General features: G+C 47.6%; 1 protein-coding gene and 3 long non-coding RNA genes across 6 annotated transcripts in view; all 4 read right to left on the reverse strand.

Moving 5' to 3' along the window:
- Positions 1-25,768: 25,768 nt before the first annotated feature.
- On the reverse strand, positions 25,769-57,130 carry LOC144888963 (uncharacterized). 2 transcript variants are annotated; one of them, XR_013621490.1, is made up of 4 exons: positions 57,116-57,130; positions 53,288-53,387; positions 28,670-28,813; positions 25,769-26,636 (listed from the first exon to the last, which is right to left on the reverse strand). XR_013621490.1 is itself a non-coding variant. In XM_078768747.1 (4 exons), exons 1-4 carry the CDS (start codon positions 53,801-53,803, stop codon positions 26,611-26,613), a joined length of 303 nt encoding a protein of 100 aa, XP_078624873.1. In that variant the 5' UTR covers positions 53,804-53,830; the 3' UTR covers positions 25,769-26,610. The 2 variants fall into 2 exon arrangements, 1 of the variants encoding a protein (XP_078624873.1); XM_078768747.1 differs by lacking the exon at positions 57,116-57,130 and adding an exon at positions 53,771-53,830.
- A 7,412-nt stretch (positions 57,131-64,542) lies between these two features.
- Positions 64,543-88,420, reverse strand: LOC144888965 (uncharacterized). The gene is made up of 4 exons (XR_013621494.1): positions 88,383-88,420; positions 87,888-88,001; positions 67,258-67,401; positions 64,543-65,224 (listed from the first exon to the last, which is right to left on the reverse strand). It is a non-coding gene; the product is annotated as an uncharacterized LOC144888965 (long non-coding RNA).
- Positions 88,421-98,984: 10,564 nt separating this feature from the next.
- Positions 98,985-126,357, reverse strand: LOC144888964 (uncharacterized). Of its 2 annotated transcripts, none has more exons than XR_013621492.1 (4): positions 126,343-126,357; positions 122,516-122,615; positions 101,886-102,029; positions 98,985-99,852 (listed from the first exon to the last, which is right to left on the reverse strand). It is a non-coding gene; the product is annotated as an uncharacterized LOC144888964 (long non-coding RNA). The 2 variants fall into 2 exon arrangements; XR_013621493.1 differs by lacking the exon at positions 126,343-126,357 and adding an exon at positions 122,997-123,034.
- A 7,238-nt stretch (positions 126,358-133,595) lies between these two features.
- The window catches only part of LOC137415348 (uncharacterized), a 28,158-nt gene continuing 17,574 nt past the window's right edge, over positions 133,596-144,179 (reverse strand). The window contains exons 3-4 of the long non-coding RNA XR_013621491.1: positions 136,497-136,640; positions 133,596-134,463 (exon numbers count right to left, since the gene is read on the reverse strand). This is a non-coding gene — a long non-coding RNA (uncharacterized LOC137415348). The remainder of the gene's footprint in view (positions 134,464-136,496; positions 136,641-144,179) is intronic.

The following is a 144,179-nucleotide window of genomic DNA, read 5'->3' on the forward strand; positions in this document are numbered from 1 at the left end:
AACCGGAGAGGCGGCGGTGCTGTGTGGAGCAGAGACGAGTGAACGGGCGCGGCCTGCTCGCTGCGCACTCGACAGCTAGAGGGGTGAACTGTGCACGGAGGCCTGGTTCCTGCTCGCGTGCTGCACGACAAAGCGTGCTGTTCCCGCCAAGGACGCGGGGGTTTGGACGATTCCTAACGAGGTTTAAGAGCAGATCGGAGCTATGTGCCCACTAAACAAACACACATTTTTTACTTTCGTTCTTTTATATTTCCCTATGTGTGTATTTGAGTCTGTCTGGGGACGTCCCATTTAGGATATTAGTTTAACGTGAATTTTTTTGTTGCTGGCATTTATTTTCAATAAACCTGTATATTTTGAACATTTTAATTGTGTGTCGGTTTGAGTTAATTGTTGCAGGTTCAAAGACTGCTGGTGGACCCCGACTTCCCCCCCCTCTCCCCCCCAGCCCCACCACCCACTCTTCCCCCGTGCGTATAATGAAGGTGCGCCATAGGTTTGAACGCCTTGGAGTTAAAGCTCGTTTGGTCATCTGTGTCGCCCTGCGGTGTTCACGACAGGGCAGACACGACAATAACATTACCCCGTACCCCTCCATCTACCAAATGGTACACCTGGACACTCACCTTTCTGAGAAACCTCAGAGGAGATTTCCAGGAATGCCTCATTCTGAGATGTGGGAAAACCCCCAAAATATTCCACATTGAAAAGAAAGGAATCCTGATCAAGTTGCTGTTGATGTAAGAGAATAACTATTTTTACTCCGATAAATGTATTTTGATTATTGTTCTTTGAACAAATACAGGTTTGTAACATTTATCCCACAAATCGATCAACTTGTCCTATTTAAGGACGCTCAAATTAATTCTTGTGGAGCCCTGCTTGTTATTGAACGTACGAGGAAGATAATCAATTCAGTTCTTGTGAGATGTTATTGGGGAATATTGGATCAAGAGTGGACATGGGGTGCAAATTATTGTCAATAACTAAGTAAATAACGTCAATTGTGGTTATACACCTGTTATGGGAATTTCCCATTGATTTCAATGAAAGTTAAATACATGTGTTGACAAATATTGCAAAACAAATCAATGTAACTTATCAATGAAATATTTTACATGCATTGGGTCTTGACCCGCTCCATCCTCGGTGAAAGTACTTTCGTCTAAGATTGCACTTGTAAATGATTCGGTCAAATCGTGAAGAATTTTCTTTCTTTGTTACCTCCGCCACCAAAGGTGGATGGGGGTTATGTTTTTACCCCTGTTTGTTTGTTTGTGAACACGATATCTCAAAAAGTTGTGGACGGATTCGGACAAAATTTGGCAGTGAGGTAGTGTATGTGACAAAGACGAAATGATTAGATTTTGGTAAAGATCCGGATTCGGCTACGAGAATGTTTTACGTGATCCTTCATCATTGAGAGATAGGGTCAGAAACGGTACATAGCAAGATATCTCAAAAAGTTATGGACGGATTTTGACGAAACAGATTGCACAGGTTGTGTGTGTGACAAGGAAGAATCGATTCAATTTTGCTGAAGATCCGGATCCGACGAGTCACATTTTTTAAAGTGATTCGTCACCAATGGGAGATTGGGCCAAAAACGATTTTGTTTCACAAACGATTTGCCAAAAACGACAAAAACGATTAATGGGAAAAACGATACAGCAGGAAATCTCCAAAAGTTGTGGACGGATGATTTTGATTAAATGTGATTCTGTATTGTGATTTTCTGGTCTACTCTGGGATACAAAACGTAAACTATCCACCTGGCAGAGGTATGCTCTATACTGAGTGCCGTTCTCGTGAATTCAGTCTGCATTTGATGGGCCAGCGTACTCCTGACCACTTGCGCACAAGACGGAAAGCGAAGCGGGTTCCTTTAGTGGATCCGACCGTCATGTTTGAATAGAGTTTGGACGTTTGGGCGATTTGGTAGGTCTCGACCGGCGATTGTAGGACCGAAAGATCCATGAGGGTGAGAGTGGATCACGTGCAGGGTCGTGTTCTCTAAATTGCTGGATTCCTTTCTTGAAGTTTTACTCTTTGGTCCAGCATGAATTTTATGGGTTCTTGAGGTTCCCGTCAGTGGTTGGGGTGAGCACAACGACGAAGGTCAGTGGATATGTTGAGGGCAAGGGGTATTGCTCTCATGGTGGTGGATCGTGGCACTGGGGGCCATCTCTTCCCTTCCCTTGGCTGGTGATCTCATGTGACTTCACACATCTGCAGAGTTCCCTCCGGGTCATACTCCTCCTTACATCCTGTGAGATGGGGTAGGGGTTGAGCAGAGGCAGCCTCACTGAACCTTCTCGGGTGAGCCAGCTAAGGGAAGGGTGCATTTTCGCGATGCCCGCCCACCAACGTTGAGCTGTGATCCAGGGTCGTGTGGTCCATCGTATACTTTTCATCAACCATTTTGGATAAACACATTTCTATCCGTTCAAAAACATACAGAACGAGAAAGAGCAATTAATGGTTGCACACCCTCGCTTGGACTTTCTACCTCTGCCATCGAAGGTGGATGGAGGTCTGTATTTTTTTTTTTTTTTTTTTTTTGTTTGTTTGCAAGATCGAGGCTCGTGAAAGAGCGAACATTAATCACACAGAAAGACAAACCGACACACAAACATATAACATCGGGAGCGGTAGACAAGATGGGGAGAGAGGGGGAAGGACACAATCACAACATTTGAGAGCAGGGACCGAGAGACATGGAGACATCGAGAGATCTGAGAGAGGGCGAGGGCTTTGGGGGAGGGCATGGGAAGGGGGAGGGGGGGTGGGAGAGGTATAAAACATATGGACACGGCCAGGACTTCCAGGAAAGAAGTTGGAATTTCAAACAAGGTGGATCTGGGGTGAATTAGCGGGGGTAGAAAAGATCAAGGTTTTGGATGGGGGAAGATAAGAGATGGTGGTGAACAGCTGTTTTAAAGACCTGGAGGGAGGAGTGGGATTGAAGGGAGTGAGGGAGTTTGTTCCAGAGGCGGGAGAAAAGAGGAATGAAAGAGTGAAGGTGAGCAGAGAGCCGAGATTTCGGCAGTTTAACCATCAGAGGGTTGCTGGCAGATCTTGTGCGACCTGTAGGAATATTTGGAGGACAGAGCACAGAGAGAGCTGGGGGTGCAAGGCCGGAGAGGAGTCGGTAGAAGACAGAAAGACCACCTACCTGCTTGCGGTGAGTGAGTGAAAGGCCCTCAGAGATAGCTTCATCGCGGGAGATTCCAATAATTCTGAAAGCTTTGGTTTCAACAGCGTGAAGCCGAGCTAGGTGTGAGGCAAGAGCACCGGCCCGGCCCATAGGGGAGAACAGTATTCCATTGAGCTGCGGATGAAAGCCTTGTATGTGGTGAGGAGCTCAGGTGTGCCGAGGAAGGACTTCGCACGACGGAGGATGCCCAGTCGGCGACTGGCTTTGGAGGCCAGCTTGGAAATGTGGTTTTCCCAAGAAAGATCATGGCAGATAGTGAGACCCAAAAGCTTGAGCGACAGAACTTCTTGGAGAGGATTGTTGAGAAAGTAGATGGGAGGGTTGTCCAGTCGATCTTTTCGGAGAGACATAGTAAGAGTGTGGGATTTGTCAGGATTGAAAGACATGTTCCACTTGTTTGACCAGTCTGTGATTTTGTCCAAGTCTTCAGAGAGTGAGGAGGCTGCAGACTGCCGATCTGAGGGAAGAGCAATGGAGCGGCAGAGAGTGGAGTCATCAGCAAAAAGATAGAGAGGATTTTCAAGTGAGTCAGAGAGATCATTGATGAAGACCAGAAAAAGCACAGGGCCCAGAACACTGCCTTGGGGCACTCCAGCCTGAACAGGAAGAGGAGATGAGAGAACCCCATTCAGGGCCACACGTTGACGATGACTAGAGAGGAAGTCAGCCAGCCATACGTGGAGATTTCCATGGATACCAAAGGAGGAGAGTTTGGTGAGCAGAGCGGGGTGCCAGACCGTATCGAAGGCACGTGATATGTCGAGGGAGACAGCTCTAATTTCCTGTTTGGCATTGAGGACCTCCATCCATTGTTGAGACAGCAGAAGCAGCATGTCCAGAGTAGCGTGACCTGGTCTGAAACCAAATTGATGCTCAGAGATCAAGCCATTGGAGAAGAGGAAAGATTTCATATCCGAAGCAATGATGGATTCCATGACTTTGCTGATAATTGGGAGAAGGCTGATTGGTCTGTCGTTGCTAGGATCTGTTTTTGCACCTTTTTTGTGCAAAGCGGTGATGTTGGCCGATTTCCAAGCAGATGGCAGTTGACCTTGAGCAAAAGAGAGGGTGAAGAGAACAGAGAGAGGGTGAGATAGAGCGGCAGAGCAGGATTTTAGGACCCGTGGGCTGATGCCGTCGGGTCCAGTTGCAGAATCAGAGTCGAGGGTTGACAAACTTTTCCACCTTGTCAGGAGGAAAGGACACGGAGTCCAGGAGCAGCTGGGTACGACTGGGTATGGTGGGTACAGAGAGGGATGGGTTTGGGACACAAGATTTAGAGGCAAACACAGAGTTGAGGCATTCAGCTTTTTCACGTGCGGAGTCAGCTGTGTAGCCGTTTGAGGTAAGGGAGGGGATGGAGGAGGAACAAACACCAGAAACGGATTTGACCAGACACCACCAGGTTTTGGAAGAGGGAGACAGATAAGAGAGTTCGGTCTTGAGAACGGAGAGATATTGTTTCCTGGCTCTCATGAGGGTGGACACACACTTGTTTCGGGCTTTGTGAAAGGAAATGAGATTTCCTTCCGTTGGATTTGCTTTCCAGGAGACGAAGGCAAGTTGTTTCTGGGCAACAGCCTCACCACAAGATTCCGTGTACCATGGACGGGAGGAAGGGTATGACAACTGAAGACGAGATGGGATAAATCTGTGCATGAGGGAGAGCAATTTACTTTGGAAGAATTCCCAGGATGAGTTGATGTCAGAGGTGGTAGAGATGGGAGACCAGTCCAGATGATTGATGGCTGCTTGAAGACCGTGCCAGTTGGCCTGAGTGAAATGCCAGACTCGTCGACGCTGAGCAGGCTCCCCGAGAATGGTCAGAGAGATGTCCACTTTAACAAGGACATGATCAGATGATCCGATTGGTGCAGAAGAGGAGCAGCAGACATTTTCAGGGAAGTTAGTCAGTACCAAGTCGAGAAGAGAAGACGCTCCGTTGACTGAGATCCGGGTCGGGAAATTGACAGATTGTGTCAGTCCCAGTGAGTCGCAGACGTCCTTTGCTGAGGAGCCATGGCTGGTGAGGGAGGTACCCACACCCAGCCAACTGGAATGACGACAGTTGAAATCACCACATATGAGGAAGAGAGAGTTGGGATGAGTAGATAGAAGTTGGTCCATATTATCAGACAGCGAGATGTAGATGGAGTCATCACTGTTTGGTGGACGGTACAACACACATATGAACAAGAGGTGGGAGCAAAGGGGAAGCCGTAGCCAGAGGTATTCCTGGGGGTGAGGTGGAGAGAGTACAGTGCAGGGCGAGTGAGGACGAGAGTTTTTGATAAAGATAGCAACCCCACCTCCAGGACGAGGCTCAGGTCTATCATACCGGAGGAGGGAGTAACCCGGGAGAGATACTAAGGAATCAGAGACATCATGAAGGAGGAAAGTTTCTGTTAAGCAGATCATGTCTGGTTTGACAGAAGCAACCTGTATGGAGAGATCAGTTAAGTTTGAACGAAGACCCCGGATGTTTGAGGTCCATACCGTTAATGAAGAGGAAGGGGGAGCATCGGATACAGAACAGGGGGGAGGAGGGGCAGGGTAAGATGTGGAAGAGGTGGAAGAGGTAGGGAGAGCTGTTGAAGGTGTGTCAGAGATTTCAGAATAGCTCGGAGAAAGAGAAGGATGGGGCGGACAAAAGGTTTGATGGTGATTGGGTGAGGCACAATGAGGTGTTATTTGAGGAGGGGGAAGAGCGAGGCAGAAGGTTGGGGGAGATGGAGGTGAGAGTTGGAAGGGGGAAGAATCGGGGAGGACGCTTTGAGGAGGGGGAGTGAGAGGGCGGAAATTGAGAAGAAATGAGGGTGGGGAGATTTGAAGGGGAGGGGCGAGGGGGGAGTTTGGGAGGGAAGGGACAAGGGGAGGGATTTGAAAGGGATGGGATATGGGGGAGATTTGGAGGGGAGGGGTGAGGGAGGAGTCTAGGAGGGGAGGGGTGAGGGGGTAGTTTAGGAGGGAGGGGCAAGGGGGGAGATTTGAAAGGGATGGGTGATGGGGAAGATTTGGAGGGGAGGGGTTATGGGGAAGATTTGGAGGAGAGGGGTGAGATTTGATTTTAGAAAGTGTACGATTAATGGGAAACGAACATTTATTGCAAAATGAGTTTCTTGGTTGCACACCCTCGCTTGGACTTTCTACCTCTGCCATCGAAGGTGGATGGAGGTCTGTATCTGTTTGTGAACAGGATATCTCAAAAGTTTGTGGCCAGATTCGGACAAAAAATTGTGGACAGGTTGAGTGTGTGATGAAGTCGAATCGATTCGATTTTGGTGAAGATACGAATCCGGATACGAGAATTTTTGAAAATTTTAAGTGATTCTTCACCATTGAGTGATTGGACCAAAAGATATGCAGCATCATATTTCAAAAAGGTGTGGATGATTTATGACAAAACTTGGTGGATGAGTTTGGTAAGTGACAAGAACAAGCCGATTAGCTTTGAGTTCAGGTCCAGGTCTAGATCCGACCTGTCAGTGGATACAAAACGTAAACTGTTCAGCCTGGCAGGGGTATGCGCTCTACCGAGTGCCGGTCTAGTTTTACATGCGACCTGCTGCCATGTTCGAATCTGGGTGAACATTTCCAAACAGCAAACTGACCAAAGCCCTCACCATGCATGCCCAGAGATAATAAAAGGTGTTGTAGCTGAGAGAAGGCAAGGGCAGGCAACAATCATATCACCTGAGAAATAAAACTTGATCAAAATCCAGATATGACTTTACAATACCAGCGACAGTCCAACTACCTACATCTCCAAACACCAAAAACTGTCCAACTACCTACATCTCCAAACACCAAATCACAAAAACTGTCCAACTACCTGCACTCCAAGCAGCATCCCACAGAGACTGTGCAACTACACACACCTCCAAGCAGCATCCCACAAAAACTGTCCAACTACCTACATCTCCAAACACCAAATCACAAAAACTGTCCAACTACCTGCACTCCAAGCAGCATCCCACAGAGACTGTGCAACTACACACACCTCCAAGCAGCATCCCACAAAAACTGTCCAACTACCTACACCTCCAAGCAGCATCCCACAGAGACTGTGCAACTACCTACACCTCCAAGCAGCATCCCACAGAGACTGTGCAACTACCTACACCTCCAAGCAGCATCCCACAGAGACTGTGCAACTACACACACCTCCAAGCAGCGTACCACAGACACTGTGAAACTACCTACACATACAAGCAGCATACCACAGCGACTGTACAACTACCTACACATACAAGCAGCATAACACAGAGACTGTACAACTACACACACCTCCAAGCAGCATCCCACAGACACTGTGAAACTACCTACACATACAAGCAGCATACCACAGCGACTGAGCAACTACCTACACATACAAGCAGCATACCAAAGCGAATGTGCAACTACCTACACCAACAAGCAGCATATCACAGCGACTGTCCAACTACATACACCTACAAGCAGCATCCCACAGGGACTGCAACTACCTACACCTACAAGCAGCATACCAGAGACTGTGCAACTACCTACACCTACAAGCAGTATACCACAGACACTGTGCAACTACCTACACCTACAAGCAGCATACCACAGGGACTGTGCAACTATGTACACCTACAAGCAGCATACCACAGCGACTGTGCAACTACCTACACCTACAAGCAGCATACCACAGCGACTGTGCAACTATGTACACCTCCAAGCAGAATACCACAGAGACTGTGCAACTACCTTCACCTACAAGCAGCATACCACAGAGACTGTGCAACTACCTACACCAACAAGCAGCATACCACAGCGACACTGCAACTACCTACACATACAAGCAGCATACCACAGCGAATGTGCAACTACCTACACATACAAGCAGCATACCACAGCGCCTGTGCAACTACCTTCACATACAAGCAGCATACCACAGCGAATGTGCAACTACCTACACCAACAAGCAGCATGCCACAGCGACTGTCCAACTACATACACATACAAGCAGCATCCCACAGAGACTGTGCAACTACGTACACCTACAAGCAGTATACCACAGCGACTGTGCAACTATGTACACCTACAAGCAGCATACCACAGAGACTGTGCAGTGTGCAACTACCTACACCTTCCAGCAGCATACCACAGAGACTGTGCAACTACCTACACCTACAAGCAGCATCCCACAGAGACTGTGCAACTACGTACACCTACAAGCAGCATACCACAGCGACTGTGCAACAACCTACACATACAAGGAGCATACCACAGCGACTGTGCAACTACCTACACCAACAAGCAGCATACCACAGCGACACTACAACTACCTACACATACAAGCAGCATACCACAGCGAATGTGCAACTACCTACACATACAAGCAGCATACCACAGCGACTGTGCAACTACCTACACATACAAGCAGAATACCACAGCGAATGTGCAACTACCTACACCAACAAGCAGCATGCCACAGCGACTGTCCAACTACATACACATACAAGCAGCATACCACAGCGACTGTGCAACTACGTACACCAACAAGCAGCATACCACAGCGACTGTGCAACTACCTACACCTACAAGCAGCATCCCACAGACTGTGCAACTACCTACACCTACAAGCAGCATACCACAGCGACTGTGCAACTACCTACACCTACAAGCAGCATACCACAGCGACTGTGCAACTATGTACACTGACAAGCAGCATACCACAGAGACTGTCCAACTACCTCCACCTCCAAGCAGCATACCACAGAGACTGTCCAACTAGATACAAGAACAAGCAGCGTACCACAGAGACTGTGCAACTGCCGAAACCAACAAGCAGCGCACCACAGAGACTGTGCAACTACCTGCACCTACAAGCAGCGTACCACAGAGACTGTGCAACTACCTGCACCTACAAGCAGTGTACCACAGAGACTGTGCAACTGCCGAAACCAACAAGCAGCGCACCACAGAGACTGTGCAACTACCTGCACCTACAAGCAGCATACCACAGAGACTGTGCAACTACCTGCACCTACAAGCAGCATACCACAGCGACTGTGCAGCTACCTACACCTACAAGCAGCATACCACAGCGACTGTGCAACTATGTACACCGACAAGCAGCATACCACAGAGACTGTCCAACTACCTCCACCTCCAAGCAGCATACCACAGAGACTGTCCAACTAGATACAACAACAAGCAGCGTACGACAGAGACTGTGCAACTGCCGAAACCAACAAGCAGCGTACCACAGAGACTGTCCAACTACCTGCACCTACAAGCAGCATACCACAGAGACTGTGTAACTGCCGAAACCAACAAGCAGCGCACCACAGAGACTGTGCAACTACCTGCACCTACAAGCAGCGTACCACAGAGACTGTGCAACTACCTGCACCTACAAGCAGTGTACCACAGAGACTGTGCAACTGCCGAAACCAACAAGCAGCGCACCACAGAGACTGTGCAACTACCTGCACCTACAAGCAGCATACCACAGCGACTGTGCAACTACCTACACCTACAAGCAGCATACCACAGCGACTGTGCAACTATGTACACCGACAAGCAGCATACCACAGAGACTGTCCAACTACCTCCACCTCCAAGCAGCATACCACAGAGACTGTCCAACTAGATACAACAACAAGCAGCGTACGACAGAGACTGTGCAACTGCCGAAACCAACAAGCAGCGCACCACAGAGACTGTGCAACTACCTACACCAACAAGCAACGTACCACAGAGACTGTGCAACTGCCGAAACCAACAAGCAGCGTACCACAGAGACTGTCCAACTACCTGCACCTACAAGCAGCGTACCACAGAGAATGTGCAACTGCCGAAACCAACAAGCAGCGCACCACAGAGACTGTGCAACCACATGCACCTACAAGCAGCGTACCACAGAGACTGTGCAACTACCTGCACCTACAAGCAGCGCACCACAGAGACTGTGCAACTACCTGCACCTACAAGCAGAATACCACAGCGACTGTGCAACTACCTACACCTACAACCAGCATACCACAGCGACTGTGCAGCTATGTACACCGACAAGCAGCATACCACAGACACTGTCCAACTACCTCCACCTTCAAGCAGCATACTACAGAGACTGTCCAACTAGATACAACAACAAGCAGCGTACGACAGAGACTGTGCAACTGCCGAAACCAACAAGCAGCGCACCACAGAGACTGTGCAACTACCTACACCAACAAGCAACGTACCACAGAGACTGTGCAACTGCCGAAACCAACAAGCAGCGTACCACAGAGACTGTCCAACTACCTGCACCTACAAGCAGCGTACCACAGAGACTGTGCAACTGCCGAAACCAACAAGCAGCGCACCACAGAGACTGTGCAACTACCTGCACCTACAAGCAGCGTACCACAGAGACTGTGCAACTACCTGCACCTACAAGCAGCGCACCACAGAGACTGTCCAACTACCTGCACCTACAAGCAGCGTACCACAGAGACTGTGCAACTGCCGAAACCAACAAGCAGCGCACCACAGAGACTGTGCAACTACCTGCACCTACAAGCAGCGTACCACAGAGACTGTGCAACTACCTGCACCTACAAGCAGCATCCCACAGAGACTATGCAACTACCTACACCTACAAGCAGTATACCACAGAGACTGTGCAACTACCTACACCTACAAGCAGCATACCACAGCGACTGTGCAACTATGTACACCTACAAGCAGCATACCACAGGACTGTGCAACTACCTTCACCTACAAGCAGCATACCACAGAGACTGTGCAACGACCTACACCTACAAGCAGCACACCACTGCGACTGTGCAACTATGTTCACCAACAAGCAGCGTACCACAGAGACTGTGCAACTACCTACACCTACAAGCAGTATACCACAGCGACTGTGCAACTATGTACACCTACAAGCAGCATACCACAGACTGTGCAGTGTGCAACTACCTACACCTTCCAGCAGCATACCACAGAGACTGTGCAACTACCTACACCTACAAGCAGCATCCCACAGAGACTGTGCAACTACGTACACCGACAAGCAGCATACCACAGCGACTGTGCAACAACCTACACATACAAGGAGCATACCACAGCGACTGTGCAACTACCTACACCAACAAGCAGCATACCACAGCGACACTACAACTACCTACACATACAAGCAGCATACCACAGCGAATGTGCAACTACCTACACATACAAGCAGCATACCACAGCGACTGTGCAACTACCTACACATACAAGCAGAATACCACAGCGAATGTGCAACTACCTACACCAACAAGCAGCATGCCACAGCGACTGTCCAACTACATACACATACAAGCAGCATACCACAGCGACTGTGCAACTACGTACACCAACAAGCAGCATACCACAGCGACTGTGCAACTACCTACACCTACAAGCAGCATCCCACAGACTGTGCAACTACCTACACCTACAAGCAGCATACCACAGAGACTGTGCAACTACCTACACCTACAAGCAGCATACCACAGCGACTGTGCAACTACCTACACCTACAAGCAGCATACCACAGCGACTGTGCAACTATGTACACTGACAAGCAGCATACCACAGAGACTGTCCAACTACCTCCACCTCCAAGCAGCATACCACAGAGACTGTCCAACTAGATACAACAACAAGCAGCGTACCACAGAGACTGTGCAACTGCCGAAACCAACAAGCAGCGCACCACAGAGACTGTGCAACTACCTGCACCTACAAGCAGTGTACCACAGCGACTGTGCAACTACCTACACCTACAAGCAGCATACCACAGCGACTGTGCAACTATGTACACCGACAAGCAGCATACCACAGAGACTGTCCAACTACCTCCACCTCCAAGCAGCATACCACAGAGACTGTCCAACGAGATACAACAACAAGCAGCGTACCACAGAGACTGTCCAACTACCTGCACCTACAAGCAGCGTACCACAGAGACTGTGCAACTGCCGAAACCAACAAGCAGCGCACCACAGAGACTGTGCAACTACCTGCACCTACAAGCAGCGTACCACAGAGACTGTGCAACTACCTGCACCTACAAGCAGTGTACCACAGAGACTGTGCAACTGCCGAAACCAACAAGCAGCGCACCACAGAGACTGTGCAACTACCTGCACCTACAAGCAGCATACCACAGCGACTGTGCAACTACCTACACCTACAAGCAGCATACCACAGCGACTGTGCAACTATGTACACCGACAAGCAGCATACCACAGAGACTGTCCAACTACCTCCACCTCCAAGCAGCATACCACAGAGACTGTCCAACTAGATACAACAACAAGCAGCGTACGACAGAGACTGTGCAACTGCCGAAACCAACAAGCAGCGCACCACAGAGACTGTGCAACTACCTACACCAACAAGCAACGTACCACAGAGACTGTGCAACTGCCGACACCAACAAGCAGCGTACCACAGAGACTGTCCAACTACCTGCACCTACAAGCAGCGTACCACAGAGACTGTGCAACTGCCGAAACCAACAAGCAGCGCACCACAGAGACTGTGCAACTACCTGCACCTACAAGCAGCGTACCACAGAGACTGTGCAACTACCTGCACCTACAAGCAGCGCACCACAGAGACTGTGCAACTACCTGCACCTACAAGCAGCATACCACAGCGACTGTGCAACTACCTACACCTACAACCAGCATACCACAGCGACTGTGCAGCTATGTACACCGACAAGCAGCATACCACAGACACTGTCCAACTACCTCCACCTTCAAGCAGCATACCACAGAGACTGTCCAACTAGATACAACAACAAGCAGCGTACGACAGAGACTGTGCAACTGCCGAAACCAACAAGCAGCGCACCACAGAGACCGTGCAACTACCTACACCAACAAGCAACGTACCACAGAGACTGTGCAACTGCCGAAACCAACAAGCAGCGTACCACAGAGACTGTCCAACTACCTGCACCTACAAGCAGCGTACCACAGAGACTGTGCAACTGCCGAAACCAACAAGCAGCGCACCACAGAGACTGTGCAACTACCTGCACCTACAAGCAGCGTACCACAGAGACTGTGCAACTACCTGCACCTACAAGCAGCGCACCACAGAGACTGTCCAACTACCTGCACCTACAAGCAGCGTACCACAGAGACTGTGCAACTACCTTCACCTACAAGCAGCATACCACAGAGACTGTGCAACTGCCGAAACCAACAAGCAGCGCACCACAGAGACTGTGCAACTACCTACACCTACAAGCAGCGTACCACAGAGACTGTGCAACTACCTGCACCTACAAGCAGCATCCCACAGAGACTATGCAACTACCTACACCTACAAGCAGTATACCACAGAGACTGTGCAACTACCTCCACCTACAAGCAGCATACCACACAGACTGTGCAACTACCTACACCTACAAGCAGCATACCACAGCGACTGTGCAACTATGTACACCTACAAGCAGCATACCACAGGACTGTGCAACGACCTACACCTACAAGCAGCACACCACAGCGACTGTGCAACTATGTTCACCGACAAGCAGCATCCAACAGAGACTGTGCAACTACCTACACCTACAAGCAGCATACCACAGAGAATTGTGCAACTACCTACACCTACAAGCAGTATACCACAGCGACTGTGCAACTATGTACACCTACAAGCAGCATACGACAAAGACTGTCCCACTACCTCCACCTACAAGCAGCACACCACAGCGACTGTGCAACTATGTTCACCGACAAGCAGCATCCAACAGAGACTGTGCAACTACCTACACCTTCAAGCAGCATACCACAGAGACTGTGCAACTACCTACACCTACAAGCAGCATACCACAGAGACTGTGCAACTACCTACACCTACAAGCAGCATACGACAAAGACTGTCCCACTACCTCCACCTACAAGCAGCATAACGCAGAGACTGTGCAACGACCAACACCGACAAGCAGCATCCCACAGAGACTGTGCAACTACCGAAACCAACAAACAGCATACCACAGCGACTGTGCAACTACCTACACCTACAAGCAGAATACCACAGAGACTGTGCAACGACCTACACCTACAAGCAGCACAACACAGCGACTGTGCAACTACCTACACCTACAAGCAGCATACCACAGAGACTGTGCAACTACCTACACATACAAGCAGCATACCACAAAGAATGTCCAACTACCTACACCAACAAGCAGCATACCACAGAGACTGTGCAACTACCTACACATACAAGCAGCATACCACAGAGACTGTGCAACTACCTACACCTACAAGCAGCGTACCACAGAGACTGTGCAACTGCCGAAACCAACAAGCAGCGCACCACAGAGACTGTGCAACTACCTACACCAACAAGCAGCGTACCACAGCGACTGTGCAACTGCCGAAACCAACAAGCAGCGTACCACAGAGACTGTCCAACTACCTGCACCTACAAGCAGCGTACCACAGAGACTGTGCAACTACCTGCACCTTCAACTTACAGTTGCAGTGTGCCCGAGGACGACGAGTGACGAGTGACGAGTGACGAGCCGGAGGGTGGTTGTTCTTCTTCTTCTTCCTCTGGGGGTCAACTTCCTGGATCTGGAACGGGAAGTGATATTTTTTTCTTTTATTCTTTCCTTTACCCTGTGGATGGTCCATCGATTTTATATATAATTATAAACCGAAGGGTTTTATATATATATATATATAAGTCCTTAAGGGTCAACGAGATTATTTAAATATCTTTCAAAAAAACAACAACATTTCATTTTACGGTCGGTTGAATGTGACGTCACGACAAGGAACGGTGGACGATTTCAAATGCATTAATTAGCTTTTCAGTGATTAATTATTGATTAATTGGTTTAGATTCAAAAGGGTGGAGGCCCGGGTGCCCGGGGCGTCCGTCCGGACGTCTTTGGCTTGAAGGCTCATTTTCCGCGGCGCAACACCTGCGGGGGCCCAGGATCGAGGGTTCGAACCTTTAGCAGTTTGCTTGCAGCTCTCGATCTCATCGTTGGTACGTCATCGTGGCCCGCCTTAGCCCGGTGCACCACGACGCCTCCACCGATTGGAGCTCACTTGGAACATGCATTTAACCCCCATGTGATTGATCTAGTTACGTCACCGGCTGGAGCAAGGTTACGTCACCGGCTGGAGCAAGGCGATTCTGCTGCTGGTCTCGCTTGGGGGACCAATGGGTCGCTACAATATTAATATTAATATCGAGCAACACATTTATGCCAATAAATCATCAGCTATTGGAGTTGGACTAAAATCGTAAATACATAAATTGCTGGACAATAATATTAATAATATTCCTTGAACAACAACAACATGTTGTCTGTTCTGATGGTATATTGTCATTACAATATTACATCCTTGTAGTTGCGTACATGTTACTGTTAGATATATGAGAGGTGCGCCGAGTCACAAGTAGAACACATTTGTATTGACTATTGAGTATTGTCTAAACACTCGGTATTATATTACTAATTATTATTATTCTTATTACATGGAAGCGTAAGATTTATTATGCAGGCAGGCATGCATAAACTTTTACAAATAACACTGCATGTGATGAAATGAAAGTGAGCCTCCTTGTTGAAATATATACATAATTGGTTTTTGTCCAATAAAAAGGTGAAAAACACTGTACGGTATATTTATTTCTTGCCTCCGATCCTAAATGCATTGTACAGTCACGTGAAAGAGTAAGTAGGGGAAGGCGGGGCAAGTTGAGCATCGGGGTAAGTTGAAGTGAGGCACCACCTCCCAGCCATTTATGAATGAGTCAGACTTTGTGGTGGCGCCATCTATAGTATAGATGCCCCATTGCATAAGTCCACGTTGTGCCATATTGTTTTCTAAATTGAAATTGAAACGGAAACCAGTGTTGCAGAGGGAAAAATCCAATTTTCAGCCATAAAAGTAAAAAGGTGTAAAACAGGTAAGTTCACGTTTCTTCCATATGCAGCATGGAGATAATATGGATATCAGATGACAATTATTGTTAGTCCAGGTATGTGTCTCCATTCTTGTCGTAGACTTTAATACGATGGATGCATAGAAGATGTGTGTATGTGGAGACATCTCAGAAAGTTCAGACTGGGGTAAGTTGAGCCAGACCCTACGGGGCAAATCGAGCCATGGCTCAACTTGCCAACTCATGTTGGTGGAGATAATAATAATTAGCATTTATAATGCGCTTTTCCCCAAAGGCTCAAAGCGCTTACAGAATACCATATTATTACCGTACCCCGGTCATTGGATACATTGCGAGCCTGCACCACACTGGGTGTACCATCTCCACACCCCAGTATGCCAGGAGCTTGCAGCCCTATCTGAAAATCGCAAACGGAAGCCATCAGCCAAGAAATCAAAGAGATGCTTGTTCAAAGCTAATGGGAAAAAGACATGTCCCCCAAGATCAAACACCCCTAGTTCCAGTGAGACAGATGGTGATTCAGAAGTTGAGTATGATGACGAATCAGATGTGGACAGTGAATAGGATATCATTGAAGGTGACTTTGTAGTTGTCAAATGTGCTGGCAAATCAAGATTTGTGCATTACATTGCTCGGGTTGATGTACTGAATGGAGAGGAATTTCAGTTTGAAGGTGTCTTCCTGCAGAAAGTTGCTGGAAAAGTTGGATCTGACAACCCAGTGTTTGTTCCAAACCCAAAGGATGAAGCAGGATTTGAACTGCAAGACATCGTGCGTAAGCTGCCACAGCCTAAGTGCGTTGGCAGTTCTGCCCGTTGTTCTGGACAGCTTGTGTTCAATTATTGTGACTTGTCAGTTTGGCAGCTTAATTGACTTGATTTCTGACATGTTTTACTTTTAGTTGCAGATCCAAATGATGAAGCTGGCATTGATGAGCAAGATATTGTGCCTTAATTGCCACAGTCTGACTGTTGGCCTTTCTGGGTGTATTTGGGACACTTTTCTTTTATTGTGACTTGAAACTGTGACAGGTGGATCGAGTTGACTTTTCTTACCACAGTTGACAATCTTGTTTTTCTATGAGAGTGACTCAATTTGTTCGTAACTGATTACTATAACCATGAACACAAGGTAATCATTTCGTTCAGTGTTGTAGAATTTTACAACATTAAATATTTTTTTCTGGCAAAACAATGCTTTTCTACTTTAGTTATCTTTATTTGGGGCAATGATCAACTTACCCCTATGTGGTACAACTTACCCCAGAGGTTGGATCAACTTACCCCTCAGGCGGGCAAGTTGAGCCATTTTGCCTCCGTTTTTTCAAAATGTCACAGTGACTTTCAGTGTGGGGATAGAAAGTAAGAACCAGCTACAAAATGTTTCCCAAGGATTAAATTAGAAGGCAAGATACTCATTTGTGCAAGATCATCAGTAAGTTCAGTCCTAACATTCCAAGAACAAAAACTGGCTCAACTTGCCCCGCCTTCCCCTACACCCCATGTGAAGTTTTGACTTTTTCAACGTATTTCAACGTAATAATAATAATAATAATAATAACTAGCCGAAACCCGTGGAACATCCACGGAAGGGAGGATGTGGTGTATGGATAGAGTGTACCATTATGGATGGCATAGGGGATTTGCTTGTCCGAGTAAGAGTTAGGAAGAAAGATGAGAATGAAGAGTGCGTATATGAACAACGTATTTATTGCAAGCTAATTAAATGACAACGCTACGATATACTTTTGAAAATATCACGTACCGTCTCGAAGTCAATGGCATCCTTTTATCTCTTCGTATACAACTCTGATTTCTACCTTATCGTGAACAGGGTAAAGCCTACTTTGATAATCATGAACGGTGGCAGATGCAGGAGTTGGTGAAACGAAAGGGAGGGGGAGGGGGGGGGGCTGATCATGACCGACCCTACGACAATATGACTCAGCCAGCTGATTCAGAGACAACGCAGGAATTGCAAAGTTACCATCATATTGAGTCAACTTACACACTGGTCTTTGAGGAACAATAAACTGCTCTATTCAAGGTGCTTAAGTTAATCCTTCAAATCATTTAAAAACAACCCAACGTTGACGAAGCATGGCATACGAGGCCCGTTCAAAAAGTTCACGGAACGACGTACTCTCAAAGGTCTGAGGCCAAAATGTTTGTTTTTTCCCCCCCTTACACAACGGAAACAACAACTGGATAGGTAGGGCCGAGGCCTACGCCTACGTTTCGTCACTCGGCGAAGTACACTTTGTTTTAAGCTTTCAGAAGCTGAAGCCTTGGTATTTATTGCTTTATATGATACTGATGGGCTGCTGATCAGTTTCACTTCGTTGTAATCACAGTATATGGAAGACATTATGGTAAACCCACCTGATGAGGTTAGCGTACAGCGCGATCGACGACACCGGCACAAATGGCGGAATGCATGATCAGGATTGTCCAATCAGCGGACGGCTTGTTGCGCCTTCACCCAGCAGACGCCAATACGATGGAGTCGTAAGATGGCGTCGTATCGGCCGTTAATCGGATGCTTTTGGGCCCCAACGTCGGCTAATTCAGATTTTTCGAGTATGGCTGTAGGTGATAAACAAAGAGCGCGGTTCGTAGATCGTAAATCCATTAGTGCCGGGGCATTGGGTCACTGGGTGCGGCGTAAAAGGGATAACAAAGTCGAGTCCTTACGGTATTATTATATAGATAATAATAATAATAATAATAATAATAATAATAATGCATTTATTTTATATAGCGCTTTTCAGGAAGCCCAAAGACGCTTTGACAGAGTGTAAAACATAAAAACAATTGCAAAAAAGACAAGAATCAACAGGGAAATATTCAAAGCAAAAAGGAGGGAGAAGGACAACAGATAGTCAGGGGTTAAATGCTGTGGGTTAAATGTTGAATGCAGTGTTGAACAGGTGGGTCTTGAGTGATGTTTTGAATGTGGTGAGTGAGGAGGAGGAGGACGAGTCTCTGATGGTGTGAGGTAGTGAGTTCCAGAGGGTGGGAGCAGCGATGGAGAAGGCCCTGTCCCCCCAGGATCTGAATTTGGTCCGGATGGGGGTGGGAGTGTGTCTGGAGAGGAGGTCAGCCAGGTAGGATGGGGATGGGGCCAGGTCATGGAGGGCTTTGTAGGTCAAGAGGAGGATTTTGTACTGGATTCTCTGGGAGATGGGGAGCCATCGGGGGGGGGGGGTGATGTGGTCACGGGTCCGGGAATGGGTGAGTAGACGGGCAGCGGAGTTCTGAATGTATTGGAGTTTATTGGTGATTGTTGAGGGTGAACCATAGAGGAGGCTATTGCAGTAGTCCAGACGGGAGGTGATGAAGGCGTGGATGAGGGTTTCTGCAGCCGTGGAGGAGAGGGATGGACGGAGACGGGCGATGTTTTTCAGGTGAAAGAAGGCTGTCTTTGTGATCTGTTTAGTGTATTTGTCGAAGGAGAGGGATTGGTCAAAGATTATGCCAAGATTCCGGATGTGAGGGGACGTGGATACTGGGATACCGTCGATGTTGAGGGCAAAGTTATGGGTGGATTTTATGAGCGTTTTTGGGCCAATGATGATTATTTCAGATTTATCATAGTTAAGTTTGAGGAAGTTGATTTGAAGCCAGGATTTTATTTCAGTGATGCAATTTGTCAGGATAGAGTGGGTGGCGGTGCAGATGGACTTGGTGGAGATGAAAAGCTGGATGTCATCGGCGTAGCAGTGGAATTGGAGACCATGACGGCGGATTAAGTGACCGAGGGGGGACAGGTAAAGGATGAAGAGGAGGGGGCCAAGGACTGAACCTTGGGGGACACCTTGGGGGAGGGGAGCAGTGGGGGATTTGCAGTTATTGATGGAGATGAACTGGCGTCTGTCAGAGAGGTATGATTTAATCCAAGAGAGGGCAGTGCCGGTAACGTTAAAGGTGGTTTCAAGTCGGGTGAGGAGGATGGTGTGATCGATAGTGTCAAAGGCGGCGCGGCGCTCAGGTCGAGGAGGATGAGAATGTTGAGGTTGCCAGCGTCAGAGGAGAGGAGAAGGTCGTTGGTGATTTTGAGGAGAGCAGTTTCCAGTACTGTGGTTGGAGCGGAATCCGGATTGGAATGTTTCATACAGGTCATTGGCAGAGAGGTGATGTTTGAGTTGAGTGGCTACAGCGTGTTCCAAAACTTTCGACACAAAGGGTAGGTTGGAGATGGGTCTGAAGTTGTTTAGGGTGTCAGGGTTTAGTCCAGGTTTTTTCAGAATGGGGGTAACAGCAGCAATTTTGAGGGATGGTGGGACGATGCCTGTAGACAGGGAGGAGTTTATTGTTGCAATGATAAGTGGAGAGAGAGAGAGCACAAAGGGAGGCCTTGACAAAGCTGGAGGGGATGGGGTCAAGAGTGCAGGTGGCAGTTTTCATTCCTATGAGGAGTTCAGAGAGGTCAGTAGGGGAGACTGGGGAGAATTGAGACAGGGGATGGCAGGATAAGGGGGGGCAGGTGCGGCGGTGGTCAAGCTGTTGTAGATGTTTTCAATTTTGCGTTGGAAGAATGAAAGGAAGGAGATGCAGTTGTCTACTGTGAATGACTGGGTGGCGGTGTTCAGGGGGCTGAGGAGTTTATTTATTGTAGAGAAGAGTGCTTTTGGCTTTCCGGAGCCAGAGTGGATAAGTTGAGAGTAGTAGGCGGAGCGGGCGCGGGAGAGGGCATCTTTATAGTGTTGTAGGTGGTCCTTGTAGGCTTGGGAGTGAACTGTGAGACCTGTTTTATTGCTGAGTCTTTCAAGTTGGTGAGCACGAGTTTTCATCAGGCGGAGTTCAGGGGTAAACCAGGGAACAGAATGGGTGAAATAAACGGTTTTGGTTTTTATAGGCGCAAGTTGGTCAAGGCAGGAGAGAGTGCGGTTGTAGTAGTCAGTGAGGTCAGAAGGGGTGTGGAGGTCAACGAAGGGAGAAGTGGACATTTTTTCAGAGAGGGTGGATGACAATGAGGTAGGTGAAAGAGCGTTTAGCTTACGGAAGTTGATCGTGCGATAATGCCTTGGTGCTGGGGTGGGAACGTTGACGGTCATAGTGATGGCTAAGTGGTCAGAGAGGGTGAGGTCGGAGCCAGAGAGATGGTGCAAAATCAATCCAGTAGAGCAGACAAGGTCCGAAATGTGACCACGGTTATGGGTAGGAAAGTTGACATGTTGAGTGAGGTTAAAGCAGGTGAGTAAATCAGTGAAGTCAGTGGAGTCCATGTGGATATTGAAATCACCAAGGACGACGACGATTGAGGGGGAGAGGGAACATAGCTGGGTCAGAAAGTAGGAGAAGTCAGACAGGAATGATGGGTGTGGTTTGGGAGGGCGGTAGACAACAGCCATGACTGACTGTGCGTGACCAGAGAGTTTAGATACAGCTATTTGATCTTCATTTCAACAATATTGATATTTAAAGATGATATAATAAAACAAATATCATGAAATATTTACATTTTGTAGTCCATTGTATATTTTAAATAAACATAAATGCAAATTTCGCATGTGGAAAAAGTAAGTACACCCCTCCATTTATTACTACTTCAAATACCTAAAATTAGAATCAGGTGCACCAGCTGAGGTGCAAATGATTAGAACATCGTTGGAGAGGATCTTGGAGGAACCTGTCTTATTTAAATCTGACATTTCGTTTGGTTTGCTCTTTGTTGTTGAAGTGTGCGGCGTCACCATGCCAAGATCAAAAGAGCTGTCTGCGGCCTTCAGAAAGAAGGTTATAGATGCCTACGAGTCTGGGAAGGGATTTAAAAAGATCTCCAAACAATTTGAAACGAATCATTCGACTGTCCGGAAGATCATCTACAGGTGGAGAAGATTCCAAACAACTGCCAACTTGTTCGGGCCATGCCGCCCCGGCAAGTTCAGCCCGAGAGCAGACCTCAAGATGCTGAAATAAGCTTCCGAGCACCCCAGAATGTCATCACGGGACCTACAGGTAGCTCTCGTCACCGTCGATGTCAAAGTGCACGAGTCCACCACTAGAAAGAGTCAGTCATTAGAGTTAGACTGTCCGCCCCATCCTTCCCTTTCTCCAAGCTATTCTGAAATCTCTGACACACCTTCAACGGCTCTCCCTACCTCTTGCACATCTTACCCGACCCCTCGTCCCCCCTGTTCTGTATCCGATGGTCCCCCTTCCTCTTCATTAACGAACGGTATGGACCTCAAACATCTGGGGCCTTCGTTCAAACTTGACCGATCTCTCCATACAGGTTGCTTCTGACAAAGCAGACGTGATCTGCTTAACAGAAACTTTCCTCCTTCATGATGTCTCTGATTCCTTGGTATCTCTCCCAGGTTACTCCCTCCTCCGGTATGATAGACCTGAGCCTCGTCCTGGAGGCGGGGTTGCTGTCTTTATCAAAAACTCTCTTCCTCAGTCGCCCTGCACTGCAATGCACTGCACTGCACTCTCTCCACCTCACCCCCTGGAATACCTGTGGCTACGGCTTCCCCTTCGCTCCCACCTCTTGTTCATATGTGTGTTGTACCGTCCACCAAACGGTGATGACTCCATCTACATGTCGCTGTCTGATAATATGGACCCACTTCTATGCACTCATCCCAAGTCTCTCTTCCTCATATGTGGTGATTTAAATTGTCACCATGCCAGTTGGCTGGGTGTGGGTACCTCTCTCACCAGCCATGGCTCCTCAGCAAAGGACTTCTGCGACTCACTGGGACTGACACAATCTGTCAATTTCCCCACCCGGATCTCAGTCAACGGAGCATCTTCTCTTCTGGACTTGGTTATGACTAACTTACCTGAAAATGTCTGCTGCTCTTCTTCTGCTCCAATCGGCTCTTCTGATCATGTGCTTGTTAAAGTGGACATCTCTCTGACCATTCTCAGGGAGCTCTGCTCAGCGTCGACGAGTCTGGCATTTCACTCAGGCCAACTGGCACGGTCTTCAAGCAGCCATCAATCATCTGGACTGGTCTCCCATCTCTACCACCTCTGACAGCAACTGACATCATCCTGGGAATTCTTCCAAAGTAAATTGCTCTCTCTCTCTCTCTCTCATGCACAGATTTATGCCATGTCGTCTTCAGTTGTCGTACGCTTCCTCCCGTCCATGGTGCAGCACGGAATGTTGCGGTGAGGCTGTTGCCCAGAAACAACTTGCCTTCGTCTCCTGGAAAGCAAATCCAACGGAAGGAAATGTCATTTCCTTTCACAAAGCCCGAAACAAGTGTGTGTCCACCCTCAGGAGAGCCAGGAAACAATATCTCTCCGTTCTCAATACCGAACTGTCTTGTCTGTCTCCCTCTTCCGAATCCTGGTGGCGTCTGGTCAAATCTGTTTCTGGTGTTTGTTCCCCCTCCATCCCCCCCCTCAGCTCAAACGGCTACACGGCTGCCTCCGCACGTGAAAAAGCTGAATGCCTCAACTCTGTGTTTGCCTCTAAATCTTGTGCGCCACACCCATCCCTCTCTGTACCCAGTCGTACCCAGGTGCTCCGTGTCCTTTCCGCCCGACGAGGTGGAAAAGTTTCTGTCAACCCTCGACTCCGATTCTGCAACTGGACCTGACGGCATCAGCCCACGGGTCCGAAAATGCTGTTCTTCCGCTCCTTCACTCCCTCTCTCTGTTCTCTTCACCCTCTCTTTTGCTCAAGGTCAACTGCCATCTGCTTGGAAATCAGCCAACATCACCGCTTTGCACAAAAACAGATCCTAGCGACTACAGACCAATCAGCCTTCTCCCAATTATTATCAGCAAAGTCCTGGAATGCATCATTGCTTCGGATATGAAATGTTTCCTCTTCTCCAATGGCTTGATCTCTGGTCATCAATTTGCTTCCAGACCAGGTCACTCCACTCTGGACATGCTGCTTCTGCTGTCTCAACAATGGATGGAGGGAGGGAGGGGTCCTCAATGCCAAACGGGAAATCAGAGGCGTCTCCCTCGACATACGACGTGCCTTCGATACGGTCTGGCACGCCGCTCCGCTCACCAAACTCTCCTCCTTTGGTATCCATAGAAATATCCGCGCATGGCTGGCGCATGGACTTCCTCTCTAGTCGTAGTGAGCGTGTGGCCCTGAATGGCTTTCTCTCACCTCCTCTTCCTGTTCAGGCTGGAGTTCCCCAAAGCAGTGTTCTGGGCCCTGTGCTTTTTCTGGTCTTCATCAATGATCTCTCTGACTCTTTGCTGACGACTGCACTCTGTTGTGCCGCTCCATTGCTCATCCCTCAGATCGGCAGTCTGCAGCCTCCTCGCTCTCTGCAGACCTGGACAAAATCACAGACTGGGCAAACAAGTGGAACGTGTCTTTCAATCCGAAACAAATCTCACACTCTTACGATGTCTCTCCGAAAAGACCGACTGGACAACCCTCCCATCCACTTTCTGAATATTCCTCTCCAAGAAGTTCTGTCACTCAAGCTTTTGGGTTGGGTCTCACTATGTGCCATGATCTTTCCTGGAAAAAAAGCACATTTCCAAGCCGGCCTCCAAAGCCAGTCGCCGACTGGGCATCCTCCGTCGTGCGAAGTCCTTCCTTGGCACACCTGAGCTCCTCGCCACATACGAGGCTTTCGTCCGCAGCTCAATGGAGTATTGCTCTCCCCTCTGGGCCGGTGCTCCTGCCTCACACCTAGCTCATCTTCACGCTGTTGAAACCAAAGCGTTCAGAATCATTGGAATCTCCCGCGATGACGCCATCTCCGAGGGCCTTTCACTTACTCACCGCAGGCAGGTTGGTGGTCTTTCCGTCTTCTACCGACTCATCTCCGGCGTAGCCCGCCCCCTCACCCCCCAGCCCTGTCTGTGCTCTGTCCCCCAAATATTCCTACAGGTCGCACAAGATCTGCCTGCAACCCTCTTGTGGTTAAACTGCCAAAATCAAGACTCTCCGCTCACCTTCACTCCTTCATTCTTCTTTTGTCCCGCCTCTGGAACAAACTCCCTCACTCTCTTCAATCGCACTCCTCCCTCCAGGTCTTTAAAACAGCTGTTCGCCACCATCTCTTATCTTCCCCAATCCAAAACCTTGATCTTTTCTACCCCCGCTAATTTCACCCCAAATCCACTTTTTTGAAATACCAACTTCTTTGCTGAAAGTCCTTGGTGTCCTTGCATTTTATACCGATCCTGCCTCCCCCCAAGCCCTCTCCCTCCCACACATCTCCCGATGTCCCTGCTCTCAAATGTTGTGTTTGTGTGCTTCCTCCCCTTCTCTCCCCATCTTGTGTACCGGTCCCCTTTTTATATACTTTGTTTGATAAATGTTAGCTCTTTCACGAGCCTCGATTCTGTATATAAAAAAACAAAACAAACAAAAAAAAGTCTTCTTCTTCTTCTTCAAATAAAATGACCACACTCTACATTAACCCTCTTAATTGCGTTAATTCCGCCAAGACCCTTCAGGCCACCAATACCCCAAAAGACCCCGAAGGCCCAAAACATCCCGAAGACCCAAAGCACCCCGAAATGGTCAAAGATGCCGACCCCTCCGATACGACGTGCGGTGAAGCGCGCGGGGCGCGCCGAGTCACGCACGCTGGACGCTAGTATATATAAATAAATCAAGCACCCTTCCTTCGCCAATATATCCACACTTTTGAGTACAACATTAAATTTAAAAAAAACTCAAAAGTATTTTTACATTTTTTGATTTATTTCACGTTCAATTGCACATTCATCCAATAACCTGAAACACTACTTTTCCTTTTGCCATTTTATATGTGGAGGCATTCTCGAATAAATTCTAATTTATTGATCATTCGATCATTCATTCGTTCATTCATGTAAAGCTCTTCACAAAATGCAAACACCACATATAGAAAATACCTGGGGTGATATCCATATCCATGTCACATGTCACATGTCACATTCATTGCGTCACTGAGAACGTTATTATACGAGTAAAAACAAAAACTGATCATTCTCTGCACAAATGATTTCTTTTTTCATGAATAATCTTTGCTCTCTCTCATTGGGAAATGTTAAAGGTACAATTATTTTGTTTGCAATGACTGCAGCTTTAAAACTATTTCACAAGGCTGTAACAAATGACCCTTCGTCAATGGAGCGACCATATTGGGGAAGACGGAACACTATGGGGGGAGCACAAGAAAAATGGACACGGGCGGGCGGGCGGAATGCCCATTGCCCAAGCATTTATAACTTTGAAGGTAACGGAGCGAAAAGGTAACAGTTCGGTTAATGCCTTTTTTCCTCGATTCTTCTTGAAGACGAAAATGTTTTGAACAACCGCTGTTCAAGAATCACACGTCAAGCAACAATCATAACATCGACGTTCGACGTATTCATGATGTATAAAACCGCTGAATGAGGTGGATTTCATTTTTCCATTTCCATCGGTGGATGAGCATGAACACCAGGCAAGGTGGTGCCAGGACATCACCGGTCCTGGCACTGCCAAAACGAATCAATCACCCCGAAGGTAATCGAGATCAGGCCTCCATTCAAGCTACTTCACCACAGCACTGTTCTTGCCCAACCTGAAAGGAAGACAAGGACGACAACAATATTTCAGGGAATGTTGCATCATTTATCCTGAAATATCATTTGGCAACATTCAGAAAATGACTACCGACCGCCAACAAAAGATGCCCTGACATTTGACATCATGCGAGCTACCTATCGAGCCCTGATCTGGACACATGCAGGACAGGCATATCCTGACCTTCCTCCACCAGAGGAATGTGGATAGCACATCGATGGCGCGAAGTTAGTACCAAAGCTAATGAGCCTCGTACCTGTACCAGATGCCTGCCGCGAGTTAATAAGCTGTGGATGCCAGAGAAGTTGTGCATCGTCAAGATGCTCGTGTAAAAGCATGTCCGTCTCCATGCATTGGTGCATGTAAATGCGGACCAAGATGCACAAAGCCGGCAAACTCTCTGGCTGGTGATGAGACATCTGATTCAGAAGCAGATGATTCGACTAACCGATGGACTTTCAGATGCATTGTAATTACCGTATGGTGGACATTTAAGTGAATTGTGAACATGATAGACATTAAAATGGATAGTTACCAAGATGGACATTCAAGTGAACTTTTATTTTGCTCGACATCTCAGTTAAATCATGAACATGATGGGCATTCAACTGAATAGAAAATATGATGGACATTCAAGTGAATTCTGATTTTGTTGGACAAACATTTAGTATTATGAAACACATTTGTATCTCCAAATGAAACATTTATGGTGTATTTTTGTGTTTGTGTGTATTATTCCACAGGTGGCCAAAATAATCTAAGGCATCTTTAATTCAGGTCTCTTTAGTCTTGATAATGTGCAATGCAGTCGCGAAAATCATGATATTTATCTCGATGTTATACCTGAAGTAATTGCCAATATCACATCGACTGTATCCAAACTTATGTTGTATGCATATTGCATATACCATGAAGAAAATAAGGGGGTACACTTCGGTTTTGCGGTATTAAACTCAGAAATATTAATATCAGATATATTTGTGTGGTATCATTATTTTGCACAGTGTACTGGGAAACTTTTAGAGTACACATTAAACCAATACCTTCGTTATTCTCTGTGTTATGAAGACAATTTATGATGTATCAAAATGTAAGACAAAATATACATTTCACCATTTTTACAGATTTCTTGACCCAGAGGTAACCGCAGATGTCACCGACAGCTGGGTTGCAGCTTCCATATTGTATGGAAGTACTCTGATCATTTTGACACCTCACACGACCCTCTATGTCCATTATTGGCAGAGTGATGTGTGATTTTAAGAATTCAAGAAAACGCGTTTGGACCCTGACACCGGCAGACATTAATCGCATTGTCGTAAACCCCCGCACACCGCGACAACTTGACAACCCTCCTAATGTGGTCCAAATGGGTGCACTTAATGAAATTATTGGGGATGTCGGTTTACACAAGGTGGGGGTGGGTGCAACGAAGTTTTAAAATATGGCCTATGGCCGCCATACGAACAACATTCACCCTAAATATTGGCCACGCGTGGGCGTGGCCTGTGCACGACCACATATACATGTCATGTAGGCCTACTCCCACAAGGGAGTGGCGCAGTTTAGGCTTGTCTGCGATTATTGGAGCCATTACCATTGCCTTCATCCATCATAATAAGAATGGAAATATTGTTCGAGTTTTTGGCCAATGCGCGTTATGCTGTCCCGAGGGCGGAATATTGACCTCGGCCGTTCGGCCCTCGGGACAACGTAGCTGCGTATTGGCCTGAAACCCAAGCAATATTATAATCTGACTATAATCCACCGACACCCACATTGCCAAGGTCACAATCACTGACATTTGTTTCGTGACATTCAAAGCACTATTAATATACCTACATGCCAACAAACCCAATAATAATATTGTATTGCAGAGTGTGCCTCGAAGTGCCAGGAAATGGCATCTAAGAGTTATTTTTTCAGGTCACTTTAATTTACCATAATTATTGTAGCTAATCTGAGCCACTGCCTAATCTGAGCCATAGTGCCGTGTCTGCATTCCTTAAAATTGTGACAAAGAACACTCACCACAAGCACTTGACCGCCTGGATGCTCCCCCGCAGCGTTGCATCTTCTCGGCAGATTGGTCGGCACGTCCACTTGTGTCAGCTGGCTGCAGAAACGGTGACGGGACAAAGTCGGGATGGGTTGGATTGTTCACCTCTTCTTCCCCTGTAGAAAGGACAATCAATTATTGTCAAATCAAACGTATGCAATCGATACGTTTACGATATTTTTGAACCATAATCATTGGGCAAACGCCGACCACTCCTATTGGGCTAGCCTTCAGCCTGAACCCGGACCCGAACCCCCCATCCCCGGTGACTTTCAACGTGGCACCGTCAAAGGATGCCACCTTTGCAACAAGTCAGTTCGTCAAATTTATGCCCGGTCGCAGCTGCCCACGGAGTGAAAAATACAATCTGGAGAGCCGATGAAGCCTCTCTTTTGAAACAGCCGGAAGTAATGAGACGGCCATGTTGGAGGGCCGATTGTTTGGACCAAGGGCACATTTGGAAGTAACATTTTGGAAGTGGGATGATGAAGTTGGAAAGAGGATTGACGAGAAGAGGAAGAAGTTCAAGGAGTGGCAGAAGGCAAAGGGTACGGGAGCAGAAACAGCAGAGCATGAAAGTTATAAGGCAGCCAGGAAGGCTGCAAAGAAAGAGGTAGCAAAGGCGCAGGAGGCATGTAGGAAAATGTTCGGAGAACGCTTGGATTCGGAAGAGGGTCAGAAAGCAGTATTCAGGATTGCAAAGCAGATGGCGAAAGAGAGGTGTGATGTGATGGGGGTGAGTTGCTTGAAGGATGAAGTGGGACAAATCGTTGTCGACCCAGATGGAAATAAAGGAAGATGGAAAAGATATATGGAAATGCTGTTGAATACAGAGAATGAATGGGATGGCAACATAGAGAGTAACCCAGTTTTAGGACCGGCAGAGAAGATAACTGAGAAGGAAGTTGAGGAAGCGATAAAAGCAATGAAGGGTAGAAAAGCCGGAGGGCCGACGGGAGTTGTGGGAGATATGTTGAAGGCAGCAGGAAGTTGGGGTGTGAAGAGAATGACAGAGATCTGTAATCTGGTGGTGAAAGAAGGCTGCATTCCAGTGGATTGGGAACTGAGTACCTTCGTCCCTCTATACAAGGGGAAAGGTGACCCTCTGGAGTGTGGCTCGTACCGAGCGAAAAAGTTATTGGAGCATGGAATGAAGGTATTGGAAAGGGTGTTGTAGAGGAGGATAAGGAAGAAAGTGAAGATCGACGAAATGCAGTTTGGATTCATGCCAGGAAGAGGAACGACAGACGCGCTTTTCATTGTGAGGCAGTTGCAGGAGAAGTACATGGAGAAGAGGAAGAAGTTGTTTCTTGGGTTTGTTGATCTGGAGAAAGCATTCGATCGGGTTCCACGCAAAGTATTGACATGGGCATTGAGGATGTTAGGAGTGGAGGAATGGTTGATCAGAGTAGTGATGGCAATGTACAAAAGAGCCGCACAGCTGTAAGGACGAAGGACGGGAACAGTGGTGAGTTTGAGGTGAAGGTGGGAGTGCATCAGGGGTCGGTACTAAGTCCACTACTATTTGTAGCTGTGATGGAGGTGCTGGCTCAGAACGTAAAGGAGGGTTTACCATGGGAGTTGTTGTATGCAGATGATCTGGTGTTGATTGCGGAAAGTATGGATGGACTGAAGGAAAAGATGAACACGTGGAAGGAATGTATGGAGACAAAAGGTCTGAAGGTGAATATCGGAAAGACGAAGGTGATGGCAAGTGGTAAAGCATGTGGTGAGGTGGAAAGAACTGGGAAGTGGCCCTGTGCTGTGTGTAGGAAGGGTGTCGGAGTGAACTCCATTCAATGTACAATGTGCGCTGAGTGGGTTCATCAAAAATGTAGTGGTCTGAGAGGGTCATTAACCAGTGTGGCAGCTACATTCAAATGTAAGGTGTGCACAGAGGGAGCTGCAGATGGAGGAAATGTTGAGTTGGATCTTGGAGACGGCGTGAAGCTGGAAGGTGTGAAAACATTTTGCTACCTCGGAGACATGCTGAATGGAGAAGGTGGGTCAGACTCGGCAACGGTTGCTCGAGTGAGATGTGCATGGAAGAAGTTTCGGGAACTGAGTGGCGTGCTGATGATGAGGGGAGTGTCGTTGAAGCTGAAGGGAAAGGTGTATGCTGCATGTGTGAGAAGTGTTGTGATTTATGGGAGCGAGACATGGGTAATGAACGTCGAGCAGCAACGAAGGTTGGAAAGGGTGGAAATGCGAATGGTTCGACGGATGTGTGGAGTATCGGTGAGAGAGAGGAAGACAAATGATGAATTGCGAAAGATGATGGGAATAGAGCCTGTGATTGATGCTGTGAAGAGGAACAGGTTGAGATGGTTTGGTCATGTGTTGAGGAAGGATGAAAGTGACTGGTTGAGAAGAGTGATGGAAATGAATGTAGAAGGAAGCAGAGGACGGGGAAGACCGAGAAAGACTTGGCTAAAGATGGTGGAAGAAGAAATGCGGGCAAGGGGGTTAACAAGGAGAGATGCAGAAAATAGGGCAAAATGGAGAAGATTGTCATGGGGACTGCAAGGCTAACCCCCGCTCTAGCAGGGAAAATGGCCTTTAAAATGCATGTTGTTGACACGACCATGAAGAAGATTTTGCCTTGATAGGACAAATTCTAACTTCACTTGGTGGGGAAAGTTAACCTGAAGTTTCCAACTGAGCATAAATCTCTTTATATTCCTCATCACATCCTCATGGCAAAGATGGATCGCAACGATTTAAATGTCAGACAAGGAAGATTGGATGTGGGATTTCAACTGTGTACCAACACTCACTGACCTACTCCTTTTCAAACGCTGCTCCTGGAATCTTTGATTTATACAAAAAAGTACTGCAAGACAAGACAGCCGATTTAAGAGTGATAAAAATTAGCAAATCAGGAGGACCTGAGGAGATATGAGTGAAGTATGGACCTGCCTCGGTGAACATGGGGTTCAGGTCCTGAATAAACTATTTAACTGTGTTTTGATGAGAGGAAATCCAAAGGGAATGGAGGCAAAGCATTCTGGGAAAAACATTTCATAGTCCAGTTGCCAGATGCATATATTTTAGATAATTTAAGTTATTTAAGATAATATAATTTAAGTTAGATAATTTAAGTCCAACAACATGAAGTTGTGCACATAAAATGTTTTTAAATGGTTTCTGGTGATTTAAGGTCTCCTGAATCAGAAACTGCATCACAATACTCTGTCATCATGAAAGATGTTTTATATATATTGTTGCGGATATGAGGACTGTATTTTTTTTTGATTGTGTGCTTTATCATTATTATTATTATTGTTATTCTGCGCCTCCTGCCTCCGCCGGAGCTGTGTAAAGGTCAAAAGGGCGTCCCATAACTAGTCCACAAGCATACACGTCAGCCAATAATAGAATACCCCTGTTCGATAGTTATATCTTATTCTGTAGCGGTTACCGCTGGATGCACACATTCGCCTTGCACCGGCCAGAACACGGCCAGACGCGCCTCTCCCGGGCATGCCCGGACTCACTGTTCCCGGGCACGCCCGAACCTCCCGGGCACGCCCGGTCTCGTCTTTCCCGGGCATGCCCGCTCTCGCCTTTCCAGGGCTCGCCCAGAGCGTCCGGGCATGCCCGCTATCGCCTTTCCAGGGCTCGCCCAGAGCGTCCGGGCATGCCCGCTATCGCCTTTCCAGGGCTCGCCCAGAGCGTCCGGGCATGCCCGCTATCGCCTTTCCAGGGCTCGCCCAGAGCGTCCGGGCATGCCCGCTATCGCCTTTCCAGTGCTCGTCCAGAGCGCCCGGGCACGCCCAGCCTCGACTTGCCAGGCCGCAGCCAAACACGCCCGGGCAGGTCCAGACTCACCTTTCCAAGGCTCGCCCTTGATACCCGGGCATGCCCGGTATAGCTTTTGCCGGGCAAACTTCCCGACATACAACAACAACACAACATGCATTTTAAAGGCCATTTTCCCTGCTAGAGCGGGGGTTAGCCTTGCGGTCCCCATGACAATCTTCTCCATTTTGCCCTATTTTCTGCATCTCTCCTTGTTAACCCCCTTGCCCGCATTTCTTCTTCCACCATCTTTAGCCAAGTCTTTCTCAGTCTTCCCCGTCTTCTACTTCCTTCTACATTCATTTCCATCACTCTTCTCAACCAGTCACTTTCATCCTTCCTCAACACATGACCAAACCATCTCAACCTGTTCCTCTTCACAGCATCAATCACAGGCTCTATTCCCATCATCTTTCGCAATTTATCATTTGTCTTCCTCTCTCTCAACGATACTCCGCACATCCGTCGAACCATTCGCATTTCCACCCTTTCCAACCTTCGTTGCTGCTCTACGTTCATTACCCATGTCTCGCTCCCATAAATCATAACACTTCTCACACATGCAGCATACACCTTTCCCTTCAGCTTCAACGACACTCCCCTCATCATCAGCACGCCACTCAATTCCCGAAACTTCTTCCATGCACATCTCACTCGAGCAACCGTTGCCGAGTCTGATCCACCTTCTCCATTCAGCATGTCTCCGAGGTAGCAAAATGTTTTCACACCTTCCAGCTTCACGCCATCTCCAAGATCCAACTCAACATTTCCTCCATCTGCAGCTCCCTCTGTGCACACCTTACATTTGAATGTAGCTGCCACACTGGTTAATGACCCTCTCAGACCACTACATTTTTGATGAACCCACTCAGCGCACATTGTACACTGAATGGAGTTCACTCCGACACCCTTCCTACACACAGCACAGGGCCACTTCCCAGTTCTTTCCACCTCACCACATGCTTTACCACTTGCCATCACCTTCGTCTTTCCGATATTCACCTTCAGACCTTTTGTCTCCATACATTCCTTCCACGTGTTCATCTTTTCCTTCAGTCCATCCATACTTTCCGCAATCAACACCAGATCATCTGCATACAACAACTCCCACGGTAAACCCTCCTTTATGTTCTGAGCCAGCACCTCCATCACAGCTACAAATAGTAGTGGACTTAGTACCGACCCCTGATGCACTCCCACCTTCACCTCAAACTCACCACTGTTCCCGTCCTTCGTCCTTACAGCTGTGCGTGCTCTTTTGTACATTGCCATCACTACTCTGATCAACCATTCCTCCACTCCTAACTTCCTCAATGCCCATGTCAATACTTTGCGTGGAACCCGATCGAATGCTTTCTCCAGATCAACAAACCCAAGAAACAACTTCTTCCTCTTCTCCATGTACTTCTCCTGCAACTGCCTCACAATGAAAAGCGCGTCTGTCGTTCCTCTTCCTGGCATAAATCCAAACTGCATTTCGTCGATCTTCACTTTCTTCCTTATCCTCCTCTACAACACCCTTTCCAATACCTTCATTCCATGCTCCAATAACTTTATCGCTCGGTACGAGCCACACTCCAGAGGGTCACATTTCCCCTTGTATAGAGGGACGAGGGTACTCAGTTCCCAATCCACTGGAATGCGGCCTTCTTTCACCACCAGATTACAGATCTCTGTCATTCTCTTCACACCCCAACTTCCTGCTGCCTTCAACATATCTCCCACAACTCCCGTCGGCCCTCCCGCTTTTCTACCCTTCATTGCTTTTATCGCTTCCTCAACTTCCTTCTCAGTTATCTTCTCTGCCGGTCCTAAAACTGGGTTACTCTCTATGTTGCCATCCCATTCATTCTCTGTATTCAACAGCATTTCCATATATCTTTTCCATCTTCCTTTAATTCCATCTGGGTCGACAACGATTTGTCCCACTTCATCCTTCAAGCAGCTCACCCCCATCACATCACACCTCTCTTTCGCTATCTGCTTTGCAATCCTGAATACCGCTCTCTGACCCTCTTCCGAATCCAAGCGTTCTCCGAACATTTTCCTACATGCCTCCTGCGCCTTTGCTACCTCTTTCTTTGCAGCCTTCCTGGCTGCCTTATAACTTTCATGCTCAGCTGTTTCTGCTCCCGTACCCTTCGCCTTCTGCCACTCCTTGAACTTCTTCCTCTTCTTGTCAATCGTCTTTCCAACTTCATCATCCCACCACCATGTTTCCGAGTGCCTTGGTGGTCCTTTTGTCCATCCACATACCTCACCAACGGCTCCCAACAGACTAGCTTTCATTGACATCCAACCACTTTCAAGCTCAACCACATCATCCTCGACCCTACTCAGCCTCTCTTTTAATGCCTCCCTTACTGTCACCTCTTTCAACCTCCACACCTTCATTCTCGGTTGGTACTTCACCCGCCGAGCTCTCCTCGCACCTTTCACCCTTACGTCGCAGACAACCAAGTGGTGCTGTGAAACAGCCTCCTCCCCCGGGATCACCTTTGTGTCTCGGAGGTGCCCCCTATCTCGCCTACGCACCATCAGGTAGTCAACGGTTGTCGTCGACCCACCTGACGTGTATGTAACAAGCTTATTATCCTCTTTCTGGAACTGAGTATTACAAATCAACAAATCAGCTCCATCAGCAAACTCCAAAATCCTCCGTAACCCCCATGAACTCCTTCAAAACCATCCATACTCCTTCCCACATGTCCATTTAGGTCTCCTCCTACCACAACAACTTCCTCATCTTTCACGTTTTCCATCAGCTTCTCTATCGCACACCAGAACATGTCCTTCTCTTCATCGCTCCGACCAACCTGCGGAGCATATCCCGAGATGACGTTCACCAAGAGCTTTCCAATCATCATTTTCACCATCATCAACCTATCACTCACTCTAGTCACACTCACCACACTGTCTACAAACTCCTCAGAAAACAGGACACCAACACCATTCATGCCCTCCAGGCACCCTTGCCACACAAACTTGTATTTCTGTCCCTGCCTACCCTTCACCATTCTCACACCACTTCCCTTCCATCTCGTCTCTTGCACACAACATATGTCCACTCTTCTTCTGACCAATATTTCCACCACTTCTCCTGATCTCCCTGTCATTGTCCCTACATTCCATGTCCCAAACCTCAGAAACCGATCTCCACTTCGGGCTGTACCCTGCCCACATGTAGTTGTAATTGTCATGGTTCTCTTTTTGAGGCAATGTTTTTTTTTTTTATGGCCGGATGCCTTTCCCGACGCCAACCCACTTAGTCGCCTCCTACGACACGCAGGGATACGGCGTACCTATTCTTATCCAGGGTACACACTGGGAAACGTTTAAAACATGGAAATCCTGGGGGGGGGGGGGGGGGGGATCACCGCTGCGGTTTAAACATATTTAAAGAAATATTTCAACAAAACCATGAAAACAATCTGGGAAAAGTCTCTAAGTGAGAACGTGGATTTGAGAAAGCAGGAGCAGAGGTGAAAGAACAAACGAGAATATAGGGGGCGGGGCACAAGTCGAGACGAGGAGGCCGCACGAGACACCAGGCCGCACGAGGCGCGGACAAAGAAACGACTAATTACACACAAATTTGCAACAACTACAAAACCAAAACCAAATAGAAACACACAATAACACATACACAACAAAATACGCAGCGGAAATTTGACAAAGAAACGAACGGGAAAACACTCAAACTTTGATGCCGTGGAGAGATCAAAGCAAGCCCCGTCGCTCGAGGGACCGGAAGCGGATTTGGGAACTTCACGATTGGGAACAAACTTCCCGACATAAATGTGTATATATATTGCTGCCCGATAAACGGGCTTTTGAGAGTACCCGAGTGTGATACATTTATTAAACCTACTCGGACGAATTTCCATCTTTGGTCGCGTCAATTCTTTCAACTCGCGTTGGAGCACAGCTCCTTCAATTCTGTGTTTTAGGGTAAGGCTGTGTCTCCCATTAATAGAAATACTCCATTGCACCAGTGAAAGAGATAGATTCCCTTCATTCCCACTCCCAAAACTTCCATTCCCATTGCCAATTACCTCCCTTCCAATTGCCAACTGCATTTTGGGCGGTTTTCCCTTCATCCGCCATTGACCACGAGGCAGGGTTGGGGAAGAAAGGCGTGCCTCCACCTCGTCATAGAGGGGAGGAGTGAGCCAGCCCCACTCGACCAACCATGAACAAGGGGTTTGGCTTGAGAGGGCGGAGAGAGAACGTTTGGGGGAGGTTCGCAAAGGTTGAGGGGCGGGGCCTATATAACCCACGGCGGGGCGTTTCCGAAAAGAGATGCGCTTTGAGTAGAGTCGAGGAGGGAGGAGATCAGAAGACAGGAAGGCCTTGAGTTGGACTAAGCAAGAGAGGAAGTTGTTGGACTGGGTGGGACTAAGAAAGAGAGAGAAAGAGTCCTGAAGCTTGTGAGGGAAGGAGAGAGAACCCGTCACACCAACCCTCCACCAAGCTCCGCGTTGGCTCCACCAAGCGTTCACCTCCACCAAGGCTCCACCAAGCTCCGCGTTGGCTCCACCAAGCGTTCACCTCCACCAAGGCTCCACCAAGTTCCGTGTTGGCTCCACCAAGCGTTCACCTCCACCAAGGCTCCACCAAGCTCTGTGTTGGCTCCACCAAGCGTTCACCTCCACCAAGGCTCCACCAAGCTCCGCGTTGGCTCCACCAAGCGTTCACCTCCACCAAGGCTCCACCAAGCTCCGCGTTGGCTCCACCAAGCGTTCACCTCCAGCCATCCACCTCCTGCCATTCCTGTCATTCCCCGCGTGAGTCTGTCTTTTGTTTGTTCTGTCCTGGGTTAATTAAGACTGTAGGTAAGCTAGTATTTGCACTGTGTCACCTGCGTCTTATGTGTTGTAAATAAACGTGACTGCTTTCTTTTTGCTTGTGTGTATAATAAATCCTGTTATTCCTCCGTACTCTGTTTTCTTCTCTCTTCCTCTTTACATTCGGTCGCTTTAGAGGTTTCCCGATTGAATACCTGTGGCGCGATCTGGTCAACGTTCAGGAAGTCGGGCCAATCGGGGATCCTGCAACGGTCGCGGTTGACCATCCGCTCGGCCCAAAGTAACATCTTGTCCGCGACCCGTAACAATATATATATATAGATATTTTAAAAATACCGGGATCGAGTCTTAAGACGTCTCCTTTTTCAGGAGTAGAGGAAATGAAGTTTGGCACCATTCCACCCACAACTTATACTCCTTTATTAACAATCTTCGTGCGAAATAAGTTGTATAAGCACAAAGTAGAAAAATAATAGCTTCGCAATAAATTTAATTTCTGTCGACAGAGGTCAAAAGGTCATCTAAATTGGCAGAAGCCCAACATTGTGTTAAAAAAAATTTGTTTTGGTAAAATTCTTGAAAAGTTTATTTTGAAAATAATGTTACGTTTGTGGGGGGAGGGTGGGCAGTAGGCAATACCTTAGCCCAGGTAGATTTGCATAGATAGTGTGCTCTGATTGTCATGAAGAAGAAGAAGCCCCATGTATCATAAGTAGGGATCCGGTAGACCGTATGTCGTGCAAGAGCGTATTTTCGTTCCCATCACGAGGGGTGGGGTTATGTTAATTGGTGAAGGACTATGGGTAATTAATCCCTTGTATGTAATGGCCTCTGTTATTTTCCTCTGTTTCTTATGACACCAGCAACACACACAGATAGCCAGGCAATCACGCATTTATAACACTAAATAAAAACCAACTGGAAGCAGGACATTGAAAACTACCACTGATACCACCGACCTGGTGAGCACACAGGCACAGGAGGTCCGGGAGGCGACGCCCTGAAGAGCAGTGATTGGTCCGGGATTGATTGGCGCAAGGACTGCTAAGATGGGATTAGTGATTGGTGGAGTAGGCACGGATGAAGTCAGAGCATTGAGTTTAAAATAACGCTCTCCCCGACATTTTTTCCTCTTTGCTGTCCCTCTAGAAGACAAAAGACGTTGTTCCGACATTTTCTGCCCCTTACACCCGGGAGATCATAGCGAACGGTGGCATTTTTGCTCTCTTGCGTTGGGCATTGGTGCTGTGCAGTCAGCATTTCATATCCGTAACTTTGGGTTTTGACGATCGTGAGGAAAGGCGGTCGTGGCTTGTGGACTCTGGCACGCTTGGCCGTGGCTTTGTGATGGCTGAGGGCCATGCCGAGTGAACCGGAGAGGCGGCGGTGCTGTGTGGAGCAGAGACGAGTGAACGGGCGCGGCCTGCTCGCTGCGCACTCGACAGCTAGAGGGGTGAACTGTGCACGGAGGCCTGGTTCCTGCTCGCGTGCTGCACGACAAAGCGTGCTGTTCCCGCCAAGGACGCGGGGGTTTGGACGATTCCTAACGAGGTTTAAGAGCAGATCGGAGCTATGTGCCCACTAAACAAACACACATTTTTTACTTTCGTTCTTTTATATTTCCCTATGTGTGTATTTGAGTCTGTCTGGGGGCGTCCCATTTAGGATATTAGTTTAACGTGAATTTTTTTGTTGCTGGCATTTATTTTCAATAAACCTGTATATTTTGAACATTTTAATTGTGTGTCGGTTTGAGTTAATTGTTGCAGGTTCAAAGACTGCTGGTGGACCCCGACTTCCCCCCCCCTCTCCCCCCCAGCCCCACCACCCACTCTTCCCCCGTGCGTATAATGAAGGTGCGCCATAGGTTTGAACGCCTTGGAGTTAAAGCTCGTTTGGTCATCTGTGTCGCCCTGCGGTGTTCACGACAGGGCAGACACGACAATAACATTACCCCGTACCCCTCCATCTACCAAATGGTACACCTGGACACTCACCTTTCTGAGAAACCTCAGAGGAGATTTCCAGGAATGCCTCATTCTGAGATGTGGGAAAACCCCCAAAATATTCCACATTGAAAAGAAAGGAATCCTGATCAAGTTGCTGTTGATGTAAGAGAATAACTATTTTTACTCCGATAAATGTATTTTGATTATTGTTCTTTGAACAAATACAGGTTTGTAACATTTATCCCACAAATCGATCAACTTGTCCTATTTAAGGACGCTCAAATTAATTCTTGTGGAGCCCTGCTTGTTATTGAACGTACGAGGAAGATAATCAATTCAGTTCTTGTGAGATGTTATTGGGGAATATTGGATCAAGAGTGGACATGGGGTGCAAATTATTGTCAATAACTAAGTAAATAACGTCAATTGTGGTTATACACCTGTTATGGGAATTTCCCATTGATTTCAATGAAAGTTAAATACATGTGTTGACAAATATTGCAAAACAAATCAATGTAACTTATCAATGAAATATTTTACATGCATTGGGTCTTGACCCGCTCCATCCTCGGTGAAAGTACTTTCGTCTAAGATTGCACTTGTAAATGATTCGGTCAAATCGTGAAGAATTTTCTTTCTTTGTTACCTCCGCCACCAAAGGTGGATGGGGGTTATGTTTTTACCCCTGTTTGTTTGTTTGTGAACACGATATCTCAAAAAGTTGTGGACGGATTCGGACAAAATTTGGCAGTGAGGTAGTGTATGTGACAAAGACGAAATGATTAGATTTTGGTAAAGATCCGGATTCGGCTACGAGAATGTTTTACGTGATCCTTCATCATTGAGAGATAGGGTCAGAAACGGTACATAGCAAGATATCTCAAAAAGTTATGGACGGATTTTGACGAAACAGATTGCACAGGTTGTGTGTGTGACAAGGAAGAATCGATTCAATTTTGCTGAAGATCCGGATCCGACGAGTCACATTTTTTAAAGTGATTCGTCACCAATGGGAGATTGGGCCAAAAACGATTTTGTTTCACAAACGATTTGCCAAAAACGACAAAAACGATTAATGGGAAAAACGATACAGCAGGAAATCTCCAAAAGTTGTGGACGGATGATTTTGATTAAATGTGATTCTGTATTGTGATTTTCTGGTCTACTCTGGGATACAAAACGTAAACTATCCACCTGGCAGAGGTATGCTCTATACTGAGTGCCGTTCTCGTGAATTCAGTCTGCATTTGATGGGCCAGCGTACTCCTGACCACTTGCGCACAAGACGGAAAGCGAAGCGGGTTCCTTTAGTGGATCCGACCGTCATGTTTGAATAGAGTTTGGACGTTTGGGCGATTTGGTAGGTCTCGACCGGCGATTGTAGGACCGAAAGATCCATGAGGGTGAGAGTGGATCACGTGCAGGGTCGTGTTCTCTAAATTGCTGGATTCCTTTCTTGAAGTTTTACTCTTTGGTCCAGCATGAATTTTATGGGTTCTTGAGGTTCCCGTCAGTGGTTGGGGTGAGCACAACGACCAAGGTCAGTGGATATGTTGAGGGCAAGGGGTATTGCTCTCATGGTGGTGGATCGTGGCACTGGGGGCCATCTCTTCCCTTCCCTTGGCTGGTGATCTCATGTGACTTCACACATCTGCAGAGTTCCCTCCGGGTCATACTCCTCCTTACATCCTGTGAGATGGGGTAGGGGTTGAGCAGAGGCAGCCTCACTGAACCTTCTCGGGTGAGCCAGCTAAGGGAAGGGTGCATTTTCGCGATGCCCGCCCACCAACGTTGAGCTGTGATCCAGGGTCGTGTGGTCCATCGTATACTTTTCATCAACCATTTTGGATAAACACATTTCTATCCGTTCAAAAACATACAGAACGAGAAAGAGCAATTAATGGTTGCACACCCTCGCTTGGACTTTCTACCTCTGCCATCGAAGGTGGATGGAGGTCTGTATTTTTTTTTATTATTTTTTTTTGTTTGTTTGCAAGATCGAGGCTCGTGAAAGAGCGAACATTAATCACACAGAAAGACAAACCGACACACAAACATATAACATCGGGAGCGGTAGACAAGATGGGGAGAGAGGGGGAAGGACACAATCACAACATTTGAGAGCAGGGACCGAGAGACATGGAGACATCGAGAGATCTGAGAGAGGGCGAGGGCTTTGGGGGAGGGCATGGGAAGGGGGAGGGGGGGTGGGAGAGGTATAAAACATATGGACACGGCCAGGACTTCCAGGAAAGAAGTTGGAATTTCAAACAAGGTGGATCTGGGGTGAATTAGCGGGGGTAGAAAAGATCAAGGTTTTGGATGGGGGAAGATAAGAGATGGTGGTGAACAGCTGTTTTAAAGACCTGGAGGGAGGAGTGGGATTGAAGGGAGTGAGGGAGTTTGTTCCAGAGGCGGGAGAAAAGAGGAATGAAAGAGTGAAGGTGAGCAGAGAGCCGAGATTTCGGCAGTTTAACCATCAGAGGGTTGCTGGCAGATCTTGTGCGACCTGTAGGAATATTTGGAGGACAGAGCACAGAGAGAGCTGGGGGTGCAAGGCCGGAGAGGAGTCGGTAGAAGACAGAAAGACCACCTACCTGCTTGCGGTGAGTGAGTGAAAGGCCCTCAGAGATAGCTTCATCGCGGGAGATTCCAATAATTCTGAAAGCTTTGGTTTCAACAGCGTGAAGCCGAGCTAGGTGTGAGGCAAGAGCACCGGCCCGGCCCATAGGGGAGAACAGTATTCCATTGAGCTGCGGATGAAAGCCTTGTATGTGGTGAGGAGCTCAGGTGTGCCGAGGAAGGACTTCGCACGACGGAGGATGCCCAGTCGGCGACTGGCTTTGGAGGCCAGCTTGGAAATGTGGTTTTCCCAAGAAAGATCATGGCAGATAGTGAGACCCAAAAGCTTGAGCGACAGAACTTCTTGGAGAGGATTGTTGAGAAAGTAGATGGGAGGGTTGTCCAGTCGATCTTTTCGGAGAGACATAGTAAGAGTGTGGGATTTGTCAGGATTGAAAGACATGTTCCACTTGTTTGACCAGTCTGTGATTTTGTCCAAGTCTTCAGAGAGTGAGGAGGCTGCAGACTGCCGATCTGAGGGAAGAGCAATGGAGCGGCAGAGAGTGGAGTCATCAGCAAAAAGATAGAGAGGATTTTCAAGTGAGTCAGAGAGATCATTGATGAAGACCAGAAAAAGCACAGGGCCCAGAACACTGCCTTGGGGCACTCCAGCCTGAACAGGAAGAGGAGATGAGAGAACCCCATTCAGGGCCACACGTTGACGATGACTAGAGAGGAAGTCAGCCAGCCATACGTGGAGATTTCCATGGATACCAAAGGAGGAGAGTTTGGTGAGCAGAGCGGGGTGCCAGACCGTATCGAAGGCACGTGATATGTCGAGGGAGACAGCTCTAATTTCCTGTTTGGCATTGAGGACCTCCATCCATTGTTGAGACAGCAGAAGCAGCATGTCCAGAGTAGCGTGACCTGGTCTGAAACCAAATTGATGCTCAGAGATCAAGCCATTGGAGAAGAGGAAAGATTTCATATCCGAAGCAATGATGGATTCCATGACTTTGCTGATAATTGGGAGAAGGCTGATTGGTCTGTCGTTGCTAGGATCTGTTTTTGCACCTTTTTTGTGCAAAGCGGTGATGTTGGCCGATTTCCAAGCAGATGGCAGTTGACCTTGAGCAAAAGAGAGGGTGAAGAGAACAGAGAGAGGGTGAGATAGAGCGGCAGAGCAGGATTTTAGGACCCGTGGGCTGATGCCGTCGGGTCCAGTTGCAGAATCAGAGTCGAGGGTTGACAAACTTTTCCACCTTGTCAGGAGGAAAGGACACGGAGTCCAGGAGCAGCTGGGTACGACTGGGTATGGTGGGTACAGAGAGGGATGGGTTTGGGACACAAGATTTAGAGGCAAACACAGAGTTGAGGCATTCAGCTTTTTCACGTGCGGAGTCAGCTGTGTAGCCGTTTGAGGTAAGGGAGGGGATGGAGGAGGAACAAACACCAGAAACGGATTTGACCAGACACCACCAGGTTTTGGAAGAGGGAGACAGATAAGAGAGTTCGGTCTTGAGAACGGAGAGATATTGTTTCCTGGCTCTCATGAGGGTGGACACACACTTGTTTCGGGCTTTGTGAAAGGAAATGAGATTTCCTTCCGTTGGATTTGCTTTCCAGGAGACGAAGGCAAGTTGTTTCTGGGCAACAGCCTCACCACAAGATTCCGTGTACCATGGACGGGAGGAAGGGTATGACAACTGAAGACGAGATGGGATAAATCTGTGCATGAGGGAGAGCAATTTACTTTGGAAGAATTCCCAGGATGAGTTGATGTCAGAGGTGGTAGAGATGGGAGACCAGTCCAGATGATTGATGGCTGCTTGAAGACCGTGCCAGTTGGCCTGAGTGAAATGCCAGACTCGTCGACGCTGAGCAGGCTCCCCGAGAATGGTCAGAGAGATGTCCACTTTAACAAGGACATGATCAGATGATCCGATTGGTGCAGAAGAGGAGCAGCAGACATTTTCAGGGAAGTTAGTCAGTACCAAGTCGAGAAGAGAAGACGCTCCGTTGACTGAGATCCGGGTCGGGAAATTGACAGATTGTGTCAGTCCCAGTGAGTCGCAGACGTCCTTTGCTGAGGAGCCATGGCTGGTGAGGGAGGTACCCACACCCAGCCAACTGGAATGACGACAGTTGAAATCACCACATATGAGGAAGAGAGAGTTGGGATGAGTAGATAGAAGTTGGTCCATATTATCAGACAGCGAGATGTAGATGGAGTCATCACTGTTTGGTGGACGGTACAACACACATATGAACAAGAGGTGGGAGCAAAGGGGAAGCCGTAGCCAGAGGTATTCCTGGGGGTGAGGTGGAGAGAGTACAGTGCAGGGCGAGTGAGGACGAGAGTTTTTGATAAAGATAGCAACCCCACCTCCAGGACGAGGCTCAGGTCTATCATACCGGAGGAGGGAGTAACCCGGGAGAGATACTAAGGAATCAGAGACATCATGAAGGAGGAAAGTTTCTGTTAAGCAGATCATGTCTGGTTTGACAGAAGCAACCTGTATGGAGAGATCAGTTAAGTTTGAACGAAGACCCCGGATGTTTGAGGTCCATACCGTTAATGAAGAGGAAGGGGGAGCATCGGATACAGAACAGGGGGGAGGAGGGGCAGGGTAAGATGTGGAAGAGGTGGAAGAGGTAGGGAGAGCTGTTGAAGGTGTGTCAGAGATTTCAGAATAGCTCGGAGAAAGAGAAGGATGGGGCGGACAAAAGGTTTGATGGTGATTGGGTGAGGCACAATGAGGTGTTATTTGAGGAGGGGGAAGAGCGAGGCAGAAGGTTGGGGGAGATGGAGGTGAGAGTTGGAAGGGGGAAGAATCGGGGAGGACGCTTTGAGGAGGGGGAGTGAGAGGGCGGAAATTGAGAAGAAATGAGGGTGGGGAGATTTGAAGGGGAGGGGCGAGGGGGGAGTTTGGGAGGGAAGGGACAAGGGGAGGGATTTGAAAGGGATGGGATATGGGGGAGATTTGGAGGGGAGGGGTGAGGGAGGAGTCTAGGAGGGGAGGGGTGAGGGGGTAGTTTAGGAGGGAGGGGCAAGGGGGGAGATTTGAAAGGGATGGGTGATGGGGAAGATTTGGAGGGGAGGGGTTATGGGGAAGATTTGGAGGAGAGGGGTGAGATTTGATTTTAGAAAGTGTACGATTAATGGGAAACGAACATTTATTGCAAAATGAGTTTCTTGGTTGCACACCCTCGCTTGGACTTTCTACCTCTGCCATCGAAGGTGGATGGAGGTCTGTATCTGTTTGTGAACAGGATATCTCAAAAGTTTGTGGCCAGATTCGGACAAAAAATTGTGGACAGGTTGAGTGTGTGATGAAGTCGAATCGATTCGATTTTGGTGAAGATACGAATCCGGATACGAGAATTTTTGAAAATTTTAAGTGATTCTTCACCATTGAGTGATTGGACCAAAAGATATGCAGCATCATATTTCAAAAAGGTGTGGATGATTTATGACAAAACTTGGTGGATGAGTTTGGTAAGTGACAAGAACAAGCCGATTAGCTTTGAGTTCAGGTCCAGGTCTAGATCCGACCTGTCAGTGGATACAAAACGTAAACTGTTCAGCCTGGCAGGGGTATGCGCTCTACCGAGTGCCGGTCTAGTTTTACATGCGACCTGCTGCCATGTTCGAATCTGGGTGAACATTTCCAAACAGCAAACTGACCAAAGCCCTCACCATGCATGCCCAGAGATAATAAAAGGTGTTGTAGCTGAGAGAAGGCAAGGGCAGGCAACAATCATATCACCTGAGAAATAAAACTTGATCAAAATCCAGATATGACTTTACAATACCAGCGACAGTCCAACTACCTACATCTCCAAACACCAAAAACTGTCCAACTACCTACATCTCCAAACACCAAATCACAAAAACTGTCCAACTACCTGCACTCCAAGCAGCATCCCACAGAGACTGTGCAACTACACACACCTCCAAGCAGCATCCCACAAAAACTGTCCAACTACCTACATCTCCAAACACCAAATCACAAAAACTGTCCAACTACCTGCACTCCAAGCAGCATCCCACAGAGACTGTGCAACTACACACACCTCCAAGCAGCATCCCACAAAAACTGTCCAACTACCTACACCTCCAAGCAGCATCCCACAGAGACTGTGCAACTACCTACACCTCCAAGCAGCATCCCACAGAGACTGTGCAACTACCTACACCTCCAAGCAGCATCCCACAGAGACTGTGCAACTACACACACCTCCAAGCAGCGTACCACAGACACTGTGAAACTACCTACACATACAAGCAGCATACCACAGCGACTGTACAACTACCTACACATACAAGCAGCATAACACAGAGACTGTACAACTACACACACCTCCAAGCAGCATCCCACAGACACTGTGAAACTACCTACACATACAAGCAGCATACCACAGCGACTGAGCAACTACCTACACATACAAGCAGCATACCAAAGCGAATGTGCAACTACCTACACCAACAAGCAGCATATCACAGCGACTGTCCAACTACATACACCTACAAGCAGCATCCCACAGGGACTGCAACTACCTACACCTACAAGCAGCATACCAGAGACTGTGCAACTACCTACACCTACAAGCAGTATACCACAGACACTGTGCAACTACCTACACCTACAAGCAGCATACCACAGGGACTGTGCAACTATGTACACCTACAAGCAGCATACCACAGCGACTGTGCAACTACCTACACCTACAAGCAGCATACCACAGCGACTGTGCAACTATGTACACCTCCAAGCAGAATACCACAGAGACTGTGCAACTACCTTCACCTACAAGCAGCATACCACAGAGACTGTGCAACTACCTACACCAACAAGCAGCATACCACAGCGACACTGCAACTACCTACACATACAAGCAGCATACCACAGCGAATGTGCAACTACCTACACATACAAGCAGCATACCACAGCGCCTGTGCAACTACCTTCACATACAAGCAGCATACCACAGCGAATGTGCAACTACCTACACCAACAAGCAGCATGCCACAGCGACTGTCCAACTACATACACATACAAGCAGCATCCCACAGAGACTGTGCAACTACGTACACCTACAAGCAGTATACCACAGCGACTGTGCAACTATGTACACCTACAAGCAGCATACCACAGAGACTGTGCAGTGTGCAACTACCTACACCTTCCAGCAGCATACCACAGAGACTGTGCAACTACCTACACCTACAAGCAGCATCCCACAGAGACTGTGCAACTACGTACACCTACAAGCAGCATACCACAGCGACTGTGCAACAACCTACACATACAAGGAGCATACCACAGCGACTGTGCAACTACCTACACCAACAAGCAGCATACCACAGCGACACTACAACTACCTACACATACAAGCAGCATACCACAGCGAATGTGCAACTACCTACACATACAAGCAGCATACCACAGCGACTGTGCAACTACCTACACATACAAGCAGAATACCACAGCGAATGTGCAACTACCTACACCAACAAGCAGCATGCCACAGCGACTGTCCAACTACATACACATACAAGCAGCATACCACAGCGACTGTGCAACTACGTACACCAACAAGCAGCATACCACAGCGACTGTGCAACTACCTACACCTACAAGCAGCATCCCACAGACTGTGCAACTACCTACACCTACAAGCAGCATACCACAGCGACTGTGCAACTACCTACACCTACAAGCAGCATACCACAGCGACTGTGCAACTATGTACACTGACAAGCAGCATACCACAGAGACTGTCCAACTACCTCCACCTCCAAGCAGCATACCACAGAGACTGTCCAACTAGATACAAGAACAAGCAGCGTACCACAGAGACTGTGCAACTGCCGAAACCAACAAGCAGCGCACCACAGAGACTGTGCAACTACCTGCACCTACAAGCAGCGTACCACAGAGACTGTGCAACTACCTGCACCTACAAGCAGTGTACCACAGAGACTGTGCAACTGCCGAAACCAACAAGCAGCGCACCACAGAGACTGTGCAACTACCTGCACCTACAAGCAGCATACCACAGAGACTGTGCAACTACCTGCACCTACAAGCAGCATACCACAGCGACTGTGCAGCTACCTACACCTACAAGCAGCATACCACAGCGACTGTGCAACTATGTACACCGACAAGCAGCATACCACAGAGACTGTCCAACTACCTCCACCTCCAAGCAGCATACCACAGAGACTGTCCAACTAGATACAACAACAAGCAGCGTACGACAGAGACTGTGCAACTGCCGAAACCAACAAGCAGCGTACCACAGAGACTGTCCAACTACCTGCACCTACAAGCAGCATACCACAGAGACTGTGCAACTGCCGAAACCAACAAGCAGCGCACCACAGAGACTGTGCAACTACCTGCACCTACAAGCAGCGTACCACAGAGACTGTGCAACTACCTGCACCTACAAGCAGTGTACCACAGAGACTGTGCAACTGCCGAAACCAACAAGCAGCGCACCACAGAGACTGTGCAACTACCTGCACCTACAAGCAGCATACCACAGCGACTGTGCAACTACCTACACCTACAAGCAGCATACCACAGCGACTGTGCAACTATGTACACCGACAAGCAGCATACCACAGAGACTGTCCAACTACCTCCACCTCCAAGCAGCATACCACAGAGACTGTCCAACTAGATACAACAACAAGCAGCGTACGACAGAGACTGTGCAACTGCCGAAACCAACAAGCAGCGCACCACAGAGACTGTGCAACTACCTACACCAACAAGCAACGTACCACAGAGACTGTGCAACTGCCGACACCAACAAGCAGCGTACCACAGAGACTGTCCAACTACCTGCACCTACAAGCAGCGTACCACAGAGAATGTGCAACTGCCGAAACCAACAAGCAGCGCACCACAGAGACTGTGCAACCACATGCACCTACAAGCAGCGTACCACAGAGACTGTGCAACTACCTGCACCTACAAGCAGCGCACCACAGAGACTGTGCAACTACCTGCACCTACAAGCAGAATACCACAGCGACTGTGCAACTACCTACACCTACAACCAGCATACCACAGCGACTGTGCAGCTATGTACACCGACAAGCAGCATACCACAGACACTGTCCAACTACCTCCACCTTCAAGCAGCATACTACAGAGACTGTCCAACTAGATACAACAACAAGCAGCGTACGACAGAGACTGTGCAACTGCCGAAACCAACAAGCAGCGCACCACAGAGACTGTGCAACTACCTACACCAACAAGCAACGTACCACAGAGACTGTGCAACTGCCGAAACCAACAAGCAGCGTACCACAGAGACTGTCCAACTACCTGCACCTACAAGCAGCGTACCACAGAGACTGTGCAACTGCCGAAACCAACAAGCAGCGCACCACAGAGACTGTGCAACTACCTGCACCTACAAGCAGCGTACCACAGAGACTGTGCAACTACCTGCACCTACAAGCAGCGCACCACAGAGACTGTCCAACTACCTGCACCTACAAGCAGCGTACCACAGAGACTGTGCAACTGCCGAAACCAACAAGCAGCGCACCACAGAGACTGTGCAACTACCTGCACCTACAAGCAGCGTACCACAGAGACTGTGCAACTACCTGCACCTACAAGCAGCATCCCACAGAGACTATGCAACTACCTACACCTACAAGCAGTATACCACAGAGACTGTGCAACTACCTACACCTACAAGCAGCATACCACAGCGACTGTGCAACTATGTACACCTACAAGCAGCATACCACAGGACTGTGCAACTACCTTCACCTACAAGCAGCATACCACAGAGACTGTGCAACGACCTACACCTACAAGCAGCACACCACTGCGACTGTGCAACTATGTTCACCAACAAGCAGCGTACCACAGAGACTGTGCAACTACCTACACCTACAAGCAGTATACCACAGCGACTGTGCAACTATGTACACCTACAAGCAGCATACCACAGACTGTGCAGTGTGCAACTACCTACACCTTCCAGCAGCATACCACAGAGACTGTGCAACTACCTACACCTACAAGCAGCATCCCACAGAGACTGTGCAACTACGTACACCGACAAGCAGCATACCACAGCGACTGTGCAACAACCTACACATACAAGGAGCATACCACAGCGACTGTGCAACTACCTACACCAACAAGCAGCATACCACAGCGACACTACAACTACCTACACATACAAGCAGCATACCACAGCGAATGTGCAACTACCTACACATACAAGCAGCATGCCACAGCGACTGTCCAACTACATACACATACAAGCAGCATACCACAGCGACTGTGCAACTACGTACACCAACAAGCAGCATACCACAGCGACTGTGCAACTACCTACACCTACAAGCAGCATCCCACAGACTGTGCAACTACCTACACCTACAAGCAGCATACCACAGAGACTGTGCAACTACCTACACCTACAAGCAGCATACCACAGCGACTGTGCAACTACCTACACCTACAAGCAGCATACCACAGCGACTGTGCAACTATGTACACTGACAAGCAGCATACCACAGAGACTGTCCAACTACCTCCACCTCCAAGCAGCATACCACAGAGACTGTCCAACTAGATACAACAACAAGCAGCGTACCACAGAGACTGTGCAACTGCCGAAACCAACAAGCAGCGCACCACAGAGACTGTGCAACTACCTGCACCTACAAGCAGTGTACCACAGCGACTGTGCAACTACCTACACCTACAAGCAGCATACCACAGCGACTGTGCAACTATGTACACCGACAAGCAGCATACCACAGAGACTGTCCAACTACCTCCACCTCCAAGCAGCATACCACAGAGACTGTCCAACGAGATACAACAACAAGCAGCGTACCACAGAGACTGTCCAACTACCTGCACCTACAAGCAGCGTACCACAGAGACTGTGCAACTGCCGAAACCAACAAGCAGCGCACCACAGAGCCTGTGCAACTACCTGCACCTACAAGCAGCGTACCACAGAGACTGTGCAACTACCTGCACCTACAAGCAGTGTACCACAGAGACTGTGCAACTGCCGAAACCAACAAGCAGCGCACCACAGAGACTGTGCAACTACCTGCACCTACAAGCAGCATACCACAGCGACTGTGCAACTACCTACACCTACAAGCAGCATACCACAGCGACTGTGCAACTATGTACACCGACAAGCAGCATACCACAGAGACTGTCCAACTACCTCCACCTCCAAGCAGCATACCACAGAGACTGTCCAACTAGATACAACAACAAGCAGCGTACGACAGAGACTGTGCAACTGCCGAAACCAACAAGCAGCGCACCACAGAGACTGTGCAACTACCTACACCAACAAGCAACGTACCACAGAGACTGTGCAACTGCCGACACCAACAAGCAGCGTACCACAGAGACTGTCCAACTACCTGCACCTACAAGCAGCGTACCACAGAGACTGTGCAACTGCCGAAACCAACAAGCAGCGCACCACAGAGACTGTGCAACTACCTGCACCTACAAGCAGCGTACCACAGAGACTGTGCAACTACCTGCACCTACAAGCAGCGCACCACAGAGACTGTGCAACTACCTGCACCTACAAGCAGCATACCACAGCGACTGTGCAGCTATGTACACCGACAAGCAGCATACCACAGACACTGTCCAACTACCTCCACCTTCAAGCAGCATACCACAGAGACTGTCCAACTAGATACAACAACAAGCAGCGTACGACAGAGACTGTGCAACTGCCGAAACCAACAAGCAGCGCACCACAGAGACTGTGCAACTACCTACACCAACAAGCAACGTACCACAGAGACTGTGCAACTGCCGAAACCAATAAGCAGCGTACCACAGAGACTGTCCAACTACCTGCACCTACAAGCAGCGTACCACAGAGACTGTGCAACTGCCGAAACCAACAAGCAGCGCACCACAGAGACTGTGCAACTACCTGCACCTACAAGCAGCGTACCACAGAGACTGTGCAACTACCTGCACCTACAAGCAGCGCACCACAGAGACTGTCCAACTACCTGCACCTACAAGCAGCGTACCACAGAGACTGTGCAACTACCTTCACCTACAAGCAGCATACCACAGAGACTGTGCAACTGCCGAAACCAACAAGCAGCGCACCACAGAGACTGTGCAACTACCTACACCTACAAGCAGCGTACCACAGAGACTGTGCAACTACCTGCACCTACAAGCAGCATCCCACAGAGACTATGCAACTACCTACACCTACAAGCAGTATACCACAGAGACTGTGCAACTACCTCCACCTACAAGCAGCATACCACACAGACTGTGCAACTACCTACACCTACAAGCAGCATACCACAGCGACTGTGCAACTATGTACACCTACAAGCAGCATACCACAGGACTGTGCAACTACCTTCACCTACAAGCAGCATACCACAGAGACTGTGCAACGACCTACACCTACAAGCAGCACACCACAGCGACTGTGCAACTATGTTCACCGACAAGCAGCATCCAACAGAGACTGTGCAACTACCTACACCTACAAGCAGCATACCACAGAGACTGTGCAACTACCTACACCTACAAGCAGTATACCACAGCGACTGTGCAACTATGTACACCTACAAGCAGCATACGACAAAGACTGTCCCACTACCTCCACCTACAAGCAGCACACCACAGCGACTGTGCAACTATGTTCACCGACAAGCAGCATCCAACAGAGACTGTGCAACTACCTACACCTTCAAGCAGCATACCACAGAGACTGTGCAACTACCTACACCTACAAGCAGCATACCACAGAGACTGTGCAACTACCTACACCTACAAGCAGCATACGACAAAGACTGTCCCACTACCTCCACCTACAAGCAGCATAACGCAGAGACTGTGCAACGACCAACACCGACAAGCAGCATCCCACAGAGACTGTGCAACTACCGAAACCAACAAACAGCATACCACAGCGACTGTGCAACTACCTACACCTACAAGCAGAATACCACAGAGACTGTGCAACGACCTACACCTACAAGCAGCACAACACAGCGACTGTGCAACTACCTACACCTACAAGCAGCATACCACAGAGACTGTGCAACTACCTACACATACAAGCAGCATACCACAAAGAATGTCCAACTACCTACACCAACAAGCAGCATACCACAGAGACTGTGCAACTACCTACACATACAAGCAGCATACCACAGAGACTGTGCAACTACCTACACCTACAAGCAGCGTACCACAGAGACTGTGCAACTGCCGAAACCAACAAGCAGCGCACCACAGAGACTGTGCAACTACCTACACCAACAAGCAGCGTACCACAGCGACTGTGCAACTGCCGAAACCAACAAGCAGCGTACCACAGAGACTGTCCAACTACCTGCACCTACAAGCAGCGTACCACAGAGACTGTGCAACTACCTGCACCTTCAACTTACAGTTGCAGTGTGCCCGAGGACGACGAGTGACGAGTGACGAGTGACGAGCCGGAGGGTGGTTGTTCTTCTTCTTCTTCCTCTGGGGGTCAACTTCCTGGATCTGGAACGGGAAGTGATATTTTTTTCTTTTATTCTTTCCTTTACCCTGTGGATGGTCCATCGATTTTATATATAATTATAAACCGAAGGGTTTTATATATATATATATATAAGTCCTTAAGGGTCAACGAGATTATTTAAATATCTTTCAAAAAAACAACAACATTTCATTTTACGGTCGGTTGAATGTGACGTCACGACAAGGAACGGTGGACGATTTCAAATGCATTAATTAGCTTTTCAGTGATTAATTATTGATTAATTGGTTTAGATTCAAAAGGGTGGAGGCCCGGGTGCCCGGGGCGTCCGTCCGGACGTCTTTGGCTTGAAGGCTCATTTTCCGCGGCGCAACACCTGCGGGGGCCCAGGATCGAGGGTTCGAACCTTTAGCAGTTTGCTTGCAGCTCTCGATCTCATCGTTGATACGTCATCGTGGCCCGCCTTAGCCCGGTGCACCACGACGCCTCCACCGATTGGAGCTCACTTGGAACATGCATTTAACCCCCATGTGATTGATCTAGTTACGTCACCGGCTGGAGCAAGGTTACGTCACCGGCTGGAGCAAGGCGATTCTGCTGCTGGTCTCGCTTGGGGGACCAATGGGTCGCTACAATATTAATATTAATATCGAGCAACACATTTATGCCAATAAATCATCAGCTATTGGAGTTGGACTAAAATCGTAAATACATAAATTGCTGGACAATAATATTAATAATATTCCTTGAACAACAACAACATGTTGTCTGTTCTGATGGTATATTGTCATTACAATATTACATCCTTGTAGTTGCGTACATGTTACTGTTAGATATATGAGAGGTGCGCCGAGTCACAAGTAGAACACATTTGTATTGACTATTGAGTATTGTCTAAACACTCGGTATTATATTACTAATTATTATTATTCTTATTACATGGAAGCGTAAGATTTATTATGCAGGCAGGCATGCATAAACTTTTACAAATAACACTGCATGTGATGAAATGAAAGTGAGCCTCCTTGTTGAAATATATACATAATTGGTTTTTGTCCAATAAAAAGGTGAAAAACACTGTACGGTATATTTATTTCTTGCCTCCGATCCTAAATGCATTGTACAGTCACGTGAAAGAGTAAGTAGGGGAAGGCGGGGCAAGTTGAGCATCGGGGTAAGTTGAAGTGAGGCACCACCTCCCAGCCATTTATGAATGAGTCAGACTTTGTGGTGGCGCCATCTATAGTATAGATGCCCCATTGCATAAGTCCACGTTGTGCCATATTGTTTTCTAAATTGAAATTGAAACGGAAACCAGTGTTGCAGAGGGAAAAATCCAATTTTCAGCCATAAAAGTAAAAAGGTGTAAAACAGGTAAGTTCACGTTTCTTCCATATGCAGCATGGAGATAATATGGATATCAGATGACAATTATTGTTAGTCCAGGTATGTGTCTCCATTCTTGTCGTAGACTTTAATACGATGGATGCATAGAAGATGTGTGTATGTGGAGACATCTCAGAAAGTTCAGACTGGGGTAAGTTGAGCCAGACCCTACGGGGCAAATCGAGCCATGGCTCAACTTGCCAACTCATGTTGGTGGAGATAATAATAATTAGCATTTATAATGCGCTTTTCCCCAAAGGCTCAAAGCGCTTACAGAATACCATATTATTACCGTACCCCGGTCATTGGATACATTGCGAGCCTGCACCACACTGGGTGTACCATCTCCACACCCCAGTATGCCAGGAGCTTGCAGCCCTATCTGAAAATCGCAAACGGAAGCCATCAGCCAAGAAATCAAAGAGATGCTTGTTCAAAGCTAATGGGAAAAAGACATGTCCCCCAAGATCAAACACCCCTAGTTCCAGTGAGACAGATGGTGATTCAGAAGTTGAGTATGATGACGAATCAGATGTGGACAGTGAATAGGATATCATTGAAGGTGACTTTGTAGTTGTCAAATGTGCTGGCAAATCAAGATTTGTGCATTACATTGCTCGGGTTGATGTACTGAATGGAGAGGAATTTCAGTTTGAAGGTGTCTTCCTGCAGAAAGTTGCTGGAAAAGTTGGATCTGACAACCCAGTGTTTGTTCCAAACCCAAAGGATGAAGCAGGATTTGAACTGCAAGACATCGTGCGTAAGCTGCCACAGCCTAAGTGCGTTGGCAGTTCTGCCCGTTGTTCTGGACAGCTTGTGTTCAATTATTGTGACTTGTCAGTTTGGCAGCTTAATTGACTTGATTTCTGACATGTTTTACTTTTAGTTGCAGATCCAAATGATGAAGCTGGCATTGATGAGCAAGATATTGTGCCTTAATTGCCACAGTCTGACTGTTGGCCTTTCTGGGTGTATTTGGGACACTTTTCTTTTATTGTGACTTGAAACTGTGACAGGTGGATCGAGTTGACTTTTCTTACCACAGTTGACAATCTTGTTTTTCTATGAGAGTGACTCAATTTGTTCGTAACTGATTACTATAACCATGAACACAAGGTAATCATTTCGTTCAGTGTTGTAGAATTTTACAACATTAAATATTTTTTTCTGGCAAAACAATGCTTTTCTACTTTAGTTATCTTTATTTGGGGCAATGATCAACTTACCCCTATGTGGTACAACTTACCCCAGAGGTTGGATCAACTTACCCCTCAGGCGGGCAAGTTGAGCCATTTTGCCTCCGTTTTTTCAAAATGTCACAGTGACTTTCAGTGTGGGGATAGAAAGTAAGAACCAGCTACAAAATGTTTCCCAAGGATTAAATTAGAAGGCAAGATACTCATTTGTGCAAGATCATCAGTAAGTTCAGTCCTAACATTCCAAGAACAAAAACTGGCTCAACTTGCCCCGCCTTCCCCTACACCCCATGTGAAGTTTTGACTTTTTCAACGTATTTCAACGTAATAATAATAATAATAATAATAACTAGCCGAAACCCGTGGAACATCCACGGAAGGGAGGATGTGGTGTATGGATAGAGTGTACCATTATGGATGGCATAGGGGATTTGCTTGTCCGAGTAAGAGTTAGGAAGAAAGATGAGAATGAAGAGTGCGTATATGAACAACGTATTTATTGCAAGCTAATTAAATGACAACGCTACGATATACTTTTGAAAATATCACGTACCGTCTCGAAGTCAATGGCATCCTTTTATCTCTTCGTATACAACTCTGATTTCTACCTTATCGTGAACAGGGTAAAGCCTACTTTGATAATCATGAACGGTGGCAGATGCAGGAGTTGGTGAAACGAAAGGGAGGGGGAGGGGGGGGGCTGATCATGACCGACCCTACGCCAATATGACTCAGCCAGCTGATTCAGAGACAACGCAGGAATTGCAAAGTTACCATCATATTGAGTCAACTTACACACTGGTCTTTGAGGAACAATAAACTGCTCTATTCAAGGTGCTTAAGTTAATCCTTCAAATCATTTAAAAACAACCCAACGTTGACGAAGCATGGCATACGAGGCCCGTTCAAAAAGTTCACGGAACGACGTACTCTCAAAGGTCTGAGGCCAAAATGTTTGTTTTTTCCCCCCCTTACACAACGGAAACAACAACTGGATAGGTAGGGCCGAGGCCTACGCCTACGTTTCGTCACTCGGCGAAGTACACTTTGTTTTAAGCTTTCAGAAGCTGAAGCCTTGGTATTTATTGCTTTATATGATACTGATGGGCTGCTGATCAGTTTCACTTCGTTGTAATCACAGTATATGGAAGACATTATGGTAAACCCACCTGATGAGGTTAGCGTACAGCGCGATCGACGACACCGGCACAAATGGCGGAATGCATGATCAGGATTGTCCAATCAGCGGACGGCTTGTTGCGCCTTCACCCAGCAGACGCCAATACGATGGAGTCGTAAGATGGCGTCGTATCGGCCGTTAATCGGATGCTTTTGGGCCCCAACGTCGGCTAATTCAGATTTTTCGAGTATGGCTGTAGGTGATAAACAAAGAGCGCGGTTCGTAGATCGTAAATCCATTAGTGCCGGGGCATTGGGTCACTGGGTGCGGCGTAAAAGGGATAACAAAGTCGAGTCCTTACGGTATTATTATATAGATAATAATAATAATAATAATAATAATAATAATAATGCATTTATTTTATATAGCGCTTTTCAGGAAGCCCAAAGACGCTTTGACAGAGTGTAAAACATAAAAACAATTGCAAAAAAGACAAGAATCAACAGGGAAATATTCAAAGCAAAAAGGAGGGAGAAGGACAACAGATAGTCAGGGGTTAAATGCTGTGGGTTAAATGTTGAATGCAGTGTTGAACAGGTGGGTCTTGAGTGATGTTTTGAATGTGGTGAGTGAGGAGGAGGAGGACGAGTCTCTGATGGTGTGAGGTAGTGAGTTCCAGAGGGTGGGAGCAGCGATGGAGAAGGCCCTGTCCCCCCAGGATCTGAATTTGGTCCGGATGGGGGTGGGAGTGTGTCTGGAGAGGAGGTCAGCCAGGTAGGATGGGGATGGGGCCAGGTCATGGAGGGCTTTGTAGGTCAAGAGGAGGATTTTGTACTGGATTCTCTGGGAGATGGGGAGCCATCGGGGGGGGTGATGTGGTCACGGGTCCGGGAATGGGTGAGTAGACGGGCAGCGGAGTTCTGAATGTATTGGAGTTTATTGGTGATTGTTGAGGGTGAACCATAGAGGAGGCTATTGCAGTAGTCCAGACGGGAGGTGATGAAGGCGTGGATGAGGGTTTCTGCAGCCGTGGAGGAGAGGGATGGACGGAGACGGGCGATGTTTTTCAGGTGAAAGAAGGCTGTCTTTGTGATCTGTTTAGTGTATTTGTCGAAGGAGAGGGATTGGTCAAAGATTATGCCAAGATTCCGGATGTGAGGGGACGTGGATACTGGGATACCGTCGATGTTGAGGGCAAAGTTATGGGTGGATTTTATGAGCGTTTTTGGGCCAATGATGATTATTTCAGATTTATCATAGTTAAGTTTGAGGAAGTTGATTTGAAGCCAGGATTTTATTTCAGTGATGCAATTTGTCAGGATAGAGTGGGTGGCGGTGCAGATGGACTTGGTGGAGATGAAAAGCTGGATGTCATCGGCGTAGCAGTGGAATTGGAGACCATGACGGCGGATTAAGTGACCGAGGGGGGACAGGTAAAGGATGAAGAGGAGGGGGCCAAGGACTGAACCTTGGGGGACACCTTGGGGGAGGGGAGCAGTGGGGGATTTGCAGTTATTGATGGAGATGAACTGGCGTCTGTCAGAGAGGTATGATTTAATCCAAGAGAGGGCAGTGCCGGTAACGTTAAAGGTGGTTTCAAGTCGGGTGAGGAGGATGGTGTGATCGATAGTGTCAAAGGCGGCGCGGCGCTCAGGTCGAGGAGGATGAGAATGTTGAGGTTGCCAGCGTCAGAGGAGAGGAGAAGGTCGTTGGTGATTTTGAGGAGAGCAGTTTCCAGTACTGTGGTTGGAGCGGAATCCGGATTGGAATGTTTCATACAGGTCATTGGCAGAGAGGTGATGTTTGAGTTGAGTGGCTACAGCGTGTTCCAAAACTTTCGACACAAAGGGTAGGTTGGAGATGGGTCTGAAGTTGTTTAGGGTGTCAGGGTTTAGTCCAGGTTTTTTCAGAATGGGGGTAACAGCAGCAATTTTGAGGGATGGTGGGACGATGCCTGTAGACAGGGAGGAGTTTATTGTTGCAATGATAAGTGGAGAGAGAGAGAGCACAAAGGGAGGCCTTGACAAAGCTGGAGGGGATGGGGTCAAGAGTGCAGGTGGCAGTTTTCATTCCTATGAGGAGTTCAGAGAGGTCAGTAGGGGAGACTGGGGAGAATTGAGACAGGGGATGGCAGGATAAGGGGGGGCAGGTGCGGCGGTGGTCAAGCTGTTGTAGATGTTTTCAATTTTGCGTTGGAAGAATGAAAGGAAGGAGATGCAGTTGTCTACTGTGAATGACTGGGTGGCGGTGTTCAGGGGGCTGAGGAGTTTATTTATTGTAGAGAAGAGTGCTTTTGGCTTTCCGGAGCCAGAGTGGATAAGTTGAGAGTAGTAGGCGGAGCGGGCGCGGGAGAGGGCATCTTTATAGTGTTGTAGGTGGTCCTTGTAGGCTTGGGAGTGAACTGTGAGACCTGTTTTATTGCTGAGTCTTTCAAGTTGGTGAGCACGAGTTTTCATCAGGCGGAGTTCAGGGGTAAACCAGGGAACAGAATGGGTGAAATAAACGGTTTTGGTTTTTATAGGCGCAAGTTGGTCAAGGCAGGAGAGAGTGCGGTTGTAGTAGTCAGTGAGGTCAGAAGGGGTGTGGAGGTCAACGAAGGGAGAAGTGGACATTTTTTCAGAGAGGGTGGATGACAATGAGGTAGGTGAAAGAGCGTTTAGCTTACGGAAGTTGATCGTGCGATAATGCCTTGGTGCTGGGGTGGGAACGTTGACGGTCATAGTGATGGCTAAGTGGTCAGAGAGGGTGAGGTCGGAGCCAGAGAGATGGTGCAAAATCAATCCAGTAGAGCAGACAAGGTCCGAAATGTGACCACGGTTATGGGTAGGAAAGTTGACATGTTGAGTGAGGTTAAAGCAGGTGAGTAAATCAGTGAAGTCAGTGGAGTCCATGTGGATATTGAAATCACCAAGGACGACGACGATTGAGGGGGAGAGGGAACATAGCTGGGTCAGAAAGTAGGAGAAGTCAGACAGGAATGATGGGTGTGGTTTGGGAGGGCGGTAGACAACAGCCATGACTGACTGTGCGTGACCAGAGAGTTTAGATACAGCTATTTGATCTTCATTTCAACAATATTGATATTTAAAGATGATATAATAAAACAAATATCATGAAATATTTACATTTTGTAGTCCATTGTATATTTTAAATAAACATAAATGCAAATTTCGCATGTGGAAAAAGTAAGTACACCCCTACATTTATTACTACTTCAAATACCTAAAATTAGAATCAGGTGCACCAGCTGAGGTGCAAATGATTAGAACATCGTTGGAGAGGATCTTGGAGGAACCTGTCTTATTTAAATCTGACATTTCGTTTGGTTTGCTCTTTGTTGTTGAAGTGTGCGGCGTCACCATGCCAAGATCAAAAGAGCTGTCTGCGGCCTTCAGAAAGAAGGTTATAGATGCCTACGAGTCTGGGAAGGGATTTAAAAAGATCTCCAAACAATTTGAAACGAATCATTCGACTGTCCGGAAGATCATCTACAGGTGGAGAAGATTCCAAACAACTGCCAACTTGTTCGGGCCATGCCGCCCCGGCAAGTTCAGCCCGAGAGCAGACCGCAAGATGCTGAAATAAGCTTCCGAGCACCCCAGAATGTCATCACGGGACCTACAGGTAGCTCTCGTCACCGTCGATGTCAAAGTGCACGAGTCCACCACTAGAAAGAGTCAGTCATTAGAGTTAGACTGTCCGCCCCATCCTTCCCTTTCTCCAAGCTATTCTGAAATCTCTGACACACCTTCAACGGCTCTCCCTACCTCTTGCACATCTTACCCGACCCCTCGTCCCCCCTGTTCTGTATCCGATGGTCCCCCTTCCTCTTCATTAACGAACGGTATGGACCTCAAACATCTGGGGCCTTCGTTCAAACTTGACCGATCTCTCCATACAGGTTGCTTCTGACAAAGCAGACGTGATCTGCTTAACAGAAACTTTCCTCCTTCATGATGTCTCTGATTCCTTGGTATCTCTCCCAGGTTACTCCCTCCTCCGGTATGATAGACCTGAGCCTCGTCCTGGAGGCGGGGTTGCTGTCTTTATCAAAAACTCTCTTCCTCAGTCGCCCTGCACTGCAATGCACTGCACTGCACTCTCTCCACCTCACCCCCTGGAATACCTGTGGCTACGGCTTCCCCTTCGCTCCCACCTCTTGTTCATATGTGTGTTGTACCGTCCACCAAACGGTGATGACTCCATCTACATGTCGCTGTCTGATAATATGGACCCACTTCTATGCACTCATCCCAAGTCTCTCTTCCTCATATGTGGTGATTTAAATTGTCACCATGCCAGTTGGCTGGGTGTGGGTACCTCTCTCACCAGCCATGGCTCCTCAGCAAAGGACTTCTGCGACTCACTGGGACTGACACAATCTGTCAATTTCCCCACCCGGATCTCAGTCAACGGAGCATCTTCTCTTCTGGACTTGGTTATGACTAACTTACCTGAAAATGTCTGCTGCTCTTCTTCTGCTCCAATCGGCTCTTCTGATCATGTGCTTGTTAAAGTGGACATCTCTCTGACCATTCTCAGGGAGCTCTGCTCAGCGTCGACGAGTCTGGCATTTCACTCAGGCCAACTGGCACGGTCTTCAAGCAGCCATCAATCATCTGGACTGGTCTCCCATCTCTACCACCTCTGACAGCAACTGACATCATCCTGGGAATTCTTCCAAAGTAAATTGCTCTCTCTCTCTCTCTCTCATGCACAGATTTATGCCATGTCGTCTTCAGTTGTCGTACGCTTCCTCCCGTCCATGGTGCAGCACGGAATGTTGCGGTGAGGCTGTTGCCCAGAAACAACTTGCCTTCGTCTCCTGGAAAGCAAATCCAACGGAAGGAAATGTCATTTCCTTTCACAAAGCCCGAAACAAGTGTGTGTCCACCCTCAGGAGAGCCAGGAAACAATATCTCTCCGTTCTCAATACCGAACTGTCTTGTCTGTCTCCCTCTTCCGAATCCTGGTGGCGTCTGGTCAAATCTGTTTCTGGTGTTTGTTCCCCCTCCATCCCCCCCCTCAGCTCAAACGGCTACACGGCTGCCTCCGCACGTGAAAAAGCTGAATGCCTCAACTCTGTGTTTGCCTCTAAATCTTGTGCGCCACACCCATCCCTCTCTGTACCCAGTCGTACCCAGGTGCTCCGTGTCCTTTCCGCCCGACGAGGTGGAAAAGTTTCTGTCAACCCTCGACTCCGATTCTGCAACTGGACCTGACGGCATCAGCCCACGGGTCCGAAAATGCTGTTCTTCCGCTCCTTCACTCCCTCTCTCTGTTCTCTTCACCCTCTCTTTTGCTCAAGGTCAACTGCCATCTGCTTGGAAATCAGCCAACATCACCGCTTTGCACAAAAACAGATCCTAGCGACTACAGACCAATCAGCCTTCTCCCAATTATTATCAGCAAAGTCCTGGAATGCATCATTGCTTCGGATATGAAATGTTTCCTCTTCTCCAATGGCTTGATCTCTGGTCATCAATTTGCTTCCAGACCAGGTCACTCCACTCTGGACATGCTGCTTCTGCTGTCTCAACAATGGATGGAGGGAGGGAGGGGTCCTCAATGCCAAACGGGAAATCAGAGGCGTCTCCCTCGACATACGACGTGCCTTCGATACGGTCTGGCACGCCGCTCCGCTCACCAAACTCTCCTCCTTTGGTATCCATAGAAATATCCGCGCATGGCTGGCGCATGGACTTCCTCTCTAGTCGTAGTGAGCGTGTGGCCCTGAATGGCTTTCTCTCACCTCCTCTTCCTGTTCAGGCTGGAGTTCCCCAAAGCAGTGTTCTGGGCCCTGTGCTTTTTCTGGTCTTCATCAATGATCTCTCTGACTCTTTGCTGACGACTGCACTCTGTTGTGCCGCTCCATTGCTCATCCCTCAGATCGGCAGTCTGCAGCCTCCTCGCTCTCTGCAGACCTGGACAAAATCACAGACTGGGCAAACAAGTGGAACGTGTCTTTCAATCCGAAACAAATCTCACACTCTTACGATGTCTCTCCGAAAAGACCGACTGGACAACCCTCCCATCCACTTTCTGAATATTCCTCTCCAAGAAGTTCTGTCACTCAAGCTTTTGGGTTGGGTCTCACTATGTGCCATGATCTTTCCTGGAAAAAAAGCACATTTCCAAGCCGGCCTCCAAAGCCAGTCGCCGACTGGGCATCCTCCGTCGTGCGAAGTCCTTCCTTGGCACACCTGAGCTCCTCGCCACATACGAGGCTTTCGTCCGCAGCTCAATGGAGTATTGCTCTCCCCTCTGGGCCGGTGCTCCTGCCTCACACCTAGCTCATCTTCACGCTGTTGAAACCAAAGCGTTCAGAATCATTGGAATCTCCCGCGATGACGCCATCTCCGAGGGCCTTTCACTTACTCACCGCAGGCAGGTTGGTGGTCTTTCCGTCTTCTACCGACTCATCTCCGGCGTAGCCCGCCCCCTCACCCCCCAGCCCTGTCTGTGCTCTGTCCCCCAAATATTCCTACAGGTCGCACAAGATCTGCCTGCAACCCTCTTGTGGTTAAACTGCCAAAATCAAGACTCTCCGCTCACCTTCACTCCTTCATTCTTCTTTTGTCCCGCCTCTGGAACAAACTCCCTCACTCTCTTCAATCGCACTCCTCCCTCCAGGTCTTTAAAACAGCTGTTCGCCACCATCTCTTATCTTCCCCAATCCAAAACCTTGATCTTTTCTACCCCCGCTAATTTCACCCCAAATCCACTTTTTTGAAATACCAACTTCTTTGCTGAAAGTCCTTGGTGTCCTTGCATTTTATACCGATCCTGCCTCCCCCCAAGCCCTCTCCCTCCCACACATCTCCCGATGTCCCTGCTCTCAAATGTTGTGTTTGTGTGCTTCCTCCCCTTCTCTCCCCATCTTGTGTACCGGTCCCCTTTTTATATACTTTGTTTGATAAATGTTAGCTCTTTCACGAGCCTCGATTCTGTATATAAAAAAACAAAACAAACAAAAAAAGTCTTCTTCTTCTTCTTCAAATAAAATGACCACACTCTACATTAACCCTCTTAATTGCGTTAATTCCGCCAAGACCCTTCAGGCCACCAATACCCCAAAAGACCCCGAAGGCCCAAAACATCCCGAAGACCCAAAGCACCCCGAAATGGTCAAAGATGCCGACCCCTCCGATACGACGTGCGGTGAAGCGCGCGGGGCGCGCCGAGTCACGCACGCTGGACGCTAGTATATATAAATAAATCAAGCACCCTTCCTTCGCCAATATATCCACACTTTTGAGTACAACATTAAATTTAAAAAAAACTCAAAAGTATTTTTACATTTTTTTATTTATTTCACGTTCAATTGCACATTCATCCAATAACCTGAAACACTACTTTTCCTTTTGCCATTTTATATGTGGAGGCATTCTCGAATAAATTCTAATTTATTGATCATTCGATCATTCATTCGTTCATTCATGTAAAGCTCTTCACAAAATGCAAACACCACATATAGAAAATACCTGGGGTGATATCCATATCCATGTCACATGTCACATGTCACATTCATTGCGTCACTGAGAACGTTATTATACGAGTAAAAACAAAAACTGATCATTCTCTGCACAAATGATTTCTTTTTTCATGAATAATCTTTGCTCTCTCTCATTGGGAAATGTTAAAGGTACAATTATTTTGTTTGCAATGACTGCAGCTTTAAAACTATTTCACAAGGCTGTAACAAATGACCCTTCGTCAATGGAGCGACCATATTGGGGAAGACGGAACACTATGGGGGGAGCACAAGAAAAATGGACACGGGCGGGCGGGCGGAATGCCCATTGCCCAAGCATTTATAACTTTGAAGGTAACGGAGCGAAAAGGTAACAGTTCGGTTAATGCCTTTTTTCCTCGATTCTTCTTGAAGACGAAAATGTTTTGAACAACCGCTGTTCAAGAATCACACGTCAAGCAACAATCATAACATCGACGTTCGACGTATTCATGATGTATAAAACCGCTGAATGAGGTGGATTTCATTTTTCCATTTCCATCGGTGGATGAGCATGAACACCAGGCAAGGTGGTGCCAGGACATCACCGGTCCTGGCACTGCCAAAACGAATCAATCACCCCGAAGGTAATCGAGATCAGGCCTCCATTCAAGCTACTTCACCACAGCACTGTTCTTGCCCAACCTGAAAGGAAGACAAGGACGACAACAATATTTCAGGGAATGTTGCATCATTTATCCTGAAATATCATTTGGCAACATTCAGAAAATGACTACCGACCGCCAACAAAAGATGCCCTGACATTTGACATCATGCGAGCTACCTATCGAGCCCTGATCTGGACACATGCAGGACAGGCATATCCTGACCTTCCTCCACCAGAGGAATGTGGATAGCACATCGATGGCGCGAAGTTAGTACCAAAGCTAATGAGCCTCGTACCTGTACCAGATGCCTGCCGCGAGTTAATAAGCTGTGGATGCCAGAGAAGTTGTGCATCGTCAAGATGCTCGTGTAAAAGCATGTCCGTCTCCATGCATTGGTGCATGTAAATGCGGACCAAGATGCACAAAGCCGGCAAACTCTCTGGCTGGTGATGAGACATCTGATTCAGAAGCAGATGATTCGACTAACCGATGGACTTTCAGATGCATTGTAATTACCGTATGGTGGACATTTAAGTGAATTGTGAACATGATAGACATTAAAATGGATAGTTACCAAGATGGACATTCAAGTGAACTTTTATTTTGCTCGACATCTCAGTTAAATCATGAACATGATGGGCATTCAACTGAATAGAAAATATGATGGACATTCAAGTGAATTCTGATTTTGTTGGACAAACATTTAGTATTATGAAACACATTTGTATCTCCAAATGAAACATTTATGGTGTATTTTTGTGTTTGTGTGTATTATTCCACAGGTGGCCAAAATAATCTAAGGCATCTTTAATTCAGGTCTCTTTAGTCTTGATAATGTGCAATGCAGTCGCGAAAATCATGATATTTATCTCGATGTTATACCTGAAGTAATTGCCAATATCACATCGACTGTATCCAAACTTATGTTGTATGCATATTGCATATACCATGAAGAAAATAAGGGGGTACACTTCGGTTTTGCGGTATTAAACTCAGAAATATTAATATCAGATATATTTGTGTGGTATCATTATTTTGCACAGTGTACTGGGAAACTTTTAGAGTACACATTAAACCAATACCTTCGTTATTCTCTGTGTTATGAAGACAATTTATGATGTATCAAAATGTAAGACAAAATATACATTTCACCATTTTTACAGATTTCTTGACCCAGAGGTAACCGCAGATGTCACCGACAGCTGGGTTGCAGCTTCCATATTGTATGGAAGTACTCTGATCATTTTGACACCTCACACGACCCTCTATGTCCATTATTGGCAGAGTGATGTGTGATTTTAAGAATTCAAGAAAACGCGTTTGGACCCTGACACCGGCAGACATTAATCGCATTGTCGTAAACCCCCGCACACCGCGACAACTTGACAACCCTCCTAATGTGGTCCAAATGGGTGCACTTAATGAAATTATTGGGGATGTCGGTTTACACAAGGTGGGGGTGGGTGCAACGAAGTTTTAAAATATGGCCTATGGCCGCCATACGAACAACATTCACCCTAAATATTGGCCACGCGTGGGCGTGGCCTGTGCACGACCACATATACATGTCATGTAGGCCTACTCCCACAAGGGAGTGGCGCAGTTTAGGCTTGTCTGCGATTATTGGAGCCATTACCATTGCCTTCATCCATCATAATAAGAATGGAAATATTGTTCGAGTTTTTGGCCAATGCGCGTTATGCTGTCCCGAGGGCGGAATATTGACCTCGGCCGTTCGGCCCTCGGGACAACGTAGCTGCGTATTGGCCTGAAACCCAAGCAATATTATAATCTGACTATAATCCACCGACACCCACATTGCCAAGGTCACAATCACTGACATTTGTTTCGTGACATTCAAAGCACTATTAATATACCTACATGCCAACAAACCCAATAATAATATTGTATTGCAGAGTGTGCCTCGAAGTGCCAGGAAATGGCATCTAAGAGTTATTTTTTCAGGTCACTTTAATTTACCATAATTATTGTAGCTAATCTGAGCCACTGCCTAATCTGAGCCATAGTGCCGTGTCTGCATTCCTTAAAATTGTGACAAAGAACACTCACCACAAGCACTTGACCGCCTGGATGCTCCCCCGCAGCGTTGCATCTTCTCGGCAGATTGGTCGGCACGTCCACTTGTGTCAGCTGGCTGCAGAAACGGTGACGGGACAAAGTCGGGATGGGTTGGATTGTTCACCTCTTCTTCCCCTGTAGAAAGGACAATCAATTATTGTCAAATCAAACGTATGCAATCGATACGTTTACGATATTTTTGAACCATAATCATTGGGCAAACGCCGACCACTCCTATTGGGCTAGCCTTCAGCCTGAACCCGGACCCGAACCCCCCATCCCCGGTGACTTTCAACGTGGCACCGTCAAAGGATGCCACCTTTGCAACAAGTCAGTTCGTCAAATTTATGCCCGGTCGCAGCTGCCCACGGAGTGAAAAATACAATCTGGAGAGCCGATGAAGCCTCTCTTTTGAAACAGCCGGAAGTAATGAGACGGCCATGTTGGAGGGCCGATTGTTTGGACCAAGGGCACATTTGGAAGTAACATTTTGGAAGTGGGATGATGAAGTTGGAAAGAGGATTGACGAGAAGAGGAAGAAGTTCAAGGAGTGGCAGAAGGCAAAGGGTACGGGAGCAGAAACAGCAGAGCATGAAAGTTATAAGGCAGCCAGGAAGGCTGCAAAGAAAGAGGTAGCAAAGGCGCAGGAGGCATGTAGGAAAATGTTCGGAGAACGCTTGGATTCGGAAGAGGGTCAGAAAGCAGTATTCAGGATTGCAAAGCAGATGGCGAAAGAGAGGTGTGATGTGATGGGGGTGAGTTGCTTGAAGGATGAAGTGGGACAAATCGTTGTCGACCCAGATGGAAATAAAGGAAGATGGAAAAGATATATGGAAATGCTGTTGAATACAGAGAATGAATGGGATGGCAACATAGAGAGTAACCCAGTTTTAGGACCGGCAGAGAAGATAACTGAGAAGGAAGTTGAGGAAGCGATAAAAGCAATGAAGGGTAGAAAAGCCGGAGGGCCGACGGGAGTTGTGGGAGATATGTTGAAGGCAGCAGGAAGTTGGGGTGTGAAGAGAATGACAGAGATCTGTAATCTGGTGGTGAAAGAAGGCTGCATTCCAGTGGATTGGGAACTGAGTACCTTCGTCCCTCTATACAAGGGGAAAGGTGACCCTCTGGAGTGTGGCTCGTACCGAGCGAAAAAGTTATTGGAGCATGGAATGAAGGTATTGGAAAGGGTGTTGTAGAGGAGGATAAGGAAGAAAGTGAAGATCGACGAAATGCAGTTTGGATTCATGCCAGGAAGAGGAACGACAGACGCGCTTTTCATTGTGAGGCAGTTGCAGGAGAAGTACATGGAGAAGAGGAAGAAGTTGTTTCTTGGGTTTGTTGATCTGGAGAAAGCATTCGATCGGGTTCCACGCAAAGTATTGACATGGGCATTGAGGATGTTAGGAGTGGAGGAATGGTTGATCAGAGTAGTGATGGCAATGTACAAAAGAGCCGCACAGCTGTAAGGACGAAGGACGGGAACAGTGGTGAGTTTGAGGTGAAGGTGGGAGTGCATCAGGGGTCGGTACTAAGTCCACTACTATTTGTAGCTGTGATGGAGGTGCTGGCTCAGAACGTAAAGGAGGGTTTACCATGGGAGTTGTTGTATGCAGATGATCTGGTGTTGATTGCGGAAAGTATGGATGGACTGAAGGAAAAGATGAACACGTGGAAGGAATGTATGGAGACAAAAGGTCTGAAGGTGAATATCGGAAAGACGAAGGTGATGGCAAGTGGTAAAGCATGTGGTGAGGTGGAAAGAACTGGGAAGTGGCCCTGTGCTGTGTGTAGGAAGGGTGTCGGAGTGAACTCCATTCAATGTACAATGTGCGCTGAGTGGGTTCATCAAAAATGTAGTGGTCTGAGAGGGTCATTAACCAGTGTGGCAGCTACATTCAAATGTAAGGTGTGCACAGAGGGAGCTGCAGATGGAGGAAATGTTGAGTTGGATCTTGGAGACGGCGTGAAGCTGGAAGGTGTGAAAACATTTTGCTACCTCGGAGACATGCTGAATGGAGAAGGTGGGTCAGACTCGGCAACGGTTGCTCGAGTGAGATGTGCATGGAAGAAGTTTCGGGAACTGAGTGGCGTGCTGATGATGAGGGGAGTGTCGTTGAAGCTGAAGGGAAAGGTGTATGCTGCATGTGTGAGAAGTGTTGTGATTTATGGGAGCGAGACATGGGTAATGAACGTCGAGCAGCAACGAAGGTTGGAAAGGGTGGAAATGCGAATGGTTCGACGGATGTGCGGAGTATCGGTGAGAGAGAGGAAGACAAATGATGAATTGCGAAAGATGATGGGAATAGAGCCTGTGATTGATGCTGTGAAGAGGAACAGGTTGAGATGGTTTGGTCATGTGTTGAGGAAGGATGAAAGTGACTGGTTGAGAAGAGTGATGGAAATGAATGTAGAAGGAAGCAGAGGACGGGGAAGACCGAGAAAGACTTGGCTAAAGATGGTGGAAGAAGAAATGCGGGCAAGGGGGTTAACAAGGAGAGATGCAGAAAATAGGGCAAAATGGAGAAGATTGTCATGGGGACTGCAAGGCTAACCCCCGCTCTAGCAGGGAAAATGGCCTTTAAAATGCATGTTGTTGACACGACCATGAAGAAGATTTTGCCTTGATAGGACAAATTCTAACTTCACTTGGTGGGGAAAGTTAACCTGAAGTTTCCAACTGAGCATAAATCTCTTTATATTCCTCATCACATCCTCATGGCAAAGATGGATCGCAACGATTTAAATGTCAGACAAGGAAGATTGGATGTGGGATTTCAACTGTGTACCAACACTCACTGACCTACTCCTTTTCAAACGCTGCTCCTGGAATCTTTGATTTATACAAAAAAGTACTGCAAGACAAGACAGCCGATTTAAGAGTGATAAAAATTAGCAAATCAGGAGGACCTGAGGAGATATGAGTGAAGTATGGACCTGCCTCGGTGAACATGGGGTTCAGGTCCTGAATAAACTATTTAACTGTGTTTTGATGAGAGGAAATCCAAAGGGAATGGAGGCAAAGCATTCTGGGAAAAACATTTCATAGTCCAGTTGCCAGATGCATATATTTTAGATAATTTAAGTTATTTAAGATAATATAATTTAAGTTAGATAATTTAAGTCCAACAACATGAAGTTGTGCACATAAAATGTTTTTAAATGGTTTCTGGTGATTTAAGGTCTCCTGAATCAGAAACTGCATCACAATACTCTGTCATCATGAAAGATGTTTTATATATATTGTTGCGGATATGAGGACTGTATTTTTTTTTGATTGTGTGCTTTATCATTATTATTATTATTGTTATTCTGCGCCTCCTGCCTCCGCCGGAGCTGTGTAAAGGTCAAAAGGGCGTCCCATAACTAGTCCACAAGCATACACGTCAGCCAATAATAGAATACCCCTGTTCGATAGTTATATCTTATTCTGTAGCGGTTACCGCTGGATGCACACATTCGCCTTGCACCGGCCAGAACACGGCCAGACGCGCCTCTCCCGGGCATGCCCGGACTCACTGTTCCCGGGCACGCCCGAACCTCCCGGGCACGCCCGGTCTCGTCTTTCCCGGGCATGCCCGCTCTCGCCTTTCCAGGGCTCGCCCAGAGCGTCCGGGCATGCCCGCTATCGCCTTTCCAGGGCTCGCCCAGAGCGTCCGGGCATGCCCGCTATCGCCTTTCCAGGGCTCGCCCAGAGCGTCCGGGCATGCCCGCTATCGCCTTTCCAGGGCTCGCCCAGAGCGTCCGGGCATGCCCGCTATCGCCTTTCCAGTGCTCGTCCAGAGCGCCCGGGCACGCCCAGCCTCGACTTGCCAGGCCGCAGCCAAACACGCCCGGGCAGGTCCAGACTCACCTTTCCAAGGCTCGCCATTGATACCCGGGCATGCCCGGTATAGCTTTTGCCGGGCAAACTTCCCGACATACAACAACAACACAACATGCATTTTAAAGGCCATTTTCCCTGCTAGAGCGGGGGTTAGCCTTGCGGTCCCCATGACAATCTTCTCCATTTTGCCCTATTTTCTGCATCTCTCCTTGTTAACCCCCTTGCCCGCATTTCTTCTTCCACCATCTTTAGCCAAGTCTTTCTCAGTCTTCCCCGTCTTCTACTTCCTTCTACATTCATTTCCATCACTCTTCTCAACCAGTCACTTTCATCCTTCCTCAACACATGACCAAACCATCTCAACCTGTTCCTCTTCACAGCATCAATCACAGGCTCTATTCCCATCATCTTTCGCAATTTATCATTTGTCTTCCTCTCTCTCAACGATACTCCGCACATCCGTCGAACCATTCGCATTTCCACCCTTTCCAACCTTCGTTGCTGCTCTACGTTCATTACCCATGTCTCGCTCCCATAAATCATAACACTTCTCACACATGCAGCATACACCTTTCCCTTCAGCTTCAACGACACTCCCCTCATCATCAGCACGCCACTCAATTCCCGAAACTTCTTCCATGCACATCTCACTCGAGCAACCGTTGCCGAGTCTGATCCACCTTCTCCATTCAGCATGTCTCCGAGGTAGCAAAATGTTTTCACACCTTCCAGCTTCACGCCATCTCCAAGATCCAACTCAACATTTCCTCCATCTGCAGCTCCCTCTGTGCACACCTTACATTTGAATGTAGCTGCCACACTGGTTAATGACCCTCTCAGACCACTACATTTTTGATGAACCCACTCAGCGCACATTGTACACTGAATGGAGTTCACTCCGACACCCTTCCTACACACAGCACAGGGCCACTTCCCAGTTCTTTCCACCTCACCACATGCTTTACCACTTGCCATCACCTTCGTCTTTCCGATATTCACCTTCAGACCTTTTGTCTCCATACATTCCTTCCACGTGTTCATCTTTTCCTTCAGTCCATCCATACTTTCCGCAATCAACACCAGATCATCTGCATACAACAACTCCCACGGTAAACCCTCCTTTATGTTCTGAGCCAGCACCTCCATCACAGCTACAAATAGTAGTGGACTTAGTACCGACCCCTGATGCACTCCCACCTTCACCTCAAACTCACCACTGTTCCCGTCCTTCGTCCTTACAGCTGTGCGTGCTCTTTTGTACATTGCCATCACTACTCTGATCAACCATTCCTCCACTCCTAACTTCCTCAATGCCCATGTCAATACTTTGCGTGGAACGCGATCGAATGCTTTCTCCAGATCAACAAACCCAAGAAACAACTTCTTCCTCTTCTCCATGTACTTCTCCTGCAACTGCCTCACAATGAAAAGCGCGTCTGTCGTTCCTCTTCCTGGCATAAATCCAAACTGCATTTCGTCGATCTTCACTTTCTTCCTTATCCTCCTCTACAACACCCTTTCCAATACCTTCATTCCATGCTCCAATAACTTTATCGCTCGGTACGAGCCACACTCCAGAGGGTCACATTTCCCCTTGTATAGAGGGACGAGGGTACTCAGTTCCCAATCCACTGGAATGCGGCCTTCTTTCACCACCAGATTACAGATCTCTGTCATTCTCTTCACACCCCAACTTCCTGCTGCCTTCAACATATCTCCCACAACTCCCGTCGGCCCTCCCGCTTTTCTACCCTTCATTGCTTTTATCGCTTCCTCAACTTCCTTCTCAGTTATCTTCTCTGCCGGTCCTAAAACTGGGTTACTCTCTATGTTGCCATCCCATTCATTCTCTGTATTCAACAGCATTTCCATATATCTTTTCCATCTTCCTTTAATTCCATCTGGGTCGACAACGATTTGTCCCACTTCATCCTTCAAGCAGCTCACCCCCATCACATCACACCTCTCTTTCGCTATCTGCTTTGCAATCCTGAATACCGCTCTCTGACCCTCTTCCGAATCCAAGCGTTCTCCGAACATTTTCCTACATGCCTCCTGCGCCTTTGCTACCTCTTTCTTTGCAGCCTTCCTGGCTGCCTTATAACTTTCATGCTCAGCTGTTTCTGCTCCCGTACCCTTCGCCTTCTGCCACTCCTTGAACTTCTTCCTCTTCTTGTCAATCGTCTTTCCAACTTCATCATCCCACCACCATGTTTCCGAGTGCCTTGGTGGTCCTTTTGTCCATCCACATACCTCACCAACGGCTCCCAACAGACTAGCTTTCATTGACATCCAACCACTTTCAAGCTCAACCACATCATCCTCGACCCTACTCAGCCTCTCTTTTAATGCCTCCCTTACTGTCACCTCTTTCAACCTCCACACCTTCATTCTCGGTTGGTACTTCACCCGCCGAGCTCTCCTCGCACCTTTCACCCTTACGTCGCAGACAACCAAGTGGTGCTGTGAAACAGCCTCCTCCCCCGGGATCACCTTTGTGTCTCGGAGGTGCCCCCTATCTCGCCTACGCACCATCAGGTAGTCAACGGTTGTCGTCGACCCACCTGACGTGTATGTAACAAGCTTATTATCCTCTTTCTGGAACTGAGTATTACAAATCAACAAATCAGCTCCATCAGCAAACTCCAAAATCCTCCGTAACCCCCATGAACTCCTTCAAAACCATCCATACTCCTTCCCACATGTCCATTTAGGTCTCCTCCTACCACAACAACTTCCTCATCTTTCACGTTTTCCATCAGCTTCTCTATCGCACACCAGAACATGTCCTTCTCTTCATCGCTCCGACCAACCTGCGGAGCATATCCCGAGATGACGTTCACCAAGAGCTTTCCAATCATCATTTTCACCATCATCAACCTATCACTCACTCTAGTCACACTCACCACACTGTCTACAAACTCCTCAGAAAACAGGACACCAACACCATTCATGCCCTCCAGGCACCCTTGCCACACAAACTTGTATTTCTGTCCCTGCCTACCCTTCACCATTCTCACACCACTTCCCTTCCATCTCGTCTCTTGCACACAACATATGTCCACTCTTCTTCTGACCAATACTTCCACCACTTCTCCTGATCTCCCTGTCATTGTCCCTACATTCCATGTCCCAAACCTCAGAAACCGATCTCCACTTCGGGCTGTACCCTGCCCACATGTAGTTGTAATTGTCATGGTTCTCTTTTTGAGGCAATGTTTTTTTTTTTTTATGGCCGGATGCCTTTCCCGACGCCAACCCACTTAGTCGCCTCCTACGACACGCAGGGATACGGCGTACCTATTCTTATCCAGGGTACACACTGGGAAACGTTTAAAACATGGAAATCCTGGGGGGGGGGGGGGGGGGGGGGATCACCGCTGCGGTTTAAACATATTTAAAGAAATATTTCAACAAAACCATGAAAACAATCTGGGAAAAGTCTCTAAGTGAGAACGTGGATTTGAGAAAGCAGGAGCAGAGGTGAAAGAACAAACGAGAATATAGGGGGCGGGGCACAAGTCGAGACGAGGAGGCCGCACGAGACACCAGGCCGCACGAGGCGCGGACAAAGAAACGACTAATTACACACAAATTTGCAACAACTACAAAACCAAAACCAAATAGAAACACACAATAACACATACACAACAAAATACGCAGCGGAAATTTGACAAAGAAACGAACGGGAAAACACTCAAACTTTGATGCCGTGGAGAGATCAAAGCAAGCCCCGTCGCTCGAGGGACCGGAAGCGGATTTGGGAACTTCACGATTGGGAACAAACTTCCCGACATAAATGTGTATATATATTGCTGCCCGATAAACGGGCTTTTGAGAGTACCCGAGTGTGATACATTTATTAAACCTACTCGGACGAATTTCCATCTTTGGTCGCGTCAATTCTTTCAACTCGCGTTGGAGCACAGCTCCTTCAATTCTGTGTTTTAGGGTAAGGCTGTGTCTCCCATTAATAGAAATACTCCATTGCACCAGTGAAAGAGATAGATTCCCTTCATTCCCACTCCCAAAACTTCCATTCCCATTGCCAATTACCTCCCTTCCAATTGCCAACTGCATTTTGGGCGGTTTTCCCTTCATCCGCCATTGACCACGAGGCAGGGTTGGGGAAGAAAGGCGTGCCTCCACCTCGTCATAGAGGGGAGGAGTGAGCCAGCCCCACTCGACCAACCATGAACAAGGGGTTTGGCTTGAGAGGGCGGAGAGAGAACGTTTGGGGGAGGTTCGCAAAGGTTGAGGCCTATATAACCCACGGCGGGGCGTTTCCGAAAAGAGATGCGCTTTGAGTAGAGTCGAGGAGGGAGGAGATCAGAAGACAGGAAGGCCTTGAGTTGGACTAAGCAAGAGAGGAAGTTGTTGGACTGGGTGGGACTAAGAAAGAGAGAGAAAGAGTCCTGAAGCTTGTGAGGGAAGGAGAGAGAACCCGTCACACCAACCCTCCACCAAGCTCCGCGTTGGCTCCACCAAGCGTTCACCTCCACCAAGGCTCCACCAAGCTCCGCGTTGGCTCCACCAAGCGTTCACCTCCACCAAGGCTCCACCAAGTTCCGTGTTGGCTCCACCAAGCGTTCACCTCCACCAAGGCTCCACCAAGCTCTGTGTTGGCTCCACCAAGCGTTCACCTCCACCAAGGCTCCACCAAGCTCCGCGTTGGCTCCACCAAGCGTTCACCTCCACCAAGGCTCCACCAAGCTCCGCGTTGGCTCCACCAAGCGTTCACCTCCAGCCATCCACCTCCTGCCATTCCTGTCATTCCCCGCGTGAGTCTGTCTTTTGTTTGTTCTGTCCTGGGTTAATTAAGACTGTAGGTAAGCTAGTATTTGCACTGTGTCACCTGCGTGTTATGTGTTGTAAATAAACGTGACTGCTTTCTTTTTGCTTGTGTGTATAATAAATCCTGTTATTCCTCCGTACTCTGTTTTCTTCTCTCTTCCTCTTTACATTCGGTCGCTTTAGAGGTTTCCCGATTGAATACCTGTGGCGCGATCTGGTCAACGTTCAGGAAGTCGGGCCAATCGGGGATCCTGCAACGGTCGCGGTTGACCATCCGCTCGGCCCAAAGTAACATCTTGTCCGCGACCCGTAACAATATATATATATAGATATTTTAAAAATACCGGGATCGAGTCTTAAGACGTCTCCTTTTTCAGGAGTAGAGGAAATGAAGTTTGGCACCATTCCACCCACAACTTATACTCCTTTATTAACAATCTTCGTGCGAAATAAGTTGTATAAGCACAAAGTAGAAAAATAATAGCTTCGCAATAAATTTAATTTCTGTCGACAGAGGTCAAAAGGTCATCTAAATTGGCAGAAGCCCAACATTGTGTTAAAAAAAATTTGTTTTGGTAAAATTCTTGAAAAGTTTATTTTGAAAATAATGTTACGTTTGTGGGGGGAGGGTGGGCAGTAGGCAATACCTTAGCCCAGGTAGATTTGCATAGATAGTGTGCTCTGATTGTCATGAAGAAGAAGAAGCCCCATGTATCATAAGTAGGGATCCGGTAGACGGTATGTCGTGCAAGAGCGTATTTTCGTTCCCATCACGAGGGGTGGGGTTATGTTAATTGGTGAAGGACTATGGGTAATTAATCCCTTGTATGTAATGGCCTCTGTTATTTTCCTCTGTTTCTTATGACACCAGCAACACACACAGATAGCCAGGCAATCACGCATTTATAACACTAAATAAAAACCAACTGGAAGCAGGACATTGAAAACTACCACTGATACCACCGACCTGGTGAGCACACAGGCACAGGAGGTCCGGGAGGCGACGCCCTGAAGAGCAGTGATTGGTCCGGGATTGATTGGCGCAAGGACTGCTAAGATGGGATTAGTGATTGGTGGAGTAGGCACGGATGAAGTCAGAGCATTGAGTTTAAAATAACGCTCTCCCCGACATTTTTTCCTCTTTGCTGTCCCTCTAGAAGACAAAAGACGTTGTTCCGACATTTTCTGCCCCTTACACCCGGGAGATCATAGCGAACGGTGGCATTTTTGCTCTCTTGCGTTGGGCATTGGTGCTGTGCAGTCAGCATTTCATATCCGTAACTTTGGGTTTTGACGATCGTGAGGAAAGGCGGTCGTGGCTTGTGGACTCTGGCACGCTTGGCCGTGGCTTTGTGATGGCTGAGGGCCATGCCGAGTGAACCGGAGAGGCGGCGGTGCTGTGTGGAGCAGAGACGAGTGAACGGGCGCGGCCTGCTCGCTGCGCACTCGACAGCTAGAGGGGTGAACTGTGCACGGAGGCCTGGTTCCTGCTCGCGTGCTGCACGACAAAGCGTGCTGTTCCCGCCAAGGACGCGGGGGTTTGGACGATTCCTAACGAGGTTTAAGAGCAGATCGGAGCTATGTGCCCACTAAACAAACACACATTTTTTACTTTCGTTCTTTTATATTTCCCTATGTGTGTATTTGAGTCTGTCTGGGGACGTCCCATTTAGGATATTAGTTTAACGTGAATTTTTTTGTTGCTGGCATTTATTTTCAATAAACCTGTATATTTTGAACATTTTAATTGTGTGTCGGTTTGAGTTAATTGTTGCAGGTTCAAAGACTGCTGGTGGACCCCGACTTCCCCCCCCTCTCCCCCCCAGCCCCACCACCCACTCTTCCCCCGTGCGTATAATGAAGGTGCGCCATAGGTTTGAACGCCTTGGAGTTAAAGCTCGTTTGGTCATCTGTGTCGCCCTGCGGTGTTCACGACAGGGCAGACACGACAATAACATTACCCCGTACCCCTCCATCTACCAAATGGTACACCTGGACACTCACCTTTCTGAGAAACCTCAGAGGAGATTTCCAGGAATGCCTCATTCTGAGATGTGGGAAAACCCCCAAAATATTCCACATTGAAAAGAAAGGAATCCTGATCAAGTTGCTGTTGATGTAAGAGAATAACTATTTTTACTCCGATAAATGTATTTTGATTATTGTTCTTTGAACAAATACAGGTTTGTAACATTTATCCCACAAATCGATCAACTTGTCCTATTTAAGGACGCTCAAATTAATTCTTGTGGAGCCCTGCTTGTTATTGAACGTACGAGGAAGATAATCAATTCAGTTCTTGTGAGATGTTATTGGGGAATATTGGATCAAGAGTGGACATGGGGTGCAAATTATTGTCAATAACTAAGTAAATAACGTCAATTGTGGTTATACACCTGTTATGGGAATTTCCCATTGATTTCAATGAAAGTTAAATACATGTGTTGACAAATATTGCAAAACAAATCAATGTAACTTATCAATGAAATATTTTACATGCATTGGGTCTTGACCCGCTCCATCCTCGGTGAAAGTACTTTCGTCTAAGATTGCACTTGTAAATGATTCGGTCAAATCGTGAAGAATTTTCTTTCTTTGTTACCTCCGCCACCAAAGGTGGATGGGGGTTATGTTTTTACCCCTGTTTGTTTGTTTGTGAACACGATATCTCAAAAAGTTGTGGACGGATTCGGACAAAATTTGGCAGTGAGGTAGTGTATGTGACAAAGACGAAATGATTAGATTTTGGTAAAGATCCGGATTCGGCTACGAGAATGTTTTACGTGATCCTTCATCATTGAGAGATAGGGTCAGAAACGGTACATAGCAGGATATCTCAAAAAGTTATGGACGGATTTTGACGAAACAGATTGCACAGGTTGTGTGTGTGACAAGGAAGAATCGATTCAATTTTGCTGAAGATCCGGATCCGACGAGTCACATTTTTTAAAGTGATTCGTCACCAATGGGAGATTGGGCCAAAAACGATTTTGTTTCACAAACGATTTGCCAAAAACGACAAAAACGATTAATGGGAAAAACGATACAGCAGGAAATCTCCAAAAGTTGTGGACGGATGATTTTGATTAAATGTGATTCTGTATTGTGATTTTCTGGTCTACTCTGGGATACAAAACGTAAACTATCCACCTGGCAGAGGTATGCTCTATACTGAGTGCCGTTCTCGTGAATTCAGTCTGCATTTGATGGGCCAGCGTACTCCTGACCACTTGCGCACAAGACGGAAAGCGAAGCGGGTTCCTTTAGTGGATCCGACCGTCATGTTTGAATAGAGTTTGGACGTTTGGGCGATTTGGTAGGTCTCGACCGGCGATTGTAGGACCGAAAGATCCATGAGGGTGAGAGTGGATCACGTGCAGGGTCGTGTTCTCTAAATTGCTGGATTCCTTTCTTGAAGTTTTACTCTTTGGTCCAGCATGAATTTTATGGGTTCTTGAGGTTCCCGTCAGTGGTTGGGGTGAGCACAACGACCAAGGTCAGTGGATATGTTGAGGGCAAGGGGTATTGCTCTCATGGTGGTGGATCGTGGCACTGGGGGCCATCTCTTCCCTTCCCTTGGCTGGTGATCTCATGTGACTTCACACATCTGCAGAGTTCCCTCCGGGTCATACTCCTCCTTACATCCTGTGAGATGGGGTAGGGGTTGAGCAGAGGCAGCCTCACTGAACCTTCTCGGGTGAGCCAGCTAAGGGAAGGGTGCATTTTCGCGATGCCCGCCCACCAACGTTGAGCTGTGATCCAGGGTCGTGTGGTCCATCGTATACTTTTCATCAACCATTTTGGATAAACACATTTCTATCCGTTCAAAAACATACAGAACGAGAAAGAGCAATTAATGGTTGCACACCCTCGCTTGGACTTTCTACCTCTGCCATCGAAGGTGGATGGAGGTCTGTATTTTTTTTTTTTTTTTTTTTTTGTTTGTTTGCAAGATCGAGGCTCGTGAAAGAGCGAACATTAATCACACAGAAAGACAAACCGACACACAAACATATAACATCGGGAGCGGTAGACAAGATGGGGAGAGAGGGGGAAGGACACAATCACAACATTTGAGAGCAGGGACCGAGAGACATGGAGACATCGAGAGATCTGAGAGAGGGCGAGGGCTTTGGGGGAGGGCATGGGAAGGGGGAGGGGGGGTGGGAGAGGTATAAAACATATGGACACGGCCAGGACTTCCAGGAAAGAAGTTGGAATTTCAAACAAGGTGGATCTGGGGTGAATTAGCGGGGGTAGAAAAGATCAAGGTTTTGGATGGGGGAAGATAAGAGATGGTGGTGAACAGCTGTTTTAAAGACCTGGAGGGAGGAGTGGGATTGAAGGGAGTGAGGGAGTTTGTTCCAGAGGCGGGAGAAAAGAGGAATGAAAGAGTGAAGGTGAGCAGAGAGCCGAGATTTCGGCAGTTTAACCATCAGAGGGTTGCTGGCAGATCTTGTGCGACCTGTAGGAATATTTGGAGGACAGAGCACAGAGAGAGCTGGGGGTGCAAGGCCGGAGAGGAGTCGGTAGAAGACAGAAAGACCACCTACCTGCTTGCGGTGAGTGAGTGAAAGGCCCTCAGAGATAGCTTCATCGCGGGAGATTCCAATAATTCTGAAAGCTTTGGTTTCAACAGCGTGAAGCCGAGCTAGGTGTGAGGCAAGAGCACCGGCCCGGCCCATAGGGGAGAACAGTATTCCATTGAGCTGCGGATGAAAGCCTTGTATGTGGTGAGGAGCTCAGGTGTGCCGAGGAAGGACTTCGCACGACGGAGGATGCCCAGTCGGCGACTGGCTTTGGAGGCCAGCTTGGAAATGTGGTTTTCCCAAGAAAGATCATGGCAGATAGTGAGACCCAAAAGCTTGAGCGACAGAACTTCTTGGAGAGGATTGTTGAGAAAGTAGATGGGAGGGTTGTCCAGTCGATCTTTTCGGAGAGACATAGTAAGAGTGTGGGATTTGTCAGGATTGAAAGACATGTTCCACTTGTTTGACCAGTCTGTGATTTTGTCCAAGTCTTCAGAGAGTGAGGAGGCTGCAGACTGCCGATCTGAGGGAAGAGCAATGGAGCGGCAGAGAGTGGAGTCATCAGCAAAAAGATAGAGAGGATTTTCAAGTGAGTCAGAGAGATCATTGATGAAGACCAGAAAAAGCACAGGGCCCAGAACACTGCCTTGGGGCACTCCAGCCTGAACAGGAAGAGGAGATGAGAGAACCCCATTCAGGGCCACACGTTGACGATGACTAGAGAGGAAGTCAGCCAGCCATACGTGGAGATTTCCATGGATACCAAAGGAGGAGAGTTTGGTGAGCAGAGCGGGGTGCCAGACCGTATCGAAGGCACGTGATATGTCGAGGGAGACAGCTCTAATTTCCTGTTTGGCATTGAGGACCTCCATCCATTGTTGAGACAGCAGAAGCAGCATGTCCAGAGTAGCGTGACCTGGTCTGAAACCAAATTGATGCTCAGAGATCAAGCCATTGGAGAAGAGGAAAGATTTCATATCCGAAGCAATGATGGATTCCATGACTTTGCTGATAATTGGGAGAAGGCTGATTGGTCTGTCGTTGCTAGGATCTGTTTTTGCACCTTTTTTGTGCAAAGCGGTGATGTTGGCCGATTTCCAAGCAGATGGCAGTTGACCTTGAGCAAAAGAGAGGGTGAAGAGAACAGAGAGAGGGTGAGATAGAGCGGCAGAGCAGGATTTTAGGACCCGTGGGCTGATGCCGTCGGGTCCAGTTGCAGAATCAGAGTCGAGGGTTGACAAACTTTTCCACCTTGTCAGGAGGAAAGGACACGGAGTCCAGGAGCAGCTGGGTACGACTGGGTATGGTGGGTACAGAGAGGGATGGGTTTGGGACACAAGATTTAGAGGCAAACACAGAGTTGAGGCATTCAGCTTTTTCACGTGCGGAGTCAGCTGTGTAGCCGTTTGAGGTAAGGGAGGGGATGGAGGAGGAACAAACACCAGAAACGGATTTGACCAGACACCACCAGGTTTTGGAAGAGGGAGACAGATAAGAGAGTTCGGTCTTGAGAACGGAGAGATATTGTTTCCTGGCTCTCATGAGGGTGGACACACACTTGTTTCGGGCTTTGTGAAAGGAAATGAGATTTCCTTCCGTTGGATTTGCTTTCCAGGAGACGAAGGCAAGTTGTTTCTGGGCAACAGCCTCACCACAAGATTCCGTGTACCATGGACGGGAGGAAGGGTATGACAACTGAAGACGAGATGGGATAAATCTGTGCATGAGGGAGAGCAATTTACTTTGGAAGAATTCCCAGGATGAGTTGATGTCAGAGGTGGTAGAGATGGGAGACCAGTCCAGATGATTGATGGCTGCTTGAAGACCGTGCCAGTTGGCCTGAGTGAAATGCCAGACTCGTCGACGCTGAGCAGGCTCCCCGAGAATGGTCAGAGAGATGTCCACTTTAACAAGGACATGATCAGATGATCCGATTGGTGCAGAAGAGGAGCAGCAGACATTTTCAGGGAAGTTAGTCAGTACCAAGTCGAGAAGAGAAGACGCTCCGTTGACTGAGATCCGGGTCGGGAAATTGACAGATTGTGTCAGTCCCAGTGAGTCGCAGACGTCCTTTGCTGAGGAGCCATGGCTGGTGAGGGAGGTACCCACACCCAGCCAACTGGAATGACGACAGTTGAAATCACCACATATGAGGAAGAGAGAGTTGGGATGAGTAGATAGAAGTTGGTCCATATTATCAGACAGCGAGATGTAGATGGAGTCATCACTGTTTGGTGGACGGTACAACACACATATGAACAAGAGGTGGGAGCAAAGGGGAAGCCGTAGCCAGAGGTATTCCTGGGGGTGAGGTGGAGAGAGTACAGTGCAGGGCGAGTGAGGACGAGAGTTTTTGATAAAGATAGCAACCCCACCTCCAGGACGAGGCTCAGGTCTATCATACCGGAGGAGGGAGTAACCCGGGAGAGATACTAAGGAATCAGAGACATCATGAAGGAGGAAAGTTTCTGTTAAGCAGATCATGTCTGGTTTGACAGAAGCAACCTGTATGGAGAGATCAGTTAAGTTTGAACGAAGACCCCGGATGTTTGAGGTCCATACCGTTAATGAAGAGGAAGGGGGAGCATCGGATACAGAACAGGGGGGAGGAGGGGCAGGGTAAGATGTGGAAGAGGTGGAAGAGGTAGGGAGAGCTGTTGAAGGTGTGTCAGAGATTTCAGAATAGCTCGGAGAAAGAGAAGGATGGGGCGGACAAAAGGTTTGATGGTGATTGGGTGAGGCACAATGAGGTGTTATTTGAGGAGGGGGAAGAGCGAGGCAGAAGGTTGGGGGAGATGGAGGTGAGAGTTGGAAGGGGGAAGAATCGGGGAGGACGCTTTGAGGAGGGGGAGTGAGAGGGCGGAAATTGAGAAGAAATGAGGGTGGGGAGATTTGAAGGGGAGGGGCGAGGGGGGAGTTTGGGAGGGAAGGGACAAGGGGAGGGATTTGAAAGGGATGGGATATGGGGGAGATTTGGAGGGGAGGGGTGAGGGAGGAGTCTAGGAGGGGAGGGGTGAGGGGGTAGTTTAGGAGGGAGGGGCAAGGGGGGAGATTTGAAAGGGATGGGTGATGGGGAAGATTTGGAGGGGAGGGGTTATGGGGAAGATTTGGAGGAGAGGGGTGAGATTTGATTTTAGAAAGTGTACGATTAATGGGAAACGAACATTTATTGCAAAATGAGTTTCTTGGTTGCACACCCTCGCTTGGACTTTCTACCTCTGCCATCGAAGGTGGATGGAGGTCTGTATCTGTTTGTGAACAGGATATCTCAAAAGTTTGTGGCCAGATTCGGACAAAAAATTGTGGACAGGTTGAGTGTGTGATGAAGTCGAATCGATTCGATTTTGGTGAAGATACGAATCCGGATACGAGAATTTTTGAAAATTTTAAGTGATTCTTCACCATTGAGTGATTGGACCAAAAGATATGCAGCATCATATTTCAAAAAGGTGTGGATGATTTATGACAAAACTTGGTGGATGAGTTTGGTAAGTGACAAGAACAAGCCGATTAGCTTTGAGTTCAGGTCCAGGTCTAGATCCGACCTGTCAGTGGATACAAAACGTAAACTGTTCAGCCTGGCAGGGGTATGCGCTCTACCGAGTGCCGGTCTAGTTTTACATGCGACCTGCTGCCATGTTCGAATCTGGGTGAACATTTCCAAACAGCAAACTGACCAAAGCCCTCACCATGCATGCCCAGAGATAATAAAAGGTGTTGTAGCTGAGAGAAGGCAAGGGCAGGCAACAATCATATCACCTGAGAAATAAAACTTGATCAAAATCCAGATATGACTTTACAATACCAGCGACAGTCCAACTACCTACATCTCCAAACACCAAAAACTGTCCAACTACCTACATCTCCAAACACCAAATCACAAAAACTGTCCAACTACCTGCACTCCAAGCAGCATCCCACAGAGACTGTGCAACTACACACACCTCCAAGCAGCATCCCACAAAAACTGTCCAACTACCTACATCTCCAAACACCAAATCACAAAAACTGTCCAACTACCTGCACTCCAAGCAGCATCCCACAGAGACTGTGCAACTACACACACCTCCAAGCAGCATCCCACAAAAACTGTCCAACTACCTACACCTCCAAGCAGCATCCCACAGAGACTGTGCAACTACCTACACCTCCAAGCAGCATACCACAGCGACTGTGCAACTACCTACACATACAAGCAGAATACCACAGCGAATGTGCAACTACCTACACCAACAAGCAGCATGCCACAGCGACTGTCCAACTACATACACATACAAGCAGCATACCACAGCGACTGTGCAACTACGTACACCAACAAGCAGCATACCACAGCGACTGTGCAACTACCTACACCTACAAGCAGCATCCCACAGACTGTGCAACTACCTACACCTACAAGCAGCATACCACAGAGACTGTGCAACTACCTACACCTACAAGCAGCATACCACAGCGACTGTGCAACTACCTACACCTACAAGCAGCATACCACAGCGACTGTGCAACTATGTACACTGACAAGCAGCATACCACAGAGACTGTCCAACTACCTCCACCTCCAAGCAGCATACCACAGAGACTGTCCAACTAGATACAACAACAAGCAGCGTACCACAGAGACTGTGCAACTGCCGAAACCAACAAGCAGCGCACCACAGAGACTGTGCAACTACCTGCACCTACAAGCAGTGTACCACAGCGACTGTGCAACTACCTACACCTACAAGCAGCATACCACAGCGACTGTGCAACTATGTACACCGACAAGCAGCATACCACAGAGACTGTCCAACTACCTCCACCTCCAAGCAGCATACCACAGAGACTGTCCAACTAGATACAACAACAAGCAGCGTACCACAGGGACTGTCCAACTACCTGCACCTACAAGCAGCGTACCACAGAGACTGCAACTGCCGAAACCAACAAGCAGCGCACCACAGAGACTGTGCAACTACCTGCACCTACAAGCAGCGTACCACAGAGACTGTGCAACTACCTGCACCTACAAGCAGTGTACCACAGAGACTGTGCAACTGCCGAAACCAACAAGCAGCGCACCACAGAGACTGTGCAACTACCTGCACCTACAAGCAGCATACCACAGCGACTGTGCAACTACCTACACCTACAAGCAGCATACCACAGCGACTGTGCAACTATGTACACCGACAAGCAGCATACCACAGAGACTGTCCAACTACCTCCACCTCCAAGCAGCATACCACAGAGACTGTCCAACTAGATACAACAACAAGCAGCGTACGACAGAGACTGTGCAACTGCCGAAACCAACAAGCAGCGCACCACAGAGACTGTGCAACTACCTACACCAACAAGCAACGTACCACAGAGACTGTGCAACTGCCGACACCAACAAGCAGCGTACCACAGAGACTGTCCAACTACCTGCACCTACAAGCAGCGTACCACAGAGACTGTGCAACTGCCGAAACCAACAAGCAGCGCACCACAGAGACTGTGCAACTACCTGCACCTACAAGCAGCGTACCACAGAGACTGTGCAACTACCTGCACCTACAAGCAGCGCACCACAGAGACTGTGCAACTACCTGCACCTACAAGCAGCATACCACAGCGACTGTGCAACTACCTACACCTACAACCAGCATACCACAGCGACTGTGCAGCTATGTACACCGACAAGCAGCATACCACAGACACTGTCCAACTACCTCCACCTTCAAGCAGCATACCACAGAGACTGTCCAACTAGATACAACAACAAGCAGCGTACGACAGAGACTGTGCAACTGCCGAAACCAACAAGCAGCGCACCACAGAGACTGTGCAACTACCTACACCAACAAGCAACGTACCACAGAGACTGTGCAACTGCCGAAACCAACAAGCAGCGTACCACAGAGACTGTCCAACTACCTGCACCTACAAGCAGCGTACCACAGAGACTGTGCAACTGCCGAAACCAACAAGCAGCGCACCACAGAGACTGTGCAACTACCTGCACCTACAAGCAGCGTACCACAGAGACTGTGCAACTACCTGCACCTACAAGCAGCGCACCACAGAGACTGTCCAACTACCTGCACCTACAAGCAGCGTACCACAGAGACTGTGCAACTACCTTCACCTACAAGCAGCATACCACAGAGACTGTGCAACTGCCGAAACCAACAAGCAGCGCACCACAGAGACTGTGCAACTACCTACACCTACAAGCAGCGTACCACAGAGACTGTGCAACTACCTGCACCTACAAGCAGCATCCCACAGAGACTATGCAACTACCTACACCTACAAGCAGTATACCACAGAGACTGTGCAACTACCTCCACCTACAAGCAGCATACCACACAGACTGTGCAACTACCTACACCTACAAGCAGCATACCACAGCGACTGTGCAACTATGTACACCTACAAGCAGCATACCACAGGACTGTGCAACTACCTTCACCTACAAGCAGCATACCACAGAGACTGTGCAACGACCTACACCTACAAGCAGCACACCACAGCGACTGTGCAACTATGTTCACCGACAAGCAGCATCCAACAGAGACTGTGCAACTACCTACACCTACAAGCAGCATACCACAGAGACTGTGCAACTACCTACACCTACAAGCAGTATACCACAGCGACTGTGCAACTATGTACACCTACAAGCAGCATACGACAAAGACTGTCCCACTACCTCCACCTACAAGCAGCACACCACAGCGACTGTGCAACTATGTTCACCGACAAGCAGCATCCAACAGAGACTGTGCAACTACCTACACCTTCAAGCAGCATACCACAGAGACTGTGCAACTACCTACACCTACAAGCAGCATACCACAGAGACTGTGCAACTACCTACACCTACAAGCAGCATACGACAAAGACTGTCCCACTACCTCCACCTACAAGCAGCATAACGCAGAGACTGTGCAACGACCAACACCGACAAGCAGCATCCCACAGAGACTGTGCAACTACCGAAACCAACAAACAGCATACCACAGCGACTGTGCAACTACCTACACCTACAAGCAGAATACCACAGAGACTGTGCAACGACCTACACCTACAAGCAGCATAACACAGCGACTGTGCAACTACCTACACCTACAAGCAGCATACCACAGAGACTGTGCAACTACCTACACATACAAGCAGCATACCACAAAGAATGTCCAACTACCTACACCAACAAGCAGCATACCACAGAGACTGTGCAACTACCTACACATACAAGCAGCATACCACAGAGACTGTGCAACTACCTACACCTACAAGCAGCGTACCACAGAGACTGTGCAACTGCCGAAACCAACAAGCAGCGCACCACAGAGACTGTGCAACTACCTACACCAACAAGCAGCGTACCACAGCGACTGTGCAACTGCCGAAACCAACAAGCAGCGTACCACAGAGACTGTCCAACTACCTGCACCTACAAGCAGCGTACCACAGAGACTGTGCAACTACCTGCACCTACAACTTACAGTTGCAGTGTGCCCGAGGACGACGAGTGACGAGTGACGAGTGACGAGTGACGAGTGACGAGCCGGAGGGTGGTTGTTCTTCTTCTTCTTCCTCTGGGGGTCAACTTCCTGGATCTGGAACGGGAAGTGATATTTTTTTCTTTTATTCTTTCCTTTACCCTGTGGATGGTCCATCGATTTTATATATAATTATAAACCGAAGGGTTTTATATATATATATATAAGTCCTTAAGGGTCAACGAGATTATTTAAATATCTTTCAAAAAAACAACAACATTTCATTTTACGGTCGGTTGAATGTGACGTCACGACAAGGAACGGTGGACGATTTCAAATGCATTAATTAGCTTTTCAGTGATTAATTATTGATTAATTGGTTTAGATTCAAAAGGGTGGAGGCCCGGGTGCCCGGGGCGTCCGTCCGGACGTCTTTGGCTTGAAGGCTCATTTTCCGCGGCGCAACACCTGCGGGGGCCCAGGATCGAGGGTTCGAACCTTTAGCAGTTTGCTTGCAGCTCTCGATCTCATCGTTGTATACGTCATCGTGGCCCGCCTTAGCCCGGTGCACCACGACGCCTCCACCGATTGGAGCTCACTTGGAACATGCATTTAACCCCCATGTGATTGATCTAGTTACGTCACCGGCTGGAGCAAGGTTACGTCACCGGCTGGAGCAAGGCGATTCTGCTGCTGGTCTCGCTTGGGGGACCAATGGGTCGCTACAATATTAATATTAATATCGAGCAACACATTTATGCCAATAAATCATCAGCTATTGGAGTTGGACTAAAATCGTAAATACATAAATTGCTGGACAATAATATTAATAATATTCCTTGAACAACAACAACATGTTGTCTGTTCTGATGGTATATTGTCATTACAATATTACATCCTTGTAGTTGCGTACATGTTACTGTTAGATATATGAGAGGTGCGCCGAGTCACAAGTAGAACACATTTGTATTGACTATTGAGTATTGTCTAAACACTCGGTATTATATTACTAATTATTATTATTCTTATTACATGGAAGCGTAAGATTTATTATGCAGGCAGGCATGCATAAACTTTTACAAATAACACTGCATGTGATGAAATGAAAGTGAGCCTCCTTGTTGAAATATATACATAATTGGTTTTTGTCCAATAAAAAGGTGAAAAACACTGTACGGTATATTTATTTCTTGCCTCCGATCCTAAATGCATTGTACAGTCACGTGAAAGAGTAAGTAGGGGAAGGCGGGGCAAGTTGAGCATCGGGGTAAGTTGAAGTGAGGCACCACCTCCCAGCCATTTATGAATGAGTCAGACTTTGTGGTGGCGCCATCTATAGTATAGATGCCCCATTGCATAAGTCCACGTTGTGCCATATTGTTTTCTAAATTGAAATTGAAACGGAAACCAGTGTTGCAGAGGGAAAAATCCAATTTTCAGCCATAAAAGTAAAAAGGTGTAAAACAGGTAAGTTCACGTTTCTTCCATATGCAGCATGGAGATAATATGGATATCAGATGACAATTATTGTTAGTCCAGGTATGTGTCTCCATTCTTGTCGTAGACTTTAATACGATGGATGCATAGAAGATGTGTGTATGTGGAGACATCTCAGAAAGTTCAGACTGGGGTAAGTTGAGCCAGACCCTACGGGGCAAATCGAGCCATGGCTCAACTTGCCAACTCATGTTGGTGGAGATAATAATAATTAGCATTTATAATGCGCTTTTCCCCAAAGGCTCAAAGCGCTTACAGAATACCATATTATTACCGTACCCCGGTCATTGGATACATTGCGAGCCTGCACCACACTGGGTGTACCATCTCCACACCCCAGTATGCCAGGAGCTTGCAGCCCTATCTGAAAATCGCAAACGGAAGCCATCAGCCAAGAAATCAAAGAGATGCTTGTTCAAAGCTAATGGGAAAAAGACATGTCCCCCAAGATCAAACACCCCTAGTTCCAGTGAGACAGATGGTGATTCAGAAGTTGAGTATGATGACGAATCAGATGTGGACAGTGAATAGGATATCATTGAAGGTGACTTTGTAGTTGTCAAATGTGCTGGCAAATCAAGATTTGTGCATTACATTGCTCGGGTTGATGTACTGAATGGAGAGGAATTTCAGTTTGAAGGTGTCTTCCTGCAGAAAGTTGCTGGAAAAGTTGGATCTGACAACCCAGTGTTTGTTCCAAACCCAAAGGATGAAGCAGGATTTGAACTGCAAGACATCGTGCGTAAGCTGCCACAGCCTAAGTGCGTTGGCAGTTCTGCCCGTTGTTCTGGACAGCTTGTGTTCAATTATTGTGACTTGTCAGTTTGGCAGCTTAATTGACTTGATTTCTGACATGTTTTACTTTTAGTTGCAGATCCAAATGATGAAGCTGGCATTGATGAGCAAGATATTGTGCCTTAATTGCCACAGTCTGACTGTTGGCCTTTCTGGGTGTATTTGGGACACTTTTCTTTTATTGTGACTTGAAACTGTGACAGGTGGATCGAGTTGACTTTTCTTACCACAGTTGACAATCTTGTTTTTCTATGAGAGTGACTCAATTTGTTCGTAACTGATTACTATAACCATGAACACAAGGTAATCATTTCGTTCAGTGTTGTAGAATTTTACAACATTAAATATTTTTTTCTGGCAAAACAATGCTTTTCTACTTTAGTTATCTTTATTTGGGGCAATGATCAACTTACCCCTATGTGGTACAACTTACCCCAGAGGTTGGATCAACTTACCCCTCAGGCGGGCAAGTTGAGCCATTTTGCCTCCGTTTTTTCAAAATGTCACAGTGACTTTCAGTGTGGGGATAGAAAGTAAGAACCAGCTACAAAATGTTTCCCAAGGATTAAATTAGAAGGCAAGATACTCATTTGTGCAAGATCATCAGTAAGTTCAGTCCTAACATTCCAAGAACAAAAACTGGCTCAACTTGCCCCGCCTTCCCCTACACCCCATGTGAAGTTTTGACTTTTTCAACGTATTTCAACGTAATAATAATAATAATAATAATAACTAGCCGAAACCCGTGGAACATCCACGGAAGGGAGGATGTGGTGTATGGATAGAGTGTACCATTATGGATGGCATAGGGGATTTGCTTGTCCGAGTAAGAGTTAGGAAGAAAGATGAGAATGAAGAGTGCGTATATGAACAACGTATTTATTGCAAGCTAATTAAATGACAACGCTACGATATACTTTTGAAAATATCACGTACCGTCTCGAAGTCAATGGCATCCTTTTATCTCTTCGTATACAACTCTGATTTCTACCTTATCGTGAACAGGGTAAAGCCTACTTTGATAATCATGAACGGTGGCAGATGCAGGAGTTGGTGAAACGAAAGGGAGGGGGAGGGGGGGGGCTGATCATGACCGACCCTACGCCAATATGACTCAGCCAGCTGATTCAGAGACAACGCAGGAATTGCAAAGTTACCATCATATTGAGTCAACTTACACACTGGTCTTTGAGGAACAATAAACTGCTCTATTCAAGGTGCTTAAGTTAATCCTTCAAATCATTTAAAAACAACCCAACGTTGACGAAGCATGGCATACGAGGCCCGTTCAAAAAGTTCACGGAACGACGTACTCTCAAAGGTCTGAGGCCAAAATGTTTGTTTTTTCCCCCCCTTACACAACGGAAACAACAACTGGATAGGTAGGGCCGAGGCCTACGCCTACGTTTCGTCACTCGGCGAAGTACACTTTGTTTTAAGCTTTCAGAAGCTGAAGCCTTGGTATTTATTGCTTTATATGATACTGATGGGCTGCTGATCAGTTTCACTTCGTTGTAATCACAGTATATGGAAGACATTATGGTAAACCCACCTGATGAGGTTAGCGTACAGCGCGATCGACGACACCGGCACAAATGGCGGAATGCATGATCAGGATTGTCCAATCAGCGGACGGCTTGTTGCGCCTTCACCCAGCAGACGCCAATACGATGGAGTCGTAAGATGGCGTCGTATCGGCCGTTAATCGGATGCTTTTGGGCCCCAACGTCGGCTAATTCAGATTTTTCGAGTATGGCTGTAGGTGATAAACAAAGAGCGCGGTTCGTAGATCGTAAATCCATTAGTGCCGGGGCATTGGGTCACTGGGTGCGGCGTAAAAGGGATAACAAAGTCGAGTCCTTACGGTATTATTATATAGATAATAATAATAATAATAATAATAATAATAATAATGCATTTATTTTATATAGCGCTTTTCAGGAAGCCCAAAGACGCTTTGACAGAGTGTAAAACATAAAAACAATTGCAAAAAAGACAAGAATCAACAGGGAAATATTCAAAGCAAAAAGGAGGGAGAAGGACAACAGATAGTCAGGGGTTAAATGCTGTGGGTTAAATGTTGAATGCAGTGTTGAACAGGTGGGTCTTGAGTGATGTTTTGAATGTGGTGAGTGAGGAGGAGGAGGACGAGTCTCTGATGGTGTGAGGTAGTGAGTTCCAGAGGGTGGGAGCAGCGATGGAGAAGGCCCTGTCCCCCCAGGATCTGAATTTGGTCCGGATGGGGGTGGGAGTGTGTCTGGAGAGGAGGTCAGCCAGGTAGGATGGGGATGGGGCCAGGTCATGGAGGGCTTTGTAGGTCAAGAGGAGGATTTTGTACTGGATTCTCTGGGAGATGGGGAGCCATCGGGGGGGGTGATGTGGTCACGGGTCCGGGAATGGGTGAGTAGACGGGCAGCGGAGTTCTGAATGTATTGGAGTTTATTGGTGATTGTTGAGGGTGAACCATAGAGGAGGCTATTGCAGTAGTCCAGACGGGAGGTGATGAAGGCGTGGATGAGGGTTTCTGCAGCCGTGGAGGAGAGGGATGGACGGAGACGGGCGATGTTTTTCAGGTGAAAGAAGGCTGTCTTTGTGATCTGTTTAGTGTATTTGTCGAAGGAGAGGGATTGGTCAAAGATTATGCCAAGATTCCGGATGTGAGGGGACGTGGATACTGGGATACCGTCGATGTTGAGGGCAAAGTTATGGGTGGATTTTATGAGCGTTTTTGGGCCAATGATGATTATTTCAGATTTATCATAGTTAAGTTTGAGGAAGTTGATTTGAAGCCAGGATTTTATTTCAGTGATGCAATTTGTCAGGATAGAGTGGGTGGCGGTGCAGATGGACTTGGTGGAGATGAAAAGCTGGATGTCATCGGCGTAGCAGTGGAATTGGAGACCATGACGGCGGATTAAGTGACCGAGGGGGGACAGGTAAAGGATGAAGAGGAGGGGGCCAAGGACTGAACCTTGGGGGACACCTTGGGGGAGGGGAGCAGTGGGGGATTTGCAGTTATTGATGGAGATGAACTGGCGTCTGTCAGAGAGGTATGATTTAATCCAAGAGAGGGCAGTGCCGGTAACGTTAAAGGTGGTTTCAAGTCGGGTGAGGAGGATGGTGTGATCGATAGTGTCAAAGGCGGCGCGGCGCTCAGGTCGAGGAGGATGAGAATGTTGAGGTTGCCAGCGTCAGAGGAGAGGAGAAGGTCGTTGGTGATTTTGAGGAGAGCAGTTTCCAGTACTGTGGTTGGAGCGGAATCCGGATTGGAATGTTTCATACAGGTCATTGGCAGAGAGGTGATGTTTGAGTTGAGTGGCTACAGCGTGTTCCAAAACTTTCGACACAAAGGGTAGGTTGGAGATGGGTCTGAAGTTGTTTAGGGTGTCAGGGTTTAGTCCAGGTTTTTTCAGAATGGGGGTAACAGCAGCAATTTTGAGGGATGGTGGGACGATGCCTGTAGACAGGGAGGAGTTTATTGTTGCAATGATAAGTGGAGAGAGAGAGAGCACAAAGGGAGGCCTTGACAAAGCTGGAGGGGATGGGGTCAAGAGTGCAGGTGGCAGTTTTCATTCCTATGAGGAGTTCAGAGAGGTCAGTAGGGGAGACTGGGGAGAATTGAGACAGGGGATGGCAGGATAAGGGGGGGCAGGTGCGGCGGTGGTCAAGCTGTTGTAGATGTTTTCAATTTTGCGTTGGAAGAATGAAAGGAAGGAGATGCAGTTGTCTACTGTGAATGACTGGGTGGCGGTGTTCAGGGGGCTGAGGAGTTTATTTATTGTAGAGAAGAGTGCTTTTGGCTTTCCGGAGCCAGAGTGGATAAGTTGAGAGTAGTAGGCGGAGCGGGCGCGGGAGAGGGCATCTTTATAGTGTTGTAGGTGGTCCTTGTAGGCTTGGGAGTGAACTGTGAGACCTGTTTTATTGCTGAGTCTTTCAAGTTGGTGAGCACGAGTTTTCATCAGGCGGAGTTCAGGGGTAAACCAGGGAACAGAATGGGTGAAATAAACGGTTTTGGTTTTTATAGGCGCAAGTTGGTCAAGGCAGGAGAGAGTGCGGTTGTAGTAGTCAGTGAGGTCAGAAGGGGTGTGGAGGTCAACGAAGGGAGAAGTGGACATTTTTTCAGAGAGGGTGGATGACAATGAGGTAGGTGAAAGAGCGTTTAGCTTACGGAAGTTGATCGTGCGATAATGCCTTGGTGCTGGGGTGGGAACGTTGACGGTCATAGTGATGGCTAAGTGGTCAGAGAGGGTGAGGTCGGAGCCAGAGAGATGGTGCAAAATCAATCCAGTAGAGCAGACAAGGTCCGAAATGTGACCACGGTTATGGGTAGGAAAGTTGACATGTTGAGTGAGGTTAAAGCAGGTGAGTAAATCAGTGAAGTCAGTGGAGTCCATGTGGATATTGAAATCACCAAGGACGACAACGATTGAGGGGGAGAGGGAACATAGCTGGGTCAGAAAGTAGGAGAAGTCAGACAGGAATGATGGGTGTGGTTTGGGAGGGCGGTAGACAACAGCCATGACTGACTGTGCGTGACCAGAGAGTTTAGATACAGCTATTTGATCTTCATTTCAACAATATTGATATTTAAAGATGATATAATAAAACAAATATCATGAAATATTTACATTTTGTAGTCCATTGTATATTTTAAATAAACATAAATGCAAATTTCGCATGTGGAAAAAGTAAGTACACCCCTACATTTATTACTACTTCAAATACCTAAAATTAGAATCAGGTGCACCAGCTGAGGTGCAAATGATTAGAACATCGTTGGAGAGTATCTTGGAGGAACCTGTCTTATTTAAATCTGACATTTCGTTTGGTTTGCTCTTTGTTGTTGAAGTGTGCGGCGTCACCATGCCAAGATCAAAAGAGCTGTCTGCGGCCTTCAGAAAGAAGGTTATAGATGCCTACGAGTTTGGGAAGGGATTTAAAAAGATCTCCAAACAATTTGAAACGAATCATTCGACTGTCCGGAAGATCATCTACAGGTGGAGAAGATTCCAAACAACTGCCAACTTGTTCGGGCCATGCCGCCCCGGCAAGTTCAGCCCGAGAGCAGACCGCAAGATGCTGAAATAAGCTTCCGAGCACCCCAGAATGTCATCACGGGACCTACAGGTAGCTCTCGTCACCGTCGATGTCAAAGTGCACGAGTCCACCACTAGAAAGAGTCAGTCATTAGAGTTAGACTGTCCGCCCCATCCTTCCCTTTCTCCAAGCTATTCTGAAATCTCTGACACACCTTCAACGGCTCTCCCTACCTCTTGCACATCTTACCCGACCCCTCGTCCCCCCTGTTCTGTATCCGATGGTCCCCCTTCCTCTTCATTAACGAACGGTATGGACCTCAAACATCTGGGGCCTTCGTTCAAACTTGACCGATCTCTCCATACAGGTTGCTTCTGACAAAGCAGACGTGATCTGCTTAACAGAAACTTTCCTCCTTCATGATGTCTCTGATTCCTTGGTATCTCTCCCAGGTTACTCCCTCCTCCGGTATGATAGACCTGAGCCTCGTCCTGGAGGCGGGGTTGCTGTCTTTATCAAAAACTCTCTTCCTCAGTCGCCCTGCACTGCAATGCACTGCACTGCACTCTCTCCACCTCACCCCCTGGAATACCTGTGGCTACGGCTTCCCCTTCGCTCCCACCTCTTGTTCATATGTGTGTTGTACCGTCCACCAAACGGTGATGACTCCATCTACATGTCGCTGTCTGATAATATGGACCCACTTCTATGCACTCATCCCAAGTCTCTCTTCCTCATATGTGGTGATTTAAATTGTCACCATGCCAGTTGGCTGGGTGTGGGTACCTCTCTCACCAGCCATGGCTCCTCAGCAAAGGACTTCTGCGACTCACTGGGACTGACACAATCTGTCAATTTCCCCACCCGGATCTCAGTCAACGGAGCATCTTCTCTTCTGGACTTGGTTATGACTAACTTACCTGAAAATGTCTGCTGCTCTTCTTCTGCTCCAATCGGCTCTTCTGATCATGTGCTTGTTAAAGTGGACATCTCTCTGACCATTCTCAGGGAGCTCTGCTCAGCGTCGACGAGTCTGGCATTTCACTCAGGCCAACTGGCACGGTCTTCAAGCAGCCATCAATCATCTGGACTGGTCTCCCATCTCTACCACCTCTGACAGCAACTGACATCATCCTGGGAATTCTTCCAAAGTAAATTGCTCTCTCTCTCTCTCTCTCTCTCTCTCTCTCTCATGCACAGATTTATGCCATGTCGTCTTCAGTTGTCGTACGCTTCCTCCCGTCCATGGTGCAGCACGGAATGTTGCGGTGAGGCTGTTGCCCAGAAACAACTTGCCTTCGTCTCCTGGAAAGCAAATCCAACGGAAGGAAATGTCATTTCCTTTCACAAAGCCCGAAACAAGTGTGTGTCCACCCTCAGGAGAGCCAGGAAACAATATCTCTCCGTTCTCAATACCGAACTGTCTTGTCTGTCTCCCTCTTCCGAATCCTGGTGGCGTCTGGTCAAATCTGTTTCTGGTGTTTGTTCCCCCTCCATCCCCCCCCTCAGCTCAAACGGCTACACGGCTGCCTCCGCACGTGAAAAAGCTGAATGCCTCAACTCTGTGTTTGCCTCTAAATCTTGTGCGCCACACCCATCCCTCTCTGTACCCAGTCGTACCCAGGTGCTCCGTGTCCTTTCCGCCCGACGAGGTGGAAAAGTTTCTGTCAACCCTCGACTCCGATTCTGCAACTGGACCTGACGGCATCAGCCCACGGGTCCGAAAATGCTGTTCTTCCGCTCCTTCACTCCCTCTCTCTGTTCTCTTCACCCTCTCTTTTGCTCAAGGTCAACTGCCATCTGCTTGGAAATCAGCCAACATCACCGCTTTGCACAAAAACAGATCCTAGCGACTACAGACCAATCAGCCTTCTCCCAATTATTATCAGCAAAGTCCTGGAATGCATCATTGCTTCGGATATGAAATGTTTCCTCTTCTCCAATGGCTTGATCTCTGGTCATCAATTTGCTTCCAGACCAGGTCACTCCACTCTGGACATGCTGCTTCTGCTGTCTCAACAATGGATGGAGGGAGGGAGGGGTCCTCAATGCCAAACGGGAAATCAGAGGCGTCTCCCTCGACATACGACGTGCCTTCGATACGGTCTGGCACGCCGCTCCGCTCACCAAACTCTCCTCCTTTGGTATCCATAGAAATATCCGCGCATGGCTGGCGCATGGACTTCCTCTCTAGTCGTAGTGAGCGTGTGGCCCTGAATGGCTTTCTCTCACCTCCTCTTCCTGTTCAGGCTGGAGTTCCCCAAAGCAGTGTTCTGGGCCCTGTGCTTTTTCTGGTCTTCATCAATGATCTCTCTGACTCTTTGCTGACGACTGCACTCTGTTGTGCCGCTCCATTGCTCATCCCTCAGATCGGCAGTCTGCAGCGTCCTCGCTCTCTGCAGACCTGGACAAAATCACAGACTGGGCAAACAAGTGGAACGTGTCTTTCAATCCGAAACAAATCTCACACTCTTACGATGTCTCTCCGAAAAGACCGACTGGACAACCCTCCCATCCACTTTCTGAATATTCCTCTCCAAGAAGTTCTGTCACTCAAGCTTTTGGGTTGGGTCTCACTATGTGCCATGATCTTTCCTGGAAAAAAAGCACATTTCCAAGCCGGCCTCCAAAGCCAGTCGCCGACTGGGCATCCTCCGTCGTGCGAAGTCCTTCCTTGGCACACCTGAGCTCCTCGCCACATACGAGGCTTTCGTCCGCAGCTCAATGGAGTATTGCTCTCCCCTCTGGGCCGGTGCTCCTGCCTCACACCTAGCTCATCTTCACGCTGTTGAAACCAAAGCGTTCAGAATCATTGGAATCTCCCGCGATGACGCCATCTCCGAGGGCCTTTCACTTACTCACCGCAGGCAGGTTGGTGGTCTTTCCGTCTTCTACCGACTCATCTCCGGCGTAGCCCGCCCCCTCACCCCCCAGCCCTGTCTGTGCTCTGTCCCCCAAATATTCCTACAGGTCGCACAAGATCTGCCTGCAACCCTCTTGTGGTTAAACTGCCAAAATCAAGACTCTCCGCTCACCTTCACTCCTTCATTCTTCTTTTGTCCCGCCTCTGGAACAAACTCCCTCACTCTCTTCAATCGCACTCCTCCCTCCAGGTCTTTAAAACAGCTGTTCGCCACCATCTTTTATCTTCCCCAATCCAAAACCTTGATCTTTTCTACCCCCGCTAATTTCACCCCAAATCCACTTTTTTGAAATACCAACTTCTTTGCTGAAAGTCCTTGGTGTCCTTGCATTTTATACCGATCCTGCCTCCCCCCAAGCCCTCTCCCTCCCACACATCTCCCGATGTCCCTGCTCTCAAATGTTGTGTTTGTGTGCTTCCTCCCCTTCTCTCCCCATCTTGTGTACCGGTCCCCTTTTTATATACTTTGTTTGATAAATGTTAGCTCTTTCACGAGCCTCGATTCTGTATATAAAAAAACAAAACAAACAAAAAAAAGTCTTCTTCTTCTTCTTCAAATAAAATGACCACACTCTACATTAACCCTCTTAATTGCGTTAATTCCGCCAAGACCCTTCAGGCCACCAATACCCCAAAAGACCCCGAAGGCCCAAAACATCCCGAAGACCCAAAGCACCCCGAAATGGTCAAAGATGCCGACCCCTCCGATACGACGTGCGGTGAAGCGCGCGGGGCGCGCCGAGTCACGCACGCTGGACGCTAGTATATATAAATAAATCAAGCACCCTTCCTTCGCCAATATATCCACACTTTTGAGTACAACATTAAATTTAAAAAAAACTCAAAAGTATTTTTACATTTTTTGATTTATTTCACGTTCAATTGCACATTCATCCAATAACCTGAAACACTACTTTTCCTTTTGCCATTTTATATGTGGAGGCATTCTCGAATAAATTCTAATTTATTGATCATTCGATCATTCATTCGTTCATTCATGTAAAGCTCTTCACAAAATGCAAACACCACATATAGAAAATACCTGGGGTGATATCCATATCCATGTCACATGTCACATGTCACATTCATTGCGTCACTGAGAACGTTATTATACGAGTAAAAACAAAAACTGATCATTCTCTGCACAAATGATTTCTTTTTTCATGAATAATCTTTGCTCTCTCTCATTGGGAAATGTTAAAGGTACAATTATTTTGTTTGCAATGACTGCAGCTTTAAAACTATTTCACAAGGCTGTAACAAATGACCCTTCGTCAATGGAGCGACCATATTGGGGAAGACGGAACACTATGGGGGGAGCACAAGAAAAATGGACACGGGCGGGCGGGCGGAATGCCCATTGCCCAAGCATTTATAACTTTGAAGGTAACGGAGCGAAAAGGTAACAGTTCGGTTAATGCCTTTTTTCCTCGATTCTTCTTGAAGACGAAAATGTTTTGAACAACCGCTGTTCAAGAATCACACGTCAAGCAACAATCATAACATCGACGTTCGACGTATTCATGATGTATAAAACCGCTGAATGAGGTGGATTTCATTTTTCCATTTCCATCGGTGGATGAGCATGAACACCAGGCAAGGTGGTGCCAGGACATCACCGGTCCTGGCACTGCCAAAACGAATCAATCACCCCGAAGGTAATCGAGATCAGGCCTCCATTCAAGCTACTTCACCACAGCACTGTTCTTGCCCAACCTGAAAGGAAGACAAGGACGACAACAATATTTCAGGGAATGTTGCATCATTTATCCTGAAATATCATTTGGCAACATTCAGAAAATGACTACCGACCGCCAACAAAAGATGCCCTGACATTTGACATCATGCGAGCTACCTATCGAGCCCTGATCTGGACACATGCAGGACAGGCATATCCTGACCTTCCTCCACCAGAGGAATGTGGATAGCACATCGATGGCGCGAAGTTAGTACCAAAGCTAATGAGCCTCGTACCTGTACCAGATGCCTGCCGCGAGTTAATAAGCTGTGGATGCCAGAGAAGTTGTGCATCGTCAAGATGCTCGTGTAAAAGCATGTCCGTCTCCATGCATTGGTGCATGTAAATGCGGACCAAGATGCACAAAGCCGGCAAACTCTCTGGCTGGTGATGAGACATCTGATTCAGAAGCAGATGATTCGACTAACCGATGGACTTTCAGATGCATTGTAATTACCGTATGGTGGACATTTAAGTGAATTGTGAACATGATAGACATTAAAATGGATAGTTACCAAGATGGACATTCAAGTGAACTTTTATTTTGCTCGACATCTCAGTTAAATCATGAACATGATGGGCATTCAACTGAATAGAAAATATGATGGACATTCAAGTGAATTCTGATTTTGTTGGACAAACATTTAGTATTATGAAACACATTTGTATCTCCAAATGAAACATTTATGGTGTATTTTTGTGTTTGTGTGTATTATTCCACAGGTGGCCAAAATAATCTAAGGCATCTTTAATTCAGGTCTCTTTAGTCTTGATAATGTGCAATGCAGTCGCGAAAATCATGATATTTATCTCGATGTTATACCTGAAGTAATTGCCAATATCACATCGACTGTATCCAAACTTATGTTGTATGCATATTGCATATACCATGAAGAAAATAAGGGGGTACACTTCGGTTTTGCGGTATTAAACTCAGAAATATTAATATCAGATATATTTGTGTGGTATCATTATTTTGCACAGTGTACTGGGAAACTTTTAGAGTACACATTAAACCAATACCTTCGTTATTCTCTGTGTTATGAAGACAATTTATGATGTATCAAAATGTAAGACAAAATATACATTTCACCATTTTTACAGATTTCTTGACCCAGAGGTAACCGCAGATGTCACCGACAGCTGGGTTGCAGCTTCCATATTGTATGGAAGTACTCTGATCATTTTGACACCTCACACGACCCTCTATGTCCATTATTGGCAGAGTGATGTGTGATTTTAAGAATTCAAGAAAACGCGTTTGGACCCTGACACCGGCAGACATTAATCGCATTGTCGTAAACCCCCGCACACCGCGACAACTTGACAACCCTCCTAATGTGGTCCAAATGGGTGCACTTAATGAAATTATTGGGGATGTCGGTTTACACAAGGTGGGGGTGGGTGCAACGAAGTTTTAAAATATGGCCTATGGCCGCCATACGAACAACATTCACCCTAAATATTGGCCACGCGTGGGCGTGGCCTGTGCACGACCACATATACATGTCATGTAGGCCTACTCCCACAAGGGAGTGGCGCAGTTTAGGCTTGTCTGCGATTATTGGAGCCATTACCATTGCCTTCATCCATCATAATAAGAATGGAAATATTGTTCGAGTTTTTGGCCAATGCGCGTTATGCTGTCCCGAGGGCGGAATATTGACCTCGGCCGTTCGGCCCTCGGGACAACGTAGCTGCGTATTGGCCTGAAACCCAAGCAATATTATAATCTGACTATAATCCACCGACACCCACATTGCCAAGGTCACAATCACTGACATTTGTTTCGTGACATTCAAAGCACTATTAATATACCTACATGCCAACAAACCCAATAATAATATTGTATTGCAGAGTGTGCCTCGAAGTGCCAGGAAATGGCATCTAAGAGTTATTTTTTCAGGTCACTTTAATTTACCATAATTATTGTAGCTAATCTGAGCCACTGCCTAATCTGAGCCATAGTGCCGTGTCTGCATTCCTTAAAATTGTGACAAAGAACACTCACCACAAGCACTTGACCGCCTGGATGCTCCCCCGCAGCGTTGCATCTTCTCGGCAGATTGGTCGGCACGTCCACTTGTGTCAGCTGGCTGCAGAAACGGTGACGGGACAAAGTCGGGATGGGTTGGATTGTTCACCTCTTCTTCCCCTGTAGAAAGGACAATCAATTATTGTCAAATCAAACGTATGCAATCGATACGTTTACGATATTTTTGAACCATAATCATTGGGCAAACGCCGACCACTCCTATTGGGCTAGCCTTCAGCCTGAACCCGGACCCGAACCCCCCATCCCCGGTGACTTTCAACGTGGCACCGTCAAAGGATGCCACCTTTGCAACAAGTCAGTTCGTCAAATTTATGCCCGGTCGCAGCTGCCCACGGAGTGAAAAATACAATCTGGAGAGCCGATGAAGCCTCTCTTTTGAAACAGCCGGAAGTAATGAGACGGCCATGTTGGAGGGCCGATTGTTTGGACCAAGGGCACATTTGGAAGTAACATTTTGGAAGTGGGATGATGAAGTTGGAAAGAGGATTGACGAGAAGAGGAAGAAGTTCAAGGAGTGGCAGAAGGCAAAGGGTACGGGAGCAGAAACAGCAGAGCATGAAAGTTATAAGGCAGCCAGGAAGGCTGCAAAGAAAGAGGTAGCAAAGGCGCAGGAGGCATGTAGGAAAATGTTCGGAGAACGCTTGGATTCGGAAGAGGGTCAGAAAGCAGTATTCAGGATTGCAAAGCAGATGGCGAAAGAGAGGTGTGATGTGATGGGGGTGAGTTGCTTGAAGGATGAAGTGGGACAAATCGTTGTCGACCCAGATGGAAATAAAGGAAGATGGAAAAGATATATGGAAATGCTGTTGAATACAGAGAATGAATGGGATGGCAACATAGAGAGTAACCCAGTTTTAGGACCGGCAGAGAAGATAACTGAGAAGGAAGTTGAGGAAGCGATAAAAGCAATGAAGGGTAGAAAAGCCGGAGGGCCGACGGGAGTTGTGGGAGATATGTTGAAGGCAGCAGGAAGTTGGGGTGTGAAGAGAATGACAGAGATCTGTAATCTGGTGGTGAAAGAAGGCTGCATTCCAGTGGATTGGGAACTGAGTACCTTCGTCCCTCTATACAAGGGGAAAGGTGACCCTCTGGAGTGTGGCTCGTACCGAGCGAAAAAGTTATTGGAGCATGGAATGAAGGTATTGGAAAGGGTGTTGTAGAGGAGGATAAGGAAGAAAGTGAAGATCGACGAAATGCAGTTTGGATTCATGCCAGGAAGAGGAACGACAGACGCGCTTTTCATTGTGAGGCAGTTGCAGGAGAAGTACATGGAGAAGAGGAAGAAGTTGTTTCTTGGGTTTGTTGATCTGGAGAAAGCATTCGATCGGGTTCCACGCAAAGTATTGACATGGGCATTGAGGATGTTAGGAGTGGAGGAATGGTTGATCAGAGTAGTGATGGCAATGTACAAAAGAGCCGCACAGCTGTAAGGACGAAGGACGGGAACAGTGGTGAGTTTGAGGTGAAGGTGGGAGTGCATCAGGGGTCGGTACTAAGTCCACTACTATTTGTAGCTGTGATGGAGGTGCTGGCTCAGAACGTAAAGGAGGGTTTACCATGGGAGTTGTTGTATGCAGATGATCTGGTGTTGATTGCGGAAAGTATGGATGGACTGAAGGAAAAGATGAACACGTGGAAGGAATGTATGGAGACAAAAGGTCTGAAGGTGAATATCGGAAAGACGAAGGTGATGGCAAGTGGTAAAGCATGTGGTGAGGTGGAAAGAACTGGGAAGTGGCCCTGTGCTGTGTGTAGGAAGGGTGTCGGAGTGAACTCCATTCAATGTACAATGTGCGCTGAGTGGGTTCATCAAAAATGTAGTGGTCTGAGAGGGTCATTAACCAGTGTGGCAGCTACATTCAAATGTAAGGTGTGCACAGAGGGAGCTGCAGATGGAGGAAATGTTGAGTTGGATCTTGGAGACGGCGTGAAGCTGGAAGGTGTGAAAACATTTTGCTACCTCGGAGACATGCTGAATGGAGAAGGTGGGTCAGACTCGGCAACGGTTGCTCGAGTGAGATGTGCATGGAAGAAGTTTCGGGAACTGAGTGGCGTGCTGATGATGAGGGGAGTGTCGTTGAAGCTGAAGGGAAAGGTGTATGCTGCATGTGTGAGAAGTGTTGTGATTTATGGGAGCGAGACATGGGTAATGAACGTCGAGCAGCAACGAAGGTTGGAAAGGGTGGAAATGCGAATGGTTCGACGGATGTGCGGAGTATCGGTGAGAGAGAGGAAGACAAATGATGAATTGCGAAAGATGATGGGAATAGAGCCTGTGATTGATGCTGTGAAGAGGAACAGGTTGAGATGGTTTGGTCATGTGTTGAGGAAGGATGAAAGTGACTGGTTGAGAAGAGTGATGGAAATGAATGTAGAAGGAAGCAGAGGACGGGGAAGACCGAGAAAGACTTGGCTAAAGATGGTGGAAGAAGAAATGCGGGCAAGGGGGTTAACAAGGAGAGATGCAGAAAATAGGGCAAAATGGAGAAGATTGTCATGGGGACTGCAAGGCTAACCCCCGCTCTAGCAGGGAAAATGGCCTTTAAAATGCATGTTGTTGACACGACCATGAAGAAGATTTTGCCTTGATAGGACAAATTCTAACTTCACTTGGTGGGGAAAGTTAACCTGAAGTTTCCAACTGAGCATAAATCTCTTTATATTCCTCATCACATCCTCATGGCAAAGATGGATCGCAACGATTTAAATGTCAGACAAGGAAGATTGGATGTGGGATTTCAACTGTGTACCAACACTCACTGACCTACTCCTTTTCAAACGCTGCTCCTGGAATCTTTGATTTATACAAAAAAGTACTGCAAGACAAGACAGCCGATTTAAGAGTGATAAAAATTAGCAAATCAGGAGGACCTGAGGAGATATGAGTGAAGTATGGACCTGCCTCGGTGAACATGGGGTTCAGGTCCTGAATAAACTATTTAACTGTGTTTTGATGAGAGGAAATCCAAAGGGAATGGAGGCAAAGCATTCTGGGAAAAACATTTCATAGTCCAGTTGCCAGATGCATATATTTTAGATAATTTAAGTTATTTAAGATAATATAATTTAAGTTAGATAATTTAAGTCCAACAACATGAAGTTGTGCACATAAAATGTTTTTAAATGGTTTCTGGTGATTTAAGGTCTCCTGAATCAGAAACTGCATCACAATACTCTGTCATCATGAAAGATGTTTTATATATATTGTTGCGGATATGAGGACTGTATTTTTTTTTGATTGTGTGCTTTATCATTATTATTATTATTGTTATTCTGCGCCTCCTGCCTCCGCCGGAGCTGTGTAAAGGTCAAAAGGGCGTCCCATAACTAGTCCACAAGCATACACGTCAGCCAATAATAGAATACCCCTGTTCGATAGTTATATCTTATTCTGTAGCGGTTACCGCTGGATGCACACATTCGCCTTGCACCGGCCAGAACACGGCCAGACGCGCCTCTCCCGGGCATGCCCGGACTCACTGTTCCCGGGCACGCCCGAACCTCCCGGGCACGCCCGGTCTCGTCTTTCCCGGGCATGCCCGCTCTCGCCTTTCCAGGGCTCGCCCAGAGCGTCCGGGCATGCCCGCTATCGCCTTTCCAGGGCTCGCCCAGAGCGTCCGGGCATGCCCGCTATCGCCTTTCCAGGGCTCGCCCAGAGCGTCCGGGCATGCCCGCTATCGCCTTTCCAGGGCTCGCCCAGAGCGTCCGGGCATGCCCGCTATCGCCTTTCCAGTGCTCGTCCAGAGCGCCCGGGCACGCCCAGCCTCGACTTGCCAGGCCGCAGCCAAACACGCCCGGGCAGGTCCAGACTCACCTTTCCAAGGCTCGCCCTTGATACCCGGGCATGCCCGGTATAGCTTTTGCCGGGCAAACTTCCCGACATACAACAACAACACAACATGCATTTTAAAGGCCATTTTCCCTGCTAGAGCGGGGGTTAGCCTTGCGGTCCCCATGACAATCTTCTCCATTTTGCCCTATTTTCTGCATCTCTCCTTGTTAACCCCCTTGCCCGCATTTCTTCTTCCACCATCTTTAGCCAAGTCTTTCTCAGTCTTCCCCGTCTTCTACTTCCTTCTACATTCATTTCCATCACTCTTCTCAACCAGTCACTTTCATCCTTCCTCAACACATGACCAAACCATCTCAACCTGTTCCTCTTCACAGCATCAATCACAGGCTCTATTCCCATCATCTTTCGCAATTTATCATTTGTCTTCCTCTCTCTCAACGATACTCCGCACATCCGTCGAACCATTCGCATTTCCACCCTTTCCAACCTTCGTTGCTGCTCTACGTTCATTACCCATGTCTCGCTCCCATAAATCATAACACTTCTCACACATGCAGCATACACCTTTCCCTTCAGCTTCAACGACACTCCCCTCATCATCAGCACGCCACTCAATTCCCGAAACTTCTTCCATGCACATCTCACTCGAGCAACCGTTGCCGAGTCTGATCCACCTTCTCCATTCAGCATGTCTCCGAGGTAGCAAAATGTTTTCACACCTTCCAGCTTCACGCCATCTCCAAGATCCAACTCAACATTTCCTCCATCTGCAGCTCCCTCTGTGCACACCTTACATTTGAATGTAGCTGCCACACTGGTTAATGACCCTCTCAGACCACTACATTTTTGATGAACCCACTCAGCGCACATTGTACACTGAATGGAGTTCACTCCGACACCCTTCCTACACACAGCACAGGGCCACTTCCCAGTTCTTTCCACCTCACCACATGCTTTACCACTTGCCATCACCTTCGTCTTTCCGATATTCACCTTCAGACCTTTTGTCTCCATACATTCCTTCCACGTGTTCATCTTTTCCTTCAGTCCATCCATACTTTCCGCAATCAACACCAGATCATCTGCATACAACAACTCCCACGGTAAACCCTCCTTTATGTTCTGAGCCAGCACCTCCATCACAGCTACAAATAGTAGTGGACTTAGTACCGACCCCTGATGCACTCCCACCTTCACCTCAAACTCACCACTGTTCCCGTCCTTCGTCCTTACAGCTGTGCGTGCTCTTTTGTACATTGCCATCACTACTCTGATCAACCATTCCTCCACTCCTAACTTCCTCAATGCCCATGTCAATACTTTGCGTGGAACGCGATCGAATGCTTTCTCCAGATCAACAAACCCAAGAAACAACTTCTTCCTCTTCTCCATGTACTTCTCCTGCAACTGCCTCACAATGAAAAGCGCGTCTGTCGTTCCTCTTCCTGGCATAAATCCAAACTGCATTTCGTCGATCTTCACTTTCTTCCTTATCCTCCTCTACAACACCCTTTCCAATACCTTCATTCCATGCTCCAATAACTTTATCGCTCGGTACGAGCCACACTCCAGAGGGTCACATTTCCCCTTGTATAGAGGGACGAGGGTACTCAGTTCCCAATCCACTGGAATGCGGCCTTCTTTCACCACCAGATTACAGATCTCTGTCATTCTCTTCACACCCCAACTTCCTGCTGCCTTCAACATATCTCCCACAACTCCCGTCGGCCCTCCCGCTTTTCTACCCTTCATTGCTTTTATCGCTTCCTCAACTTCCTTCTCAGTTATCTTCTCTGCCGGTCCTAAAACTGGGTTACTCTCTATGTTGCCATCCCATTCATTCTCTGTATTCAACAGCATTTCCATATATCTTTTCCATCTTCCTTTAATTCCATCTGGGTCGACAACGATTTGTCCCACTTCATCCTTCAAGCAGCTCACCCCCATCACATCACACCTCTCTTTCGCTATCTGCTTTGCAATCCTGAATACCGCTCTCTGACCCTCTTCCGAATCCAAGCGTTCTCCGAACATTTTCCTACATGCCTCCTGCGCCTTTGCTACCTCTTTCTTTGCAGCCTTCCTGGCTGCCTTATAACTTTCATGCTCAGCTGTTTCTGCTCCCGTACCCTTCGCCTTCTGCCACTCCTTGAACTTCTTCCTCTTCTTGTCAATCGTCTTTCCAACTTCATCATCCCACCACCATGTTTCCGAGTGCCTTGGTGGTCCTTTTGTCCATCCACATACCTCACCAACGGCTCCCAACAGACTAGCTTTCATTGACATCCAACCACTTTCAAGCTCAACCACATCATCCTCGACCCTACTCAGCCTCTCTTTTAATGCCTCCCTTACTGTCACCTCTTTCAACCTCCACACCTTCATTCTCGGTTGGTACTTCACCCGCCGAGCTCTCCTCGCACCTTTCACCCTTACGTCGCAGACAACCAAGTGGTGCTGTGAAACAGCCTCCTCCCCCGGGATCACCTTTGTGTCTCGGAGGTGCCCCCTATCTCGCCTACGCACCATCAGGTAGTCAACGGTTGTCGTCGACCCACCTGACGTGTATGTAACAAGCTTATTATCCTCTTTCTGGAACTGAGTATTACAAATCAACAAATCAGCTCCATCAGCAAACTCCAAAATCCTCCGTAACCCCCATGAACTCCTTCAAAACCATCCATACTCCTTCCCACATGTCCATTTAGGTCTCCTCCTACCACAACAACTTCCTCATCTTTCACGTTTTCCATCAGCTTCTCTATCGCACACCAGAACATGTCCTTCTCTTCATCGCTCCGACCAACCTGCGGAGCATATCCCGAGATGACGTTCACCAAGAGCTTTCCAATCATCATTTTCACCATCATCAACCTATCACTCACTCTAGTCACACTCACCACACTGTCTACAAACTCCTCAGAAAACAGGACACCAACACCATTCATGCCCTCCAGGCACCCTTGCCACACAAACTTGTATTTCTGTCCCTGCCTACCCTTCACCATTCTCACACCACTTCCCTTCCATCTCGTCTCTTGCACACAACATATGTCCACTCTTCTTCTGACCAATACTTCCACCACTTCTCCTGATCTCCCTGTCATTGTCCCTACATTCCATGTCCCAAACCTCAGAAACCGATCTCCACTTCGGGCTGTACCCTGCCCACATGTAGTTGTAATTGTCATGGTTCTCTTTTTGAGGCAATGTTTTTTTTTTTTTATGGCCGGATGCCTTTCCCGACGCCAACCCACTTAGTCGCCTCCTACGACACGCAGGGATACGGCGTACCTATTCTTATCCAGGGTACACACTGGGAAACGTTTAAAACATGGAAATCCTGGGGGGGGGGGGGGGGGGGGGGATCACCGCTGCGGTTTAAACATATTTAAAGAAATATTTCAACAAAACCATGAAAACAATCTGGGAAAAGTCTCTAAGTGAGAACGTGGATTTGAGAAAGCAGGAGCAGAGGTGAAAGAACAAACGAGAATATAGGGGGCGGGGCACAAGTCGAGACGAGGAGGCCGCACGAGACACCAGGCCGCACGAGGCGCGGACAAAGAAACGACTAATTACACACAAATTTGCAACAACTACAAAACCAAAACCAAATAGAAACACACAATAACACATACACAACAAAATACGCAGCGGAAATTTGACAAAGAAACGAACGGGAAAACACTCAAACTTTGATGCCGTGGAGAGATCAAAGCAAGCCCCGTCGCTCGAGGGACCGGAAGCGGATTTGGGAACTTCACGATTGGGAACAAACTTCCCGACATAAATGTGTATATATATTGCTGCCCGATAAACGGGCTTTTGAGAGTACCCGAGTGTGATACATTTATTAAACCTACTCGGACGAATTTCCATCTTTGGTCGCGTCAATTCTTTCAACTCGCGTTGGAGCACAGCTCCTTCAATTCTGTGTTTTAGGGTAAGGCTGTGTCTCCCATTAATAGAAATACTCCATTGCACCAGTGAAAGAGATAGATTCCCTTCATTCCCACTCCCAAAACTTCCATTCCCATTGCCAATTACCTCCCTTCCAATTGCCAACTGCATTTTGGGCGGTTTTCCCTTCATCCGCCATTGACCACGAGGCAGGGTTGGGGAAGAAAGGCGTGCCTCCACCTCGTCATAGAGGGGAGGAGTGAGCCAGCCCCACTCGACCAACCATGAACAAGGGGTTTGGCTTGAGAGGGCGGAGAGAGAACGTTTGGGGGAGGTTCGCAAAGGTTGAGGCCTATATAACCCACGGCGGGGCGTTTCCGAAAAGAGATGCGCTTTGAGTAGAGTCGAGGAGGGAGGAGATCAGAAGACAGGAAGGCCTTGAGTTGGACTAAGCAAGAGAGGAAGTTGTTGGACTGGGTGGGACTAAGAAAGAGAGAGAAAGAGTCCTGAAGCTTGTGAGGGAAGGAGAGAGAACCCGTCACACCAACCCTCCACCAAGCTCCGCGTTGGCTCCACCAAGCGTTCACCTCCACCAAGGCTCCACCAAGCTCCGCGTTGGCTCCACCAAGCGTTCACCTCCACCAAGGCTCCACCAAGTTCCGTGTTGGCTCCACCAAGCGTTCACCTCCACCAAGGCTCCACCAAGCTCTGTGTTGGCTCCACCAAGCGTTCACCTCCACCAAGGCTCCACCAAGCTCCGCGTTGGCTCCACCAAGCGTTCACCTCCACCAAGGCTCCACCAAGCTCCGCGTTGGCTCCACCAAGCGTTCACCTCCAGCCATCCACCTCCTGCCATTCCTGTCATTCCCCGCGTGAGTCTGTCTTTTGTTTGTTCTGTCCTGGGTTAATTAAGACTGTAGGTAAGCTAGTATTTGCACTGTGTCACCTGCGTGTTATGTGTTGTAAATAAACGTGACTGCTTTCTTTTTGCTTGTGTGTATAATAAATCCTGTTATTCCTCCGTACTCTGTTTTCTTCTCTCTTCCTCTTTACATTCGGTCGCTTTAGAGGTTTCCCGATTGAATACCTGTGGCGCGATCTGGTCAACGTTCAGGAAGTCGGGCCAATCGGGGATCCTGCAACGGTCGCGGTTGACCATCCGCTCGGCCCAAAGTAACATCTTGTCCGCGACCCGTAACAATATATATATATAGATATTTTAAAAATACCGGGATCGAGTCTTAAGACGTCTCCTTTTTCAGGAGTAGAGGAAATGAAGTTTGGCACCATTCCACCCACAACTTATACTTCTTTATTAACAATCTTCGTGCGAAATAAGTTGTATAAGCACAAAGTAGAAAAATAATAGCTTCGCAATAAATTTAATTTCTGTCGACAGAGGTCAAAAGGTCATCTAAATTGGCAGAAGCCCAACATTGTGTTAAAAAAAATTTGTTTTGGTAAAATTCTTGAAAAGTTTATTTTGAAAATAATGTTACGTTTGTGGGGGGAGGGTGGGCAGTAGGCAATACCTTAGCCCAGGTAGATTTGCATAGATAGTGTGCTCTGATTGTCATGAAGAAGAAGAAGCCCCATGTATCATAAGTAGGGATCCGGTAGACGGTATGTCGTGCAAGAGCGTATTTTCGTTCCCATCACGAGGGGTGGGGTTATGTTAATTGGTGAAGGACTATGGGTAATTAATCCCTTGTATGTAATGGCCTCTGTTATTTTCCTCTGTTTCTTATGACACCAGCAACACACACAGATAGCCAGGCAATCACGCATTTATAACACTAAATAAAAACCAACTGGAAGCAGGACATTGAAAACTACCACTGATACCACCGACCTGGTGAGCACACAGGCACAGGAGGTCCGGGAGGCGACGCCCTGAAGAGCAGTGATTGGTCCGGGATTGATTGGCGCAAGGACTGCTAAGATGGGATTAGTGATTGGTGGAGTAGGCACGGATGAAGTCAGAGCATTGAGTTTAAAATAACGCTCTCCCCGACATTTTTTCCTCTTTGCTGTCCCTCTAGAAGACAAAAGACGTTGTTCCGACATTTTCTGCCCCTTACACCCGGGAGATCATAGCGAACGGTGGCATTTTTGCTCTCTTGCGTTGGGCATTGGTGCTGTGCAGTCAGCATTTCATATCCGTAACTTTGGGTTTTGACGATCGTGAGGAAAGGCGGTCGTGGCTTGTGGACTCTGGCACGCTTGGCCGTGGCTTTGTGATGGCTGAGGGCCATGCCGAGTGAACCGGAGAGGCGGCGGTGCTGTGTGGAGCAGAGACGAGTGAACGGGCGCGGCCTGCTCGCTGCGCACTCGACAGCTAGAGGGGTGAACTGTGCACGGAGGCCTGGTTCCTGCTCGCGTGCTGCACGACAAAGCGTGCTGTTCCCGCCAAGGACGCGGGGGTTTGGACGATTCCTAACGAGGTTTAAGAGCAGATCGGAGCTATGTGCCCACTAAACAAACACACATTTTTTACTTTCGTTCTTTTATATTTCCCTATGTGTGTATTTGAGTCTGTCTGGGGACGTCCCATTTAGGATATTAGTTTAACGTGAATTTTTTTGTTGCTGGCATTTATTTTCAATAAACCTGTATATTTTGAACATTTTAATTGTGTGTCGGTTTGAGTTAATTGTTGCAGGTTCAAAGACTGCTGGTGGACCCCGACTTCCCCCCCCTCTCCCCCCCAGCCCCACCACCCACTCTTCCCCCGTGCGTATAATGAAGGTGCGCCATAGGTTTGAACGCCTTGGAGTTAAAGCTCGTTTGGTCATCTGTGTCGCCCTGCGGTGTTCACGACAGGGCAGACACGACAATAACATTACCCCGTACCCCTCCATCTACCAAATGGTACACCTGGACACTCACCTTTCTGAGAAACCTCAGAGGAGATTTCCAGGAATGCCTCATTCTGAGATGTGGGAAAACCCCCAAAATATTCCACATTGAAAAGAAAGGAATCCTGATCAAGTTGCTGTTGATGTAAGAGAATAACTATTTTTACTCCGATAAATGTATTTTGATTATTGTTCTTTGAACAAATACAGGTTTGTAACATTTATCCCACAAATCGATCAACTTGTCCTATTTAAGGACGCTCAAATTAATTCTTGTGGAGCCCTGCTTGTTATTGAACGTACGAGGAAGATAATCAATTCAGTTCTTGTGAGATGTTATTGGGGAATATTGGATCAAGAGTGGACATGGGGTGCAAATTATTGTCAATAACTAAGTAAATAACGTCAATTGTGGTTATACACCTGTTATGGGAATTTCCCATTGATTTCAATGAAAGTTAAATACATGTGTTGACAAATATTGCAAAACAAATCAATGTAACTTATCAATGAAATATTTTACATGCATTGGGTCTTGACCCGCTCCATCCTCGGTGAAAGTACTTTCGTCTAAGATTGCACTTGTAAATGATTCGGTCAAATCGTGAAGAATTTTCTTTCTTTGTTACCTCCGCCACCAAAGGTGGATGGGGGTTATGTTTTTACCCCTGTTTGTTTGTTTGTGAACACGATATCTCAAAAAGTTGTGGACGGATTCGGACAAAATTTGGCAGTGAGGTAGTGTATGTGACAAAGACGAAATGATTAGATTTTGGTAAAGATCCGGATTCGGCTACGAGAATGTTTTACGTGATCCTTCATCATTGAGAGATAGGGTCAGAAACGGTACATAGCAGGATATCTCAAAAAGTTATGGACGGATTTTGACGAAACAGATTGCACAGGTTGTGTGTGTGACAAGGAAGAATCGATTCAATTTTGCTGAAGATCCGGATCCGACGAGTCACATTTTTTAAAGTGATTCGTCACCAATGGGAGATTGGGCCAAAAACGATTTTGTTTCACAAACGATTTGCCAAAAACGACAAAAACGATTAATGGGAAAAACGATACAGCAGGAAATCTCCAAAAGTTGTGGACGGATGATTTTGATTAAATGTGATTCTGTATTGTGATTTTCTGGTCTACTCTGGGATACAAAACGTAAACTATCCACCTGGCAGAGGTATGCTCTATACTGAGTGCCGTTCTCGTGAATTCAGTCTGCATTTGATGGGCCAGCGTACTCCTGACCACTTGCGCACAAGACGGAAAGCGAAGCGGGTTCCTTTAGTGGATCCGACCGTCATGTTTGAATAGAGTTTGGACGTTTGGGCGATTTGGTAGGTCTCGACCGGCGATTGTAGGACCGAAAGATCCATGAGGGTGAGAGTGGATCACGTGCAGGGTCGTGTTCTCTAAATTGCTGGATTCCTTTCTTGAAGTTTTACTCTTTGGTCCAGCATGAATTTTATGGGTTCTTGAGGTTCCCGTCAGTGGTTGGGGTGAGCACAACGACCAAGGTCAGTGGATATGTTGAGGGCAAGGGGTATTGCTCTCATGGTGGTGGATCGTGGCACTGGGGGCCATCTCTTCCCTTCCCTTGGCTGGTGATCTCATGTGACTTCACACATCTGCAGAGTTCCCTCCGGGTCATACTCCTCCTTACATCCTGTGAGATGGGGTAGGGGTTGAGCAGAGGCAGCCTCACTGAACCTTCTCGGGTGAGCCAGCTAAGGGAAGGGTGCATTTTCGCGATGCCCGCCCACCAACGTTGAGCTGTGATCCAGGGTCGTGTGGTCCATCGTATACTTTTCATCAACCATTTTGGATAAACACATTTCTATCCGTTCAAAAACATACAGAACGAGAAAGAGCAATTAATGGTTGCACACCCTCGCTTGGACTTTCTACCTCTGCCATCGAAGGTGGATGGAGGTCTGTATTTTTTTTTTTTTTTTTTTTTTGTTTGTTTGCAAGATCGAGGCTCGTGAAAGAGCGAACATTAATCACACAGAAAGACAAACCGACACACAAACATATAACATCGGGAGCGGTAGACAAGATGGGGAGAGAGGGGGAAGGACACAATCACAACATTTGAGAGCAGGGACCGAGAGACATGGAGACATCGAGAGATCTGAGAGAGGGCGAGGGCTTTGGGGGAGGGCATGGGAAGGGGGAGGGGGGGTGGGAGAGGTATAAAACATATGGACACGGCCAGGACTTCCAGGAAAGAAGTTGGAATTTCAAACAAGGTGGATCTGGGGTGAATTAGCGGGGGTAGAAAAGATCAAGGTTTTGGATGGGGGAAGATAAGAGATGGTGGTGAACAGCTGTTTTAAAGACCTGGAGGGAGGAGTGGGATTGAAGGGAGTGAGGGAGTTTGTTCCAGAGGCGGGAGAAAAGAGGAATGAAAGAGTGAAGGTGAGCAGAGAGCCGAGATTTCGGCAGTTTAACCATCAGAGGGTTGCTGGCAGATCTTGTGCGACCTGTAGGAATATTTGGAGGACAGAGCACAGAGAGAGCTGGGGGTGCAAGGCCGGAGAGGAGTCGGTAGAAGACAGAAAGACCACCTACCTGCTTGCGGTGAGTGAGTGAAAGGCCCTCAGAGATAGCTTCATCGCGGGAGATTCCAATAATTCTGAAAGCTTTGGTTTCAACAGCGTGAAGCCGAGCTAGGTGTGAGGCAAGAGCACCGGCCCGGCCCATAGGGGAGAACAGTATTCCATTGAGCTGCGGATGAAAGCCTTGTATGTGGTGAGGAGCTCAGGTGTGCCGAGGAAGGACTTCGCACGACGGAGGATGCCCAGTCGGCGACTGGCTTTGGAGGCCAGCTTGGAAATGTGGTTTTCCCAAGAAAGATCATGGCAGATAGTGAGACCCAAAAGCTTGAGCGACAGAACTTCTTGGAGAGGATTGTTGAGAAAGTAGATGGGAGGGTTGTCCAGTCGATCTTTTCGGAGAGACATAGTAAGAGTGTGGGATTTGTCAGGATTGAAAGACATGTTCCACTTGTTTGACCAGTCTGTGATTTTGTCCAAGTCTTCAGAGAGTGAGGAGGCTGCAGACTGCCGATCTGAGGGAAGAGCAATGGAGCGGCAGAGAGTGGAGTCATCAGCAAAAAGATAGAGAGGATTTTCAAGTGAGTCAGAGAGATCATTGATGAAGACCAGAAAAAGCACAGGGCCCAGAACACTGCCTTGGGGCACTCCAGCCTGAACAGGAAGAGGAGATGAGAGAACCCCATTCAGGGCCACACGTTGACGATGACTAGAGAGGAAGTCAGCCAGCCATACGTGGAGATTTCCATGGATACCAAAGGAGGAGAGTTTGGTGAGCAGAGCGGGGTGCCAGACCGTATCGAAGGCACGTGATATGTCGAGGGAGACAGCTCTAATTTCCTGTTTGGCATTGAGGACCTCCATCCATTGTTGAGACAGCAGAAGCAGCATGTCCAGAGTAGCGTGACCTGGTCTGAAACCAAATTGATGCTCAGAGATCAAGCCATTGGAGAAGAGGAAAGATTTCATATCCGAAGCAATGATGGATTCCATGACTTTGCTGATAATTGGGAGAAGGCTGATTGGTCTGTCGTTGCTAGGATCTGTTTTTGCACCTTTTTTGTGCAAAGCGGTGATGTTGGCCGATTTCCAAGCAGATGGCAGTTGACCTTGAGCAAAAGAGAGGGTGAAGAGAACAGAGAGAGGGTGAGATAGAGCGGCAGAGCAGGATTTTAGGACCCGTGGGCTGATGCCGTCGGGTCCAGTTGCAGAATCAGAGTCGAGGGTTGACAAACTTTTCCACCTTGTCAGGAGGAAAGGACACGGAGTCCAGGAGCAGCTGGGTACGACTGGGTATGGTGGGTACAGAGAGGGATGGGTTTGGGACACAAGATTTAGAGGCAAACACAGAGTTGAGGCATTCAGCTTTTTCACGTGCGGAGTCAGCTGTGTAGCCGTTTGAGGTAAGGGAGGGGATGGAGGAGGAACAAACACCAGAAACGGATTTGACCAGACACCACCAGGTTTTGGAAGAGGGAGACAGATAAGAGAGTTCGGTCTTGAGAACGGAGAGATATTGTTTCCTGGCTCTCATGAGGGTGGACACACACTTGTTTCGGGCTTTGTGAAAGGAAATGAGATTTCCTTCCGTTGGATTTGCTTTCCAGGAGACGAAGGCAAGTTGTTTCTGGGCAACAGCCTCACCACAAGATTCCGTGTACCATGGACGGGAGGAAGGGTATGACAACTGAAGACGAGATGGGATAAATCTGTGCATGAGGGAGAGCAATTTACTTTGGAAGAATTCCCAGGATGAGTTGATGTCAGAGGTGGTAGAGATGGGAGACCAGTCCAGATGATTGATGGCTGCTTGAAGACCGTGCCAGTTGGCCTGAGTGAAATGCCAGACTCGTCGACGCTGAGCAGGCTCCCCGAGAATGGTCAGAGAGATGTCCACTTTAACAAGGACATGATCAGATGATCCGATTGGTGCAGAAGAGGAGCAGCAGACATTTTCAGGGAAGTTAGTCAGTACCAAGTCGAGAAGAGAAGACGCTCCGTTGACTGAGATCCGGGTCGGGAAATTGACAGATTGTGTCAGTCCCAGTGAGTCGCAGACGTCCTTTGCTGAGGAGCCATGGCTGGTGAGGGAGGTACCCACACCCAGCCAACTGGAATGACGACAGTTGAAATCACCACATATGAGGAAGAGAGAGTTGGGATGAGTAGATAGAAGTTGGTCCATATTATCAGACAGCGAGATGTAGATGGAGTCATCACTGTTTGGTGGACGGTACAACACACATATGAACAAGAGGTGGGAGCAAAGGGGAAGCCGTAGCCAGAGGTATTCCTGGGGGTGAGGTGGAGAGAGTACAGTGCAGGGCGAGTGAGGACGAGAGTTTTTGATAAAGATAGCAACCCCACCTCCAGGACGAGGCTCAGGTCTATCATACCGGAGGAGGGAGTAACCCGGGAGAGATACTAAGGAATCAGAGACATCATGAAGGAGGAAAGTTTCTGTTAAGCAGATCATGTCTGGTTTGACAGAAGCAACCTGTATGGAGAGATCAGTTAAGTTTGAACGAAGACCCCGGATGTTTGAGGTCCATACCGTTAATGAAGAGGAAGGGGGAGCATCGGATACAGAACAGGGGGGAGGAGGGGCAGGGTAAGATGTGGAAGAGGTGGAAGAGGTAGGGAGAGCTGTTGAAGGTGTGTCAGAGATTTCAGAATAGCTCGGAGAAAGAGAAGGATGGGGCGGACAAAAGGTTTGATGGTGATTGGGTGAGGCACAATGAGGTGTTATTTGAGGAGGGGGAAGAGCGAGGCAGAAGGTTGGGGGAGATGGAGGTGAGAGTTGGAAGGGGGAAGAATCGGGGAGGACGCTTTGAGGAGGGGGAGTGAGAGGGCGGAAATTGAGAAGAAATGAGGGTGGGGAGATTTGAAGGGGAGGGGCGAGGGGGGAGTTTGGGAGGGAAGGGACAAGGGGAGGGATTTGAAAGGGATGGGATATGGGGGAGATTTGGAGGGGAGGGGTGAGGGAGGAGTCTAGGAGGGGAGGGGTGAGGGGGTAGTTTAGGAGGGAGGGGCAAGGGGGGAGATTTGAAAGGGATGGGTGATGGGGAAGATTTGGAGGGGAGGGGTTATGGGGAAGATTTGGAGGAGAGGGGTGAGATTTGATTTTAGAAAGTGTACGATTAATGGGAAACGAACATTTATTGCAAAATGAGTTTCTTGGTTGCACACCCTCGCTTGGACTTTCTACCTCTGCCATCGAAGGTGGATGGAGGTCTGTATCTGTTTGTGAACAGGATATCTCAAAAGTTTGTGGCCAGATTCGGACAAAAAATTGTGGACAGGTTGAGTGTGTGATGAAGTCGAATCGATTCGATTTTGGTGAAGATACGAATCCGGATACGAGAATTTTTGAAAATTTTAAGTGATTCTTCACCATTGAGTGATTGGACCAAAAGATATGCAGCATCATATTTCAAAAAGGTGTGGATGATTTATGACAAAACTTGGTGGATGAGTTTGGTAAGTGACAAGAACAAGCCGATTAGCTTTGAGTTCAGGTCCAGGTCTAGATCCGACCTGTCAGTGGATACAAAACGTAAACTGTTCAGCCTGGCAGGGGTATGCGCTCTACCGAGTGCCGGTCTAGTTTTACATGCGACCTGCTGCCATGTTCGAATCTGGGTGAACATTTCCAAACAGCAAACTGACCAAAGCCCTCACCATGCATGCCCAGAGATAATAAAAGGTGTTGTAGCTGAGAGAAGGCAAGGGCAGGCAACAATCATATCACCTGAGAAATAAAACTTGATCAAAATCCAGATATGACTTTACAATACCAGCGACAGTCCAACTACCTACATCTCCAAACACCAAAAACTGTCCAACTACCTACATCTCCAAACACCAAATCACAAAAACTGTCCAACTACCTGCACTCCAAGCAGCATCCCACAGAGACTGTGCAACTACACACACCTCCAAGCAGCATCCCACAAAAACTGTCCAACTACCTACATCTCCAAACACCAAATCACAAAAACTGTCCAACTACCTGCACTCCAAGCAGCATCCCACAGAGACTGTGCAACTACACACACCTCCAAGCAGCATCCCACAAAAACTGTCCAACTACCTACACCTCCAAGCAGCATCCCACAGAGACTGTGCAACTACCTACACCTCCAAGCAGCATACCACAGCGACTGTGCAACTACCTACACATACAAGCAGAATACCACAGCGAATGTGCAACTACCTACACCAACAAGCAGCATGCCACAGCGACTGTCCAACTACATACACATACAAGCAGCATACCACAGCGACTGTGCAACTACGTACACCAACAAGCAGCATACCACAGCGACTGTGCAACTACCTACACCTACAAGCAGCATCCCACAGACTGTGCAACTACCTACACCTACAAGCAGCATACCACAGAGACTGTGCAACTACCTACACCTACAAGCAGCATACCACAGCGACTGTGCAACTACCTACACCTACAAGCAGCATACCACAGCGACTGTGCAACTATGTACACTGACAAGCAGCATACCACAGAGACTGTCCAACTACCTCCACCTCCAAGCAGCATACCACAGAGACTGTCCAACTAGATACAACAACAAGCAGCGTACCACAGAGACTGTGCAACTGCCGAAACCAACAAGCAGCGCACCACAGAGACTGTGCAACTACCTGCACCTACAAGCAGTGTACCACAGCGACTGTGCAACTACCTACACCTACAAGCAGCATACCACAGCGACTGTGCAACTATGTACACCGACAAGCAGCATACCACAGAGACTGTCCAACTACCTCCACCTCCAAGCAGCATACCACAGAGACTGTCCAACTAGATACAACAACAAGCAGCGTACCACAGGGACTGTCCAACTACCTGCACCTACAAGCAGCGTACCACAGAGACTGCAACTGCCGAAACCAACAAGCAGCGCACCACAGAGACTGTGCAACTACCTGCACCTACAAGCAGCGTACCACAGAGACTGTGCAACTACCTGCACCTACAAGCAGTGTACCACAGAGACTGTGCAACTGCCGAAACCAACAAGCAGCGCACCACAGAGACTGTGCAACTACCTGCACCTACAAGCAGCATACCACAGCGACTGTGCAACTACCTACACCTACAAGCAGCATACCACAGCGACTGTGCAACTATGTACACCGACAAGCAGCATACCACAGAGACTGTCCAACTACCTCCACCTCCAAGCAGCATACCACAGAGACTGTCCAACTAGATACAACAACAAGCAGCGTACGACAGAGACTGTGCAACTGCCGAAACCAACAAGCAGCGCACCACAGAGACTGTGCAACTACCTACACCAACAAGCAACGTACCACAGAGACTGTGCAACTGCCGACACCAACAAGCAGCGTACCACAGAGACTGTCCAACTACCTGCACCTACAAGCAGCGTACCACAGAGACTGTGCAACTGCCGAAACCAACAAGCAGCGCACCACAGAGACTGTGCAACTACCTGCACCTACAAGCAGCGTACCACAGAGACTGTGCAACTACCTGCACCTACAAGCAGCGCACCACAGAGACTGTGCAACTACCTGCACCTACAAGCAGCATACCACAGCGACTGTGCAACTACCTACACCTACAACCAGCATACCACAGCGACTGTGCAGCTATGTACACCGACAAGCAGCATACCACAGACACTGTCCAACTACCTCCACCTTCAAGCAGCATACCACAGAGACTGTCCAACTAGATACAACAACAAGCAGCGTACGACAGAGACTGTGCAACTGCCGAAACCAACAAGCAGCGCACCACAGAGACTGTGCAACTACCTACACCAACAAGCAACGTACCACAGAGACTGTGCAACTGCCGAAACCAACAAGCAGCGTACCACAGAGACTGTCCAACTACCTGCACCTACAAGCAGCGTACCACAGAGACTGTGCAACTGCCGAAACCAACAAGCAGCGCACCACAGAGACTGTGCAACTACCTGCACCTACAAGCAGCGTACCACAGAGACTGTGCAACTACCTGCACCTACAAGCAGCGCACCACAGAGACTGTCCAACTACCTGCACCTACAAGCAGCGTACCACAGAGACTGTGCAACTACCTTCACCTACAAGCAGCATACCACAGAGACTGTGCAACTGCCGAAACCAACAAGCAGCGCACCACAGAGACTGTGCAACTACCTACACCTACAAGCAGCGTACCACAGAGACTGTGCAACTACCTGCACCTACAAGCAGCATCCCACAGAGACTATGCAACTACCTACACCTACAAGCAGTATACCACAGAGACTGTGCAACTACCTCCACCTACAAGCAGCATACCACACAGACTGTGCAACTACCTACACCTACAAGCAGCATACCACAGCGACTGTGCAACTATGTACACCTACAAGCAGCATACCACAGGACTGTGCAACTACCTTCACCTACAAGCAGCATACCACAGAGACTGTGCAACGACCTACACCTACAAGCAGCACACCACAGCGACTGTGCAACTATGTTCACCGACAAGCAGCATCCAACAGAGACTGTGCAACTACCTACACCTACAAGCAGCATACCACAGAGACTGTGCAACTACCTACACCTACAAGCAGTATACCACAGCGACTGTGCAACTATGTACACCTACAAGCAGCATACGACAAAGACTGTCCCACTACCTCCACCTACAAGCAGCACACCACAGCGACTGTGCAACTATGTTCACCGACAAGCAGCATCCAACAGAGACTGTGCAACTACCTACACCTTCAAGCAGCATACCACAGAGACTGTGCAACTACCTACACCTACAAGCAGCATACCACAGAGACTGTGCAACTACCTACACCTACAAGCAGCATACGACAAAGACTGTCCCACTACCTCCACCTACAAGCAGCATAACGCAGAGACTGTGCAACGACCAACACCGACAAGCAGCATCCCACAGAGACTGTGCAACTACCGAAACCAACAAACAGCATACCACAGCGACTGTGCAACTACCTACACCTACAAGCAGAATACCACAGAGACTGTGCAACGACCTACACCTACAAGCAGCATAACACAGCGACTGTGCAACTACCTACACCTACAAGCAGCATACCACAGAGACTGTGCAACTACCTACACATACAAGCAGCATACCACAAAGAATGTCCAACTACCTACACCAACAAGCAGCATACCACAGAGACTGTGCAACTACCTACACATACAAGCAGCATACCACAGAGACTGTGCAACTACCTACACCTACAAGCAGCGTACCACAGAGACTGTGCAACTGCCGAAACCAACAAGCAGCGCACCACAGAGACTGTGCAACTACCTACACCAACAAGCAGCGTACCACAGCGACTGTGCAACTGCCGAAACCAACAAGCAGCGTACCACAGAGACTGTCCAACTACCTGCACCTACAAGCAGCGTACCACAGAGACTGTGCAACTACCTGCACCTACAACTTACAGTTGCAGTGTGCCCGAGGACGACGAGTGACGAGTGACGAGTGACGAGCCGGAGGGTGGTTGTTCTTCTTCTTCTTCCTCTGGGGGTCAACTTCCTGGATCTGGAACGGGAAGTGATATTTTTTTCTTTTATTCTTTCCTTTACCCTGTGGATGGTCCATCGATTTTATATATAATTATAAACCGAAGGGTTTTATATATATATATATAAGTCCTTAAGGGTCAACGAGATTATTTAAATATCTTTCAAAAAAACAACAACATTTCATTTTACGGTCGGTTGAATGTGACGTCACGACAAGGAACGGTGGACGATTTCAAATGCATTAATTAGCTTTTCAGTGATTAATTATTGATTAATTGGTTTAGATTCAAAAGGGTGGAGGCCCGGGTGCCCGGGGCGTCCGTCCGGACGTCTTTGGCTTGAAGGCTCATTTTCCGCGGCGCAACACCTGCGGGGGCCCAGGATCGAGGGTTCGAACCTTTAGCAGTTTGCTTGCAGCTCTCGATCTCATCGTTGTATACGTCATCGTGGCCCGCCTTAGCCCGGTGCACCACGACGCCTCCACCGATTGGAGCTCACTTGGAACATGCATTTAACCCCCATGTGATTGATCTAGTTACGTCACCGGCTGGAGCAAGGTTACGTCACCGGCTGGAGCAAGGCGATTCTGCTGCTGGTCTCGCTTGGGGGACCAATGGGTCGCTACAATATTAATATTAATATCGAGCAACACATTTATGCCAATAAATCATCAGCTATTGGAGTTGGACTAAAATCGTAAATACATAAATTGCTGGACAATAATATTAATAATATTCCTTGAACAACAACAACATGTTGTCTGTTCTGATGGTATATTGTCATTACAATATTACATCCTTGTAGTTGCGTACATGTTACTGTTAGATATATGAGAGGTGCGCCGAGTCACAAGTAGAACACATTTGTATTGACTATTGAGTATTGTCTAAACACTCGGTATTATATTACTAATTATTATTATTCTTATTACATGGAAGCGTAAGATTTATTATGCAGGCAGGCATGCATAAACTTTTACAAATAACACTGCATGTGATGAAATGAAAGTGAGCCTCCTTGTTGAAATATATACATAATTGGTTTTTGTCCAATAAAAAGGTGAAAAACACTGTACGGTATATTTATTTCTTGCCTCCGATCCTAAATGCATTGTACAGTCACGTGAAAGAGTAAGTAGGGGAAGGCGGGGCAAGTTGAGCATCGGGGTAAGTTGAAGTGAGGCACCACCTCCCAGCCATTTATGAATGAGTCAGACTTTGTGGTGGCGCCATCTATAGTATAGATGCCCCATTGCATAAGTCCACGTTGTGCCATATTGTTTTCTAAATTGAAATTGAAACGGAAACCAGTGTTGCAGAGGGAAAAATCCAATTTTCAGCCATAAAAGTAAAAAGGTGTAAAACAGGTAAGTTCACGTTTCTTCCATATGCAGCATGGAGATAATATGGATATCAGATGACAATTATTGTTAGTCCAGGTATGTGTCTCCATTCTTGTCGTAGACTTTAATACGATGGATGCATAGAAGATGTGTGTATGTGGAGACATCTCAGAAAGTTCAGACTGGGGTAAGTTGAGCCAGACCCTACGGGGCAAATCGAGCCATGGCTCAACTTGCCAACTCATGTTGGTGGAGATAATAATAATTAGCATTTATAATGCGCTTTTCCCCAAAGGCTCAAAGCGCTTACAGAATACCATATTATTACCGTACCCCGGTCATTGGATACATTGCGAGCCTGCACCACACTGGGTGTACCATCTCCACACCCCAGTATGCCAGGAGCTTGCAGCCCTATCTGAAAATCGCAAACGGAAGCCATCAGCCAAGAAATCAAAGAGATGCTTGTTCAAAGCTAATGGGAAAAAGACATGTCCCCCAAGATCAAACACCCCTAGTTCCAGTGAGACAGATGGTGATTCAGAAGTTGAGTATGATGACGAATCAGATGTGGACAGTGAATAGGATATCATTGAAGGTGACTTTGTAGTTGTCAAATGTGCTGGCAAATCAAGATTTGTGCATTACATTGCTCGGGTTGATGTACTGAATGGAGAGGAATTTCAGTTTGAAGGTGTCTTCCTGCAGAAAGTTGCTGGAAAAGTTGGATCTGACAACCCAGTGTTTGTTCCAAACCCAAAGGATGAAGCAGGATTTGAACTGCAAGACATCGTGCGTAAGCTGCCACAGCCTAAGTGCGTTGGCAGTTCTGCCCGTTGTTCTGGACAGCTTGTGTTCAATTATTGTGACTTGTCAGTTTGGCAGCTTAATTGACTTGATTTCTGACATGTTTTACTTTTAGTTGCAGATCCAAATGATGAAGCTGGCATTGATGAGCAAGATATTGTGCCTTAATTGCCACAGTCTGACTGTTGGCCTTTCTGGGTGTATTTGGGACACTTTTCTTTTATTGTGACTTGAAACTGTGACAGGTGGATCGAGTTGACTTTTCTTACCACAGTTGACAATCTTGTTTTTCTATGAGAGTGACTCAATTTGTTCGTAACTGATTACTATAACCATGAACACAAGGTAATCATTTCGTTCAGTGTTGTAGAATTTTACAACATTAAATATTTTTTTCTGGCAAAACAATGCTTTTCTACTTTAGTTATCTTTATTTGGGGCAATGATCAACTTACCCCTATGTGGTACAACTTACCCCAGAGGTTGGATCAACTTACCCCTCAGGCGGGCAAGTTGAGCCATTTTGCCTCCGTTTTTTCAAAATGTCACAGTGACTTTCAGTGTGGGGATAGAAAGTAAGAACCAGCTACAAAATGTTTCCCAAGGATTAAATTAGAAGGCAAGATACTCATTTGTGCAAGATCATCAGTAAGTTCAGTCCTAACATTCCAAGAACAAAAACTGGCTCAACTTGCCCCGCCTTCCCCTACACCCCATGTGAAGTTTTGACTTTTTCAACGTATTTCAACGTAATAATAATAATAATAATAATAACTAGCCGAAACCCGTGGAACATCCACGGAAGGGAGGATGTGGTGTATGGATAGAGTGTACCATTATGGATGGCATAGGGGATTTGCTTGTCCGAGTAAGAGTTAGGAAGAAAGATGAGAATGAAGAGTGCGTATATGAACAACGTATTTATTGCAAGCTAATTAAATGACAACGCTACGATATACTTTTGAAAATATCACGTACCGTCTCGAAGTCAATGGCATCCTTTTATCTCTTCGTATACAACTCTGATTTCTACCTTATCGTGAACAGGGTAAAGCCTACTTTGATAATCATGAACGGTGGCAGATGCAGGAGTTGGTGAAACGAAAGGGAGGGGGAGGGGGGGGGCTGATCATGACCGACCCTACGCCAATATGACTCAGCCAGCTGATTCAGAGACAACGCAGGAATTGCAAAGTTACCATCATATTGAGTCAACTTACACACTGGTCTTTGAGGAACAATAAACTGCTCTATTCAAGGTGCTTAAGTTAATCCTTCAAATCATTTAAAAACAACCCAACGTTGACGAAGCATGGCATACGAGGCCCGTTCAAAAAGTTCACGGAACGACGTACTCTCAAAGGTCTGAGGCCAAAATGTTTGTTTTTTCCCCCCCTTACACAACGGAAACAACAACTGGATAGGTAGGGCCGAGGCCTACGCCTACGTTTCGTCACTCGGCGAAGTACACTTTGTTTTAAGCTTTCAGAAGCTGAAGCCTTGGTATTTATTGCTTTATATGATACTGATGGGCTGCTGATCAGTTTCACTTCGTTGTAATCACAGTATATGGAAGACATTATGGTAAACCCACCTGATGAGGTTAGCGTACAGCGCGATCGACGACACCGGCACAAATGGCGGAATGCATGATCAGGATTGTCCAATCAGCGGACGGCTTGTTGCGCCTTCACCCAGCAGACGCCAATACGATGGAGTCGTAAGATGGCGTCGTATCGGCCGTTAATCGGATGCTTTTGGGCCCCAACGTCGGCTAATTCAGATTTTTCGAGTATGGCTGTAGGTGATAAACAAAGAGCGCGGTTCGTAGATCGTAAATCCATTAGTGCCGGGGCATTGGGTCACTGGGTGCGGCGTAAAAGGGATAACAAAGTCGAGTCCTTACGGTATTATTATATAGATAATAATAATAATAATAATAATAATAATAATAATGCATTTATTTTATATAGCGCTTTTCAGGAAGCCCAAAGACGCTTTGACAGAGTGTAAAACATAAAAACAATTGCAAAAAAGACAAGAATCAACAGGGAAATATTCAAAGCAAAAAGGAGGGAGAAGGACAACAGATAGTCAGGGGTTAAATGCTGTGGGTTAAATGTTGAATGCAGTGTTGAACAGGTGGGTCTTGAGTGATGTTTTGAATGTGGTGAGTGAGGAGGAGGAGGACGAGTCTCTGATGGTGTGAGGTAGTGAGTTCCAGAGGGTGGGAGCAGCGATGGAGAAGGCCCTGTCCCCCCAGGATCTGAATTTGGTCCGGATGGGGGTGGGAGTGTGTCTGGAGAGGAGGTCAGCCAGGTAGGATGGGGATGGGGCCAGGTCATGGAGGGCTTTGTAGGTCAAGAGGAGGATTTTGTACTGGATTCTCTGGGAGATGGGGAGCCATCGGGGGGGGGGTGATGTGGTCACGGGTCCGGGAATGGGTGAGTAGACGGGCAGCGGAGTTCTGAATGTATTGGAGTTTATTGGTGATTGTTGAGGGTGAACCATAGAGGAGGCTATTGCAGTAGTCCAGACGGGAGGTGATGAAGGCGTGGATGAGGGTTTCTGCAGCCGTGGAGGAGAGGGATGGACGGAGACGGGCGATGTTTTTCAGGTGAAAGAAGGCTGTCTTTGTGATCTGTTTAGTGTATTTGTCGAAGGAGAGGGATTGGTCAAAGATTATGCCAAGATTCCGGATGTGAGGGGACGTGGATACTGGGATACCGTCGATGTTGAGGGCAAAGTTATGGGTGGATTTTATGAGCGTTTTTGGGCCAATGATGATTATTTCAGATTTATCATAGTTAAGTTTGAGGAAGTTGATTTGAAGCCAGGATTTTATTTCAGTGATGCAATTTGTCAGGATAGAGTGGGTGGCGGTGCAGATGGACTTGGTGGAGATGAAAAGCTGGATGTCATCGGCGTAGCAGTGGAATTGGAGACCATGACGGCGGATTAAGTGACCGAGGGGGGACAGGTAAAGGATGAAGAGGAGGGGGCCAAGGACTGAACCTTGGGGGACACCTTGGGGGAGGGGAGCAGTGGGGGATTTGCAGTTATTGATGGAGATGAACTGGCGTCTGTCAGAGAGGTATGATTTAATCCAAGAGAGGGCAGTGCCGGTAACGTTAAAGGTGGTTTCAAGTCGGGTGAGGAGGATGGTGTGATCGATAGTGTCAAAGGCGGCGCGGCGCTCAGGTCGAGGAGGATGAGAATGTTGAGGTTGCCAGCGTCAGAGGAGAGGAGAAGGTCGTTGGTGATTTTGAGGAGAGCAGTTTCCAGTACTGTGGTTGGAGCGGAATCCGGATTGGAATGTTTCATACAGGTCATTGGCAGAGAGGTGATGTTTGAGTTGAGTGGCTACAGCGTGTTCCAAAACTTTCGACACAAAGGGTAGGTTGGAGATGGGTCTGAAGTTGTTTAGGGTGTCAGGGTTTAGTCCAGGTTTTTTCAGAATGGGGGTAACAGCAGCAATTTTGAGGGATGGTGGGACGATGCCTGTAGACAGGGAGGAGTTTATTGTTGCAATGATAAGTGGAGAGAGAGAGAGCACAAAGGGAGGCCTTGACAAAGCTGGAGGGGATGGGGTCAAGAGTGCAGGTGGCAGTTTTCATTCCTATGAGGAGTTCAGAGAGGTCAGTAGGGGAGACTGGGGAGAATTGAGACAGGGGATGGCAGGATAAGGGGGGGCAGGTGCGGCGGTGGTCAAGCTGTTGTAGATGTTTTCAATTTTGCGTTGGAAGAATGAAAGGAAGGAGATGCAGTTGTCTACTGTGAATGACTGGGTGGCGGTGTTCAGGGGGCTGAGGAGTTTATTTATTGTAGAGAAGAGTGCTTTTGGCTTTCCGGAGCCAGAGTGGATAAGTTGAGAGTAGTAGGCGGAGCGGGCGCGGGAGAGGGCATCTTTATAGTGTTGTAGGTGGTCCTTGTAGGCTTGGGAGTGAACTGTGAGACCTGTTTTATTGCTGAGTCTTTCAAGTTGGTGAGCACGAGTTTTCATCAGGCGGAGTTCAGGGGTAAACCAGGGAACAGAATGGGTGAAATAAACGGTTTTGGTTTTTATAGGCGCAAGTTGGTCAAGGCAGGAGAGAGTGCGGTTGTAGTAGTCAGTGAGGTCAGAAGGGGTGTGGAGGTCAACGAAGGGAGAAGTGGACATTTTTTCAGAGAGGGTGGATGACAATGAGGTAGGTGAAAGAGCGTTTAGCTTACGGAAGTTGATCGTGCGATAATGCCTTGGTGCTGGGGTGGGAACGTTGACGGTCATAGTGATGGCTAAGTGGTCAGAGAGGGTGAGGTCGGAGCCAGAGAGATGGTGCAAAATCAATCCAGTAGAGCAGACAAGGTCCGAAATGTGACCACGGTTATGGGTAGGAAAGTTGACATGTTGAGTGAGGTTAAAGCAGGTGAGTAAATCAGTGAAGTCAGTGGAGTCCATGTGGATATTGAAATCACCAAGGACGACGACGATTGAGGGGGAGAGGGAACATAGCTGGGTCAGAAAGTAGGAGAAGTCAGACAGGAATGATGGGTGTGGTTTGGGAGGGCGGTAGACAACAGCCATGACTGACTGTGCGTGACCAGAGAGTTTAGATACAGCTATTTGATCTTCATTTCAACAATATTGATATTTAAAGATGATATAATAAAACAAATATCATGAAATATTTACATTTTGTAGTCCATTGTATATTTTAAATAAACATAAATGCAAATTTCGCATGTGGAAAAAGTAAGTACACCCCTACATTTATTACTACTTCAAATACCTAAAATTAGAATCAGGTGCACCAGCTGAGGTGCAAATGATTAGAACATCGTTGGAGAGGATCTTGGAGGAACCTGTCTTATTTAAATCTGACATTTCGTTTGGTTTGCTCTTTGTTGTTGAAGTGTGCGGCGTCACCATGCCAAGATCAAAAGAGCTGTCTGCGGCCTTCAGAAAGAAGGTTATAGATGCCTACGAGTCTGGGAAGGGATTTAAAAAGATCTCCAAACAATTTGAAACGAATCATTCGACTGTCCGGAAGATCATCTACAGGTGGAGAAGATTCCAAACAACTGCCAACTTGTTCGGGCCATGCCGCCCCGGCAAGTTCAGCCCGAGAGCAGACCGCAAGATGCTGAAATAAGCTTCCGAGCACCCCAGAATGTCATCACGGGACCTACAGGTAGCTCTCGTCACCGTCGATGTCAAAGTGCACGAGTCCACCACTAGAAAGAGTCAGTCATTAGAGTTAGACTGTCCGCCCCATCCTTCCCTTTCTCCAAGCTATTCTGAAATCTCTGACACACCTTCAACGGCTCTCCCTACCTCTTGCACATCTTACCCGACCCCTCGTCCCCCCTGTTCTGTATCCGATGGTCCCCCTTCCTCTTCATTAACGAACGGTATGGACCTCAAACATCTGGGGCCTTCGTTCAAACTTGACCGATCTCTCCATACAGGTTGCTTCTGACAAAGCAGACGTGATCTGCTTAACAGAAACTTTCCTCCTTCATGATGTCTCTGATTCCTTGGTATCTCTCCCAGGTTACTCCCTCCTCCGGTATGATAGACCTGAGCCTCGTCCTGGAGGCGGGGTTGCTGTCTTTATCAAAAACTCTCTTCCTCAGTCGCCCTGCACTGCAATGCACTGCACTGCACTCTCTCCACCTCACCCCCTGGAATACCTGTGGCTACGGCTTCCCCTTCGCTCCCACCTCTTGTTCATATGTGTGTTGTACCGTCCACCAAACGGTGATGACTCCATCTACATGTCGCTGTCTGATAATATGGACCCACTTCTATGCACTCATCCCAAGTCTCTCTTCCTCATATGTGGTGATTTAAATTGTCACCATGCCAGTTGGCTGGGTGTGGGTACCTCTCTCACCAGCCATGGCTCCTCAGCAAAGGACTTCTGCGACTCACTGGGACTGACACAATCTGTCAATTTCCCCACCCGGATCTCAGTCAACGGAGCATCTTCTCTTCTGGACTTGGTTATGACTAACTTACCTGAAAATGTCTGCTGCTCTTCTTCTGCTCCAATCGGCTCTTCTGATCATGTGCTTGTTAAAGTGGACATCTCTCTGACCATTCTCAGGGAGCTCTGCTCAGCGTCGACGAGTCTGGCATTTCACTCAGGCCAACTGGCACGGTCTTCAAGCAGCCATCAATCATCTGGACTGGTCTCCCATCTCTACCACCTCTGACAGCAACTGACATCATCCTGGGAATTCTTCCAAAGTAAATTGCTCTCTCTCTCTCTCTCTCTCTCATGCACAGATTTATGCCATGTCGTCTTCAGTTGTCGTACGCTTCCTCCCGTCCATGGTGCAGCACGGAATGTTGCGGTGAGGCTGTTGCCCAGAAACAACTTGCCTTCGTCTCCTGGAAAGCAAATCCAACGGAAGGAAATGTCATTTCCTTTCACAAAGCCCGAAACAAGTGTGTGTCCACCCTCAGGAGAGCCAGGAAACAATATCTCTCCGTTCTCAATACCGAACTGTCTTGTCTGTCTCCCTCTTCCGAATCCTGGTGGCGTCTGGTCAAATCTGTTTCTGGTGTTTGTTCCCCCTCCATCCCCCCCCCCTCAGCTCAAACGGCTACACGGCTGCCTCCGCACGTGAAAAAGCTGAATGCCTCAACTCTGTGTTTGCCTCTAAATCTTGTGCGCCACACCCATCCCTCTCTGTACCCAGTCGTACCCAGGTGCTCCGTGTCCTTTCCGCCCGACGAGGTGGAAAAGTTTCTGTCAACCCTCGACTCCGATTCTGCAACTGGACCTGACGGCATCAGCCCACGGGTCCGAAAATGCTGTTCTTCCGCTCCTTCACTCCCTCTCTCTGTTCTCTTCACCCTCTCTTTTGCTCAAGGTCAACTGCCATCTGCTTGGAAATCAGCCAACATCACCGCTTTGCACAAAAACAGATCCTAGCGACTACAGACCAATCAGCCTTCTCCCAATTATTATCAGCAAAGTCCTGGAATGCATCATTGCTTCGGATATGAAATGTTTCCTCTTCTCCAATGGCTTGATCTCTGGTCATCAATTTGCTTCCAGACCAGGTCACTCCACTCTGGACATGCTGCTTCTGCTGTCTCAACAATGGATGGAGGGAGGGAGGGGTCCTCAATGCCAAACGGGAAATCAGAGGCGTCTCCCTCGACATACGACGTGCCTTCGATACGGTCTGGCACGCCGCTCCACTCACCAAACTCTCCTCCTTTGGTATCCATAGAAATATCCGCGCATGGCTGGCGCATGGACTTCCTCTCTAGTCGTAGTGAGCGTGTGGCCCTGAATGGCTTTCTCTCACCTCCTCTTCCTGTTCAGGCTGGAGTTCCCCAAAGCAGTGTTCTGGGCCCTGTGCTTTTTCTGGTCTTCATCAATGATCTCTCTGACTCTTTGCTGACGACTGCACTCTGTTGTGCCGCTCCATTGCTCATCCCTCAGATCGGCAGTCTGCAGCCTCCTCGCTCTCTGCAGACCTGGACAAAATCACAGACTGGGCAAACAAGTGGAACGTGTCTTTCAATCCGAAACAAATCTCACACTCTTACGATGTCTCTCCGAAAAGACCGACTGGACAACCCTCCCATCCACTTTCTGAATATTCCTCTCCAAGAAGTTCTGTCACTCAAGCTTTTGGGTTGGGTCTCACTATGTGCCATGATCTTTCCTGGAAAAAAAGCACATTTCCAAGCCGGCCTCCAAAGCCAGTCGCCGACTGGGCATCCTCCGTCGTGCGAAGTCCTTCCTTGGCACACCTGAGCTCCTCGCCACATACGAGGCTTTCGTCCGCAGCTCAATGGAGTATTGCTCTCCCCTCTGGGCCGGTGCTCCTGCCTCACACCTAGCTCATCTTCACGCTGTTGAAACCAAAGCGTTCAGAATCATTGGAATCTCCCGCGATGACGCCATCTCCGAGGGCCTTTCACTTACTCACCGCAGGCAGGTTGGTGGTCTTTCCGTCTTCTACCGACTCATCTCCGGCGTAGCCCGCCCCCTCACCCCCCAGCCCTGTCTGTGCTCTGTCCCCCAAATATTCCTACAGGTCGCACAAGATCTGCCTGCAACCCTCTTGTGGTTAAACTGCCAAAATCAAGACTCTCCGCTCACCTTCACTCCTTCATTCTTCTTTTGTCCCGCCTCTGGAACAAACTCCCTCACTCTCTTCAATCGCACTCCTCCCTCCAGGTCTTTAAAACAGCTGTTCGCCACCATCTCTTATCTTCCCCAATCCAAAACCTTGATCTTTTCTACCCCCGCTAATTTCACCCCAAATCCACTTTTTTGAAATACCAACTTCTTTGCTGAAAGTCCTTGGTGTCCTTGCATTTTATACCGATCCTGCCTCCCCCCAAGCCCTCTCCCTCCCACACATCTCCCGATGTCCCTGCTCTCAAATGTTGTGTTTGTGTGCTTCCTCCCCTTCTCTCCCCATCTTGTGTACCGGTCCCCTTTTTATATACTTTGTTTGATAAATGTTAGCTCTTTCACGAGCCTCGATTCTGTATATAAAAAAACAAAACAAACAAAAAAAAGTCTTCTTCTTCTTCTTCTTCAAATAAAATGACCACACTCTACATTAACCCTCTTAATTGCGTTAATTCCGCCAAGACCCTTCAGGCCACCAATACCCCAAAAGACCCCGAAGGCCCAAAACATCCCGAAGACCCAAAGCACCCCGAAATGGTCAAAGATGCCGACCCCTCCGATACGACGTGCGGTGAAGCGCGCGGGGCGCGCCGAGTCACGCACGCTGGACGCTAGTATATATAAATAAATCAAGCACCCTTCCTTCGCCAATATATCCACACTTTTGAGTACAACATTAAATTTAAAAAAAACTCAAAAGTATTTTTACATTTTTTGATTTATTTCACGTTCAATTGCACATTCATCCAATAACCTGAAACACTACTTTTCCTTTTGCCATTTTATATGTGGAGGCATTCTCGAATAAATTCTAATTTATTGATCATTCGATCATTCATTCGTTCATTCATGTAAAGCTCTTCACAAAATGCAAACACCACATATAGAAAATACCTGGGGTGATATCCATATCCATGTCACATGTCACATGTCACATTCATTGCGTCACTGAGAACGTTATTATACGAGTAAAAACAAAAACTGATCATTCTCTGCACAAATGATTTCTTTTTTCATGAATAATCTTTGCTCTCTCTCATTGGGAAATGTTAAAGGTACAATTATTTTGTTTGCAATGACTGCAGCTTTAAAACTATTTCACAAGGCTGTAACAAATGACCCTTCGTCAATGGAGCGACCATATTGGGGAAGACGGAACACTATGGGGGGAGCACAAGAAAAATGGACACGGGCGGGCGGGCGGAATGCCCATTGCCCAAGCATTTATAACTTTGAAGGTAACGGAGCGAAAAGGTAACAGTTCGGTTAATGCCTTTTTTCCTCGATTCTTCTTGAAGACGAAAATGTTTTGAACAACCGCTGTTCAAGAATCACACGTCAAGCAACAATCATAACATCGACGTTCGACGTATTCATGATGTATAAAACCGCTGAATGAGGTGGATTTCATTTTTCCATTTCCATCGGTGGATGAGCATGAACACCAGGCAAGGTGGTGCCAGGACATCACCGGTCCTGGCACTGCCAAAACGAATCAATCACCCCGAAGGTAATCGAGATCAGGCCTCCATTCAAGCTACTTCACCACAGCACTGTTCTTGCCCAACCTGAAAGGAAGACAAGGACGACAACAATATTTCAGGGAATGTTGCATCATTTATCCTGAAATATCATTTGGCAACATTCAGAAAATGACTACCGACCGCCAACAAAAGATGCCCTGACATTTGACATCATGCGAGCTACCTATCGAGCCCTGATCTGGACACATGCAGGACAGGCATATCCTGACCTTCCTCCACCAGAGGAATGTGGATAGCACATCGATGGCGCGAAGTTAGTACCAAAGCTAATGAGCCTCGTACCTGTACCAGATGCCTGCCGCGAGTTAATAAGCTGTGGATGCCAGAGAAGTTGTGCATCGTCAAGATGCTCGTGTAAAAGCATGTCCGTCTCCATGCATTGGTGCATGTAAATGCGGACCAAGATGCACAAAGCCGGCAAACTCTCTGGCTGGTGATGAGACATCTGATTCAGAAGCAGATGATTCGACTAACCGATGGACTTTCAGATGCATTGTAATTACCGTATGGTGGACATTTAAGTGAATTGTGAACATGATAGACATTAAAATGGATAGTTACCAAGATGGACATTCAAGTGAACTTTTATTTTGCTCGACATCTCAGTTAAATCATGAACATGATGGGCATTCAACTGAATAGAAAATATGATGGACATTCAAGTGAATTCTGATTTTGTTGGACAAACATTTAGTATTATGAAACACATTTGTATCTCCAAATGAAACATTTATGGTGTATTTTTGTGTTTGTGTGTATTATTCCACAGGTGGCCAAAATAATCTAAGGCATCTTTAATTCAGGTCTCTTTAGTCTTGATAATGTGCAATGCAGTCGCGAAAATCATGATATTTATCTCGATGTTATACCTGAAGTAATTGCCAATATCACATCGACTGTATCCAAACTTATGTTGTATGCATATTGCATATACCATGAAGAAAATAAGGGGGTACACTTCGGTTTTGCGGTATTAAACTCAGAAATATTAATATCAGATATATTTGTGTGGTATCATTATTTTGCACAGTGTACTGGGAAACTTTTAGAGTACACATTAAACCAATACCTTCGTTATTCTCTGTGTTATGAAGACAATTTATGATGTATCAAAATGTAAGACAAAATATACATTTCACCATTTTTACAGATTTCTTGACCCAGAGGTAACCGCAGATGTCACCGACAGCTGGGTTGCAGCTTCCATATTGTATGGAAGTACTCTGATCATTTTGACACCTCACACGACCCTCTATGTCCATTATTGGCAGAGTGATGTGTGATTTTAAGAATTCAAGAAAACGCGTTTGGACCCTGACACCGGCAGACATTAATCGCATTGTCGTAAACCCCCGCACACCGCGACAACTTGACAACCCTCCTAATGTGGTCCAAATGGGTGCACTTAATGAAATTATTGGGGATGTCGGTTTACACAAGGTGGGGGTGGGTGCAACGAAGTTTTAAAATATGGCCTATGGCCGCCATACGAACAACATTCACCCTAAATATTGGCCACGCGTGGGCGTGGCCTGTGCACGACCACATATACATGTCATGTAGGCCTACTCCCACAAGGGAGTGGCGCAGTTTAGGCTTGTCTGCGATTATTGGAGCCATTACCATTGCCTTCATCCATCATAATAAGAATGGAAATATTGTTCGAGTTTTTGGCCAATGCGCGTTATGCTGTCCCGAGGGCGGAATATTGACCTCGGCCGTTCGGCCCTCGGGACAACGTAGCTGCGTATTGGCCTGAAACCCAAGCAATATTATAATCTGACTATAATCCACCGACACCCACATTGCCAAGGTCACAATCACTGACATTTGTTTCGTGACATTCAAAGCACTATTAATATACCTACATGCCAACAAACCCAATAATAATATTGTATTGCAGAGTGTGCCTCGAAGTGCCAGGAAATGGCATCTAAGAGTTATTTTTTCAGGTCACTTTAATTTACCATAATTATTGTAGCTAATCTGAGCCACTGCCTAATCTGAGCCATAGTGCCGTGTCTGCATTCCTTAAAATTGTGACAAAGAACACTCACCACAAGCACTTGACCGCCTGGATGCTCCCCCGCAGCGTTGCATCTTCTCGGCAGATTGGTCGGCACGTCCACTTGTGTCAGCTGGCTGCAGAAACGGTGACGGGACAAAGTCGGGATGGGTTGGATTGTTCACCTCTTCTTCCCCTGTAGAAAGGACAATCAATTATTGTCAAATCAAACGTATGCAATCGATACGTTTACGATATTTTTGAACCATAATCATTGGGCAAACGCCGACCACTCCTATTGGGCTAGCCTTCAGCCTGAACCCGGACCCGAACCCCCCATCCCCGGTGACTTTCAACGTGGCACCGTCAAAGGATGCCACCTTTGCAACAAGTCAGTTCGTCAAATTTATGCCCGGTCGCAGCTGCCCACGGAGTGAAAAATACAATCTGGAGAGCCGATGAAGCCTCTCTTTTGAAACAGCCGGAAGTAATGAGACGGCCATGTTGGAGGGCCGATTGTTTGGACCAAGGGCACATTTGGAAGTAACATTTTGGAAGTGGGATGATGAAGTTGGAAAGAGGATTGACGAGAAGAGGAAGAAGTTCAAGGAGTGGCAGAAGGCAAAGGGTACGGGAGCAGAAACAGCAGAGCATGAAAGTTATAAGGCAGCCAGGAAGGCTGCAAAGAAAGAGGTAGCAAAGGCGCAGGAGGCATGTAGGAAAATGTTCGGAGAACGCTTGGATTCGGAAGAGGGTCAGAAAGCAGTATTCAGGATTGCAAAGCAGATGGCGAAAGAGAGGTGTGATGTGATGGGGGTGAGTTGCTTGAAGGATGAAGTGGGACAAATCGTTGTCGACCCAGATGGAAATAAAGGAAGATGGAAAAGATATATGGAAATGCTGTTGAATACAGAGAATGAATGGGATGGCAACATAGAGAGTAACCCAGTTTTAGGACCGGCAGAGAAGATAACTGAGAAGGAAGTTGAGGAAGCGATAAAAGCAATGAAGGGTAGAAAAGCCGGAGGGCCGACGGGAGTTGTGGGAGATATGTTGAAGGCAGCAGGAAGTTGGGGTGTGAAGAGAATGACAGAGATCTGTAATCTGGTGGTGAAAGAAGGCTGCATTCCAGTGGATTGGGAACTGAGTACCTTCGTCCCTCTATACAAGGGGAAAGGTGACCCTCTGGAGTGTGGCTCGTACCGAGCGAAAAAGTTATTGGAGCATGGAATGAAGGTATTGGAAAGGGTGTTGTAGAGGAGGATAAGGAAGAAAGTGAAGATCGACGAAATGCAGTTTGGATTCATGCCAGGAAGAGGAACGACAGACGCGCTTTTCATTGTGAGGCAGTTGCAGGAGAAGTACATGGAGAAGAGGAAGAAGTTGTTTCTTGGGTTTGTTGATCTGGAGAAAGCATTCGATCGGGTTCCACGCAAAGTATTGACATGGGCATTGAGGATGTTAGGAGTGGAGGAATGGTTGATCAGAGTAGTGATGGCAATGTACAAAAGAGCCGCACAGCTGTAAGGACGAAGGACGGGAACAGTGGTGAGTTTGAGGTGAAGGTGGGAGTGCATCAGGGGTCGGTACTAAGTCCACTACTATTTGTAGCTGTGATGGAGGTGCTGGCTCAGAACGTAAAGGAGGGTTTACCATGGGAGTTGTTGTATGCAGATGATCTGGTGTTGATTGCGGAAAGTATGGATGGACTGAAGGAAAAGATGAACACGTGGAAGGAATGTATGGAGACAAAAGGTCTGAAGGTGAATATCGGAAAGACGAAGGTGATGGCAAGTGGTAAAGCATGTGGTGAGGTGGAAAGAACTGGGAAGTGGCCCTGTGCTGTGTGTAGGAAGGGTGTCGGAGTGAACTCCATTCAATGTACAATGTGCGCTGAGTGGGTTCATCAAAAATGTAGTGGTCTGAGAGGGTCATTAACCAGTGTGGCAGCTACATTCAAATGTAAGGTGTGCACAGAGGGAGCTGCAGATGGAGGAAATGTTGAGTTGGATCTTGGAGACGGCGTGAAGCTGGAAGGTGTGAAAACATTTTGCTACCTCGGAGACATGCTGAATGGAGAAGGTGGGTCAGACTCGGCAACGGTTGCTCGAGTGAGATGTGCATGGAAGAAGTTTCGGGAACTGAGTGGCGTGCTGATGATGAGGGGAGTGTCGTTGAAGCTGAAGGGAAAGGTGTATGCTGCATGTGTGAGAAGTGTTGTGATTTATGGGAGCGAGACATGGGTAATGAACGTCGAGCAGCAACGAAGGTTGGAAAGGGTGGAAATGCGAATGGTTCGACGGATGTGCGGAGTATCGGTGAGAGAGAGGAAGACAAATGATGAATTGCGAAAGATGATGGGAATAGAGCCTGTGATTGATGCTGTGAAGAGGAACAGGTTGAGATGGTTTGGTCATGTGTTGAGGAAGGATGAAAGTGACTGGTTGAGAAGAGTGATGGAAATGAATGTAGAAGGAAGCAGAGGACGGGGAAGACCGAGAAAGACTTGGCTAAAGATGGTGGAAGAAGAAATGCGGGCAAGGGGGTTAACAAGGAGAGATGCAGAAAATAGGGCAAAATGGAGAAGATTGTCATGGGGACTGCAAGGCTAACCCCCGCTCTAGCAGGGAAAATGGCCTTTAAAATGCATGTTGTTGACACGACCATGAAGAAGATTTTGCCTTGATAGGACAAATTCTAACTTCACTTGGTGGGGAAAGTTAACCTGAAGTTTCCAACTGAGCATAAATCTCTTTATATTCCTCATCACATCCTCATGGCAAAGATGGATCGCAACGATTTAAATGTCAGACAAGGAAGATTGGATGTGGGATTTCAACTGTGTACCAACACTCACTGACCTACTCCTTTTCAAACGCTGCTCCTGGAATCTTTGATTTATACAAAAAAGTACTGCAAGACAAGACAGCCGATTTAAGAGTGATAAAAATTAGCAAATCAGGAGGACCTGAGGAGATATGAGTGAAGTATGGACCTGCCTCGGTGAACATGGGGTTCAGGTCCTGAATAAACTATTTAACTGTGTTTTGATGAGAGGAAATCCAAAGGGAATGGAGGCAAAGCATTCTGGGAAAAACATTTCATAGTCCAGTTGCCAGATGCATATATTTTAGATAATTTAAGTTATTTAAGATAATATAATTTAAGTTAGATAATTTAAGTCCAACAACATGAAGTTGTGCACATAAAATGTTTTTAAATGGTTTCTGGTGATTTAAGGTCTCCTGAATCAGAAACTGCATCACAATACTCTGTCATCATGAAAGATGTTTTATATATATTGTTGCGGATATGAGGACTGTATTTTTTTTTGATTGTGTGCTTTATCATTATTATTATTATTGTTATTCTGCGCCTCCTGCCTCCGCCGGAGCTGTGTAAAGGTCAAAAGGGCGTCCCATAACTAGTCCACAAGCATACACGTCAGCCAATAATAGAATACCCCTGTTCGATAGTTATATCTTATTCTGTAGCGGTTACCGCTGGATGCACACATTCGCCTTGCACCGGCCAGAACACGGCCAGACGCGCCTCTCCCGGGCATGCCCGGACTCACTGTTCCCGGGCACGCCCGAACCTCCCGGGCACGCCCGGTCTCGTCTTTCCCGGGCATGCCCGCTCTCGCCTTTCCAGGGCTCGCCCAGAGCGTCCGGGCATGCCCGCTATCGCCTTTCCAGGGCTCGCCCAGAGCGTCCGGGCATGCCCGCTATCGCCTTTCCAGGGCTCGCCCAGAGCGTCCGGGCATGCCCGCTATCGCCTTTCCAGGGCTCGCCCAGAGCGTCCGGGCATGCCCGCTATCGCCTTTCCAGTGCTCGTCCAGAGCGCCCGGGCACGCCCAGCCTCGACTTGCCAGGCCGCAGCCAAACACGCCCGGGCAGGTCCAGACTCACCTTTCCAAGGCTCGCCCTTGATACCCGGGCATGCCCGGTATAGCTTTTGCCGGGCAAACTTCCCGACATACAACAACAACACAACATGCATTTTAAAGGCCATTTTCCCTGCTAGAGCGGGGGTTAGCCTTGCGGTCCCCATGACAATCTTCTCCATTTTGCCCTATTTTCTGCATCTCTCCTTGTTAACCCCCTTGCCCGCATTTCTTCTTCCACCATCTTTAGCCAAGTCTTTCTCAGTCTTCCCCGTCTTCTACTTCCTTCTACATTCATTTCCATCACTCTTCTCAACCAGTCACTTTCATCCTTCCTCAACACATGACCAAACCATCTCAACCTGTTCCTCTTCACAGCATCAATCACAGGCTCTATTCCCATCATCTTTCGCAATTTATCATTTGTCTTCCTCTCTCTCAACGATACTCCGCACATCCGTCGAACCATTCGCATTTCCACCCTTTCCAACCTTCGTTGCTGCTCTACGTTCATTACCCATGTCTCGCTCCCATAAATCATAACACTTCTCACACATGCAGCATACACCTTTCCCTTCAGCTTCAACGACACTCCCCTCATCATCAGCACGCCACTCAATTCCCGAAACTTCTTCCATGCACATCTCACTCGAGCAACCGTTGCCGAGTCTGATCCACCTTCTCCATTCAGCATGTCTCCGAGGTAGCAAAATGTTTTCACACCTTCCAGCTTCACGCCATCTCCAAGATCCAACTCAACATTTCCTCCATCTGCAGCTCCCTCTGTGCACACCTTACATTTGAATGTAGCTGCCACACTGGTTAATGACCCTCTCAGACCACTACATTTTTGATGAACCCACTCAGCGCACATTGTACACTGAATGGAGTTCACTCCGACACCCTTCCTACACACAGCACAGGGCCACTTCCCAGTTCTTTCCACCTCACCACATGCTTTACCACTTGCCATCACCTTCGTCTTTCCGATATTCACCTTCAGACCTTTTGTCTCCATACATTCCTTCCACGTGTTCATCTTTTCCTTCAGTCCATCCATACTTTCCGCAATCAACACCAGATCATCTGCATACAACAACTCCCACGGTAAACCCTCCTTTATGTTCTGAGCCAGCACCTCCATCACAGCTACAAATAGTAGTGGACTTAGTACCGACCCCTGATGCACTCCCACCTTCACCTCAAACTCACCACTGTTCCCGTCCTTCGTCCTTACAGCTGTGCGTGCTCTTTTGTACATTGCCATCACTACTCTGATCAACCATTCCTCCACTCCTAACTTCCTCAATGCCCATGTCAATACTTTGCGTGGAACCCGATCGAATGCTTTCTCCAGATCAACAAACCCAAGAAACAACTTCTTCCTCTTCTCCATGTACTTCTCCTGCAACTGCCTCACAATGAAAAGCGCGTCTGTCGTTCCTCTTCCTGGCATAAATCCAAACTGCATTTCGTCGATCTTCACTTTCTTCCTTATCCTCCTCTACAACACCCTTTCCAATACCTTCATTCCATGCTCCAATAACTTTATCGCTCGGTACGAGCCACACTCCAGAGGGTCACATTTCCCCTTGTATAGAGGGACGAGGGTACTCAGTTCCCAATCCACTGGAATGCGGCCTTCTTTCACCACCAGATTACAGATCTCTGTCATTCTCTTCACACCCCAACTTCCTGCTGCCTTCAACATATCTCCCACAACTCCCGTCGGCCCTCCCGCTTTTCTACCCTTCATTGCTTTTATCGCTTCCTCAACTTCCTTCTCAGTTATCTTCTCTGCCGGTCCTAAAACTGGGTTACTCTCTATGTTGCCATCCCATTCATTCTCTGTATTCAACAGCATTTCCATATATCTTTTCCATCTTCCTTTAATTCCATCTGGGTCGACAACGATTTGTCCCACTTCATCCTTCAAGCAGCTCACCCCCATCACATCACACCTCTCTTTCGCTATCTGCTTTGCAATCCTGAATACCGCTCTCTGACCCTCTTCCGAATCCAAGCGTTCTCCGAACATTTTCCTACATGCCTCCTGCGCCTTTGCTACCTCTTTCTTTGCAGCCTTCCTGGCTGCCTTATAACTTTCATGCTCAGCTGTTTCTGCTCCCGTACCCTTCGCCTTCTGCCACTCCTTGAACTTCTTCCTCTTCTTGTCAATCGTCTTTCCAACTTCATCATCCCACCACCATGTTTCCGAGTGCCTTGGTGGTCCTTTTGTCCATCCACATACCTCACCAACGGCTCCCAACAGACTAGCTTTCATTGACATCCAACCACTTTCAAGCTCAACCACATCATCCTCGACCCTACTCAGCCTCTCTTTTAATGCCTCCCTTACTGTCACCTCTTTCAACCTCCACACCTTCATTCTCGGTTGGTACTTCACCCGCCGAGCTCTCCTCGCACCTTTCACCCTTACGTCGCAGACAACCAAGTGGTGCTGTGAAACAGCCTCCTCCCCCGGGATCACCTTTGTGTCTCGGAGGTGCCCCCTATCTCGCCTACGCACCATCAGGTAGTCAACGGTTGTCGTCGACCCACCTGACGTGTATGTAACAAGCTTATTATCCTCTTTCTGGAACTGAGTATTACAAATCAACAAATCAGCTCCATCAGCAAACTCCAAAATCCTCCGTAACCCCCATGAACTCCTTCAAAACCATCCATACTCCTTCCCACATGTCCATTTAGGTCTCCTCCTACCACAACAACTTCCTCATCTTTCACGTTTTCCATCAGCTTCTCTATCGCACACCAGAACATGTCCTTCTCTTCATCGCTCCGACCAACCTGCGGAGCATATCCCGAGATGACGTTCACCAAGAGCTTTCCAATCATCATTTTCACCATCATCAACCTATCACTCACTCTAGTCACACTCACCACACTGTCTACAAACTCCTCAGAAAACAGGACACCAACACCATTCATGCCCTCCAGGCACCCTTGCCACACAAACTTGTATTTCTGTCCCTGCCTACCCTTCACCATTCTCACACCACTTCCCTTCCATCTCGTCTCTTGCACACAACATATGTCCACTCTTCTTCTGACCAATACTTCCACCACTTCTCCTGATCTCCCTGTCATTGTCCCTACATTCCATGTCCCAAACCTCAGAAACCGATCTCCACTTCGGGCTGTACCCTGCCCACATGTAGTTGTAATTGTCATGGTTCTCTTTTTGAGGCAATGTTTTTTTTTTTTTATGGCCGGATGCCTTTCCCGACGCCAACCCACTTAGTCGCCTCCTACGACACGCAGGGATACGGCGTACCTATTCTTATCCAGGGTACACACTGGGAAACGTTTAAAACATGGAAATCCTGGGGGGGGGGGGGGGGGGGGGGATCACCGCTGCGGTTTAAACATATTTAAAGAAATATTTCAACAAAACCATGAAAACAATCTGGGAAAAGTCTCTAAGTGAGAACGTGGATTTGAGAAAGCAGGAGCAGAGGTGAAAGAACAAACGAGAATATAGGGGGCGGGGCACAAGTCGAGACGAGGAGGCCGCACGAGACACCAGGCCGCACGAGGCGCGGACAAAGAAACGACTAATTACACACAAATTTGCAACAACTACAAAACCAAAACCAAATAGAAACACACAATAACACATACACAACAAAATACGCAGCGGAAATTTGACAAAGAAACGAACGGGAAAACACTCAAACTTTGATGCCGTGGAGAGATCAAAGCAAGCCCCGTCGCTCGAGGGACCGGAAGCGGATTTGGGAACTTCACGATTGGGAACAAACTTCCCGACATAAATGTGTATATATATTGCTGCCCGATAAACGGGCTTTTGAGAGTACCCGAGTG

Source organism: Myxine glutinosa, unplaced genomic scaffold (genome assembly GCF_964187855.1).
Source record: "Myxine glutinosa unplaced genomic scaffold, kmMyxGlut1.1 SCAFFOLD_330, whole genome shotgun sequence".
In the NCBI taxonomy this organism is placed as follows: Eukaryota; Metazoa; Chordata; class Myxini; order Myxiniformes; family Myxinidae; genus Myxine; species Myxine glutinosa.

What these genes read in the sequence shown, in the direction of transcription:
- LOC144888963 (XM_078768747.1), bottom strand. Translation starts at nt 53,803, where the DNA reads ATGAGATCGAGAGCTGCAAGCAAACTGCTAAAG. An exon ending in CTGCAAGCAAACTGCTAAAG is followed by an intron (nt 53,388 to 53,770) that starts GTTCGAACCCTC and finishes TTCCCGTTCCAG; the next exon opens with ATCCAGGAAGTTGACCCCCA. An exon ending in CAGGCGGTCAAGTGCTTGTG is followed by an intron (nt 26,637 to 28,669) that starts GTGAGTGTTCTT and finishes TCTTCCTTTCAG; the next exon opens with GTTGGGCAAGAACAGTGCTG.